We start from the raw sequence: 144,179 nt of genomic DNA, 5'->3' as shown, positions 1-144,179 counted from the left end.
ACAAGGCCCCCGGGAGTAGACAACATTCCATTGGAACTACTGACGGCCTTGGGAGAGCCAGTCCTGACGAAACTCTACCATCTGGTGAGCAAGATGTATGAAACAGGCGAAATACCCTCAGACTTCAAGAAGAATATAATAATTCCAATCCCAAAGAAAGCAGGTGTTGACGGATGTGAAAATTACCGAACTATCAGTTTAATAAGTCACAGCTGCAAAATACTAACACGAATTCTTTACAGACGAATGGAAAAACTAGTAGAAGCCAACCTTGGGGAAGATCAGTTTGGATTCCGTAGAAACACTGAAACACGTGTGGCAATACTGACCTAATGACTTATCTTAGAAGAAAGATTAAGGAAAGGCAAACCTACGTTTCTAGCATTTGTTAGACTTTGAGAAAGCTTTTGACAATGTCGACTGGAATACTCTCTTTCAAATTCTAAAGGTGGCAGGGGTAAAATACAGGGAGCGAAAGACTACACTCCTGGAAGTGGAAAAAAGAACACATTGACACCGGTGTGTCAGACCCACCATACTTGCTCCGGACACTGGGAGAGGGCTGTACAAGCAATGATCACACGCACGGCACAGCGGACACACCAGGAACCGCGGTGTTGGCCGTCGAATGGCGCTAGCTGCGCAGCATTTGTGCACCGCCGCCGTCAGTGTCAGCCAGTTTGCCGTGGCATACGGAGCTCCATCGCAGTCTTCTTTAACACTGGTAGCATGCCGCGACAGCGTGGACGTGAACCGTATGTGCAGTTGACGGACTTTGAGCGAGGGCGTATAGTGGGCATACGGGAGGCCGGGTGGACGTACCGCCGAATTGCTCAACACGTGGGGCGTGAGGTCTCCACAGTACATCGATGTTGTCGCCAGTGGTCGGCGGAAGGTGCACGTGCCCGTCGACCTGGGACCGGACCGCAGCGACGCACGGATGCACGCCAAGACCGTAGGATCCTACGCAGTGTCGTAGGGGACCGCACCGCCACTTCCCAGCAAATTAGGGACACTGTTGCTCCTGGGGTATCGGCGAGGACCATTCGCAACCGTCTCCATGAAGCTGGGCTACGGTCCCGCACACCGTTAGGCCGTCTTCCGCTCATGCCCCAACATCGTGCAGCCGCCTCCAGTGGTGTCGCGACAGGCGTGAATGGAGGGATGAATGGAGACGTGTCGTCTTCAGCGATGAGAGTCGCTTCTGCCTTGGTGCCAATGATGGTCGTATGCGTGTTTGGCGCCGTGCAGGTGAGCGCCACAATCAGGACTGCATACGACCGAGGCACACAGGGCCAACACCCGGCATCATGGTGTGGGGAGCGATCTCCTACACTGGCCGTACACCACTGGTGATCATCGAGGGGACACTGAATAGTGCACGGTACATCCAAACCGTCATCGAACCCATCGTTCTACCATTCCTAGACTGGCAGGGGAACTTGCTGTTCCAACAGGACAATGCACGTCCGCATGTATCCCGTGCCACCCAACGTGCTCTAGAAGGTGTAAGTCAACTACCCTGGCCAGCAAGATCTCCGGATCTGTCCCCCATTGAGCATGTTTGGGACTGGATGAAGCGTCGTCTCACGCGGTCTGCACGTCCAGCACGAACGCTGGTCCAACTGAGGCGCCAGGTGGAAATGGCATGGCAAGCCGTTCCACAGGACTACATCCAGCATCTCTACGATCGTCTCCATGGGAGAATAGCAGCCTGCATTGCTGCGAAAGGTGGATATACACTGTACTAGTGCCGACATTGTGCATGCTCTGTTGCCTGTGTCTATGTGCCTGTGGTTCTGTCAGTGTGATCATGTGATGTATCTGACCCCAGGAATGTGTCAATAAAGTTTCCCCTTCCTGGGACAATGAATTCACGGTGTTCTTATTTCAATTTCCAGGAGTGTATTTACAATTTGTACAGAAACCAGATGGCAGTTATAAGAGTCGAGGGACATGAAAGGGAAGCAGTGGTTGAGAAGGGAGTAAGACAGGGTTGTAGCCTCTCCCCGATGTTATTCAATCTGTATATTGAGCAAGCAGTAAAGGAAACAAGAGAAAAATTCGGGGTAGGTATTAAAATTCATGGAGAAGAAATAAAAACTTTGAGGTTCGCCGATGACATTGTAATTCTGTCAGAGACAGCAAAGGACTTGGAAGAGCAGTTGAATGGAATGGACAGTGTCTTGAAAGGAGGATATAAGATGAGCATCAACAAAAGCAAAACAAGGATAATGGAATGTAGTCTAATTAAGTCGGGTGATGCTGAGGGAATTAGATTAGGAAATGAGACACTTAAAGTAGTAAAGGAGTTTTGCTATTTGGGCAGCAAAATAACTGATGATGGTCGAAGTAGAGAGGATATAAAATGTAGACTGGCAATGGCAAGGAAAGCGTTTCTGAAGAAGAGAAATTTGTTAACATCGAGTATAGATTTAAGTGTCAGGAAGTCATTTCTGAAAGTATTTGTATGGAGTGTAGCCATGTATGGAAGTGAAACATGGACGATAAATAGTTTGGACAAGAAGAGAATAGAAGCTTTCGAAATGTGGTGCTACAAAAGAATGCTGAAGATTAGATGGGTAGATCACATAACTAATGAGGAAGTATTGAATAGGATTGGGGAGAAGAGAAGTTTGTGGCACAACTTGACCAGAAGAAGGGATCGGTTGGTAGGACATGTTCTGAGGCATCAAGGGATCACCAATTTAGTATTGGAGGGCAGCGTGGAGGGTAAAAATCGTAGAGAGAGACCAAGAGATGAATACACTAAGCAGATTCAGAAGGATGTGGGTTGCAGTGGGTACTGGGAGATGAAAAAGCTTGCACAGGATAGAGTAGCATGGAGAGCTGCATCAAACCAGTCTCAAGACTGAAGACCACAACAACAACAACAATGGAAAGTAAAGAAAACTCTAAAAAACCGTTAGATGGGAAGTATTGCTATTAATTTCTATACTTAATTGTGGCTGAGTTTCCCCCTCTTGTAACTATAATCTTCAAAAGATCCCTCAAACAAAAAATCATGCATAGTGGTTGGAAGAAAGCAAAGGCAACATCCCTTTACGAGAAGGGCAGAAAAAGTGATCCACAAATCTACCATCAAATATCTTTGACATCAGTTTCTTGTAAAATATTGTAAACATGCTATAAGGTCAAACATAATGAGGTACCTCAAACAGAATGATCTACTCCAGCCAGCCAGAATGGATTCCGAAAAAATCGATCATATGATAACCAACTCGCACTTTTCTCACATGACGTGCTGTGAGAGCTTTGAATCAAGGCAGCCAGGTGGTTGCAGTATTTCTTAGTTTTTGAAAAGTATCTGAACTCAATACCGCATTTAAGCTTATCATCAAAAGTATGATCATATTGGATATTAATTGAAATCTGTGACTGGACTGAGGTTATTAGGTATGGATGAAGCACTGAGTTCGCGTGAATGGAGAGTCGTCAACAGATGTAGAGGGAACTTCGGGTGTGCCCCAGGGAAGTGTGTTGGGACCCTTGCTGTTCATGTTGTATATTAATGACCTTGCAGACAACAACGGTAGTCACCTCAGATTTTTCACATATGAAGCAGTTATCCATATTGAGTAACTGTCTGACAGAAGCTGCACAAATATTCACTCAGATTTTGATAAGATTTGAATATGGTGCAAAGATTGAGAACTTGCATTAAATGTTCAGAAATGTAAAATTGTGCACTTTCGAAAAAGAAATCACACAGTATCCTATAACTAATATCAGTGAATCACAGACGGAATCTGTAAACTCATACAAATACCTGGACACAGCAATTCCATCATCATCACACAAGAGCCATAGTCCCAGTTGTAGATAAATTAGGTAACAGACTAAGAGTCATTGGTAGACTACTAGTAAAATGCAATGTCTACAATGGAGGCTACATACAAATCGCTCGTGTGATGCATCCTAGAATATTGCTCTCCTTAATGGGAGCCCACACCAAATAGGACTGACAGAGGACATTGAAAGGATACAAAGAACGGCAAGTTTGTTCATTCTGCTGGGAGAGATACATAAAAATGCTGGAAGAACTAAAATGGCAGATGAATGAAGATAGACGTGAACTATCCCCTTAAAACCTACTTATAAAGTTCGTAGAACCAGCAGTAAGTGCTGAATCTATGAATATATTTGAATATGTTACAACCCTCTGAGTATCACTTCCACAAACATCGTAAAGAGAAGCTTAGGCTAATTACAGCATGCGCTGAGGTGTTGTAAGCAATCATTTTTCCGCAATCCGTATGTGAATAGTACAGGAAAAAGCTCTAATAACTGTTACAATGGGACATACTCTCTGCCATGCACTTCTCAGTATGCAGAGCGTAGATGTAGACGTAGAAGTATCACATCACTGTGATAACAAGTGACCTAATGTATGCTTGTCCAAACATTTCGCAATCTGCATTTTGTGACCCACAAATACACCCTGACTCATGAGGTAGTCCTGTTGTTCAGGGAACAGGTTGCCAACATATGCACCAGGAGGTAGTACTACTGGACTCTGTTGTTTCCAGAAACTCTGTGCACATTGGAAGCTTCTAACCATTGAAACTTCACTGAGATCGTGATCCATGATTTATGGAACACTGTGATATCTTTGGGATAATCTTCAACCTATCTGCTCCCATTATAGCTGCTTCCATTCTGTGCCCCTATTCTTCCTGTCACACTACCCCTTTTGAACCCTTCAAATTCAAAGATTTATATGCCAGAACTCTGCTGTAGACTATTTTATACACAGATGGCACAGGAATCTAGTAGTGTCACAGAATAACCGCATCAGCATAGAACATTTGTTGCTGCATGGACACCCATCCCCCCCCCCCCCCCCCCCACACACACACACACACACACACAGAGTCAAAAACACTTGAAATTTGAACTTCTTCCATCCAACTGACACTCAGAACAGTCACCATCGTCCTGAAAGCACATGTGCACTATTACTGAAAACCTACCAAAGCCTCACATCTACAGTGCCTATGACAATGGGGCTATGACCAGAAAAGTACCACAATAGTTAACTTGTATGCAATGTATTCCCATATTACTTTAATGTAAAATTAGGCCTATCCAGGAAGTAACCTATGTTACACTACACATAAAATGCTGGGATAGTTGAATTAGTTTTATTAGATAAATCTTAGTTTGGACCTTAATATTTCTTTTCTGTGTAATGACCATTCAGGTTTAAGTGCTTTTAATACATTGTGATGTGTTGACAAATTCCTCTGTATAAAATTTTGGCACATTGACTGGCAGCCAACCTCTTGACAGCAACTTGTAAGTCCTTCATTGGACTCAAAAGTTGTGGGAGCACTGTAGATGAACAAGAAGGAATGTGGCTTTCTTGTTTCGTTGCTGTTAGCACGTTGATCTCAGATTTATTGCAGCATCTGACCCCCTCACAAAGCTTCATGCAAACGGAGGTTACTTACCAGACACAGTAAAACCCTGAATTAATGATCCAGGTTTTAAGGAAATCTGGCTTATAACAAATATTTCTCCTGGTCCTGGTGAAACCCCCACAAGAACAATATTACTCAGGTACACTTTTAATGAACCCTATTTTAAGATAAATCCCACTTTTAGGGAATAAACAAGAAACATTCTGGCAATTAAGATCCAGTTTTTATGCAGTTCCTATTATGTCCATGTAAGTTTCTGATTTCTTTGTTTCACATGGGTCATACTTTGTTTTTTGTATTGCAGTAAATGATTTTGACAGCACAAAATTGTTAATGTACACTGTGAACTTTATTGGTCCTGTGATGTTTTCTTTGAGTATGCTTAATTTTAATTTTTTTGCTGTTGAACATTAACCATCTACTATAACGTTGTGTTCTATTACTCAAAAGTTCTTTAAACCAGCCACATACCTTGTAAGATACTCCATAAGATTTTGGCTTGATTATATGTTTTACAAAATGTAGGAGCACTGAATTTTCCTACTCACTTTTATCCACTGTTTGCAAGATGTCTTTACGTGAATAAAGGAAGAAAATAGACCTTGATGACAGCAGTTGGCATTTTTTCTGTACATCCATTGGTTGAGCCTTTTTGTATACAAGTGTGACTCCCCTGTACTTTGTGTACACTTTCCTTTATGCACAGGTGAGGAACCTGTGTTTTTTTTTTTAATAAAGAATAGGACTTTTTTTGCAATGTGGGGCAGACATCTAAATTCATTCAAATGGCTCCAAGAAAGTGGTCCCATTGACACTCTAAACACCAGTCTTCTATCATCAGGTGGCTACAGTCTTTTGCTTTTCTATCATCTCTCCCTTTTTGTTCAATTTTTCCATCTCAGTTGGAGGGTTGCGTGTTTTCATTTGGGGAAACCATTGTTTACAGTTTTATTTGATGGTAATGGATTAATATGTAAATTAACTGTCTTTACTTTTCTGTATGCTTGGAAGAGAGATTGACGTTTAAATAAATACTCGTACACATATGCCATTTCATGTACAGGATTTAGTACAAGTTTCAGCAAAATAGGCTTATGATGAAATAACTTTGGAGACAAACCTCTTGACAGTAAAAATAATCGACAACAATTAAGTTCATCACTGCCAAGGCTCCCCCCGGGGGGTCCACAACTCTTTTGTGGATACGTGCGTAGCGAGCACGGGACCCCGAGCTAATGTGGCCTTCCTTCCTTTCCGGGCTGCATTCCTTCCCTTTCCCCATCCCCCATCTTCCCCCCCTTTCCCCCCCCCCTCCCCCCCCCCCCCCCACACACACACACACACACACACACACCTCCGCCTCTTTCCATCCCTTTCTCCCCCTCTGGGAGTATGTTTTGTGCCTACGTCCGGAGACGGACATTCGAAAATGTAACACATTCTTTGCTTTCTCTGCTTGCAAGTCTTCGTCCTTCCTTTGTCCTTCTCTTTTCCTTACCTCTTCTCTTTGCCCTTTTCTCCGCTGCGGGGTTTGAGACCCCTCTTCTTTCCTTTCCCTTTGCTTTTTCCTTTCTCTTTTTTCCTCCCTGTGCGTGTCTGAAGGCCGACCCACGCATTTCCATGCGTAGTCAGTGACGGGGTAACGCATAATTCCCCGCCCCGGATAGACAGGTAGGACACGTACGTACCCCCTGGTAACGGCCAGGCCCAGGGAGGGGTTATTACCCGAGCTGATGCCTTCCGAAAGTGCCGGTTCCTCCCTCCGTCCGTTTCTCGGGAGGTGTGACCTGAGGTGTGGACAATCACCTAAGGCAGGAGTGCCCTCAGAGAGGGCCCCCACAAGGAAGGAGCGCGCCATCGGAGACGCCAGTAATCATGGGGGATACTTTCGCAATGGTTTCCTCATCTTCTACTATGTCTGCTCACAAGCGTAAGTTCAATGAGTCTCAGCCACAGACAGTTCTTCCATCGTTGCCGCAGTTCCTTGTTGTTTCTCGGTCTGACGAAGGTCACGACTTCTCCACGGTCAACCCTTTCATTATTCAGAAAGGTGTTGACGCAATTGCAGGTCCTGTAAAGTCTTGTTCCAGATTACGAAATGGCACCTTGTTGTTAGAAACAGTCAGTGCTCTCCAGGCACAAAAATTGCTGCGTACTTCACTGCTACACACCTTCCCTGTTCGGGTGGAAGTGCACCGCACTTTAAATTCATCACATGGGGTCGTTTATACACGCTCCCTCGATGGATTGTCCGACGAGGAAATTCAACACTACCTGTCTGACCAGGGTGTAACGGCTTCTTGACATTTGACAAAGTTCAACTCCCATTGAAAATCAAAGCAGGCTATGAGATAATTTCCGTTCGCCCTTACATCCCAAACCCTACGCGTTGCTATCGGTGTCAGCGGTTCAATCACACCAGCCAGTCCTGTTCCAATCCGGCCAAATGTGTTACGTGTGGCAAGGATGCCCATGAGGGTGCTTGTCCACCTCCATCCCCTCGTTGCATATACTGTATGGGTGACCACGCTGCTTCCTCTCGAGATTGCCACATTTTTAAAGACGAAAAGCTCATTCAGGAAATCAGAGCGAAGGAATAGGTGTCGACCTTTGCTGTTCGAAAAATATTTGCCAGTCGAAAGCCCACTGTGCCTCAGACAGGAAAATACAGCACTGTCCTTGCCTCTCCTCGACCAACAAAGGAGGCGGCCACGCAGACTTGTGATCTCACCTTTAGTGCCATGGTCGTCAGATCGGCCAGCGCAAAGATCGCCCGTTCAACCTCCCCACTTTTGCCTGCTCACTCTATGGCTCACCCTTCATGGGTTCTGCTAAATCTCGAGCCCAAAAGTCAGACACTTCAAAAAAAGATCATACTCGTGAATATTTTTTACGTACCCCAACTTCACAACCATCGGTTCCTCCTTCATCTAAACATCATGTTTCCAAGAAGGCTAATAAGAAACCCAGTTCCTCTCCTTCTCCGCCAAGGCGTGTCTTCATCTACAGCGGTAACCGCCCTCAGCCGTCTTCTGTGTCGCCGAGGCACCCTGCTGGTGGCCGATCAACCAGCCGATCGCTGGTGGCAGGGGCTGCTCCTGAACAACCTATGGATCAGGATCTTCTGCCTTCTGCTGAATGCCGTTCCATGCTGTCAGTCGCAAGCTCTGAGCAGTCGTTGACGGCAACCTTGGTCACATTCCTCCATTTTCTGTTCACCCTATGTCCATTAACCACTGGAACATCCGTGGCATTCGAGCCAATCGGGATGAATTGTCGATCCTCTTACAATCCTACTCGACGGTCATCTTCTGTCTTCAGGAAACAAAGCTGCATCCCCACGACCGCTTTGTTCTCCCCCATTTTCAGTCAGTCCGATTTGATCTCCCCTCTGTTGAAGGCACTCCAGCACATGGAGGACTTATGATTCTTCTCCATGATACTCTCCATTGTCACCCAATCCCCTTAAACACTTCCTTCCAAGCTGTCGCTGTCCGTCTTTCCCTTTCTGGGTACACCTTCTCTCTTTGTACTGTATACATTCCATCGTCGACACCAATGGCACGAGCTGATATCCTTCATCTTCTTGGTCAGCTTCCAACCAGCAGGTTGGGGACTTCAGTGCCCACCACCCGCTTTGGGGACCTCCACATCCTTGTCCGCGTGGCTCACTATTGATCGACGTCTTCCACCAAGCAGGTCTTGTTTGCCTCAACACTGGGGACCCTACATTTTTGTCTGCCTCCACGACAAATCTCTCTCATTTGGACCTTTCGGCCGGTACTGTTCCGCTAGCTCGGCGCTTCGAATGGTTCGCCCTTGATGATATACACTCGAGTGACCACTTTCCATGTGTCCTTAGACTGCAACCTCAACTGCCATATGCGCGTGTGACGCTGGAAGTTTGCCCAAGCCGATTGGAAACTTTTTCGTTTCTAGCGACATTCGATGACCGTCACTTTCCTAGCGTTGACGATGAGGTCACACATATTACAGACATTATTCTTACACCTGCGGAACGTTCAATACCACGCACCTCCGAATTGCCCCGGCACCCCCCAGTTCCTTGGTGGAACGAGGCATGCCGTGACGCAATACGTGAGCGGCGACGTGCTCTTCCTGTTTTCCGCCACCATCCTACTTTGGCCAACTGTATCCTCTATAAGCAGTTCCATGTGCGATGCCGTCGTGTCATCTGCAATAGCAAGAAGGCAAGCTGGAAATTCTTTACTAGCTCATTTAACACCTCCACTCCCTCCTCGGAAGTTTGGAGTCGGCTTCGACAGTTGTCAGGCGCGCCTAGTTTCTCCCCGATCTCTGGGCTCACTGTCGCGCGTGATAAATTAGTGGACCCTGTCGCAATTTCTAACTCATTGGGTCAACACTTTGCTGAGATTTCGAGTTCTTCAAATTACCCGCCAGCGTTTCTCCCGAAGAAACGTGCAGTGGAAGTGCGACCTCTTGGTTTCTCCTCTCTTAATCGCGAAAGCTATAATACTGTTTTCTCCATGCGGGAACTCCAACATGCACTCTCTTCTTCTCGCACCTCCGCCCCAGGACTGGATGGTATCCACATCCAAATGTTGCTGCATTTATCAACCCATAGTCTGTGTTACCTCCTTCACCTTTATAATCGAATTTGGACCGACAGTACTTTTCCCAGACGATGGCGGGAAGCTATCGTCGTTCCTGTTCCGAAACCTGGAAAGGACAATCATCTCCCCTCTAGCTATCGCCCCATTTCTCTCACGAGTAGTGTCTGTAAGGTTTTGGAGCGTATGATGAATTGCTGTTTAGCTTGGTGGCTGGAGTCCCGCAGTCTTTTAACACCTGCCCAATGCGGTTTCCAAAAGCATCGTTCTGCAGTTGACCATCTTGTTGTTCTCTCCATTTATGTTATGAACAATTTTCTCCAGAAACGCCAAACAGTAGCAATATTTTTTGATCTGGAGAGAGCATACGATACCTGTTGGAGGACAGGCATCCTCCGCACACTGTTCTCTTGGGGCTTTCGAGGTCGGCTGCCCCTTTTTCTTCGCAAATTTATGGCAGAGCGCACATTTAGAGTGCGGGTGAACACTAGTCTCTCCCGTACTTTCTCCCAAGAAAACGGGTTACCCCAGGGCTCCGTGCTAAGTGTTGTACTGTTTGCCATTGCCATAAATCCAATTATGGACTGTCTCCTTCCCGATGTCTCAGGCTCCCTCTTTGTGGACAATTTTGCGATCTACTACAGCTCTCAACGGACAAGCCTTCTTGAACGATGTCTTCAAGGATGTCTCGATCGCCTCCACTCTTTGGAGCATCGAAACCGGCTTCCGCTTTTCTCCCGGTAAGACCGTGTGTGTTAATTTTTGGCGTCGTAAGGAGTTTCTTCCACCTTCCTTACATCTAGGACCTGTCTGCTTTCCGTTTTCGGACAACGCTAAATTTTGGGTCTTATGTTCGACAGAAAACTGTGCTGGTCCTCCCACATTTCCTATCTTTCGGCTCGCTGTCTGCGATCCCTCAACACCCTCCATGTCCTGAATGGTACCTCCTGGGGAGCGGACCAAGTGGTCCTTCTCCGCCTCTATCGCACCTTAGTGCGCTCGAAATTGGACTATGGAAGCATAGTTTACTCCTCTGCTCGGCCATCTATTCATCGGCGTCTCGACTCTATCCACCACCGTGGATTACGTGTAGTGTCCGGAGCTTTTTACACCTGCCCTGTGGAAAGCCTTTATGCTGAGACTGCTGAACCTCCACTGTCCAATCGGCGAGCTGTCATTCTGAGTCAACTAACCACCTGTCTTCCATGCCTGCTAATCCTGCCCATGACATTTTTTTCGACGCCTCCTTGGATGTAGGGTATGCAGGCCTCCCTGCTACCACTGGGAGTCTGCTTCCGTCAACTGTTCCATTCTCTTTCCTTCCGCTTTCCTAAAACCTTCTTGACAACTTGGGGTACAGCACCGCCTTGGCTCTGTCCCCGGACTTGCCTGGTCCATGACCTTTGTCAATTTCCCAAGGATGGTACCCCTTCACTTGTGTATCGTCGGGCATTTGCTGCTCTGTGTGCACAAATGAAGGAAGCCGCATTTATTTGCACTGATGGCTCGAAAACATCGTTACGTGTAGGGAGTGCCTATATTGTTGGCGACACCCCAAATCGATTTCGGCTTCCCGACCAGTGTTCAGTTTATACTGCGGAACTTTACGCTGTTCTCCAGGCTGTCCGATACATCCGTCGCCATCAGCGGATACAGTATGTTATCTGTTCAGATTCTCTCAGCTCTCTCCTCAGTCTCCAAGCTCTGTACCCTGTCCACCCTCTAGTCCACCGGATTCAGGACTGCCTCCACTTGCTCCACTTGGGGGGCGTCTCTGTGGCATTCCTCTGGATCCCAGGACACGTTGGTATCTGTGGAAATGAGGCGCCCGATATAGCGGCCAAGACTGCAGTCTCTCTTCTTCAGCCAGCTATTCGCACTATTCCCTTCGCCGATCTACGGGGTATTTTATGTCGTCGTGTTACTCTTTTATGGCATGCACATTGGTCGACACTTCCCAATAATAAATTGCGGGACGTGAAAGCTCTTCCCTGTGCTTGGACCTCTTCCTCCCGAACGTGTCGTTGGGAGGAGGTAATTTTAACTAGACTTCGGATAGGGCACTGTCTTTTTGGCCATCGACATCTTTTAACTGGTGATCTTCTCCCACTCTGTCCCCACTGCTCTCAGCTGTGGACGGTAAGACACCTTTTACTTGAGTGCCCCTATTTTACTCCGTTACGCGTCCGTCTACAGCTGTCGCCTGATATATCTTCCATTTTAGCAGATGACACGCGCTCAGTCGATCGCGTTTCAAGTTTATTAATGCCAGTGAGATGACGTCAGTCATTTGAAGCTCTTTTTGGGGACAACAACCCCCTTCTATAGTGGTTTTTTAAGCTTTCCTTTTATTTTTAGTTTCTCCAATTTTTTGAGTTTCATTCCCATTTCTGCCTTTTCCTAAGTCACAGACTGGGCGCTAATGACCGTAGCAGTTTTGCACCCTAAAACCATAACAAAAAAAAAAAAAAAAAAAAAATACCACTTCCAATGCTTATACAGTTTCTGCATGTCATGTTTGTGTTTTAAAATATTCTTTTATCTTCCATCCTCTATTGTAGACAGGACGTTCTCTACAGTGCACCAGATGGCTGTCTGTACAGCTAACCCAACAAGCACAAGATATGCATTATAGAATTTAATGTGCAAGTTTGCCACATTTTCTTCTGATCGCCTTTCCATTACGTACCAAGCTGCTGTAGCCAAAGTTTAGAATTTATTGCAGTGTAATGAGGTACGAAAATGGGGATCTACTTGTACAAGAAGGAAATCTACCTTTATGTACTATGGCAACACTGATGAACTAAAAGTAATTATTCTCCTGCTTTTGCAGTCCCCCATTTACTTGCTTATTTATGTTTCTTATCTCTTCAGTTAAGGAATTTTCCTACTTATCTTTAATGTCAGATGACCATACACCAAAGAATGAGTTAACTCCTTTACTGCAATCAAATGTGATGCGTTTATCATATTGTATATTATCCGCTCAAAGGATGCTTGTGCTCTAAAGATCTGATGTATGACTTATAACCATTTCAATCAGTACGGTATCATTGTGCAGCCTTATAATTGATTTCAGTGTACCTTCTACACCTACAAACGCTTTTAGATTCTTAAATAAGGAGAGCTTTTGAAAATGTCTTCTACTCTTTTTCTATGATGATAAAAGCACATTCTACAAAACTTGACATGTTGTCATGCTGTTATTTTATGCAGTTGATTTTTCAATGGGACAATAAATTCAGCCAATCATGGCTTGGTGGGTGATAGTGTCTCGTGATGGTTCAGTGATACTGCAGCACACTACCGAAAGTCAACCTGAAAAGCTGAAATAACCCCTTGTGGTCACTGATTACAAAAATTTGAATAAGGTCAGTTCCGGAAAAGAAGTGACGTGCATCAAGATTTTTTTTTTTTTTTTTTTTTTTTTTTTTTTAATGTTGTGGCAAAGGGAAAAATTACAGTCTATGGATTTATTGTTGCCTTGAAATCTACACATAAGCGTAATTTGCCTGAAGGTTTCTTTATTAAATCTAAAGGTGATGCCCACTGACTGGCTGTGACAGAGAAAATCACACCATTGTCCTGTCAAGATAGAGTTCTTACACCACCTGATCTCTGATAGCTTGAGGTATTGGCCTTGCGTGAGAAAACTATGGTTGTGCATTGTTTTTCATGGTAATCTGAGCCTCAAAATTAGTAGCTTTGCATGTGCCATCGTGAAAAATATCACTAGATTCATCACAAAGTTTAGCTACCCTGTCCACAGGCACAGAAGAGTTCACAGAGAGATCATCATCTTGAGTGTGCAATCCAAACGAATCAAAATATTCCATGGCAAAAATATTTTCACTGTCACTAAATAAAACTGTTTTTGTGATAGTACGAAAAGTGACAGTAGGCTGCAAATATCTAGCACAGGAATGTCATTATTAGAAAGAGTTGCCTCTTGACTAATGTAGCTTAGGCTTGCCTAACAATTCATAAGTATTTCTGTTGTTCAATAAAGTCACTGATGCACCAGTGTCTAACTGCATGCATACTTCACAATTGCCAATCTGTAAAACGACAAAAAAATTATTGGCCTGAAATTGAATGAAAGAAGGATCTGACTGCTGCCCTTGATTTGCGCTGTGTAACCTCTGAGGCAGTACATGGCGTTAAACTACATTGACATTCATCGACTGAGACTTTTGAGAATGCGCAGAGTGCTTATTGCACTTGCGGTTTTGCAAGCAGACAGCTTGAACGTGACCATTCTTGCAACAATGACAATACTGTCACAACAGGTGCATTCTTGGCACCTGTGTGCTGTGAAACATTAAGGGCAAGATTTAACTCTGCTACTAAGCTGCCGAGCACATTGGGTCTGTTTTATGTTTATGTGCTGTGGTAAGTGAATTACAGGCGCAACCTGTGTTCTGCTTCTGTGTGTTGCACAGATAGGAGTGGAATCATTTCATATGAGTCTTGATGCTCAAGTAGTTTCAAAGCCTGTTGCAAACGAGGGTCAGGATATTTGAGACACTATTCATGTATGTTAGGATCTGACACATTCTGAGTAGTGGCATCCCTAATCATGACATCACTATAGTAATGTCCGCACTCACATTTAAATTTGCAGTAGTGTGTAAGCCTATGTAAATCTGCTACCCATTGTTATTAGTGTGATTAGATTGCCTCCACAAATGAAAGATTTTGTAATGCACTGCTGCCTCATTATCTGTTCATCATAGTACTTCTCTAGGGCAGCAGTTAGTTCATCATATGGAACATTTTCAAGGTGAATGGTAGAGAAAAGTTCACAGGAGAGCTGGTAGACGGACATTCCTACTGTACAAGAAAATAAAATTGTCTTGAACCTATGTTCAGTGTAAAGCACCTGCAGGTGGGTGTTGAGCTGTGTGCAATAGCCGAACCATTCCTCTTGCGTGGAGTCAAAAGGACGGAATGGTGGTACCGAAACAGGTGCTGCTGGCTGTGCTGATGCTGCAGTTGGTGGAGGCAGTGGCACAGGGTTTGCTTGCACAGTGAGCAATCTTGTCATCATTTCCATAAGTTGGTTCATCTGCTGCACTTGAAACTGAACAATCTGTGTTACTGATAGTTCTTTGTCGCCAGGAGGTTATCTGGTGAGTAATAGAACCAAATCAGAACACTTGTCAGTGTAGACTTTTCACCAGTGTTGGATCTGCCAGGGTAGAGGTTTAGGAATAAGTGGGTGCTCAGACAGAAAGCAAAAATAATTAGAAGTACACGTAACTGGAGTGACACTGGATTTACTTTAATGCAGCAAGTCCAGTTATATTCTAGAAATCTGTTAATCAGAGCACAGTACTTGCAAACATCGCGTAGAGGGAAACCTACGAATAAGCCTGCTAATTCACTTGATCATGGAACTCTGCTATCAAACTGGGCGGGATCGATGCTGTCTATCTCTCTCTCTCTCTCTCTCTCTCTCTCTCTCTCTCTCTCTCTCATAACGCCATATCAGTGGTGCTTCTAGGGTGTACAATAGGAGGATTGGCGAGGCCATCTCAAGGTTAAGTGCCAATCTCAGGATGTGGTCTGCCTGGCGTATTGATAATGTACAACACCACTCAAACCACTGTGTCTTGTTTTATTTGATACCGTTCTCCATCCTGCAATATGTTAGGGAAATACTTGTTCACGCAGAGACCCATGTGCACCTGCCTCTACTTTTACATCCATACTGTGGAAACCACTGCGTCGTACATGTCAGAGACTCATTCTCTGTCTACGAGTTATTAGGTATTTGATTCACAGGTTCTTAAAACTTCGTAAGTAGGCTTTCTCGGGGAACTTCGCACTTATCCTCAGGTATCTGCCAGCTCAATTTCTTTAGCGTCTCTATGATAATCTCCTGCGGATCAAACCTGTGTGACCATTCATGCTGCCCTTCTATGTGTACTTTCAGTGTACCTTTTAAGTACTATTTGCTATGGGTCCCTCACAGTAGAGCAATGTTCTAGGACGGGTTGCATGGGTGGGTTTGTAAGCAATCTCCTTTGTAGAGTGTTGCATTTTCCTAGTATTGTACCAATATATTGAAGTCTACCACCTACTTTAACTTTGTTATCGTTCAATTTCTTATCACGACAAAGTGTTCCACTCGGGTATTTGTATGAGATTACCAATTATAACTGTTACTCATTGATGTTGTAACATAGGACATTATGTTTTGTTATATTATGACATGCACAATTTTATATTTCTGAATATTTAAAACAAATTGTCAATCTTTGCAACACTTCGAAATCTTACCAGAGCTGACTGAATATTTGTGCAGCTTTTTTCAGCAGTACTTCATTATAGATAACTGCATCATCTGCAAAGAGTGTGAGATTAGTATTAACCTTGTGTGCAAGGTCATTAATACACAACATGAACATCGTACGTTTCTGGGGCACACACAGTTATGTCTACATCTGTCAATATCCCTCCATGCCTGATAATATATTGCATCCTCTCTACAAAAAAATCCTAAATCCACTAACCAATTTTGCTGGACATCCCATACAATCATAGTTTTGATAATAAAAGTGGATATGGTACTGAGTCAAATATTTTGGGAAATTAAGAAATACTACAGTGATCTGCCTCCCTTGATGCACGGCTTTCAGTATGTCATGTGAGACAAGCACAAGTTGGGTTTCACTTTGTTGACATTTTCAAAATCTCTGCTTGTTGGCTTGGAAGAGGGCAATCTGTTAAAGATACCCCATCGTGTTTGAGCTCAGAGTACCTTCTAAGATTCTGCAACAAATGGATGTCAATGGTACTGGACAGTAGTCATAGGGATCAGTTTTGCTATGTTCTTTTAGACAGTTGTGACCTGTGCATCCTTCCAACCACTGGGCATGGTTTTTTGTTTGAGGGATTTGTGGTAGATTATAATTAAGAGGGGCTAACTTAGCTGGAAATTTGGTGTAAAATCATATAAGAAGTCCATTGTATGCTAGAGCTCTGTTCAGTTTAGTTTCTCTATATTGCTTGAATTTGCCATGGTGGGAGAATTAAATCAGGTCAATATCACTCTGTTTTGCTTTGTGAAGGAATCACTATTTCAATCAATAGGCTACCATTGTGCAACCATTTAACTGATTTCAGTATACCTGCTGAGCCTGAATACCCACAAGCCAGTCTGTTGCAGCAAGGTAACTGTACTCCAGTGTTTTTGTTAGTTAGCTCTGAAAAGGACATTGTCTGAAAACTTAGCAATGATTTCAGTCATGTTTATGCACCTGTCTACAGCTCAGTGCCTCAGCTGTACAGTGTGTGAACCTTTTGCCTCATCGGCACAGTGTGTGAACCTTTTCTCCTTACATTATATAAACTGTGGAACAATGTTTAAATGCAGATAGATTTTCAGAATGAAACTTGTAAGTAGATGACAAATACAGTTACTTATCAGGCAGCAACGGGTAAGAGAGATTTTCTGAGCAAAAGATTCCATTGTAGAGCAAAAAAATATGAATTGTTGGAAAAGTAGGATGTTTCAATTAATGTTTTTAACTTATTCAAGTGTTCTGCAAGGTATTGTAGGAGATAGCTACTGTAGAGATTTTCTGCGATAAAAGAAAAATTCAAGGTAGCATTTCTTGGGTGTGTCAACCTCCCATCAGTCTTCTGACTGGTAAGATATGGTCAATCATGATTTCCTTTTCTTTACTATCATCTTCATCTCAGAGTAGGAGTTGAACTCCCTCTTGCAACATGGAAGTAATCCTTTGATGTCTGGTCATCCTGTCCCTTCTTATAATCAGTAATATTCAGATATTCCTTTTCTTGCTGATACTTTGCAGCAGCTCTTTCCTTCCTTATCAGTCCACTTAATTTTCATGATCCATCTGCAATGACAAATCTCAAAAGGTTCAGTTCTATTCTTTTCCGGTTTTGCCACAGTCCATGACTCATGCCCACATAGTGCTATGCTCTAGGCATAAATTATTGGAAATTTCTTTGTAAAGTTACGAACCTTGTTTCATACTACTAGGTAGTTTTGGTGAGGGAAGCAGCTGAGTTCGGCATTTAATTTGTAAATGATATGTTTCTTCTGCAGTTCGTAAAATTTGTTTGTTGACTGTTACAGGTTAATTTCTGAAGAGCACTTTCTCAGTTCTGCCGTGTGGGATATTGTTCCACAATCATGTTGGCTGAGCCGAAATGCAATGTCTACAGATTATTGCCCCCTGATACGTAGCATGAGCCGCTTGCAAGATAGTCATTTAAGAATTGAGCAAATGGCTACAACAAGGTGCCGACAACGTTACTTTCATTATTTGAAAGATCTCGGTACCTCAGCAGATATTGCAACATGTAAAGCTCTTTGCTCAGTTTTAAATAATTAATAGTTCACTGTGTGAAGTAAATTCAGGATAAGTGCAATTACTTTGTGAAATAATTTTTATTGTATATCATATTTTTGTAAGTTTTTAATAGTTTGTTTTATGGGCTGAAGCAACAGGTAATTCATGAACTTCGACACCTGTAGTAAAATGTATGCACATCATCATGTTACTGTAAGAAATTGTGGATAAGTGCTTGTAAAATAATTTTGTATACTGCACATTCTTTTAGAGGGACCAAATAGCTTATTAAATATATGGCAAATCTTTTTTGTACAAATCTTTTATATCTGTGTCTCATCAGCAGTGATGTAAAATGATCATGAAAGCATGTACCTGAGGATGATTTTAAGGTGTAATCTGTTACTTACAGATATTAAAATTATGTTTGTTACATACTTTTAATTGACCTATTGCAATATCAATATCATTTCTTTTCTTATATTGTATACAGCCATGAACAGGTTTCTAAATAAGATTACCCAGCATGGAAAGCGTTTTAATGTAGTGAGGAGAAATACATTACTATACAATATACATCTGGCAATATAGTCAGATTAAAATCACTTGTTGGTTGACATTTCAAACCTTGGAACTGAACTCTTCCAATTCTCTCATTGTTACACGTGAACTATGTGCTCTTACCAGTGTGCAACAACGTGAAAGACAGTGTTTCGGTTAGTGCAGCGTACGTGCATAATCTGTTATTTTTATTACTTTCAAAAGAAAATTATAGAATAGTAAGGGAAGTGAACCAGCAGCATCATGTCTTCAGAAACGGAGCAAGGAAAAAAGTTCTGGGAAACAATCTATTTTCCTTCCGAAAGTATTCATTTTGTCATTATGTACATATTTATCACTGTTCTAGAGATTCACTATACTCTGAGTACTTGTAGGTCTCTGTTTCAAATTGTTGATGGGGCCATGTGGTGACACAGATTTCTGCATGAAGTGAAGGACTTCGTCTAGACTGAAAAGATGAGGCTACATGTCTGCCATTCTGTTATGACAGATTGGACTGACAACAAACGAAATTAAGCTGCACTTCCACTGGCAAAGTTGACGGAATTATTTTCTCAGATGATAATGCATGCCATGCCCTGATTACGGAATGAATTACAAAACATTTTTAAGGATAAGTTCCTGGTGTACTCGTGAGACAAAGAAATCGCTCAGTGCTATTGATAACAGCAAGTTATTTTTGATGGCATACTGAAACAAGTATAATTACACAAGCCCAAGTTCCTGAATTACATTATTTATGAGGTACATAAATATGACTGTCACATTACAAGACTGCCTTCGTATCCCTCTTACTATAACTCATAGATGCAGAGGAGAGGTATGTTACTCATAAAAATAAAAAAGATGTGTTTATTTTAATGGAGTTAATTCTTTTTTATGATTAACCATTATAATCAATGTCTTGTTTTGAAATTGGTAGACATCTTTCTGTTGATTATCACTCTAATTTTCAGAAGCAGCTGAACAGCTGAAATTAATGATTAGTTCCTTTACAGAATCATTGAGGATAATTCAATTATCCCATGCTTAGTGAGTTACCTGTTTTCAGACGCAATGAATCACTCCTCCAGTACATTTTAGTAACATTTTCCATGTCCTGAAATACTGATTCTTAGTTTTCTCTAGTAATAAACTTTTAAAAAAGGTATGAAACATAGGCAGAAAATGATATTTTTCTTGTATAAACATTTAATGTTACTGGACTTTGAAAAACAGATGCTTCACAGCAGGGAAAACATTACTGCAATAGGCTGGAGGAGTGCTGTGTTTGCACATAAACAAAACAGAAGTGGTACAGAATAATGAAAACCTGACCAATGACGCTGTAACGGGACTAAATACTACTTTCAACTGTTCACGTAGTATTGAAAATTAGCAGTCGTGAACAGAATGATGTCTGCATGCTTCAGTTACAGAATTACAATGTTTCATCAAGGACAGTCAGTTAAAAATACTTTTTCTTTTTGACAGTAATAAAACTTTCTTTTATATATGTATGATTACTTTAAAGTGACAGGGATAAGGAGACAATCTTACAACTTGATGTTTGTATTTGTAAGCTATTTCATCAATGATGTACTTCAGGAATTTGTGTTTGTGATATGACAATACAGCTTTGGTGAAAGTATAAACACACAACACTGACTTCTGTGTGTGTGTGTGTGTGTGTGTGTGTGTGTGTGTGTGTGTGTGTGCAGAAAGTATTACCATTGCTGTTATTATATACTACAAACATGTTTCTCATTTCTAAATCTCAGTACTATGTTGTGTGTTACTATTAGTATTAGTCACAAAATTGAAAGGACACAGCCAATTCCTATCACAGTCTGTCCACTTTGGGTCCATTTTAAAGATGACACATTGAGTTGCAGATAGGTGCAATGAAAAGCCTCTTACATATGAAACATTCTTCAGAAGAGGAATTGTCCACACATTTACGCAAGCAAGCACATATCACCCATGTGATTGCTACCTCTGGCCGCTCCAGCCAGACTGCAACTGAAACGCATTGAAATGGAGCAACAATCCAGAATGGGAAGGGGGAAGGATAGCAGAGAATGGATGGGGGAAAAGGAATCGACACTGCCTGGCGGAGCATGCTGGGTCTAGCTGTGGCAAGGCAGGGCTGACAGTGGCAGTGTCGGGAGGCCATGGGGAAGGGAGAGAAGGGAGGAAAACAAGGAGTGGAATTGAGAGGAGCAGAGAAGGGGAAAACACTGATGAAAGTGCAAGCAGAGAGCAGTGCACATAGAGGACGTGGGGACGTGAATTGTGAAGAGGCGACAGGAGAAAGGGAGCTGAGACAGTTGGGTGGGGACATTAGGCTACCAAAGGTTGAGGCTGTTGCAGTGTGGCCAGATGTAATGTTTGTGTGTCTGAGGTGTGCTTGCTTGTATGAATATGTGCATTTCTCTTTTTCTAAAAAAGTGTTTGGCTGAAAGCTTATATGCAACAGTCTTTTCATCGTGCCTGTCTGCAACACAAGGTGTCATATTTACAGAGAGTAGTAATCTATGCCTTTCATAAAATTGTTGATATTCCAACCTGGACTTTACATTGTTTGATTTTGGCTAATGGCTTTTCTTTCATCCCGCAACATTTTAATGGTTTCCTTTGTTACTTTTCTCTAAAACATTACTCAATGTCCACACTTTCTCTTCTTTCTTGTGTTTTTTCTTTGCCTTTCAAGCCACATATGCTTAGAGTCACATTATGGTCTCATCAGTGCACGTAACACGGTTGCATAACTGTATGGATTGTTGGTGTGTGTTAAGTGAACCTAAACGATCCCCTGCCACCTTCTTACCTTATCCGAACATGTACATTCTTCTGTATATCACTATTCTGTCCTTTTCCCCCCACATTTTCTGTATGTATTTGTGTACATTTTGTATTTACTTTAATGTATTTTTGTGAGTATTTTCCTGTTATCCAGCTCCCCTCTCAACCACCTAACACTTCCATTTACCCATTTGCTATGTCACTTCCTGTTTCCCCATTGCCATCCCTACCTCAATGGACCCCTGCTCCATCTTTCATGCACCACCCCTCCTCTATCTTTGTGCACCAGTTCAGAAAAGTATCATTTTCCCTGACTAAAACCAAATCCCCCATCATGTTCCTTAAACACTGCACTAACGATGGAATCCCCCACAGTGAGGGCCTAACCATAAAAATTCCTTTCACTGAGTCCCACCCACCCTTTCACAATGACATTCTCCTTTTCTCATTCCACCATTCTTTATCCCTCACAAACCTCCAAAAACACATCTTCATGGCACAGGCTTCCTTGAAGCACCGCCACTCTCTCTGCAAGATACTGCTGCCACGCAATCCCCACTACATACATCACGTCTCTGAAATTGAATTCTTTGCAATCCAACATCTAGAAGAGCGTTTCAGGCACTACCTCCGTAAGTTATCTGTCTTAGTGACATCCTACTGCCACCTTGAGGCATCACTATATAATCCCTATCCTACCCACAATGTTCCTCCTTGTCAACCACTCATAGAACCCATGCCCTTCTAGCTAATCTTTTTATCTGGCACATCCCCCTAAATGCCCTTCCAAAAATCCACTAAATCCAGTGCCAAGACAATCCCAGAACACTGTTGTTAACCTTTCCACCAAAACTCTCAGCCCCACAGAAATTTAAGTCCTCCCCAAAGGCCTCATCTTCACCCCTACATCCAAATTTAATCATGTTGGACTTGTCAAAGACCTACTCTCCTCTTCCCGATCCCCAAAATGGAAACACTTCTTTGCCACAAATTCCTCCAACCAAAGCCAACCTAATACCAACATCGAAGCCTGCATCTTCCAATTCATACCCCCACCCACTTAGCCACCCCTGGTCACATTTCAGGAATTTCTTACCCCCGACTTGGCCTCACCATCCTTCCCCAGGTCCCTTTCCAGGAACACCAGCCTTTCAGCAGAAGAAAGGACAGCCACACACAACCTCAAAACAAATCCTGACCTCATCACCCTAGCTGCAGATATAGATCCTACCACTTTTGTTACGAATCACAGTGACTACCTGGCAGAAGACCTCCATCAGTTGTCTGAAACTGCCACCTATAAACTCTCCCATAAATCCAACATAACCTCCAATCCCTGCTTAAAGCCTTAGGCCCTTCCCAGGTCCTCTCCCCGATTCCATTTCCCTCATCACTCCTATGACACCCTGCACATACACACACACACACACAACTTCTACATGCTCCCCCAAAATCCACAAACCCAACAATCCTTGACATCCACCTGTAGCTGTTAATTGTGCTCGCACTGAAGGAATTACGGCACTCATTGACTAATAGCTCCAACCTATTGCTCAAGATCTATCCTCCCACATCAAAGATACCAACCACTTCCTTAACTGACTCTCCACCATCCCCACCCCTTTATATTCTGGATCCCTAACTGTCAGTGTTGACACCACTTCCCTACACACCAACATCTCTCATTCCCATGGCCATGCCGCAATTGAACACTGCTTCTCCAATGTTATTCAGACTCAAAAACTACTCTGTCGCTCCTCTTACAGCTTGTTGACTGCATCTTAACCCACAACTATTTCTGCTTTGCAGGGGTGGTGTACAGACAATCTGAAGCACAACCTGGGCACCTGCATGGCACCCTCCTATGCCAACGTGTTTATGGGACATCTAGCAGAAGCCTTCCAAACCTCCTAAAACCCTAAATCCTGATGTGATTCAGATTCATTGATGACATCTTCTTGATTTGGGCATGGGGCTAGGAAGCCTTATTCCTTCACAACCTCAACACTTTCTCCCCCATCCACTTCACTTGCCCCTCCTCAGCTCAGTGTACCACTTTCCTGGATTTGACCACCTCCTCTCTCATGGCTCCATCCACACCTCTGTCCACATTAAACCACCAACAGTACCTGGATTCGACAGCTGTCATCCCTTCCATCCCCAACAATCCCTCCAATACAGCCTGGCACCCGGGGACAGCGTATCTGCAATGACTGGAGCTCTGTTGCACAGTATGCTGAAAGTCTCGAAAGGGCTTCACAGACAGACCTAGTCCACAGACAGATTCCCTGTGCCATATTCCCACCCCCCTCCCTCTCCAATCCTCCCACAACCTACACAACTAGTTACAAAGAAATGCACCCTTCATCACCCAGTACCACCCTGGACTGGAACAAGCGAACTACATCCTTTGTCAGGGCTTTGATTACTGTATTTTACGGACTGTAAGATGCATTTTTATAAAAAAAAGTCTCCAAAATTCAGGTGCATATTACATTCAAAATTAGTACAAAAATGTCCATTGTTTGATTTAAATTTGCTGCCAGTCTTAAAAAAGGCCATATATTTGATGCCACAGAAAACTAATCTCTATCTGGCAACGTTGGATTCAACTGACAGCAGCAGTGCACCAAAGCGGCGAATGTAAGTTGCAGGATTCACAAGCTTGCTAACACTGTCTCCCATCCACCCCACCAGCACAGACCCAGAACACTGTCTAGCCTATAATGCGTCGTTGAAGTCTACTGTGGCAGTGAACTTGATTTGAAAGTGGTTTGTGTTATTGGTAACAGTACAGTATTTTTGTTAGTAGCTAGTTTCGTAATAGCATATGCAGAACAACATAAAAATGGACCAGATGAGTGGCATTTCAGCCCTCCACCAACAGAAAAAACTCATTTGTAATGGTTGAGGAAGACTGAATGTGCGAATAGAGAACTGAATGCAAAATGACCAAAACTAGATGATGACATATTGTGCAGAACTGGGAGTTATCCTTAAAACACATTCTCCCCACCCAAAACACCCTGGCCTCAGCCTACAGTTCCTGCCCAGCTGTTATTGCCGCCCCCCCCCCCCCCCCCCCCTTCCTGCCACAACCTCAATTCGCCTCCCATCACCATTCTTGTGTGCTGCTCTCTGGTAATGCACCTACCAATGCCTTCTCCTTCTCTGCTCCTCTCCTTTCTGCTCTCCATTCCCCCCCCCCCCCCCCCCCCCCCGCTCGCTCTCTCTCTCTCTCTCTCTCTCTCTCTCTCTCTCTCTCTCTCTCTCTCTCCCCCTCTCCCTCCCTCCCCCCCTCCCTCCTCACTTTGCACGTGTCAGCCTGTCCTGCCACCTCTAGTCCCTGAATGCTCTGCCAGGTAGCACCCATTCCTGTTTCCCCACTGTACTCTGCTACCCCTCCCCCTCCGCTGCCCTGCTCCAGATTATTGCTCCTGTTCAGTGCGTTTCTGTTTCAGACTAGCCGGAGGTAGCGGTCATGAATGTGAGATGTGCTTGCTCACGTAAATGTGCTTGTGTTTCTCTTTTCTGAGAAAGGCATTGGCAGAAAGCTTATATGTAACACACTTTTCATTATGCCTGTCTGTAACTCAGCGCATCCTCTTTATGGCGAGTAGTAATCTATCTTTCTCGTAATGTTGTTGACATTCCAACCTGTACATTCCATTGTTAGAATATTAAGCAGTGATATTCCTACCTTTCTTTCCTTGAATCTTTGTGTGTTTGAGAATGTGTTCACTATTCTTGTTGATACAATTCTTGTCACTTTGAGGAAAGTTATGGGCTACATACTATTTTAATGACAGTTTCTGTAGGACAAGCTACTACATCTTTATGTTCTCAAAAGGCACTCCATTTTTGAATGAGAAATGCAGAAGTGTTTTGCACCACTCACTGAAATCTATGTATATGTTTATTGGAATATTGATCAGGATGGTGAATTTTGCCATAGTCTTCTTCTATATCAGTGTCAATATTCTCTTCCTTTGCTTGCTCAAAAACTGTATTTGTTTATGCGAGAGGTAATGCAGTGGCAATACACCAGGCTGCTATTCGGGAGGAAGATGGTTCAGATAGCTTTTAGCCATTCGGTTTCAGGTTATTTGCACCTACTCTTACTTGTTTAAGATGAATGCTGGGACCATTCATTTGAAGGGGCATGGGCAATTGTCTGCCCCAGTTTGAGCCTTTAGTCAAATCACCTCATAATACTATCAGATGCATGTGCTCTTGCTTTTCCTGCGTGAAATAACCAAAAGTCTAGCCTTAGCAGCCAGAGACAGTGATCATGTTTGTGCGAGTTGTGTTTGTGGGCATGCGCGTGCGATGCTGTGTGTGTGTGTGTGTGTGTGTGTGTGTGTGTGTGTGTGTGTGTGTGTGTTTAATTTGGATGAAGGTCATTTTTGACGAAAGTTTACTTGTTTGACATGCTTTTTTGTTGTGCCTATCTGCGACTAAGCATCTCCGCTATATGGTGAGTAGCAATCGATCCTTTATCATAATATTGTCAAAAGTAGTTCTGAAAAAGGTTTCAGCATATTGTTCACAATCCTTTTAGAAATGATGGTTTGGTTGGAAAGGAATTTGGTCCAATAATTTTTGTTGGCACTAATTTCACACCACACTGCTGTTTCCACATCATACAGTCTCTTGATTTATCTGATGAGAATTTTTAAAACTCCAACATTGATTGTTCTCAGAGTCCACATATCTTGATAAATGTAGCCTACTTCATCAGAATAAAGAGCATTTCAGGATCAACCTCTTCATTTTGCACAGATTGCAATAGTCAGTTGAATTACTGATGTCGTGCTGGCGTCCCTGAATTGGTTGGCCAATGCATTGCTTTGTGCCATATTGATTTGGGTTTGGGCCCTGGTCTGTGAGCAGTGCTACTGACTCACTAGTCTGAAGTGATAATGGTGCAGTGATTTCCTTGGTCTTCTTTCCAACACTGGTCCTACCAAATCAAGTTTAGCAAAAACTGCTAATGTCCAAGGAACAAGTCTGAGCATATACAACATGCACCAAAGCATGATTCATCCTATTAGGTAGGTCACCCAGCTAAAGAATCAGTATACATGCTTTCCGTGGGGAGGGGGTTTATCAGAGGAGACACATTTCTGCAACCTGTAATGCCCATAACTTTGGTGTACGTGACCACTAAGAGCATCAATATGCTTATCAAGAAAACACAACTTCCAGTTTTCCCCATCAGCCTTCCTTCTCCTAAATAACATGTTCTTTCAGGTGTACCTTAGAATATAGGAGCTGTTTAATCATTCAGTTATGTTCATCTGCATTCTTGTCTCCCTCAAATTCCCTGGAAGCTTAGACTTCCATTTTCAAACCTTTTATGTAAAACAAGTTTATTCCCTCCTGATGTTATTCCTTCGTTGCAGACTCCTAATCTTGAAAACATGTGTGATATTACATTGCTCTTTCCCTTCACATACATAATTTCTTTATTAAATTGTTGAAAATATAACATCCATCTAGCTAAACAAGGATACCTCAGGTGGCACCTCTTCAAGAAACTAAGGGCTGTACAGTCCTTTACAATGATTGTGCGATGAATCTTTAAGTATCCCTCAAATTTCTGAAAACTGCTGATGATGCCTTGTACTCAGAAATACAGTAATTATTTAATGCAGCAGAAAATATTTTGCTGGCAAAGGCCAGAAGTTGTGGAAGTTCCACCCTGCCCACTCTTTATAGCTGGAAAACATGCAGTCACTAACCAGCCCTGCTCACATTTGTCAATGTATAGAACAGTAAAGAGAACTCTGGGTGGCTCAGTATTCTGCTATTAACTAACTCAGCCTTCAGTTCCTGAAATGTCTGTTCACACACTTTGGCCAATTTAAAAAAAAAAAAAAAATTATTTAAATTTGACTCATGAGTCATTAAAGTCTGTGTTGAAATGAAATGACAATAGAAGCCAAATGTGGATTACAACTGCTACTTAGATGTTGGGCATGGGAATTCTTAAATTGTCCTTATATTCCCCATTTTGGAAACAATACAGTCTTCACTAATTGCATGCATCAGAAAGAAAATCTCCTCTCTTTTCTATACACACCATTTTCCAGTTTTAATTTCATGCTACCTGCCTGCACGGCCATTAGCACCCACTCTAGCAGTTGACAGTGTTAGTATCTGTGGGGATTGGTCAGCAGCACATTGTCAACATAAAACTGTTATATGGTTCATAATTCTGGACCCAACACTTGATCTGTAACATGAATAACTGCACGTATGGCAATGCCAAAACCAAATGGTACCACACCCTTATAGGAAGGCTGTGTATTTCAGAGATTCTGAAGCCAGTGCAATTTTCCACTAACAATGTTACATCAAGAGCAGCCAAAAATTTTGTTCCCTGCAATTTTTGCAATTATTCATCAATGTCATCCACATAGTCAATTTCTTCTTCTACAACTTCGTTCAGTTTTTGAGCATTTAAAACCAATCTCGTGCATCCATGATGCTTTGAAACAGCAACTAGCAGAATTATGTAATTCTTTTCAGTCATGCGTTATTTCATGTGATCAGTCTCTTTCCAACTGCTTCCTTCTTAAACTGAGGACTGTGAGACCATTTTGCCAAAATATTCGTGTGAAGGCTAATGGTTAATTTGCATTCATCCTTTCACAATACCTGGATGGTCAGAAAATACGTACTGTGGTGCAGGAATATGCTCAAAAATGTCCAGTTTCTGTTCAAATGATACATGCTTGAATGAATTAATCCTACTTTTTAATTCCTTCTCTATTGAATGCTGTTTACCTCTGCTACCATTGTGTGACGCCTCAACATTTCTTCGAGTGGCTTCAGTGCACAAGCCATGTAGATTTAAATTTTCATTGGCGATACATGGATCATGGCTGCCTTTGTATCTCTCAAATGTAGCTATAAAGTTATTTTCCCCAGTTGACATACACAAGCTATAACATTAAAAATCTACTTTACAGGAATGCTTGTATAAAAAAATCTGCACCAGATAAAATTTAAATACTTTGGCCTGAGATAATGAAAAACTGGTGTTCCACCATCTGTCCAGCTATCACCATCGTAAATTTCATACTTAATAGATTTTGAGGGCCACCATTGGCACCTAATATTTTCAAAACCGTTGCTGGCTTTTTAGTGGCATCATCTTTATCGGGAATTGATCATAAAAATTGTTGCCAATGTCCATAATAACTGTCTCCTCCTCCCCCCCCCCCCTTTCTAGATAAGCACTTACTTCAACTTCTATGTTCCCAGTCTTTATTGTAGGGCTCATTACAATCTCTCAGATTGCTTGTGCTTCTTCCTCCATGAATAATTAAGGGAGGCAGACTGAAATCTGATAAGGGAGTATATCATGTGGTATTTATAAACCACTCATACATCAGATATGCTGCCTTCATAGACATTTTACTAGATGTGGGTTTCCCTGCATCAACATTTACTTAATTTAACCCTTCGCTTGGTAACTCAACCTTTAATACATTGCCTCCCAACAGTATAAACACGCTAAATATGGCATACTGCAATTAGAACTTCATCATTATGTATTAATGTCACATCATTAGTAGTTACGAGACATTGTTTCAAAAATTCTTGTGGTGCCCTCTCTACTGCAGTGGTCGTCAAACTGCAGGCCGCAAGACATTTATTAAACCTTTGAGATTGTGTCTCATATTGCGTAATGCCTTTAAATGTACATACAATCACTGTTAATAATTCTTTGACTGCCAGTCCAGTCAATTGGTGGAATGAGCCCGACAAGTGATGTGGGTTAGTTTCTTCCACTTGTAACACGAAACCATGAACAGTAACATGAAACCATGAACATTGACAGGCTCGATCCATCTTCATCCTGTTGTGAAGGACATGTAGTTTCCAAAATAGCTCTTTGTTATAAGAAGTCAAGATGCTGGAGGGTGGCAGCAGTTCCTTCAGCACATAAAGAAACAAAAGACTTGGTTTCACATTGTCTTACAGACGGCGAAAGCTTATGTGAATTTGAGTAAGATTTTGTTGTCAGTGACTTTGTGCAGGAAGAAGTATGTCAATCTTCAAGTGAGTATTTTTTGGTATGATTTCGTAAAACATTTGTTGGAACATTGCATTGTTTTCTGATGTTTTCCCATTTTCTGAACCATTAAAACTTTTTTATTTGCTATAGGCAAACAGGAAAGGCTGCAAGAAAAGTCACTACATACCAGTGCAACGAGTGCAAAATAGCAATTTGCAAGAAGCTTTGTTTAAAAAAAGAATTATCCTATATGAATGAAATGTTTCACAATTATATCTGTAACCCAGAAGTAGTAGTTTCAGGCTTTCATAACAGATTGCTATCTTGCCTATTGTTTTTACTAAAAGATAGCGAAAAAACACAGAAATAGGCAGTCTTCTACTAAATGGGTTGGTTTACATGGCTTACAGTCACAGCATTGATCAGTTAATCATCTGTTCACTCGGATAACACAACACTTCATCATGCACTTAGGGTGTCACAACTTCGGTTGCTGAAAGTAGTAGCAATCAAAAGACAGTTGCACAAAGTGTTCCAAATGGTGCTGTCTTTTAACAGTCAGTACTAGGGAAACAGGTGGACAATTCATTGCACTCTTACTATTGCTTGTCTGTTGGGAGCTCATAACATCCTAATTTATGTAGGTCACCAATTAATATGAAGATCAGTAGATATGCAGCCTGAAGAGCTATACCCCATTATCAGAATTGGCTCTTCAGGAAAAATGTTTGACAACCACTGCTCTACTACATTGCGAACAATCCCTGTGCCCTTCCACGACAACATGATGTCAACATCCCCTGGTATATCAGCCATTACTTCATCTTCCGTTCCCATTCTTACATTGGATACTTGTAAATGTGGTGGGACCCGCAATGACCTCACATCTTCTCAATCCCTAACTAAGACTTCCTCTAGTTGTAGTGACTCTTTTCATTATTCGAATGATTATTTCAAGACTTCTGTTCACTTTCATCCTATGCTGGCCACACGAATATGCCTCTCAGGGACTTCCCTACTGAAACTATGACAAGAAATTGTAGCTGGTACCAAACCACACCTCACATGAAACAGAAGTTTTTGTTCAAAGCCCAGCTTAATATCTTGAATATCTAGTAACTTACCAAAAGTACTTTAGTCTGGACCACGAATATTACCAGAAACTTTTCATAGAGCCTTGTCACTGTTGGTACCTTTCTCCAGTCCAGAAATCTGTAAATTGTGTTGTATTTCTTGTGACTAGTACTCGTGCAAAAACTTTTCTTGAATCTTACAGACATTAGTGTACATTTCCACAACCACCTGTGCTCACCTGGCTGCATATCCTACCACGTGACCTATAATAAAAGCCATTTGTTCCCTTTGAATCCAGAGTTCAGGTAACACACAAACCTGTTAATAAATTCTTGAGTGAATCAATCCATGCGGTCCAAATCTATTAAATATCATACACTTAAATGAAATCAGTCACTGCTGAAATGACAGCAGCCTGCTGTGCAATCCTTTTTGAAATGTTTAGTGTGTGTACTCCGTGTAGTATCTTCAGTGAAAACAGTAATCTTTTTGTTCACAGCTTTGTTAAATTCAAGCTGTTTATTCTGAAGTGATTCAGTTTTGAAACTAGTTACTAATCCGTAAGAGTTTTTAGTACTTGCTATTAGTTCTGCACACACATCAGCCACCTTTTGGCAATGTTGTTAACTAACCCCAACTTCAGTTTGCATATTGCTTAACATTACAAACAACCCAGGAACCATGGACGTTGCCATTGGTGGGGAGGCTTGCGTGCCTCAGCGATACAGATAGCTGTACCGTAGGTGAAACCGCAACGGAGGGGAATCTACTGAGAGGCCAGACAAAAGTGTGGTTCCTGAAGAGGGCAGCAGCCTTTTCAGTAGATGCAGGGGCAACAGTCTGGATGATTGACTGATCTGGCCTTGTAACGCTAACCAAAACGACCTTGCTGTGTTGGTACTGCGAACGGCTGAAAGCAAGGGGAAACTACAGTCGTAATTTTTCCCGAGGGCATGAGCCTATCCCCAATGTTATTCAATCTGTTTATTGAGCAAGCAGTAAAGGAAAGGAGAATAATGGAATGTAGTCGAAAATTAGATTGGGAAATGAGACACTTAAAGTAATAAATGAGCTTCGCTATTTGGGGAGCAAAATAACTGATGGTGGTCGTCATAGAGAGGATACAAAATGTAGACTGGCAATGGCAAGGAAAGCGTTCCTGAAGAAGAGAAATTTGTTAACATCGAGTGTAGATTTAAGTGTCAGGAAGTCTTTTCTGAAAGTATTTGTATGGAGTGTAGCCATGTATAGAAGTGAAACGTGGATGATAAATAGTTTAGACAAAAAGAGAATGGAAGGTTTTGAAATGTGGTGTTACAGAAGAATGCTGAAGATTAGATGGGTAGATCACATAACTAATGAGGCGGTATTGAATAGAATTGGGGGAAGAGATATTCGTGGCACAACTTGACTAGAAGAAGGGATCAGTTGGTAGGACATATTCTGAGGCATCAAGGGATCACCAGTTTAGTATTGGAGGGTAAAAATCGAAGAGGGAGACCAAGAGATGAATACACTAAACAGATTGAGAAGGATGTAGGCTGCAGTGGGTACTGGGAGAATGAAGAAGCGTGCACAGGATAGAGTAGCATGGAGAGCTGCATCAAACCAGTCTCTGGACTGAAGACCGCCACAACAACAACAACAGCAACAACAAACAACTTAACTTGCCAGTCACTAGACTCTGCCTTTAGTGACATTTTTTGTTATACTTACTCAGTGAGGACATGAGCATCACCTAATTTTGCCTCAGAATATTCATCTACATTTCCACTATTGACACATTCTTTTTTAGTATGATCCTTCTACTCTGACATAGCTGGGAGTGATTCACCTTTCACCTCTTCATTTTCTGAAGGCAGTAACTTAAAATCTAATTATCTGCCATTGCAAAGTAGCTGGGACTGAACTGCTTTGCTAACAAATTGCAGCAGAAATGAAAAGCTAGTTTTCGATGTTTTATCCTGACATGCAGGGTGATGCAGCGCTAAGATGACTGGTGAAGCTGCTTTGCACAATATCTTAAAGCTTTAATGTGCCACAGTTGTTGCAAAGGTCCACAGACGCTTTGTGACACCACTCGAAAAAAACTGCTGTGGAGAGCAGACCTGGAATGCAAGAGTGAAGGCAACGCCCCCCCATCCTCTCCCCCAATGCCAGCCATGTTTTTTTTTTTTATGCACGTCGTCCGCTGGAGAAGAACTGACAGCTTCATGTGAAACAGCTAGCTGTCTTGTGTGCTCTATCGTACTGAAAGCCCCTTGTACCCACCTGTGCTGCACTTCCTAACAATAGCTAAAGTGCTCACTGCCTGTTTCTGATCACATCACAACCACTTCCTAGTTCAGTGGTTATATACAAGTAGATTTACTCACTTATGTCCACTCTACCCCGGAATATGGCAACCTAACAGAATGGAAACTTTTATTCACTGCAAGTATGAAATACAAAAACTAAACATTTCGTAGCTAATGCACCAAATTGCACTATAGTGTGCTTTACCCTCTGAGCTTGGCTGAATGAATGTGCCTGACCCTTTTTACTGGTGCCCAGATAGTGTGCTAACGGACCTCCTCGTAAATGCACTTACTTTGGTATTTCATATCACTCTGACTTACAGGCTGGTGTCCTGCAATACATTTGTGCTTGTTTACAAAAAGCATGAGCATGCAGTATTCTCTCTCTCTCTCTCTCTCCCCCTCCCTCCCCCCCCCCTCCCTCTCTCCCCCCCCCCCTCTCCCCCTCTCTCCCTCCATCACACAAGTGAAAGAGGGGGAAATGTGTAACTTCAACAGGGAAAGGTTTTTATCACTGGTGCAATCAGAACAGATTTGCCTTCTGAAAAGAAACCCCAGTTACTTAGAAAAGTGGTGGCTTCCTAATACAGTACAAAGAACAAAACATTCCCTAGTTACACATGCCTGTCACTAAATCAGAGAGAGCTCAGTCCTGGTCTTGTCAAACTGGTCTTACATATTATTTTTCAACTCGCAAAATCTCACCAGTTGTTAGACTATTTAAGAACAAAACATTATTTGTTGCGACCCATTGCCACTCAGTGATTTTAATACTACAATCAGGGCGATGCAAATTTGAAGCTTTGGTGCATCAAAATCTTACGTATGAGGTGAAGTAAGTCACAAAGCTGTGTAGCAATCTCTGACATTAGCTGCTGTAATTCTTTGCTGATGCTGAAGCTGCCCTTGGGATAATACAGCTTGATAGAATACAGACAAGTGTGGTAGCTTCCCTGGAGCTCTTGTTTTGATTAACTCCAACATATGTCTCAGCTACAGCAGTGTTTTCATTGAGTAGTCTCAAGACAAGAGACTTTGTCTCAAAAAAACCCAATGGCAGCCTTGGTTCATTGAGGAACAACTACTTATTTTGATTAGATATTATTCTTCAAATACATTACTGGTTTCTGTGAAATCAGATTTAACACACATCTGCTAGTATGATTTTTTTATATATCAGCTAGTACGATTGTTGAGTATGGTAAATCTCACAACTGTCTTGTAAACATTGAGCAACACCACACTTTTTACACTGCCATGCATTTCCATTTCCCCCCCGCCCCCCTCTCTCTGTGACTACTTCTCGTCAAATATGATTGGAGTAATAAAGTTAATTTATGCGCCGTGTTGTGCATCCTTCTGTCCAGCTCTTAAGAAGAGTGCTTATAAGATATACACGAGGGTTGGAGCTTAAATAGTGGCAACTATCTATTCACAACCAATACAAAAGAGTTATATGTTTGCACCTGTTACTGCCCTTCAAAGTAGTCACCAGCATTGTGCAGAACCCATTGCCAGCGATGTGGAAGGCGTAGTATACCATTAGCAGAGCCTGTCCTGTTGATGGTGCAGATGGAGCAGTCTAAAGTTATGGTGATTCTTGTGTTATCCTAACACATTACGTTCCTCCATGGCACACCGTCAATGCACAGTATTACTGTTCATTCTTGGTGCATCACCTGTGACCAGCTTTGCTAAAGAAGCGGCGACACGTTCTGCAGAACCCACCCATCATTTTGCATGACAATGTGCGGGCGCATACAGCGCAAGCTGTGGCTGCTCTGTTTGCTCGATGGGACTGGGAAGTACTGTACCATCCACCATACGCCCCAGACTTAAGTCCTTGTGACTTTGATTTGATTCCGAAGATGAAGGAACCACTTGGTGGCATTTGCTTCAGAACTGTTCCAGAGATTCGACAGGCAGTAGACAGCTCCATTCGCACCATCAACAGAACAGGTGCTAATGGTATACTACGTCTTCCACATCGCTGGCAACAGGTTCTACACAACACTGGTGACTACCTTGAAGGACAGTAACAGATGCAAACATGTAACTCTTGTATCGGTTGTGAATAAATAGTTGCCACTATTTAAGTTCCAACACTTGTATAAAAAAAGCTATGCACTATTTTTCATCTTTCCTTACATAGGTAAATGGATTGTCTCATTCTTGCAAGGAAGGGGTGTCTGCGCAGGAAACTTTACAGTATCCTAATTCCACAGATGTGTTACTGCGCCAATATTCTGGAAGCTTCGAGATGCGGAACAACTGCCAGATGCCTCACCATATACCCGTTTCCAACAAGATGTGCTGTAAAGTTGCCCATGTTAGCTCTCAGTGCTTTTGCACAAACACACACTACTGGTGCATAATTTGAGCTCATATTCTTTAATGAAATCAATTTTAAAAAAAGTCGAATTTTTTTTCCTTTTTTAAATAAATAAACTACTCAGTAATTTGCACTAAGTTGGAATGAGATAAGATGGAGAGTGACTCCATTTCTGTGCCACAGTGACACTACAGAAAATTGCAACCCCCCCCTGCCCAACTCACTCCATATCAGTTTCCATTTACTTCTGGGTACAATGCTTGTATTGTATCTGTAAGATAATGCATTTTAAGAGCCATTTGCAATGGAAACCTAATGCTAAAATTCATTCAGTGCAGCACTAATGCTGGCTGATTCAGGTTCTAGTTGTGAACAAGTCCTTAGCAGCTTAAATCAATTTCACTGACTCATACTACACTGTAGTTCAATGTGTAAATCATTTTTTGTTCCTAAATAAGTATTTGAACAAACAGTTGTCATTTGTTTGTCACTTCTTGTTATCCGTAGATAACTGTGTAGCTATTTGTGGTAAGAACAAACTCAGCAATATCTGTTGGTCCATCATGGCCAGGGGACATCGGCTGGTTAATGCCAATAAAATTCATCGACAGCCGTGTACTTAAAAGATTTTATTTTATTGTGAAGGCTACCAGTTTCAGCATTTCACTATGCCATCTTCAGGTCCCATACACATCTATCCAAATAAACGAACTTGTCATGTAGCGCCATAAATTGCTGGATATCGTGAATTCAGTCATTATACAATTGCTTCATTTGAAGACATGGTAGCAACTCTGAGTTTCCATCACATCTTTGAATCCTCCCAGTGGGCTCGCCACTCCTTGGCTAGTTCGAGCTTGGCTACCACTGGGCCCCGAGCCTTTGCACCTTTTCGCTTCTGTGTTGCATATCTAGCTTCTTGATATTCTTTTTCCCCTCCCTCGGGCAACATGTTTGGGGTGTTATTGGGAATGTTCCGCATTGTCCGTGATTTATATAAGAACAGTCTCACCACTGTTTTTCGTTCCCTTTTCCTATCATCTTTGTTTTCCTTCTTCTATCCTTCCTCTGATTCGGGATTTGAGATTTTCCCCTTTTTCTTCTTCATCCCTGTGCGCTCCTGAAGCTGGCCCACACGTCTGACGCCTAACAGGTAACTGGGTAATGCGTAATTACCAGCCCTGGGTCAACAGGTAGGGTTCGCACATTCTCCCTGGTACAGGCCAAGCCCAGGGAGGTGTGATTGCCTGAGCTGCTACCTTCTCAAATTGCCGATTGGCCCTCTGTCAGATGTTCGGGAGCTGTGACCCAAGATGTGAAAAATCACCGAAGCTGGGTGCGCCCCCTTGTGAAGTTGGAAGGAACACGCCATCGGAGACTCTGGCAATCATGTGGGATTTTTTGGCAGCAAGCCAGTCATCTCTACAATCAATGTCTACAAAACATACTCGAAATGAGGCTAACGATTCAAAGACCCTTTCAGCTGCACCACGGTTCCTCGTAGTTTCACGTACTGAAGATGGTCCATCCTTCGTAACAGTAAATCCATTTATTATTCAGAAAGGTGTTGATTCAATTGCGGGCCCTGTGAAATCTTGCTCTTGTTTACAGAATTCCACTTTTCCACTTTGCTTTTGGAGACTACTTCTGATTCTCAAGCACAACTACTGCTTGCCGCAATCACTCTTCCAAGGCTATCCTGTTTATATTGAGGCCCATAGAACTTTGAATTCTCACTGTGGTGTTATTTACTCTAGGCTGCTCAACAGTCTGACTTAGGCCGAAATCCAATGATACCTCTCTGCTCACGGTGTCATTGCCATCCATCAGGTGATGAAAAAGGTAGATTTCTCCTTATTGCCCACACGCACTCTTTTTCTCACCTTTGATAGAGTGGTGCTTCTGTCCAAGATCAAAGCAGGCTATAAAATTATCGCAGTTCGACCGTACCTTCCGAACCCAATGCGCTGCTGCCAGTGTCATCATTTCAACCACACTAGAATGTCTTGTCGACACTCAGCCAAATGTGTAACCTGTGGTCGAGGGTGATTGTCCGCCTCCTCCTCCCCATTGTATCAACTGCAATGCCAGCCATGCTGCTTCCTCTCGAGATTGTCCAGTTTTTCTTGATGAGTGGGCTGTGCAGGAGATCCGAGTAAAGGAAAAGGTGCCTTACTCGGTCGCGTGCAAGTTATTGACTAGTTGCAAACCCTGCATTCTACTGTCTGGCACTTACAGTTACGTTCTTGCTATATGTCACTCCATAAAGGACATGGCCGCAAAGAAATGCGACCTAAAATTCAGCTTTGAGATTGTGAAATTGCCCAGTGTCAAGGTAGCATCACTGTCCCCTCATCCACCTAAGCACCAAGCCATCAAACTCTCGCATCAAGGGGTGAAGCCACCAGCTACACAACCGGCAGGTCGGAAAGGACACTCCCGTGAATACTTCATACGTCCCTCCAGCCAACCAACACCCGAGTCTTCATCAGCTGGCCAGAAAGGCTCGAAGAAGCCTAACAAAGGCAAATGGTCTTCTCCTTTGCTGACTCAAAGATCCTCTTTGATGGTGTTGACGTGATACCTTCGCTCGGCCAGCCTCTGTGTCACTGGTGCACACCACCAACCATTTTTCTGCATTGGACTCCACAGACCGACAGCACAAGAAAGCTGATACTTCTGTGGACATTATGGAGTAGGATCCTTCCATCTCTGTGCCCTGTAGCAGTGAGTCTTCAAAGGCAGGCACTCAGCAGCGCCAAGGTGACACCCTTTCATTACTCTTCTCCAACGGAACATTCGCGACCTTCAATTCCACAAAGAGAATTTTCAGCTGGCTTTAGAATCACAGCATCTCCTTGTACTCTGCCTCCAGGAAACAAAATTGCTTCCTCCCAACCCCTTTCAGCTTTCACATTTCTTCCCGGTTGGTTTTGACCTTCCCCCTGAGGTTGACATTCCATCTCATGGGGGAGTCATGTTGTTCATATGGGATGAAATTCATAGTCAACCCATCTGCCTGAATATCTGTCTTCAAGCTGTTACAGTTCACCTTTTCCTTCCTCACTTGACTTTTCCCCTTTGTACCATTTACATCGCTCTGTCATTTGATGTCACCAGGGCAGACGTCCTCCAGCTCACTGGCCAGCTACCTCACCCCTTTCTGCTGTTCGATGACTACAATGCGCGTAATCCCCTTGCGGGGTTCTCCCAGAACCTGTGGAAGAGATACCCTCTTAGCTGACCTTCTTAATCAACTTAACTCCTTCTGCCTTAGCACATGAGCACACACATTCTTTTCTGACCCCTTGCACACCTATTCCCGTTTGGACCCATTCTTCTGCACTACCCAGCTTGCCCATCGCCTTGAGTGGTCCATTCTTTCTGACACTTACTAAAGTCACCATTTCCCATGTGCTATCCATTTGCTGACTCCTACCCCACCTGCCTGCACACCCAAATGGCAGCTTACTAAGGCTGATTGGCAGCTTTACCTCTCCCTGGCGACCTTCAAAGAACAACATTTCCTGTGTTGTGGTGACCAGGTGGAATATATTACAAACATTATTCTTACTGCTGCAGAACGTTCCATTCCTCGCACTTACTCTTTACCATGTCATGTCCCAGTCCCTTGGTGGACTGAGGCATGCTATGACGCAATTTGTACATGGAGGCGTGCTCTCCGCGTTTTTAACTGTCATCCTAAGATGGAAAACTGCATTCATTATAAACAGGTGCGTGCACAGTGTTGTTGCATTCTTCGGGATAGCAAAAAAGCTAGATGGATTTCATTCACTAGTTGTTTTAACAGTTCCACTCCTTCCTCTGTCGTGTGGGCCAACCTCCGACAGTTCTCTGGGACCAAGGTCTCTTCCCCTATTTCCAGCCTGACAGTAGCAGACGATATCATTGTGGACCCTATTGCTATCTCCAACACCTTGGGCTGCTATTCTGCAGAAATTTCGACCTTTTCCCACCACCACCCTCCCATCTCCATCAGAAACAAGTGGAGGAGACTGGGGTGTTTGGGGTGTATTTTTCCTTCTTTTCATGCTGTTGTTTATTTTGTAAGATTTGTGGTGGGTCTTATACCAGCACTAGTGGAATGTTGCATCCCTGGGCAATATAATAGGGCAATAATCTGCCTACCTCAATACACCGCCAGATGAAAGTAGTATTACCTTTATCCTCTCTTTCGAGAGTACTTTTTTTGGTGGTCCGGATCCATCTCTGTCACCTCCCTGTTGATTCAGCTGCGGTGAAGACACCTTGAATGCTTCTGCAAGTTCTCTCTTTTGTGCTACTAAATAAATAGCCACACTTCTTGCAAACAGGGGTGTATTTTGCCCAACATTATTACTTTTCACAACCCAATTAGCAGTTGCTACTGTAATACCACTCTCTTGACTACATTCAAACGTCCGTATGTGTATACTGCAGGACCTGAGAGAAGAAATTGAAATACAATTACCACTCCTCATTTGTTCATTACGCCCTTTTTCGTGCGTCGTTTACTCCATCGCTCTTGGATTCAGGCACTTGCTGCACCTTGGCACAAATGACTCCCAGTGACCAGTGGTTGTAATACCATTTTTACTGGTCCTCTTGTCGCCGGCTCCACCACCGCTCCACATTCACTTCATACAAGAAAGGAAAACACACGGTTAGGCTTTCCCACTACATTTATCCTTACTCAGTTTACTCACGAGCATCTCTTGTCGACAGCTTTCCAATGGTGTGTTGGGATGTTTACAAAAATCCCGAAACAATATGTATCTCGCCACTCAGACAAGAGCTCCCATGCTTAAGTCTCTAGTTACGTACACATCTTTATTAAAAATTCTATTATTATTATCCTACTCGTACATCTTTAAGCTGCCTTTACATAATGTTTCCAACATAAGTTTTTATAATCGTTAATGATCACTTGTGACTATGTTCACTTAATTACTCAACTACTTTGTGCCTGTTTGGCAGGATTCATTCATTTTCTTTATACTTGTAATATTATTTCTCATATCTTGTTACTTTCTTGAATAGTATGGGTATGTTTTCTCGATCAACTGAAGTATCTCAGGAACTTGCATAGTAATAAAAGCATATTACTTGTCATTAATGTTATTCTTAAGTTCCTTTTATTTGTGATCCTCTTGACCTCATAACCAATTACTCATTTTCGTTTTCGATTTAAGACAATTTACTATCTATCTACTGGATACTTTAGAGGCATTTATTCTGATATACATAGACATCATGATATTATTCCTTTTTAAATAGGTAACGCAAAATTAACCTTCTTTACATAGGTAGCTCATCTTTCGTTATTATACTGATTATAAACTTTCCGAGTTTCCATTACATTGACATCTAGTTCTTCTCTTTTTAGAGAACTTAACTTCCTTAATATCCCACCAACCAAGAGTACGGACTTGTATTCCAAAGCCTTTGTGCGCAATTAAGTTGAGGTGTAAATTGTCTCCACCACTGCACTGAGATCCTTTCACCTCTTTACTATAAACTGTTGGGAAAAACTTCTTGTTATTTATACCCAATTTTAAGAATAATCTATGGATTATCCTTTTAACAAAACTTGTCCTCACGTCCACCAAAGACAACTTCTGTGTCTCAGTACTGTAAAATATTTGTATTTCATTCAGTGTGGTAGTGGTCTCAGTACTGTAAAATATTTGTATTTCATTCAGTGTGGTAGTGCCCCATATTAATTCCAAATCTACTATGGTACAGGTCAATCCCTTTCTTGGCGCCCACAATATAGGTCAGCCTGCACAGTATAGGTCAGCCTTTCTTAGGTCCACCTATCTGCCTTTAATTCATCATTCCTAATTAGAGTGTAAACTCCACCCTTCACATAACTTTTCCTTCTACTTTCTCCCACTTTACTTTGAGGTTTCCTTTTGACTTCCATGTCTCTACTCTATTTCAGGTGTTAAGTCCTTTGTTTATTACCTTCTTCATATTTCAACCATCTATTGACAACACTACATGTCTAAGTATTCTTAATTGCACTCTATTATTTCTTTTGTCCTCCCTTTTCTTAAAACTCAAGCTCCAGCTAGATTACCGATTCAAAACATTACTGTTTCTGCTGCCCCCTTCTATTAATCCATTTTATGCACCTGTACCCTATCTTTCTATTTCTCATCCTATTATTATAGTCACATCAAATACTATTTAGTACTTGGTTGTTTGTCCTCTCTCCCCTCCTATTTTATGACATGAATGAGTAGATCTCTTGTCAATGGCTTTCCAATGAATTGTTGGGATGTTTAGAAATATCCCGAAACACTACACGTTACCCTTCTCTTCTCAGAATCATGAGTGCTAAAATGCTGCCTTTGCTATGAGACAGCTATATCATGCTTTCTGTTCATCCTAATCATCCGCCCCAGGGCCAGATGCTGTCCACATTCAGATGTTGCAGCAGCTTTCTCTTGTGGGCAAGCACTTTCTGCTTAATACGTACAACCGCATCTGGACAGAGGGCACGTTTCCCTGACACTGACGTGAAGGCACTGCCATACCGCTATCTAAGCCTGGTAAGGACAAACACCTTCCTTCTAGCTACCGCCCCATCTCTGTCACGAGCTGTGTTTGCAAGGTGATGGAACATATGATTCATGCCCGGCTGGTATGGTGTCTCTTTGAGTCTCGCAATTTACTAACCACTGCACAGTGTGGATTTCGAGTGCGCCGTTCTGCAGTTGACCATCATTTCACTATGTCCACCAATGTCATGAATGGTTTTCTGTGGAAATCTCAGATTGGGCCATGTTTTACAATTTGGAGAAGGCCTACGACACCTGCTGGAGAACTGGTACCCTCCGTACTGTCTACATGTGGGGCTTCCATGGCCGCCTACCCCGTTTCCTTGAGGAATTTTTAAAAGACAAAGTTTTCAAGGCGCATGTGGGTGCTGCATTGTCGGACATCTTTACCAGGAAAATTCTGTGCCTCAGGGTTTCGTCCTGAGTGTCATCCTCTTTGCTATCATCATTAACCCATAATGGCCCGTCTTCTGCCAAGGCATCTTCGGCCCCCTTTTTCTTGATGATTTTTCCATTTCTTGCAGTTCTCCACAGACCAGTCTGAGTGACGTCTTCAGCGATGTCTCGATCGTCTTTACTCATGGAGTATTGACAATGGCTTTCGTTTTTCCACTGACAAAACCTTTTGCGTGCAATTTTAATGGCGTAATTGTTTTCTCCCACCATCTTTACATCTTTGGCCTGTTGCTCTTCCATTTGTTGAAACTATGAAATTCCTGGGGCTTATGGTCATAGGAAACACTCTTGGTCCTCCCATGTGTCGTACCTGGCAGCTCACTGGACGCTGTCCCTCAATGTCCTGTGTGTCCTCAATGATATTTCCTGGGGTGCAGAACAAACCACCCTCCTCCATTTGTAGCGGTTCTAGTCTGTTCAAAACTAGACTATGGGTGTTTTGGATATGTGTCTGCATGTCCATCCCTCTTACGTCATCTGAACACTATCCACCATCATGGCATCTGTTTGGCAACTGGCGTCTTTTACACTAGCCCGGCTGAGAATCTGTGTGCCGAAACTGCTGAACTACCACTGTCCTACCGTCGTGATTTACTCCTCAGCAGGTATTCATGCCGTTGATAATATTCTTCTCCGGTGTGCAGCCGGATCATAACGTCTTCATGACACAATATTTCCACTGTCCAACTGGTCGCCATCTTCAGGAGAGAGTGCTGGTGCACGACTCGCCGGAACTGACTTCCCAGCGCAAGCGGCGGCCTCTGTATAGGCCGCAGAAGGCCCACAACGCGTGCGCGAGAAGGTGCCGTAACTGCTGTCTACCGCAAATAAACATATCGCTCCGCCAGTGGTGGAAACAGGCGAAATCGAGATATCGCTATCAAAAATTTGAAAATTTTATTCTGACGATCGAAACACAGACCGTTGTTTTTTAATGTCTGATAACACTGGGTCCCAAGTCTTACTTAAAAGATAACCCTTGTCTCTATTAATAAGATTATGAGATAAATGAATCTCTATGGATTCTTTTAAAACACACTCCCAATAGCGAGATGCTGGGGCAACCATTTGTGTCTCGTCATATAGCATTCTGTGTCCCTCGGTGAGACAGTTCTCCACCACTGCAAATTTCTCAGGTTGAAGCAACCGTGTGTGCCGCTGGTGCTCAACACATCGGTACTGAATGGTCCGGATTGTCTGACCAATATAAGCCTTCCCACAATGGCAAGGGATCTTGTACACACTGGGCTTCCTCAAATCCAAGTCATCCTTAACAGAGCCAAGAAGCACTCTAATCTTGGCTGGTGGACGAAAAATACTTTTTATATGATATCTTTTCAGAATTCTTCCTATCTTCGAGGAAATGCTCCCAGCAAAAGGCAGAAAGGCACTGATTTTCAGGTATCTTCTGGTGGTTCAGGCGAAGGTCCAAACTGGAAAGCACGATGGATCTCTTTATCTGTATAGCCATTCTGCTTGAACACAACCTTAAGATGGTCCAATTCTTGTGTCAAGCTTTCTCCATCTTCTCGCCAACATCCGCAGGACCCTCGTACGCTGGCACAATGGATGACAGCTAGAAGGAGGCAGGTACTGGTCCGTGTGCGTAGGCTTTCGATAAACACTGTGTCCCAGTGTCCCATCATCCTTTCTGTACACCAGAACATCTAGAAATGGAAGCTTTCCATCACTTTCCACCTCCATGGTAAACTTGATGCTAGGATGCAGGGAATTAAAATGATCTAGCAGGCGGAAGAGCTTCTCTCCCATGAGGCCACACCATAAATGTATCGTCAACATTCCTCCAGAAACAGGATGGTTTTAAGGATGCCGTCTTCAGCGCCATGTCCTCAAAATCTTCCATAAAAAGATTGGGGACAAGGCGTTAATTTCTTCACCATTTCATCTGGTAAGCCAGAATCCTTCAATAACTTCCCTGTCTTTCTGATAATGGCCTGTGTGGGATCACGACTAAGCTTGTGGTACGTGGCGCCCTCTAATAAATGTAGGATCTTCAGGTGGTAGTCTGCCTCGAGCCGCCAGACCTCACAGGCTTTATGGATTACCGAAGATACACAAGGAAAGTGTTCCTCTGAGGCCCATTGTTAGTGCAATCAGTTTGCCCACCTACAGAGTTGCTAAACATCTGGCAGGATTATTAGCACCAAAATTGGGACATTGCGAACACCATGTTGTCAACTCGTAGAAATTTGTTGAGACGCTCAAGAGAATGAAGATAGGATCAAACGACCTAATGGTTAGCCTGGACGTTGTGTCACTCTTTATGAGGGTGCCAATACAAGATATGTTGGCTCTTTTGGCCCAACATTTTCCATCTGGAATCATTAAGTTGTTCCGTCACGTCCTAATGACAACATACTTTTTGTACTGTGATGAATATTATGAGATGACAGACGGCACAGCCATGGGATCACCACTGTCTCCAGCAGTCGCAAATTTCTTCATGGAGCACTTTGAGGAGCAGGCTCTGCAAACGGCGACATTACGGCCGTCTTGCTTTCTACGATACGTTGATGACACCTTCCTGATATGGCCTCATGGTGAAGATACACTACAGCAGTTCGTCGATCATATGAATGGTGTCCATCCCAACATTAAATTTACTGTCGAGACTGAGAGGCATGTCAAGATACCACTCTTGGGTGTTTTGGTTGATCGGAAGGCAGGAGGCCAGGTTGGTCATTCAGTGTACCGGAAACCAACACACACTGATCGGTACTTGAACGCCAATAGTTTCCACCAACCTGTACACAAGAAAGCTGTCCTGAACACGTTGGTTCATAGAGCCAAGATTATCTCTGACGACGATCACCTACAGTCTGAATTGCAAAATTTAAAACGTGTTTTTGGGGAAAATGGATACGGCAAGAGAGACATCGCAAACGCTTTCAAGGGCCGCCGGCGAAACACACCTGGTGAATCAGTAGAAGAGGCCAAACGGCTGTATTCTTGCCATACTGTGGAGCAACTAGCAGTAAGTTAGCTGCTGCAGAAACTTGGGCTAAGACCAGTGTTCCGGGCCGCCCCCAAGATACGAGATATGTTGCGCCCTGTTAAAGACGACATTGCTCTTCTAGTGTATGGTGTAACCTGTAAATGTGGCAGCATGTGTATTGGACAAACAATTCGTACGGTTGCGGAGTGTTGTACTGAGCACAAGTGCCATATAAAACAATTTGGTCATAGCGGAGTGTCACATAGAAAACGGACATAAAATACAGTCCAAGAATACAAAAGTGTTGGCACATGCGTCTACATATTGGGACTTCGTTATAAAGGAAGCGGCCGAGATTCGTTTAAACAACTACAATTTCAACAGAGACCAGGGATACACACTCAGCAGGGCATGGGGACGAGCGTTGGACATCGAAAGAAAGCAAAGACAGATGCACGACGCGGGACCGGAAGTTTCAAACGTGGCGCCTGCCCATGGCGCCACCTGACTTCACCAGTGGTGCCATGGGCAATAGCTCGGATAGCTGCCCGGGTTGACTTACGCGCGCACGCCACATTGGATCGATCTGATGTCATCATGCCTATATAAGCGAGAAACTGTAGCAGCCCCGGCATTCAGTGAACTCCTGGCGACGATGGCCATCGAAAGCTAAAGGACTGTATTCGAATTGACGCGGCTGGAAAACCGACAACGTTTTGTTCAAGTTCCCATTCCCTGCAGGTGGTCAGTTTTGCCCACAGTGTGCACTGCTCTGCACCTTCTAACATAGCCACCTTCTGATTAATTTAAACTTCACAACATTGTAGAAACTGACTAACTCGCAGTCATTTTTACGTAAACTTTAGAGGGCTGATTATTTAGCTATTACAACGGAAATCTCCACCACGTTGCAGAAACTGTACATTAGGGTGATTAATCACTGCCAGATAGTCCAGAGAACTCCACGTGTGAGGATCTGATATTTTAGATGGTCAACTCCAGAAAATCTTCAGTTTGACAGTCGCATACTTTCTCAAAAACCATAACTACACAGACTTTCCATCACAGAACAACAACACAATCTCAATTTTTCTCTTTTTTCCTTTTGGTTTAACATGCTGCACTGCTTATATACTTTCCTGACAATTCATGCTCTTTTCGTCTCATTGTTTCCAAACTAGATTAATCGAATTACAATTAGAAAGTTTCATTACAAAATATTACGTCAGGACAGTTTTGAAGCAAACAATTGTCTGTTAATAATGAACATAGTTCCCAGTAACGGTTTTTGGGTTTTGAGACGAAAATAAAGTGATGAAATGCTGCTAACGATACTTGACACAAAATTATAGATGCTTCACATTTTATACGGAAACTTTGTTTTGTCAGAATCTCAAAACGGTCATTTTTGTTTATAGCGTACATGAAATTTCTAGTAGGTGTAATTACAAAAATAGTTACAGGCATTCTGGGTCTGGCATCTTTAATAACATGTCCCTGAGGTCCTACGTGAGTTTAATTATATCTGACGTAGCGAATAATTCCAATTAATAATTTGGATTTACATGAAGTAATCGAATTTTAGTGATTAATTTGCTAATTAGTTACAAGAATTGCTGGAAGTAGGATTACTTAGAGCCGATACAGAATGCACGCGCCGACTGCCAGTCAGTACAACACGTCGTAGCATTGCGTGTAAGTTTGTCTGTGACCTGAAGTGCATATGGTGAGGGGACCTGACCTTTCTCGGAAGAACTTAACAACTGCCCTATGGGAACGCCAAGACTTTCTTCCAGCAGCGCACGCGGCCCATGGTCATTTACGTAGGTTCCTTTTACTGTTATTACGTGTAGTGGAACATAAACACGCCTTCCTGTTTCCTAAAAAGTGGTTCAAATGGCTCTGAGCACCATGGGACTTAACATCTGTGGTCATCAGTCCCCTAGAACTTAGAACTACTTAAACCTAACTAACCTAAGGACATCACCACATCCATGCCCGAGGCAGGATTCGAACCTGCGACTGTAGCAGTCGCGCCTGTTTCCTAGCACTGTGTTGTTACTCATTTATGGGTGCCAGTATAACTTTCTGAAACAACCTGTACTTACTCTTTGTGACGTAGCCGGGTAAAGAAAGCGGGGACTCACACTACTTAACCTTGTGTTCTGCCTTACGGCAGGTCTTGTCATGGGGGAAGCCTCGTCAGAGAGGTCCACCGCATGAGTGTTTAGGGAACTGAGTCCATTGGTGGTTTTCCGTTGCCATCCACTGATGATGATGATGATGATGAAATTATGATGAGGACAACACAACACCCAGTCCCTGAGCAGAGAAAATCTCCGACCCAGCCGGGAATCGAACCCGGGCTCCTTTGTGTGACAGACGGCCACGCTGACTACTCAGCTATCGGGGCGGACGAACTCCCACTGTACACTGCAAAAGGGGCAAAGATGTTGCATTCCTAAAAGAAGTGGTTTACAAAACACTGTCTTTACGACAGCTCTTTCCGCGTACCATTCGCGAACAGAACACGTTGGGAAATGATAATTGTAAGCCACTGGAAGCAATCCCCGCTCCACTGCTGCCACGATATTGTGCGAGAGGTTGTGTGTGCGATTCTTTTTGTCGCTAACTGTATGACTTAATGTTAAATTGCATGACATCCCATTATTCTTATGCACAAAAAATATTTAGTTGTTATATACAGGGTGTCCATAATTGAAGTTCCAGTTTCAAAATGCTGTAGAAAGAGAACCACTGTTCAGAATGACGTCAGGTTTGAACAGCAGATTATTGATACAGAGGATTGACTAATAGATGGCGCTGTAAGCATCAGAATATGCACACCAACAGACGCACGGCACGCAGGTGTTCCTCTGTTTGCATCCGAGACGCACACAACATGATTGTCTCCGTGAAGGATTGCGTCCCGCTGTAAAAGCTCTTTTACAAGAGTGGTGACTGTGCGCCAACAGCCCTGTTGAAGTACCGGGCACTCGTGGGTGTGAAAGAAGGCGTTGGTTGAAAGCCTACTAAGGATCTGGAAAAAATGATTAAAAACTTCGAAAAAGACAGGCTGTTTTGGAGTGCAATGTGGCAGCGGGACGAAAGCAGTTGGCCCGACGTTTGTCGAAGATGTGGACACAACATTGTGGGAGGGGTGGATTGGTGTGCAAACATGTAGTGCACGGGGAATTGCCCGAACGTTGGACTTGCCTGCGAGCACCGTACGTAAAATACTGCGGAACGTCCTGCATTGCTGTCCATACAAAATCACCCACGTTCAGGAGGGAGTGGCTTCCTTTGGACCTGCGAGCACAACAAACGTTCGGTTCGTTTTCTGGAATTTGTTGCCCACGTGGAAGTGAACAATGAATTTCCATGACTATTCTGTGGACAGATAAGCCGAATTGCGGAATATGGGAAACGGAAAATGCATATCAAATGGAATCACTTTATTCTGTGAAGGAGATTGTGTGATACAGGTTGATGGCGTTGTTAATCGTAGGGCCATATTTTTTGGAGGAGATGAATCCGCCGGCCGAAGTGGCCGAGCGGTTCTAGGCGCTACAGTCCGGAACCGCGCGACCTCTACGGTTGCAGGTTCGAATCGTGCCTCGGGCATGGATGTGTGTGATGTCCATAGGTTAATTAGGTTTAATTAGTTCTAAGTTCTAGGGGACTGATGACCTCAGAAGTTAAGTTCCATAGTGCTCAGAGCCAAATGATTTTTGAGATGAATCCTGGGGGTCCTGTTATTTGCAGCGTCACTGGTAAACACAGTGACAGACTTCGGCGCACCAACATTATTTCAAATTTTGAACAGCGTGGATGTATGGGTAGGATAATTTTTATTCAAGACGGTACTCCTCCTCACACTGCACAGCCAGTGAAACGGCTGCTGCAGAGGCATTTCGGAAATGTTAAAATTATCAGCGTCGTTTCCCTACAGTCTGGCCGTCCAGATCATCTGATCTTATTCCGTGTGACTTCTGGCTGTGGGGTTATCTGAAAGATGACGTGTTCAAAGCTCCAAATACGACCGTAGCTGGACTGAAGGCACGCATTACGCAACACATTCTCAGCGGCACTCCCGAAACTGCCGATCTATTGTGGAACATGCTGTATCTCGATTTCAACTTGTGACCGGAAAAGGTGGACAGCGTAGTGAACTTGTCTTGCGTCAGTTTCACTACAATTAGAAATTGATGTCGCGTTGCTTTTTATGTAGTTTTTGACCCAAGGACAATTAAACCCGATCTGTCCCATTCGATATAAGCTACGACTCACCGTGGTGGATGGGCTTACCTAACAGTGCCAAGACTGTTGACTGCCGAAATTGTGCAGTAAGACACATTGAACAGTGCGAATGGTGTAATGTGCAACCCAAACCATAGTGACCGTATTGCGATTCATCTGGCAGCTATAGCCGAAGCCATTTACGTCAAGACGCTTACAACACCATAAATATTTTTTTGTTTGGTTTTTTGTTCCATGACATTTCCCCTGCATTAATAATATGCTGTTCACATTTGACGTCCTTATGAGCACTGGTTCTCCTTGATACAGCGTTTTGAAACTCAAGGGCCCACAAAGTCGTGGCAAAGAAGGGGTGGGGGGTCGTCTTCCCCAATCCCCCCTGGCTCTCAGAAAAATGAAAAAATATTGTGCAGTCAGATGTGTTTATCTCAAGAATATAATTTAAATGTCGGTATTACGCAGGTTTTTAACAGGGTCGGAACTAAAACACTTTTTTACTTCTTTATGGATACCTGTGTTAAAAACACTACATCACCTCCCAGTTTGCCCCCTCCCCACTTACAACCTACCTATCGTATGCGCACTTTTGTTGAAATTTGAACTTCAGTTTACCGACACACTATATTATACTTTTGTAATTATGGACGTCCTTATTACACTTGCGAAGATAAAATTTCATTTGTAATTGTAATTAGCGACATGCGGTTTATTTTAATACGGATTTTTTTTGCTTTTTAACGAATCGATAAAGTCATATAACGTACACATACATTCTAATGTCAACAAGAGATTGATGGCCAATTTGATCCCGTAAAATAAGAATAATCATTCCCTTAATCGCTGCGCTGCCTGTAGTGCAGACTCCATGAAGCTCTGTCAGTAGAAGTTGAAGGCTTCGAAAGGACAGCTAGTTCTTGTGTACGCTGAGATGAGCTCTGGGCAGAGCTCACTACCTCAGCTCCCAAATATAAATCTGTTAATGCGAAAGATAAGTCCAAAGTTTAATAATGCAAAAGCGATAGCACTTTTGGGTGTTGGTCAAAGAATTTTCTTCATATGTGTTTGTCAAGTAGGCTTATTTATGTGCAGCGATCTTAATTATTCTAGATGAAAAAGTTAAGAATTTTGCTCGATTTCTGTCTTAATTTATGTATCTACCGTAATTGTATAATGCATCTCTGAAAAACTTCAGCTTAGCTAGCTTGATTGCTCATCGAGAATTTGAGATGCATCGAGCTGTTCGATACACATTGTGAAACCGCGTTAGAAATTTAAAAGTGTTATTGTTTGGCTGTTCCTATCAAAAGGCTCACTCGAAAGATAATTGTGCGATAAGTATTATCTGTGCACGTACGGAAGACAAAGTCGTACTGAAACTGTTAATTATGCATATTGCCGTATGTCTGCTGATACTTTTTACAGTTGTAAAAGGAATACCAATCAGACGGAATGACAGACCGATAATAGGTAAACAATTATAACTTGCCGTTAACAATACCCACGGATGTGGGTATGTGTCTGTCCAAGGAAACACCATTTTTAATAATAATAATAATAATTATAATTATAATAGAAATAATAATATAAATTTTAGTGTCGTTGAACTTTTACAAGCAATTGATAAAAAAATATTAAAAAGTAAAAGACTGTATATATAAGTTTATACACTAAATTGTGCTGGATAGACTGTCTTAATATATCGACAGGTTCTCCTCATTCATGCTTCATACTGCAATTTCCCATAGAATTGCATTCAAAAAATTCAGTAACAGAATAAAAAGGTAAACCAGCTAATCTGTTATACAACTTACATTTAAATAAATTTAAAGGTAAATTAGTTATTTCTAAAGGTAACTAATTATGCTTTTTAAGCCTAAAACATTGTAACTATCTAATAATTTTGACAATGTATAGAATGGCACATCTATTTTATTGCTATTTCTGGTATTAGAACAATGGATGTCTTCCTTTATGAGCTGGCTAGATAATTTATTTTTATGTAAATTAGAACATGATATATATACAGATTAACAACTGTAAGACAACCTTATATTACAAATAGTGACTTTGCATGTTCCCCCTTGTTTGAACCTGTAATAATCCTGACCACCCATTTTGTAGCAGAGGAATATCATGGACATAGCTGCTGTTCTCCCAGAAAAGATTTCCATAAGGAATGATACTCTGAAAAAATGCAAAATATCCTGATCTAACTTAATTACCTGGGACACAGCTCTTTAATTTCCTCAGCAAAGAAATTACTCTAGAAAGCCTAGCACTTAATTATTGAATGTGTGGTTCCCATGAGTGTTTACTGTCTATGTTTAAACCTAAAAATTTAATACTATCTGGGTTGTCTGTACATGGTAAATTACAAAGACTAAAAAACATTTGTTGCATTTTACCTTCATTTAAACAAAAGCCATTAGCCCTAAACCAAATAGAGGCCTAAGATACTGTATATTCATTTCATTGAAATCAGAACTACTGTTAAAAAAAGTAGTGTCATCTACGTACAATATGAGTTTAGAGTTGATAAAAAATGGTAAATCGTTGATCAGTAATACAAATAGCAAAGGGCCTAAAATTGAGCCTTGTGGCACACTGTATCTAAGTGTGACTACACTAGACCTATCATTACCAATTCATACAGTTTGTTGCCGGTCATTAAGAAATGATTTAAACATTTTACTGCTAACACCTCTTATTCCATAATAAAACAGTTTCTCTATCAGTACCCAATTATCAACACAATAAGAAGCCTTGCTAAGGTCACAAAATGTAGCCTGAGCATATCCCCTTGCTTCAAATACCTCCAGCACAATGAGTATGTCCATGGCACCCACAGTTGACCTGCCTTTTCTAAAACCAAACTGCTCAGTACATACTAGGTTATATTGTTGAAGACAGGAACAAAGTTGGGAATACATAATAGGAATACATAATAGATTCAATAATTTTAGAAAAAAATGGAGTAATGGATACAGGTCTATAACTAGAGGGACATGTTGTATCACCTTTCTTAAAAATAGGAACTACTCTAGACAATTTATGAGGTAGGTCAATGGGTCAATAATACATTCAATTATTCTTTTTATAAAATTGCTGGACAAATCAAAAATATCAACACTCTCAAGATAGTTTAACAGCTTTAACAACTCTAAGAAGCTCTTCACACTAAGCAGATTCAGAAGGATGTAGGTTGCGGTAGGTACTGGGAGATGAAGAAGCTTGCACGGGATAGAGTAGCATGGAGAGCTGCATCAAACCAGTCTCAGGACTGAAGACCACAACAACAACAAGAACCTCTTTGGGATTTACTTCCCTAAAATTAAAATTTTAAAATGGAATTTTTTCCCCAAAAAGCTTCATCAATTCTGTAGGGGATTCATTGGGTTTTACTATGTTTCTACAAATTTTTTCCACTGATTGAGTAAAAAAATTGTCAAAACTATCTGGGGATAAGTTGACAACCTCTTTTTTGCCATTATTGGAAAGTGAATTGATTACTTTCGATGCTGTTTGACATTTATTTATAGATCTGTTAGTTATACCTAAATTGTACGATTTCTTTGCATTATTGACACTTGGTTTGTATTCTCTCTTAGCTTCACTGTACACCAATCTAGCATTTTCTGTCTTATACTATCTATACAAATCTAAATAAAACAGTACTTTATTTTTCATATGCAGTAATTGAGGGGTGTACCACTTGCATTGGTTTTTAGATTTGCTTTTTTTACGTGAAAGGGGATTGACCTTGCACACTTCTTTTGGAATAAACTCCTCAAAAAGTGAACAAAAAACTGAAAAAAAATTGTTAAACATAACGTCAGCTGATCAACATTGATAACTGTCAATTAAACATTTCCAGTTAAAAGTGCGTAATGCATTCTTAAAATTGCATAAATTTACTTCATTCAGAAGTCTAGGAACTACTGACTTAGTACTTTTACCAGCAACAGTACTCTTATTAGGTAACTTAATATTGCTTAATTCGCATATCACAGCATCAAAATCTGAAAACTGAAAAGTGACAACATCTGTGGTACAATATACCCCATCGACATTTGTAAAAATATTGTCAAGACATGGTGATCCTCTTGTCATTTTGGAATTTAAAAAATTAAAATTATATTGCCTTAATGGATTTTTAATGCATCCACACTTTGGTTATCGTCAGTTACATCAAATGCCGAATTGACATCTTCCCCTACAGCGATGTTAAATTTTTCCCATTTTGACCTACACAAAAAAATAAATCATCAAGTTTGCCTAAAAAAACAGAAGGCTCTCCAGTTGGTGATCTATGAAGTACAATTATTTGCAGTTTAGCATATTCCAAACAGAAACTTGAAACCTCAAAATCAAACTCATGACAAAGAAAATCGAGGTCCAATTTAAAACCATTACACCAAGAATGCTTTTTAATATGCACTGCAGTACCTCCATAATTATGCTGTTCCCTACAAAAACTGCTAAGTAATATATAATTGTTCAAATGGCAATTCTTCTTTCTTACACCAGTGTTCACTTAAACACAAAATATCTAACAAATTATCAACAGCAAAGTTATTTACTAGTGTAAGTATGCCTACATCAGATATTTCTCTTCGGTTTATTAATTATATCTTCAAAAAATGGCAGGCTTATTAATTAAATCTCCACAACTAGCGGGGTTAAAATCTAGATTTAATTTCATACCATCATCTATACCTACTTGTGTCAGAGTAGGGCCCGGCCATTCCCTAAAAAACTATCACTTGTAAACATCATTGGGATTGGTTCACAACCATTTAAGTGTCTAAGCCTGTCTTTTACGATGTTTATAATTGTGCTACACAAACTAGTCTTACTGGGGGTGTTGAGATGTTGCCCATGCCTAGTGAAAAGGCTGCGATTACAATTAGCAACATTGAAAATACTTAAATTTCTAAAATGTTTGCAGATACTCCCTAATTTTTCATTGTATGACATGGCAGCCCGTTTTCATAATCAACTCTATTCGAGTATCAATAAATAACATTCCCATTTTTTACAGGGATTTTATCTCAAGAACTATCGCCAACAGTTTCAGGAGTATTTGGAAATCATTCTAGCTATATCGCAGCGTCGTATGTCAAGTATGTGGAGGGGGCTGGAGGTAGAGTAGTACCTGTATGGTAAGTTGCTGTAAATTAGTTACTTAGCTGTTTTGTTGTCCACAGATCTACTTACACATAAAATTTTCAATAAATCTCTCTCTCTCTCTCTCTCTCTCTCTCTCTCTCTCTCTCTCTCTCTCTCTGAGGCGACATCAGGACCATGACAGTACACCTGCTGTACCAGTACATTATTTATGTTTCCAAAGAGCCACTTTTATAGCTATTACATCAGTTTTAATGAACCCTTTTAACTGACTCTCAGCAGTATATTGCACTGTTTGATTCTGTGGTATAAAATACTGTTATGAGTTTTTATTCGTATGTTTCTTACTGAACGTTACTCAGTTCTGGTCCTTGTTTTCAGTTCAAAGATTTCATTGTTAGTGTCATGATTGCTAATATTGATCTTGATGTTAATGCTTTGTCAGATATACTGTACTCAGAAGGTGTATTTAGAAACCCTGGCTCTTTAAACTGATTTTTCCCAGTAAGCCTAATGGGTAATTGGGTAATTAGCTACTATTCCTATGCCTCTTTCCTGAAGTTTGAAAATTGTGTGTGCATTGGATACATTAGACATCTAACAAATGATTTCCTAGCTAAGGACTGAGTATACATAGGAATAGTATTTAACTGCCCGCATCTCGTGGTCGTGCGGTAGCGTTCTCGCTTCCCACGCCCGGGTTCCCGGGTTCGATTCCCGGCGGGGTCAGGGATTTTCTCTGCCTCGTGATGGCTGGGTGTTGTGTGCTGTCCTTAGGTTAGTTAGGTTTAAGTAGTTCTAAGTTCTAGGGGACTGATGACCATAGCTGTTAAGTCCCATAGTGCTCAGAGCCATTTGAACCATTTTAGTATTTAACTACAAGTCAATTGCTGCTACATGCCATAGCTGGGACTCCGAGCACAAAACATGCTAATGAAATTCTCTTTGTTAGTACTTTTGCGTGCTCATTCTACTTCAACTGCAGTCACTATTAATTCCCAAAAGGCGTGTATTTGTTTTATTATGTGTGGAATTATTTGCAATTAATATATTATTATCTGTATTTAATCACCCATTCATGGTATTTGCTTTCTGTATGTTGCATATTGACCATTTGTGAGCTTGCTTTCTCAATAAGGAAGTGTGAAAAGTTTTTTTCTTGCATGGAGAACAATGATGGTCCTGAAATGTTACCTTGAGGAAACTTATAAACTTGTAAAGTCCGGGGATTTTTACTTGCTTTCTTCATGAGGAGGTCTGGAAAGGTTTTGATTTACCTTGAGAACAATTCATGGTCCCAAGATGCTACCTTGAGGACATTCTATGTTAATGTTTTTAGATCTGATAGATACTCCACAAAAATGTTTGATTCATTAGAAATCTGTGGTCTCTACCCTCTGTGTTTTATTTTACACATATGATTGGACCTGTAGTGAGTTGCATCTCTTATTCCTGATTATAGCTCATTTATTGGAATTTTGTTCATAATTGTCAGTGACCTTGTCCATGTATGAAATATCTCCATGACACAATTATTATTGTCTAGTGCATGAAGTACCTTTATTTTGTAACAACAGGACTTTTGCCTAGTTTTATACTCAGGAATGTTGGTGAGCTGAAAACTCGTTTACTGCATTATTCTTCATGTTCACATATTTTCAGCCCTCTGCTACTGGAGGACTCTGAATTGCAGCATGTAAGCATGCACGTACAATGTAACTATGCCAGAGCATGACAAATAGCACACTGTAATCAAGTTTCAAATTTGAATAGTTCATCCACACATGGAGAACCCTCCCCTTCAGCATGACAAACCATGCATAAGCACTCTTGACATCTGCAACAATCAACGCCTTGGTTTCACTGTCATTGATCATTGTCCACTCAGTCCCAGCTTGGCTCCATCTGATTTTCATCTGTTTCCAAAACTTAAAGAACATCTTCAAGGACTTCACTTTGATAGCAAAGAAGTGCTGCGAGCAGAGGTGAAGCTTTGGTTTCATCAACAAAGTGAAACATTATACAGTGATGGTACGGTATCTTTAAACAGGTCTCTCGATGGAAGAAATCTGTTCATTGTCAGGTGATAGGTACAGAAGTGAAGAATAAAGATGTAGAATGTTTAATAACATTTGATTTATTTGAAAAAGCTTTAGGAGCTTTTACATAAAAAATTCAGACACACTACTTTTTCACATGCCCTCGTATTTTTTATCTTTTCTACTGTTTGTTTGACTTCATTCTCTGTGGTGGGTATCATATACATATTTTCTGCATATTTCCTTATTACAGAAGCTATATCTGTTTTAAGGAAGTTTTGTTATAATTTGAAATCACTCATTCAAGTTATTTTCTAGTTCCTGTGATCTGTATATTGACTTATCCCTGCCCAGTAGCTGTAAGTCGTTATATTTTTCTGTGCATTTTCCATGTCTTCTGTTTGCAACCTTTTTGATTGCTTTGCTGTTATTTTCAGTCTTAGACGTACATGTTAATTTTGTCATTTGATGAATTATTACTGAGCAGTAGGCTACCATCCTATTATTATTTTTGTAAAAGTGGTAAAATTTTGACTAAAGTTATGTACTGGACCCCTTCATCCCCCTTCCCCCCTCCCCCCAACGTAGTCTTGGTTGTGGTAATAGACTGATTTGTAGCACAGCATGAAGTCGAGGTTAGCCTGGAAGATGATAGTTTGTTTGTGAGTGGCAAAGCCAGTGAATGTGAAAGCAGGAAATCTGGTTGTGTTAACAAAGTGACTCGAAATGAAGCCTAATGTTTACATCCCTGTCACATTGTAAAGAATTCAAGAGCATTCCAGTACATAACTTTTGCCAGAATTGTTATAATTTTGGCTGATTTTGTCTTTCTCTTATGGAATCAAGGTATTCGGAGAGTCAGAGAGACAGCAGTAATTTACTTGTTTTTATTAGACATTGATTGTAATGTGAGTAATTTTGGAAATATCTGTTAAAATTTAAGTTTATTTAGTGTAGAGAAGGAAGAGGATCTTGCATCTGTGTCATTTTCTGTATGGAATGGGAGAGATGTGCAAACAGTGCTGATTGTAATGTACTTTTGTTTAAAATTTTTGTGCAGGGTGAACCAGACCGAGTCCTATTACAGAGAAGTAATTAGTAGAATCAATGGGTAAGTGGGCATAAATAAATACAAAACTAAATTGTTCTGTTGTGTTTGACCCATACTTGGTACGACATTTGTAATTGTGAATTAAAGTGGTTTTAGCCTCTTTAATTGTAATGCATCTGCATTCTGCTGCAGTAGAGTGTCATACAGAGACTTTGGGAATGACGAAAACCTGCAAAAGTAGAAAATAACAAAGCAGCATTGTTAATGCTATTGGATCCACACACTGCAACTTATTCCACTGTCAATTTTCTGCCACTTTCTCCTCTTAAATTATCCCTCATTTGTAGCTCATAGCATCAGCACCATCACAAAGATATAATTTCTTTGTTGAAATAGTTTTCATAGCTTTATTGCCATTGTTTACTGATGATACTTATGGTGTTTTTGTTTTTCATTGTTTTCACAATTTTGCTGTTTCCTTGATAGTAGTTGATAGTGCATTACTCCTATAAATTTCCCCAGAAATATTTCATTTCTCTTTTCCAATAGCTCAAAAGTATCATCGTAGTGTCTAATCATTTTTTAAGATATTTGCAATACTTTGTGTATTTTCTCTTCCAATGCAGGGGCCCTACAACATATGGCTATTTACATTTTATTTTTTATCCTATAATTAATCCTTTTCTGTTTTGTTACAATTTCTTCTGTTAATATTCAGGGGACTTCAGCTAGAAGTACGCGGTTGGCGACCGCGGGGACCCGAAATGAGTCTGACATTGCTTCCACTTACTTGTGTCAGACTCCTTCTTTCTCCTTCCCTGCCAGCCCCCTTGGCCAACTCTTGCTTTTTCGACCCCATCGGTATTAGGTTTCGAGGCCCGAGGTCGTCTTTCCAATTTTCTTATTCCCACTTATAACCCAACTCCTGAGGGGAGCCCACCCCTTAAGAAAAGCCAGCAGTTCTGTAAGCTGTGAGGGTAACACCACAGGTTGGATGGGAGGCCAACGCCCTCTCTTCGTAAAAAGTTAAATATGCTCTCAAGACTACAAATAAGCCTCGGAACATTACTGACAAAAATAGACGACGTCAATGGTAAAGAAACGGTATACGATTTGGAACGTGGAATGTAAGGATTCTGTACAAGACAGGAGCTGCAATCAGTGTGGTCAAGGAAATTCAGAGGTACGAACTAGACCTAGTTGCACTGCAAGAAATCCGGTGGGACGATGCTGGGAGCATTGATGTTGAAAACTGTACAATTCTGTATGGAGCCTGTGAACAAGGTCATATGTTGGGCACTGGTTTCTGCATCAGTAAGACATTGGCCACAAATGTTTCAGAATTCATTCCAGTCAAACCAAGAATATCTGTTCTAACACTGGACGTAAAGCATATTAAGGCGACTTTTGTGAACTGTCATGCTCCCACGGAGGAGAGCGAATGTGAAGTGAAAGACGAGTTCAGTGCACAGCTAGAGGCAGTGATGGATGCTATACCAAATGGACACCTGAGGATCCTCCTTGGTGATATGAATGCCAAGATTGGGAAAGAACAAATATTCCAAGACACAACAGGAAGGCACAGTCTACACAACCTAAGCAATGACAATGGGGTTAGGTTCATCAGCTTCGCCACATCATTAGGGTTGTTCATCTCCAGCACAAACTTCCAGTGGAAAAACATACATAAAGGAACCTGGGTGTCACCAGATGGGAGAACTGTAAATCAAATAGACCATGTTGCCATTGATCTCAGAGCCAAGAGATGGGTGTTAGATGTTAAGACAGTGCGAGGTGCCGAAGGTGGAAGTGATCATTTCCTGGTCAGAGGCCGTTTAAACATACAGTGTAAAGGAAGAACAGGTCCTAAGTTAAAAAGAGTGGAAAGGTACCATGTTGAGAAACTGAAAGATGAGGCAACGAAGACCGGATACCAGTTGCAACTTAGTAACCGCTTTGAAGCACTCAGTGAAATGGACGTGAATCAGGACCTTGAACTAATGTGGGGAAACATCCAGAGCTCAGTTAGGAATACAGCAAAGGAAACACTCTTGGGAAACTCAGTGGGCAAGATGGTCTGGTCTGAAAAGGAATGTGCAGATGCCCTGGAAAGGAGAAAGGAAGCCAGGAACAAGTGGCTGAAGGGGAAAAATCTGGCACAGGCCAAAGCACAATTTGAGGAGGTCCGAAAGACTGCACAAGCAGTTCTGAGAAGAAAAAAGAGGAAATACATAAGGAATATCATCATTGAAGCAGAAACAGACTTCAAAGGGCAAAAGACTAGGGAAATGTTTCTGAAGGTGAAGTACCTCTGCAAAGGTCACCAGGCCAAGCAGAAATTTGTCAAAGATTTCTGTGATGAGATCCTGATGAATGATAGGGACATAGCTGAGAGATGGAAAGAGTACTTTCGACAGCTGGTAAATTGTGATGAACCCGAACTGCAGTTTGGTTTCCAGTACCCAATTACAGCCGATGCAGACTGTCCCCCACCTACCCTGGATGAGATAAAAACCAGAATCAGACACCTTAAACAGAATAAGAGTCCAGGTGAAGATGGAGTACAGGCTGAAGTGATCCTGGCAGGAGGAGAGAAACTTGCAGAAAAAATACACCGACTGATACAGGCAATATGGACCAAAGCAGAACTACCAGGAGAATGGAAAACAGCTCTGATTTGTCCAATACATAAGAAGGGCGACAAACTGAAATGTGACAACTATCGAGGAATCACCCTGCTTAACGTCTGCTATAAGATCCTGTCCAATTGCCTTATACATAGAATTCAGCCAGTGGCAGAATCGGTGATTGGGGAGTACCAGGGAGGTTTCCGGCCAGGACGGTCAACAGTAGATCACATCTTCAGTCTCCGGCAGTTCACTGAGAAACTGGGTGAATATGGTCAAGATTTGCATATTTTATTCATTGATTTTAAGAAGGCCTATGATTGCATACATCGTAAGAGCCTGCTCAACTGTTTAAGAGAGTTTGGCATAGCAGAGAAACTCATCAATCTGATAAAGATCTGTCTGAAAGAAACACATGCAAAGTTGAAGATGGGAAATCGCGTAACTGATGAGTTTGAAATTGTGACAGGACTCAGGCAAGGAGATGGGTTGTCCCCTATCCTGTTCAACTTTGCCCTCAAGAAGATCGTACGCGAGACCTTCCAAGAGAACGAAGGGATTGAAATTGAAGGAAAGAGACTGGCATACTTAGCCTATGCAGACGACATCTGTTTACTCTCTAGGTCGGAAGAGGAGTTGGAGCAAATGACCAAAGCACTAAAGGAGGCTGCCAGCAAATTTGGGCTAAACATAAAACGAAGCCAAGGCAGAGTACCTCGTTATGACGCGTGGTCATTGTCAGACTGCTGATCATCTACAATCACTGCAGGTTGGGGACCATTCCTACAAGAGAGTGCAAGAATTCAAATACTTAGGGGCACTTTTCACTGAGAACTCGTCATGTGAAGCAGATAGCAATGCCAGAATACAAGCAGGAAACCGATCTTACCACAGCCTAGCAGAACTGCTTCAGTCCAAATATCTCTCAAGACAGTTCAAGATTCGACTGTACAAAACCCTGATCCAGCCTGTTGTTCTATATGGCTGTGAGACATGGAGTATCCGGAAACAGGACTTCCATAAGCTCCTTGTTTTTGAGAGAAAAGTGCTTTGGAAGATCTTTGGTCTGGTTCTGGATGCAGATACAGGGTAATGGAGGATCAGATACAACCAAGAGCTTGAGGAACTGTACCAGCAGCCCAACATAGCAGGAACTGTCAAAGCCAAACGAATGCAGTGGGCCGGCCATGTGGCCCGGATGGAGGATCACAGATGGCCTCGGAAGCTCCTGGATTTCACACCTACAGGAAAGAGACTGCCAGGGAGACCCAAGAAGTGTTGGAGGGATGGACTCCATGAATATTTAAACCAAGTGTCAATAGATGTGAATGGATGGCGGATAGCAGCAATGGACAGAATACAGTGGAGGAGGAAACTTGTAGATGCGTGCGGTCCACTGGGCCTGATCACGTAGTAGTAGTAGTAGTAGTAGTAGTAGTATTTCTGTGATGGGTACTTTGTTGTTTTCCAGAGTGAGAGCCATTGATAACACTTTGTGCATCTTCATTAATTTCTGTGTCTTTTACTTTTGACAATTTCTGTTTAAATTTCCTTCTGTAATCTGTAAGGTACGATTAATTTGCATACAGCAGTTTTATTTCTGCATAGGATCTATTATTTGTAATACCATATTTACATAAAAATGCAATAGTGTTATTGGCTTAGTTATAATCATAGAAATTTAAACGAAGTGCAGGGTGATTATAATCAAACTTTTGCTACTTAAGCCATCATAGATAGAAAGCTATTTATCGTATGGGTACCCAAATGTGTAGGAATGATGCTCACACTGTGCACTGGAGGGTATGTGTTGCTAGAAGTTGCTAGTACTGGTATGACAATGTGGGGTTGAAACACAAGTGTTGGTGTGCATTACAGTGGCAGACAATCTACATGTGTCTAAGATCATCAGATTTGAACCTGTGTGATTTCAGACTGTGGTGTTACCTGAAGGACAGGGTTTATCAGTGGGACACTTACACATGTTGGAGAATGAAGATGAGTGTAGTGAGGGAGGTAGCAAACATTCAACCTGAGACAGCAGTAGAGCAGTCTCTTAGTCCAGTCCCCTGTCACGGATCCAGGTGGTCATCACATTGAGGAACATTTGTAAACAGGAACGTAAACATGGTATGCATTTAACAAATTTTAGTATCCCCACCAGTGGACATCCTGATGGAGGCAGATGAGCCGGCATGGGTAGCATCCCGATGGAGGCAGATGAGCTCCCATGGGTGGAACAGTGGAGATGGAGGACGCAGAAGTCTGTCCTATGGGCAGGAAATGTTTGTTCATGAGTGGCAGTAAGCAGAGCAGACCAGTGCTCCTGAGCTAAACTGATGTGGACCTAGCCTTTCACCTCTTCTGAGAGTTGTGTGCTCAATCAGTAGCTTCCTGCATCAGCCATGTGCCGAATATTTTATCATGTGCATATCTATGTGGGTTTGGACACTCCGCCTTTTGTAGGTCAATTTGCATGCTGAGTTCATTCTATTCATGGGTTTCTGTTCACCAGTTGTTACTGAGTCACTGTTGGCTTCTCAAGAACTGATGTTGACTATGCTTAGTAGTGAAGATACTAAACATATCTTAAGCTCTCATGTGGAAAGAAAAATGTGCTTGTTTCAATGATTTATTCATTATTTCTCTCTTTTGCATGTCCATGCAAATGTTTCCACAAAGTTTCGTTGTTCTGTGATAACTTGTTTTTCATGGGGCCATTCTAAAGTAGCTAAAGTTTAATTATAACAACCGTGATTGTGATAGATGTTATAAGGGAGCTATTTTGGAACAGAACAAAGGTATAGCTACAGGTAGCTTGAGCTTACTTGTTATAAGGCAGCCACTGTTTCTTATCAGTTACCAAATGGTGTGTGAAACTGCAGCAAGTGCTGTGAATGACAACTTTGAAAACAGTTTTTTCATTACCACCAGTTCCATGTGTGTTAAATTCTCAGGAAAAGGGTGATCACAAAATTAAGCCAACCTTGTTTCACGTGCTTAAAAGGACAGCAAGAAGAAAAAGAAAAAAAGGCTAAAATGAAATAATGATGATGTTTTATGTGATCTGTATTGTGACCTATATAGCAACAATTATTGTTAATATAACACTTCAGTAAATATGTAGCAATGTGATATTGATTTTAATTTAACTCCTCTTTTCTTGCATAACTTGGATGAGAATGTTCACTTGTTCCTCAAAACATTACTACAGTTTGCATGTTTCTTTGCTTCTCATAAACACAAAGTCATACCTTGTGAAAAGTTTCCCCAAGGGGTAGCACCCAGAGAGGTGCATTTATTTAAAATGTGCGTGTTGAAATTGATGATGTGTTGCTTAAAGTGTATGAGGATATTGGATGGGGAAAATTATTACTTAAGTAATTAAAATTTACCTCAGAACAGCAGCCCAGGTAAAATTTTTCTGCAAATGAGAAATATTAGATGTGACAGTTTATAAATAGGTTCATTTATGGTAATTGTTTGTGCAGTTATTGTCACTTTAATAATAAATAGAAAAAAATACTAGAATTGTCTCTGATGTACCAGTCAAATTTAAAATGATGTGAATTTTATTGTAGGTGCAGCAAATGTAAGTAATGTATCCCAGCTACAGGTGGTTAAGGTTTAACAAACAAAATGTATTGTTCTTAAATATCATGAAATTTCATAGATTGGTGGTAAACTCTGCTATGTAATCATTTGAATTGAAAATAGCTTGACCCCTTCCCCCCCCCCCCCCCCCCATTATATTATAACCAAATATGTCAGAAAACATGGGTAGTGTTCATAGCTAAGTTGTTCAGACCTAAATTTGCTCTGACACAAATAAATCCAAGTCTGATTGACACATGATGTAAATCATACACACAGACACTTATACTGTGCAAGCCACATAGTACAGTGTTACAGAAGATACTTCCTGTACCATTGTCACCTTCCCACTTTCCTGTTACAGTTCCTAATAGTTCGTGGGAAGAATGGTCGTTTGTAAGCCTTCATGTGAGCTTGAAACTCTCAAATTTTATTTTCATGATCTTTTTGCAAGATGTAGGTAGAAGGAAGCAATGTATTTGTTAACCCTTCTAGGAACGTATGCTCTTGGAACTTTAACAACAAACCACACCATGATGCAGTATGCCTCTCTTGCAGTGTCTGCCACTGGAATTGGTTGATAATCTCTGGGACACTTTCATGCTTACTAAAGGAACCTGTATCAAAATAATCTTCAATTCCTACCAGAACTGTGTGAATGAAGAAGATGACCACTGCCCTTTTTATCCCCTCTGTGGCCCCCTACTCTATAAAACTCATGCGTCTGCATCATGTAATGACCACAAGCTGTCACCAGCGTCACTTACAACTTTTTATAAAAATCCAATTAGAAATCTCTCGGCAGGATAATTAATATGATGTACAACTTTGTCAAACAGTGGAACAATATTGTGATAATAATACCTCAACAAAATAACAGTACACATTGCAGTCGTACTCTACTACTGTAGAATTTATCCAGCCTCCGCAACCAACATAGAGGGAAAGTGTGTGAAACCTGAGTTTCTCGCAGTGTGTAAAGTTTTCAAATAACTTATGAGCATGCAGCTGGATGATGTCTTCAACAACCACCAATATTTCAGTGGGTGCACATCCTGTCATACACCCTGCAAACCAAAGTTTTAAATTCCCTTGCACAGCACTTTTTTGCTGCATTTGTGCCTTGAAAATTTCCTGCTGCCAATTGCATCAGGCAACGCCCTGATTTCGCTCTTTTTTTTTGTGGAAGGATCCATTATGCTAACAGTTGGATTTTGTTTCCAATGAATTATTTGGGCTTCGTTTAATGATGGCTTCAAAAATTTCATGATTTTCTTGGGATTGGCTGGATGGTGCTTCATAGTTGCAGTCTGGGAATTTCATTCTGTAACTGCTTGGCATTCAGCAAAGTTTTAACATTTCAGTAACTCTGAGTCTAGTGCTACACTGACAGAAGAAAAATTGCAACACTAAGAAGGTATTTTGTGACATAAAAGGAACTTGGTTCACATATTTCTACATTTGAAAGATGATGTCTAACAAAATTTCTCCCCAATTCCATAACAAAGTAGTACTAGTAGTGCCATTATGTGGATGCAAATCAGATTTGCTTTAATGGTCATGAGTGTTAATTGTCTTTGAGATTAGACTTGGTGATAGTCAAAAGTGCCTTTAAGGTGACAAAGATGCCATTATCAACACCTCACTGAGTTTGAATAAAGTTGTGTAATAGGGCTACAAGAAGCTGGATGTTCCTTCTGTGATACTGCAGAAAGACTTGGCAGCAGTGTTCATGAGAGTGTACAGTCACAAGAAGACTGGGCTGCGGACGGCCACATGGCACTATTGAGAGGGAAGACAGTCATGTTCGGCGTATGGCTGGGGTGTGTCATACTGCATCTGCAGTAGCAATTTGGGCAGCAGTCGGTGCCCCAGTGACACAACGAACTGTTACAAATTGGTTACTTGAAGAAGAGCTCGGCTGTCGGCTGACCCCAAACCACCGCCATTTGTGACTTCAGTGGTGTTGAGCGAGAGCTCACTGGAGGGCAGGGTGGAGATGTGTTGTGTTTTCTGATGAAAGCTGGTTCTGCCTCAGTGCCAGTGATGCCCATGTGTTGGTTAGAAGGAGACCGGGTGAGGGTGTCCAACAAACGCGTGTACTTTGCTAGACACACTGGACTTATACCAGGAGTCATGGTTTGGGATCTGATTTCATGTGACAGCAGGAGCTTGCAGTTATCTCATGCCCCCTGACTGCAAATTTGTATGTCAGTCTGGTGACTTGAGCTGTTGTGCAGCCATTCATGAGTAGCATTGTAGGCAGTGTTTTCCAACAGGATGCCTCTCACCCACATACTGCTGTGTAACCCAACATGCTCTACAGAGTACTGACATGTTGCCTTGGGCCACTCGAGCACCAGACCTGTCTCCAATTGAACACATACGAGACATCTGTTATGTCAGATGGCCACTTGTTACGCCTTCTGCAGTACTCGTTAGCAGCAGACACAGTGGCTGCACCAAAGACTGAGATGGCGTGTAGTTTTACATTTATTTATTGAGCTTTCTTTACAATTTCTCCCTTGTCGTCGCTGCCCAGCCCTGCGGATCCTTCCGCCTGGCTGCTGCTGTGTAGATTCTCCGACAATGTGTGCAATGCGCACCACCAGTGCTCCGCTGAAGTCAGGATGCCCTGTGGTTGAGATGAACTCGTCGCCACTTAGCAGCCCAGTATGGCACCCCCACGGAGCCGTGTCGCCGTGAGGTCAGCTGCCGCCGCCTGCTCACCGGCGGCCGGGAAGCCGTCAGTCGTGACGTCCGTGAGCTCCCGTCATGGACGGACCACACGCCGTGGGGAGTCCGGGCGCCAGTCCCCAGCAGCGCCTGTGCCCAAGACCACACTGCGGCTGGTCCTGCTGGAAGTTCTCGCTGTAGTCAGTCAGCCATGGTGCCGACCGGACTCGGGCCGACCCCCAGAGCTGAAGTAGACATCTGGTGGCGAAGGGATGACTCCTGCGAGCTGGAACAGACTTCCGGAATCGTAACCTACGAAGATTGAACATTTGGACACAGACCACGTTTGTCCTCAGATCCGAACTGCTTCCTAATGGCTTCTGTTCATTGCTGCCTGCGCTTCACTATTTATATCCGGCAGGAGGGCGTTTTTTACCCTCGGTGGCAGCTTCTTGTTATTACTCCCACAGTATATTGCAGCGTAACTTAGCATGCTGGCCTCACTTCCCTTACTCAGCACTCTCCAGGCTTCGCTCGGCGTTCGGTCTGCGTGCGTCCTTGCGTCAGCTGGTTGATAGACTGCAACTGTGAGCAAGGCTATCTGTGCCATGCCTACTTCGCAATGCCACGATCGCTGGCTGCCTCTGCCATTCTCCACTGCGTGAAGCAACGCTTGCTACATGTGGCCACAACACATAATTGTGTGACAACTCCAGTGTCATCCGCAACCAGTATTATCCATCCCTGTATTCACTAATTAAATGCAACAGTCCTGGAACTTCATACCACAAACTGACATCTGGCACCTGTACAACACAATGTATGCACATTTGCATGCTTGCAGTCAACAGTCAGGCAGTTACGCCAGTTATTAATGTACTGGCATGTCACCTTTGCAATGGCTTATCTCATGCTTATGTTAACTTATGATGTTAATCACTTACACATGCCCTGCACAAACCGAAAATTTCATTACTCTACATTAATTATTTTTTGGTCTTGCGATATTTTTTCCATCTGTGTATATCTTGACATTCTGTGATCAGTCTTATGGAGAAAGCCTTTGATGACACCTCTTTATCCATGCTAGGGGAAGTTTCAAATTTTGCACCATCACCCAAGCATGCGCCCGTCATTGATGTTATAAATTCTGTTGAAAAGGCTGTTAAATTACTTCTTGCCGCTGCAGAGAGGGTTAGGAGGGAAGCGTGTAGTTTGTTGACTGGGGCACATTCACCTAAGAGTAATGTAGCAACAGCTGAGAGAGCTGCTCTTCATTCATTCAGAGTGGATCCAAATATTGTTATTTTACCTTGAATAAGGGCACAATGCTACAACGATTTTGGACAAACAGTATTACATTCAAAAGATGCAGTGTTTATCATCTGATTCAGCATTTCGTGGGATTGGTACTGACCCTACAAAAAGTGTTTAGGGAAACACTACTAATCTCCTGAAGGAAAGTTCCTTGTCACAGGAGATTATTGGGTCTTAATTCTTATTGTGCCTCCATCCCTCCCCTCTCTCAGATTATGCAGCTTTCTGAAGATCCACAAGGAACGTGTTCATCTTAGGCCTGTTGTAAGTAACATTGGTGCTCTGACAGATTGTGGAGCAAAACCGCTTGCTGTTCTGTTGAGTGCACTACTAGGTTGGTGTGAGCATCACAGTAAGGACTCTGTGGATTTCTTATGTTGATTAGAAAGACTGTGTTTGAATTACTCTGTTATTGTAGTAAGTTATGATGTGGTCTTTCTCTTCACTCATGTTCCTGTATCTAATTAGTTATGATTCATTGAGTTTAAGTTTCGTGTTGAATTAACAAACCTATTTTCAATTTATTTATGGCAAACTTCTAGGAGTGTGCCTTACAGTTACTGGCATTGAAACTTCCTGCTTTATTTTTTTTCAGGTACTAGGAGATATTTTTGTTTGCTGTTTGGCCTCGTAGTTGTAAGAATTTAAACAGTTTTATAGAATATCTGAATTAAATCCACTGGAGTATTCATTTCAAGATGGAGATGGAAAAGGGTGGCTGCTTCACTTTTTTGATGTGTTGGTCACGAGGAAGGCTGATGGTACATCATGACATGCCATTTATTGGAAGCCATCTTGCACCAACTTCTATCTGTAGGATGATACCTTGTTTTCGTCATCTGGCTTAGCATGAAGGGGTACTTTGTATCTTGGTTGACAGAGCCGATGTCATCTCAGATCCTGCAAGTTTGTCAGCTGATTTAATCCATTTTCTGTCAGAATGTGTATAGTGAAAGACAGGTCAGACAAGCTGTGTGCTGTCAACCAACCATGCACCAGGTGGTTACCTACGTCTACAGCCTTTTTGCCTTACACAAGAAGCATTTCCAAGAGAATTGGCCATATTTTGTGGAAATTTGATCTGAAATGTGTTTTCTGACCACCATCTAAGATAAGGGCCCTAGAAGGATCTGTAAAGGGTGACCCTGGTTTCCATAAGACAGCTGTCTGTCATATTCCTGCAGTTTTTGAGTGTCATATATTGGTCAGAATCTCAGGACAAGGAGAACAAGTGTACTGAGCATAAGCATTACACACACTTATGCTCAATCTGCCTTTGCAAACATTGCCTTGGCACCAGACATCCTATGGAATATAATGACATGGAGATTCTAACATGCAGTTCCAGCCATTGGGACAATGTTATTAAGGGAGCAAACCAAAGTGTTAAATTCCCTTGCATGGCACTTCCTTCCTGCATTTGTACCTTGAAAATAACAGTTTTGTGTACCTGTCAAAATATCAGTGGTTGTCGTAAGACATTTACTGACTACATTCCCGTAAATTATCAAAACTGTAATAGTTATTAATTATTTGCTATTTTTCCAATAAATTAATCTTCTCAGTACCGTAACTTATCACATTCATCACCTCCACAGCGTATCTATGTATCCACAGAACTGTTTTTTCTTCCTCTTTAACATGGTGTATTGAACTTTGCAGTAGCTATAATAGTTTGCGCTGCATGTTTGCAAACATGCACAATACATATATTCCTTTGTGCTTGCTACTGGCTTTATCTGACATCACATCAGCAGAGCGTTCAGTACTGTTCTTTCCAGTGCTGCCATGCCTACCACCCACTGTCAGAGGCACGCCTGCCTGGGCCCCATGCCACAGCACATCCAGATCAAACGCCATATCCAATAACAATCAAACACTGATGCTCAGATATATTGTGTGTCATGCCACATACTCTATCATTTTTAAACCTCATGTAGAATTAGAATATTCACTTTGTTGCACTGTATTGTCACGTAGAATAAGGTGTAATTAGACGTATGATGAACACTAACTTCACTTAACGAAGGTTTATTCAGCACTTGCACATACAAGAGCGCAGAGCCAACTGCCTCCGGCCAGAGCTCATACGGTATATATACAGTTACAGAACATTCCAGTACAATGATTGTAGATATTTATGGATACTACTTGAATGCTCTCGAACTGAATATGGAAATTAAAATTTTACGATTCAGGTGAGTTTTGAACTCACGACCCTCCATGCAACAGTCCAGTATCATCACCGCTACACCACAGTGATGGTGCTACTCAACTTCTTCTGCAACATTGCTCCCTCTATAAGAGAACAGTGTCTCGGTGTTAACGTTGTCCTAGTCCGGGAACGAGTCATTGGTCCTGCATACTTCGACTCCCGATGACTGATGTTTGCCCTGGTGGTGATCTTCTTAGAACTTCCCTTGTCGCTATGTTCTTCGTCACCTTTCCACTTGTTGCCTGGCACTGGAGCTTCGAATTTACCCTGGGTTGCAGGATCCTTATAGGGCTTCATTCGAAGGACTTGGACGGTATCTCTGATCTTTCGTCATCTTGTGTCGGGCTCAAAATCTTCAACCTCATAAGTAACATCAGACAACCGTCTTACAACCTTATAAGGTCCAAAGTAGTGCCTGAGGAAATTCTCAGAGAGACCCACCTTCTGAATAGGAATGAAGATCCAGATGAGGTCACCAGGCTGGTAGACAAGAGGGCGGTGACTCGCGTCATACCTTTGGCGATCATTTTCTTGAGCCTGCAGTGTGCAGGGTTGAGCTGACTGCTGGGTTTCTTCAGCTTTGGTTAACATGTGGCCAATGTAGTTGTCGTCCACGTCATCAGGATGTAATGGAAACGCAGTGTCCATTGTCGTTGTCGCTTCACCCTCATGCAACAGGAAAAATGGTGTAAATCCTATGGTGTCTGGTTTGGCGGTGTTGTAGGTAAACATCATGAAAGGTTGCTCTGCTCAACATTGACAAACATTGATAGCATGTGGGCCAAGGTCTTATTAAGGTTTTCAGTAAGCCCGTTATTTTACAGATGGTAGGCAGTCGTCATGTGGTGAGTAATGGACCAACGGTTTATCTCTGTCACAAGATTCGATTGAAAAACTTTCCCTCGATCTGTAATTAATGACCTTGGGGCACCGTGTTTTAATACAATGTCTTCCACGATGAATTTGGCTACCTCGAATGCTTTGGCTGTTTTCACGACTTTTGTAATGGCATAGCGTGTCAGATAATCAGTGCAAACAATAATCCATCTATTGGCACTAGCAGACATTGGAAATTGTCTAAGGAGGTCAATCCAATTTGACACAAAGTGTCCAAGTATTTTGATTTCTTTTGCTGCAAAGAGACACTTTCTTGGATTAAGTTTCAGTCCGCCTTGTTGGAGACACTTAAGAACGGCCCTCAGTCTATTTATGTGTTCATCACATGTCTCTGAGAACACTATAATGTCATCTAAATAACAAAGACACATTGTCCACTTCAGGTGACTTAGAAGATTATCCATCATTCATTCAAAAGTTGCTGGTGCATTACACAAACCAAACGGCGTTACCTTAAACTCATGCAGGCCCTCAGGGGTGATGAAAGCAGTTTTCTCACAATCAGCCCCATCTACTTTGATTCGCCAGTATCCCGAGTGCAAGTCCATGGTTGAGAAAAACTTAGCCCCCTTGACAATCTAGTGTATCGTCAATTTGTGGAAGAGGGTAAACATCCTTTTTAGTTATCTTATTAAGCTTCCTGTAATCAACACAAAATCATCAACTGCCATCCTCCTTCCTGTTGAGAACCCTTGGTGACGATCATGGTCTCTGCGAAGGCTGAACGATGTCATTCTTCATCATTTTCTCTACCTCGTTGCGAATTATTCGACGTTCCTTTGCTGACACATAGTATGCACTCTGGCTTATTGATTGATGGTCTCCAGTGCTAATCTGGTGCTTCACAGTCAATTTGTCAAATTTGCTCTTCACCTGTGGATTGAAGCAGCCAGAGAACTCCTGAAGAATGGGAAGTAGCTTCTTCTGTTGTTCCTTAGTGAGATCTGGTGATGGTCGAGCTAGAAGATCTTGTCTCATAGTGGTAGTGCTAATTTCGACCACACACTCGACATGGGAGGTTTCTATGAAGTTCAGCTGTTCTGCACTTAACGGCTCAGCGTTTGCTATGCACATGCATCTTGGAAGGATCTGCGGTTCATGGCAACAGTTAACTACCCACAATTCACCGAATCCATCCTTAAACGAGATGACAGAGGCTGGGATGACCAAGTTATTCTTCAGTGGTATGCTTCTCTTACATTCCACTACAAGATCCATGGATTGATGCGTGGCATGACACATGACAGTTACCTTTCTAGCGCTGACTTCAGGAATGATCACTTCATCCAGCACACGTGGTCTCCACACACTCAAATGCGCATCTTCCTGTCCACAGTATCTCATCTCATCTAGCATAATCTTCGAGCAGCCACAATCTATAATTGCCTGAGAAGCTTTCAAAAAGTCCCATCTGAGAATGATGTCATGACTACGCTCTTGTAAGACGATGAATTCTAAGGGCTGTGTATGTCCACGTATACCCACACGAATGACACATCTTCTTGTAGGTTTTACATATATCCCATTAGCCACCTTCAGCAGAGATGTTTTGTTGTCGATGAATACGGTTTTCTGCAACTGGCGACAGTACTTCTCCGAAATGAATGAATATGATGCTCCAGAGTCCACAAGAGCTTGGGCTGGTCGGCCATCCATGAGGATATCGATTTAGTTTACCATCATTTTTGTAGTGATTGATGGTGGAGGATTTTTTTCTTCGGTGGCCTCACTTCCAAGGAAGGTCACACCCTTTAGTTTACCAGGTTGTGACAGCTAGGTGATCAGCTGGAGCTTCTAAACGGCAATGGAGACCCTGATCGGCATGTTGGGGAGTGTCCTCTCCATCGGCTAGCTTGCTGCGGTGGTGACCTATGTTGTCCTGCACCCACATCTTCTTGTTCATCTACATCTACATGACTACTCTGCAATTCACATTTAAGTGCTTGGCAGAGGGTTCATCGAACCACAATCATACTATCTCTCTACCATTCCACTCCCGAACAGCGCGCGGGAAAAACGAACACCTAAACCTTTCTGTTTGAGCTCTGATTTCTCTTATTTTATTTTGATGATCATTCCTACCTATGTAGGTTGGGCTCAACAAAATATTTTCGCATTCAGAAGAGAAAGTTGGTGACTGAAATTTCGTAAATAGATCTCGCCGTGACGGAAAACGTCTTTGCTTTAATGACTTCCATCCCAACTCGTGTATCATATCTGCCACACTCTCTCCCCTATTACGTGATTATACAAAATGATCTGCCCTTTTTTGCACCCTTTCGATGTCTTCCGTCAATCCCACCTGGTAAGGATCCCACACCGCGCAGTAATATTCTAACAGAGGACGAACGAGTGTAGTGTAAGCTGTCTCTTTATTGGACTTGTTGCATCTTCTAAGTGTCCTGCCAATGAAACGCAACCTTTGGCTCGCCTTCCCCACAATATTATCTGTGTGGTGTTTCCAACTGAAGTTGTTCGTAATTTTAACACCCAGGTACTTAGTTGAATTGACAGCCTTGAGAATTGTACTATTTATCGAGTAATCGAATTCCAATGGATTTCTTTTGGAACTCATGTGGATCACCTCACACTTTTCGTTATTTAGCGTCAACTGCCACCTGCCACACCATACAGCAATCTTTTCTAAATCGCTTTGCAACTGATACTGGTCTTCGGATGACCTTACTAGACGGTAAATTACAGCATCATCTGCAAACAACCTAAGAGAACTGCTCAGATTGTCACCCAGGTCATTTATATAGATCAGGAACAGCAGAGGTCCCAGGATGCTTCCCTCGGGAACACCTGATATCGCTTCAGTTTTACTCGATGATTTACCGTCTATTACTACGAACTGTGACCTTCCTGACAGGAAATCACGAATCCAGTCGCACAACTGAGACAATACCCCATAGGCCCGCAGCTTGATTAGAAGTTGCTTGTGAGAAACGGTGTGAAAAGCTTTCCGGAAATCCAGAAATACGGAATCAACCTGAGATCCCCTGTCGATAGCGGCCATTACTTCGTGCGAATAAAGAGCTAGCTGCGTTGCACAAGAACGATGTTGAAACCATGCTGACTACGTATCAATGGATCATTCCCTTTGAGGTGATTCACAATGTGTGAATACAGTATATGCTCCAAAACCCTACTGCAAACCGACGTCAATGATATAGGTCTGTAGTTCGATGGATTACTCCTACTACCCTTCTTAAACACTGATGCGACTTGCACAATTTTCCAATCTGTAGGTACAGATCTATCGGTGAGCGAGCGGTTGTATATGATTGCCAAGTAGGGAGCTATTGTATCAGCGTAATCTGAAAGGAACCTAATCGGTATACAAGCTGGACCTGAAGACTTGCCCGTACCAAGCGATCTGAGTTGCTTCGCAACCCCTAAGGTATCTACTTCTAAGAAACTCATGCTAGCAGCTGTTCATGTTTCAAATTCTGGACTATTCCATTCGTCTTCCCTGGTGAAGGAATTTCGGAAAACTGCATTCAGTAACTCCGCTTTAGCGGCACAGTCGTCGGTAACAGTACCATCGGCACTGCACAGAGAAGATATTGACTGCGTCTTGCCGCTTGTGTACTTCAGATTTTCTACCAAATTTCGAGACAATGTTTCGTTGTGGAACCTATTAAAGGCATCTCGCATTGAAGTCCATGCTAAATTTCGCGTGTCTGTAAATTTTAGCCAATCTTCGGGATTTTGTGTTCTTCTGAACTTTGCATGCTTTTTCTGTTGCCTCTGCAACAGCGTTCGGACCTGTTTTGTGTACCATGGGGGATCAGTTCCTTCTCTTACCAATTTATGAGGTAGGAATCTCTCAATTGCTGTTGCTACTATATCTTTGGATTTGAGCCGTATCTCGTCTACATTTGCATAGTTAGTTTGGAAGGAATGGAGTTTGTCTCTTAAGAAGGCTTCTAGTGACACTTTATCCACTTTTTTAAATAAAATTATTTTGCGTTTGTTTCTGGTGGATTTGGAAGAAACGGTATTGAGCCTAGCTACAACGACCTTGTGATCACTAATCCCTGTATCAGTCATGATGCTCTCTATTAGCTCTGGATTGTTTGTGGCTAAGAGGTCAAGTGTGTTTTTGCAACCATTTACAATTCGCGTGGGTTCGTGGACTAACTGCTCGAAATAATTTTCGGAGAAAGCATTTAGGACAATCTCTGAAGATGTTTTCTGCCTACCACCAGTTTTGAACAAATATTTTTGCCAACATATCGAGGGAAGGTTGAAGTCCCCACCAACTATAACCGTATGAGTGGGGTATTTATTTGTCACGTGACTCTAATTTTCTCTGAACTGTTCAGAAACTATATCATCAGAGTCTGGGGGTCGGTAGAAGGAGCCAATTATTAACTTAGTTCAGCTGTTAAGTATAACCTTCACCCATACCAGTTCGCACTGAGTATCTACTTCGACTTCACTACAAGATAAACCACTACTGACAGACACAAACACTCCACCACCAATTCTGCCTAATCTGTCTTTCCTGAACACCGTCTGAGACTTTGTAAAAATTTCTGCAGAATTTATTTCAGGCTTTAGCCAGCTTTCTGTACCTATAACGATTTCAGCTTCTGTGCTTTCTATTAGCACTTGTAGCTCAGGGACTTTCCCAGCACAACTACAACAGTTTTCAACTACAATTCCGACCGTTCCTTGATCCAAGCACGTCCTGTATTTGCCATGTACCCTTTGAGATTGCAGCCCACCCCGTACTTTCCCGAGGCCTTCTAACCTAAAAAACCGCCCAGTCCACGCCACACAGCCTCCGCTACCCGTGTAGCCGCCAGCTGAGTGTAATGAACTCCTGACCTATTCAGCGGAACCCGAAACCCCACCACCCTATGGTGCAAGTCATCTTCGTCGTCCCGGAGTTGGTGTCGGCTAGGGTCGGTCCACTGTTTTCTGGTGCAGGCATCATCAAATATCCGCCGCCTTTCTCGACAATAGCACACCACATGTCCCGGTCGTCTGCAGTGGTTAGTTATCCTGAGTCCTCCAGACATCAGTCTTCCTTGGTGCCCAAACAGCTTCCTCATGCGGGATTGTAGGAACGTAACTTCGCCTGGGTCTCGACTTTTTCATCATTTTGAAGGGAAATAAAGAATGAGAGATTGGGTTCAATGTCTGTTCCACTTCCTCACTAATGACCTCTTGAAGCGTCTCAGTTTTTTGCTTGCCGTGCAATCCAAGTGCCTTCTGAACTTCCTCTCTCACTATCTGACAAAGAACACTTGTAAAATCAGTTTCTTCCTCCATCACAGAAATCAATATGATGTTTGGAAGCTGTTCAAACTTCTTGCGTGTAATTCTTTTTTGATGCATTGTCTCAATATACTGGCACCATTTTATGAAGAGGTCTGCTGTTGAAACCTCCTTCAGGAGCAGGGCTTGATACATGTCCTCGGCAACACCCTTCATGAGATGTGCAACCTTATCTTCCTCCTCCATTCTAGGATCCACTATTTTACACAGCTCCAAGACATCTTGAATGTAGGATGGTGTAGTTTCTCCTGGACGATGTGCCCTGCACTTTAATTTATCTTGAACCTTGCACTTCTGTCGTCGTGTGTCGCCAAAATACTTACGCAGTTCCACCTGGAATACTCCCCAGCTTGTGAACTTGTCCTCGTTGTTCTCATACCATTGCTTGGCAGTGCCCTCCAAGTAGAAAAATACATTAGCCAAACACACAGTGTCAGCCCATTTGTTAAATTTGGCTATACGCTCATATACCTTAAGCCACTTGTTTGGAACTTGGCCATTGTCACCAGAGAACCCGGAAGGATGTCTCGTGGTGGCACACAGTTGCTGTCATTGTAATGTCTTCTTCTGTCTCCGATAGATTGCGATTTGTTGAATATGGTTTGAACTCAGTTTTCTTGCCACGTAAACGGCGCCTCTGTCGTGGCCTTATGGGAGCCACTGTGTCGTTGATAATGTGCGCTGTCACAAGTTCCAATACACAGTGAGTCTACCAGAATAATGTCACATAGAAGAAGGTGTAATTAGATGAATGACGAATACTAACTTCACTTAACAAAGGTTTATTCAGCATTTGCACATACAAGAGCGTGAAGCGAACTGCCTCCAGCCAGAACACATACGATATGTATACAGTTGCAGAACATTCCAGTACAATGATTCTTGATATTTGTGGATATTTTAAAATTTTACGCTTCAGGTGAGTTTTGAACTCATGACCCTCCATGCGACAGTCCAGTATCATCACTTCTACACCACAGTGACGGTGCTACTCAGCTTCTTCTGCGACAGTATCACGCTGCATGAAATTTTAACTTCTTAAAGTTCATAAATGAGACACCTTACTCTCATACAGCAGTGATTAGCAGGGAACAGCAGCTGGGTACTAGAATGATGTAGCATATGAAGAGGCCATATGTAGGGCAATGCCTACGAAGTGGCAATATCTCATTGATTCAGAACAATATAAATACTAGGAAGGGCAGAATTTAAACTAAGATTAGTTGTACTGTGCACATGACTCATCCAGGAAACTAATATGCAATCTCTGAAATTATATCACCACATTATTCAGTTATTAGTCAATAAAACTGATGAACTTGAAATTCTCTTAAAAATACAAACACAGTGAGATATCAAAAATTTGTACCTCAGAACATTGTCTCAAAACTGCAATAATTCAACTTCTTTCATTGAGATGCATTAAATTTGGTAATCATTATTATATAAATAGCTTAAAGCATGGTGGAGTGGGTATCTTTATTTAACGTAACATTGAATTCATTACTTCACCAAAGTTCAGAGAACTTTGTGTAGAAAAAGAAAACCACCACAGTTAATTTGATAGTTTCCACTATCAAATATTCCTGAGTGGGCAACTTCATATTGTTCTGGAACAGACTTTTATTTATTTATGTATTTATTCACCCAGTAATAATCTTACAGTGATATAGGTTTGATAGGATAGGACTTGGCCTGTTGTTGAACAAAATATGTAAATGTGATATACCTTATATAACACAGTGATACTCCCATTAGAATAACATATGATTCAAGAACATCCTTGGACAAAATAACTGTAAATGAGGATGAATACAGCACCATGTTGTAGCTGTTCGATGTATTACCTATTCTGTGAGCACCTTGCACAGGAATTAAATGTCAGTATAAATTGTAATGTACCATGCTGAACTACAATCACTTGTAGAATCGTAAGTGAGAAAAATATTAGGTCTTTTGATAGTTTACTGGATGGAGAAAAGTGGACACAAGTGCATGAAGTAAATTTCTTAAATGAAAAATTTAGCTTTTTCGTAGAAACCTTACCAAACCATTTCTAGACTGCATTTCCCTTGAAAACTGCAGTTAGGAAAAACAATACTCGTACATTAATAGGTGATGGTGGGCTAAAGAACCTCCTACTGGAAGAAAGGACTACTCAACAAAATGTGTAAGTAACCCAATTCATCATCTGAACTACATGCTTACTAAAAAACATATATTAATATACAAAATAAGTTAATAAAACTAGTTAAAAGAATGAACAGCAGTGGTTACGTAAATACCTCAACGAATGAAATAAAAGCCATGCATAGTGGGATCTTATAAAATGGTGACTGGGGAAAATAATAATACAAATATTACATTAACACATAAAAGTAATAAGGTGAGCAGTCCTCTAAATCACAAACTGATCAAATATCTTCTTTAACAGAATAGGGAAAAAATGGCACAACAGAATTTTAAAACGAGACTTGCATTTATCAAATAAAACTAGAATGATGTTCCAGGTGAATGTTTCTAGTTCTGTCACCAAAGCTGAGGCTACAGAACAATAACGGAAGTAAAAAGCTGATATTCAACAAACACTGATGGTAGATCTGTGATAATTTTAAAGAAATGTCGTAATAATAATAATAATATTAATAATAATAATAGTAATAATGCCATCGACACACTTGTGCAACTCTACAAACTGGCATTTCTCCTGAGTGAAAGCAGGTAGACTCATTCCAGCATTCAAAAAGACTGTGAAAGGTGTAAATAACTATATAAGCATTGGTATTTCCTCAAGTGTATTTATAGTTATAAAGAAAATTACACATGAAAACCTAATAACTTTTGCAGATACGAGTGATATACTGTCTGGGTCCCAGTTTGGACTCAGAAGGGCAAAATCAACACAAATGGCAATATACAACATATAACTACCTCATTATCACACTGAATCTGGCGGGCAATAAACAATTAGTAACATGTATATTTTTAGACTTGTCAAAAATTTCCTGATATTGTTGAACACACAAACTTTCTTGCTAAGATTGAACATTGTGGCATGTAGGGCCACACCAACAAGCTGGTCAGTTCTTTCATTTTTAACTGGAAGTAACAGACATCAGTAAGGTACACTGATTAGAAGTCCAAAGCAGCCACTGAAGCACTGTCAAGTGAGCGCAAACTAAAATATGTGGTACTCTATGGCTCAGTGATGGGACCCATTCTCTTTGTCTTATATATTAATGATATGAATCTAAATGTGGGTCATCTTATTTTCTAATGATACAATTCCACTTAATGGCAGGACTGATTATGGATTACAACAATCTGTAAACTATGCCACAAAGAAAAGCAGTTGGGAAAATGAACCAGTTAATCATAAATAGCAAGAAGACTGTTGTATTGAATTTTCATGTCCATCAACATAGGATCCAATTAAGAATGAATGAACGACTGCTAACTATCTAGAAGCAAAACCCCTAAGTACATTCAGGGAGTGGGGAGTGGGGATAATGATTCACCAAGAAGGAATTATCAGAGTGGGACAGAAAACAGTAGGTATGATGTGCATGTACAGACAAACAAATGATTACAATTTTAGAAAAATCAGATGATGTATTCAAGAGAAAGAACTTCCAAACTGAGCAAGTTGGTAACACGTTGTTCCACCTCTGGCCCTTCTGCAAGTAGTTATTCGGCTTGGCATTGATTGATATAGTCGGTGGATGTCCTGAGGGATATAGTGCCAAATTGTGTCCAATTGGCACGGTAGATTGTCAGAATCCTGAGTTGGCTGGAGGACCCTGCCTGTAAAGCTTCAAACGTTCTGAGTTGTGTAGAGATCCACTAACCCTTTTGATCGAGGTAGTGTTTAGCAAGCAGAAGACAAGCAGTAGAAACTCACTATCTTGGTGAAATGTAAGCCCTGTATTGCTTGCCATGAAGGGCAACAAAATGAGATGTGGAATACCATTGGCATACTGCTATGCTGTAAGGGTGCTGCGGATGGCGACCACACGGGTCCTACTGTGAAAAGAAATGACACCACAGACCTTCACTCCTGATTTTCAGGCTGTGTGGCGGGTGACAGTCAGGCTGGTATCCCACGATTGTCCATGACACATTTTCACTGCTCATCGGGGCTCAGTTTGAAGTGGGACTCATCACAGAAGACAGTACTACTAGAGTCAATGATATTCCAGGGTGGAGACATGTCTGTAGACCCACTGAACAGCATTGGGGTATCTGCCTAATTGTTGCCTGCCACGTGGCCCGACAGTCAGGAGCGATGGTCTAGGGTGCCATTTCTTTTCATTGCATGACCCCTTTGGTTGTCATCTGCGGCAACCTTACAGCACAGCAGTACAGTGCTGATATTCTACACATCATTTTGTTGCCCTTGATAGCAAGCCATCCTGTGCTTATATTCCAGCAAGATGATGCCCACCCCCACACGGGAAGAGTTTCCACTGTATGACTTTGTGCTTGCTAAAGCAGGGCCAGCAAGGTCACCAGATCTTTCCCCAGCTGAGAACATTTGGAGCATTATGAGGAGGGTCCACTAACCTGCTCAAGATTTTGACAATTGAACATCCCAATAGGACAAAATTTGGCCTGATATCTTTCAGGAGGACATCTAACAACTCTGTCAATCAATGCCAAGCCGAATAACTGCTTGCCTAAGGACCAGAGGTGGACCAATGCATTATTGATCTGCTCAATTTGTAAAGATCCTTCTCTTGAACAAATCATCCAAATTCTCTGAAATTTGTAATCATTTGTTTGTCTCTACATGTACATCACATTTGCTGTTTTGCGTCCCATTTGGACAATTCCTTCATGGTGCATTTGCTTTTTTTCTTGTCGTAGAGTGTGTGTGGCTGGAAGATTACCTGAAATGGGTTAAGCATATTTAGTACATCATATTGTAAAGTAACTGTCACTGTACTGTGTTGTTGAAGGTCCATATAACGCCTCTGCTGGGTATGACATTATGTCTCAATTAAAAAAAAAAAAAAAAAAAAAAAAAAAAAAAAAAAAAAAAAAAAAAAATAGCAAATGAGGTGTAGATTCTTGTTATCCTTGTGCAGGACACTGAGCATGCAGCAACAGTTTCCCATTGATAATGTTTGCATCCTTAGCTGTTAGTGGGACCTCTTGGTTTCTGATGGCTAGTAGACAGATCCATAGTTATTTTCTCTATTTATATTGTGGCTGGCTCTGGATCATTGGGATCCCGGGTTCGATTCCTGGGCAGGTCATGGATTTTCTGTGCCTGGGGATTGGGTGTTTGCGTTGTCCCCATCGTTTTGGCATAATTTGGAGAAGAGGCAAGATTTGGTTGTGAAAAGATTGGAAATTTGTGCAGGAGCTGATAACCACACAGTTGAGCACCTCACATACCAAATATCATCGTCATCATCATCACTATTTATATCTTTAGGGCATCTTGATATTTCAGTGGCCACCCTGTTCTTGCACTCCACGATTTCTGGCTGCTTGGCAAGTATGTAAATCTCACCAAATTTTGTTTTTTTGTCACAAAATTTCTGGCATTCTGCCACCACTGACTAATTGTGCTGCCCAAGCTGAAAGTAATGTTCCTGGTTCCAGAGGCATGTTGTTACTGTCCCACCAGCTTCACCTGCGTAGACTTCTCCACACTCACAGTCTACCATGTATGTGGCTGCATTGTGTACTGTGTGTCAGAGGAGCCTGAATACCCCTCTGACTCTGTAAAATTGGGAAAATAAGTAGTTGTTTTATTGGTAACCTTACTTTGTGGATCACACAGCATTATTGTCAGTATTGTTTTTTAATTGATTGCTTCAGTTGTGGAGCCTGGCTGATGAAACTGTACACAGTTACATGGTCAAGGATCAATTAGCGGCCTGTGTGACAGTGTATGAAACTTCCAAGTCAGGGAAAATAATTCCAGAGAAAATGAGTGTGTTTGGAAATTGCTTTGAGAAGGCGTTACTTTGTAAAGCAACTCTGCTTGGTTACTGGAAGTGTGATTTTGTTTCAGACAATGTTAGATACAGATCAAATAGTGGATACAAAGAAATGGAAAAGGAAATATTAGCCTCTGTCACACACAGAGCACTCTGCAATGGACTCCAGTCACAGAAGTGGGGTACCAGGTCATCTGTGCATGAATACATTACAAAAGATTTGAAAATTAAAGGATTTAGACATGTGTTTGTAAAAGAATTACCTCAGAATGATATGGAGCAGCATTTCACAGCCGACTGTGCTTTGTTGGCACATTTTTCAAATGTCTTGTCTCATTCAGGAGTGTTATTTGCTGGTATATTCAATGGACATTATGTGAACATAGCACCAAACCTAATTAAAAGTCTGTGCAATTCAAACAACAAAAACATAAAAGTACCAGCTTGTGAAAAGACAATGTTTCTGTACCCAGTAACAGAATGTGAAGTTAGAAATGCTATTAATAAACTAAAAAATAAAATGTCTGATGGTATTGATGGAATTCCATACAAGGTAATCAAACATAGTTCTACCAGTATAGATACTCACCTAACTGACATTATTAATACTTCTTTCAGAATAGGGGTGTTCCCATCAAAACTAAAACTCTCCATAATAAAGCCACTTCACAAAAGGGATAGTACAGCTGACATAAATAATTATAGGCCAGTGTCATTATTGTCAGGTTTTTCTAAACTAATTTAAAGAGTAATGTATGAAAGGCTATCTGACTTCCTGAATAAAAATAAAATACTAATGCTCAGAATGGGTTTAGAAAGAACATATCCACAGAAACGGCAGTCTTTCAATGCATGAAAATGGTCCTAAATGCCTTGGACAAGAGTTAATTAAGCTGCAAGATATTCTTAGATTTATCTAAAGCATTTGTTCTAATCAGCCATGACTTATTGCTTGTCATTGTGGTCTTCAGTCCTGAGACTGGTTTGATGCACCTCTCCATGCTACCCTATCCTGTGCAAGCTTCTTCGTCTCCCAGTACTTACTGCAACTGACATCCTTCTGAATCTGCTTAGTGTATTCATCTCTTGGTCTCCCTCTATGATTTTTACCCTCCACGCTCCCCTCCAATGCTAAATTTGTGATCCCTTGATGCCTCAGAACATGTCCTACTAACCGGTCCCTTCTTTTTGTCAAGTTGTGCCACAAACTCCTCTTCTCCCCAATTCTATTCAATACTTCATCATTAGTTATGTGATCTACCCATCTAATCTTCAGCATTCTTCTGTAGCATCACATTTCGAAAGCTTCTATTCTCTTCTTGTCCAAACTATTTATTGTCCATGTTTCACTTCCATACATGGCTACACTCCATACAAATACTTTCAGAAACGGCTTCCTGACACTTAAATCTATACTCGATGTTAACAAATTTCTTTTCTTAAGAAACGCTTTCCTTGACATTGCCAGTCTACATTTTATATCTTCTCTACTTCGACCATCATCAGTTATTTTGCTCCCCAAATTGCTTATGAAACTAGAATTTTATGGGTTCCAGGGACTTCAAATGGTTCAAGTCTTATCTCTCTGATAGACAACAGAAACTACAAATATGTCATGAAGGCAAAGAGTGTATTTAAGAATTTTAAAAAAAAAAAAGACTAGCTATGGGGTGCCCCAGGACCCTGTGTTGTTCTTGGTGTATGTAAACAATTTGCCAAACCTTTGGAGTGCCCCTGGGTTCTGTGTTAGGCCCTGTGTTGTTCTTGGTGTGTGTACACGATTTGCCAAATCATCGACAATTGCAGAAGTGGTGATGTTCACTGATGACACTACCATTTTCATAAACGGATACATCGAGGATAATCTGCAGCAAAGTGTCTCTACGACAATAAATGAGACAGGAAGATGGTTTAGTGATAATGTTTTGATCATAAATAAGGTATTGATGAATTTCAGTAATATTAAAAGTAAAGCTAGAAGAAGAGTAAAAGCTGAGTTAGGGAACTATTTTATAGCACAAGCTCCATACACAAAATTCCTAGGTATGTGGGTGGATGAGCACTTGAGATGCAAAAAGAATCTAGAACTTTTGTGTAAAAAACTAAGTAAATGCTGCTATGTGCTAAGAATGCTCCGGGACTGTTGCAATGCTGAATCATTGCTGTGTGCCTATTATGCTTATATGAACAGTTTGCTTAGATATGATGTGATCTTCTGGGGAAATACAGGTATGGCAAAACAGGCTTTCAAACTTCAAAAAAGGGCTATTAGAATAGTTAAAGGGGTTCCCTGTAGAGTGTCATGCAGGGAAATATTTAAAGAATTTAAAATAATGACTCTTCTTAGCTTATACATCAATGAATGTGTCTGCTTCCTGAAAACTCACCAGCAATTTTCAACATGAAATAATCAGGTTCATAACCATGAAACAAGGAACAGAGATGATTTTCACAAAGACACCCACAAATGAGTGTTCTACCAAAAAAGTGTTAACTACCAGCCCAAAATACTTTTTATTGCATTGCCTGCTACAGTAAGGAAAATTGAAGAATTTCATAAATTCAAGGTAGACATTAAACAATTTTTACTAATACATAGTTTTTATAACATTGAAGAATCTCTGAATATGGAAAAGTAATATTATTTATATTTACTGACATAAAAATTTTTTGTTTATTATCCGAGTTTTTGAAACAAATTAAATAAAAGAAATTATATAGTAATTGACTGCATCTATACAATGTATATTGTTAATGGATGAATAAAGAGATTGATAATTGATATATCACAGTTAAATCAGGAGATATTTATTCTTCTGGTAAAATAATAATAATAATAATAATAATAATAATAATAATAATAATAATAATAATCCCTGTTACGTGCAAAAGCTGGAAAAGAACCCACCTTATGTTACATATAGGACTGTTCAAAACAAACTTTTTTGAAGGAAAAGAGAATGGAAATTCTTATTTGACCAGGTGAAAAATAAGTTTAATAACTCATCTCAAAGATGAGGGAATCATGTATCTTGTGTAGCTACAGCAGGATGGATCTCCAGCACACTATGCTATGTGGTATGTGAGTTCCTTTATGAATATTTTTGATGCCACAGGATGTGGTGTGGTTCAGCGACATCTCCAGCTCCATTGAAGTAGCCACCATGAAACCTGGACCAAATCACAGCAGACAAATCATAATGTGGAGTAATCAAGTGACTCAGTACTGGTGTAAGATTAATGAGGAATTATGCAAAATTTGATGAGGAAGCCTTTTGAAGCATTACTCCTGAGATACTCCGCGACATATCAAAGAGGACTTAGTGACACACAACTCTCTGTGCAAGGTGCAGTTGTGTTCATACAGATTTGCTGTATACATGGTTTTTATATGGAAGTAGTCCAGTATGCAGTATAGAAGTAAGGGTACGTATCAAAAACACTTTAGAGCATCTGTCTTGTCCCTTCTGAAGCCTAACATATCCTGGATCTTACAGAGAAATAGAAGATGGGTTGGAGATCAAACTGGCAAACATGTTTTCCTATTCGGTCACTGACATCTTTCACACAAAACAAATGTGCATAAATAAAATAAAATTTGGTGAGACTTGTGACTTACCAAGCAGCCATAGATGGTGCAGATTCCAATCCTTCCATGACAGGAAGCCAGACTAATAAACTTTCCCACTCCATCCACTACAGTAAACCAATGAAATCAGTAGTTTTTTTAAGGTAACATAATGATGTGCAAAGTAGAAGGGTCATGACAAAACTGTAAATAAATCCTCAACAACACCCTTTGCCAGTAGACCTAGAGGAAGGTGACTACAAATGATGCAACTGTAATGTGAGTTAATGTTATGTTAATGAGAGATGGTTATTTTTTAAGGGCTCTAAAATATTACACCAATATGGAAACAATTATGAGTGCCTATTGTTCCTACATTCAGTCACACACAAATTGTGATACGATATTCTGGGGAACTTTCCACCCCACTCAGTACTCTAAGAATGCACAAGGGGTCAGTGGAATAATGAGTGTAAATAAAATATGGGAATTATGCAAACATGATTTCACATTGTTTGTGCGTCCTCTGACATGTTTTCACATCAGAGCAATATGTCTAAAGTACATTTCATTGATGAAGACAAATCATTGCAAAGAAACTGTGACATACCAGACTGAACAAAAGTCTCCCTGTAACTCACACCAGTAGTACACAGTGCCAGAAGAGCACATTTAACCTGGGTTTGCAACTTTTTAACAAACTCCCCAAATACTTCAAACCATCAGGTATATAAAAGGCTTTAAAAAAATCTTTGTTGTCATATTTACAGTGCCACTGCTTCCACTCAGGCAGTGAATTTAAGGGCTTGTACAGTATTGCTGCATGTTCCATTTCCTATCCACAGTTCACTTAAATATTTCAAGCTGAGTACCGATAGAATTATAATAAATATTTAATTCTTATATCAGTTACTGATAGAATTATAATAAATATTTACTTCATGCATCAGTTTAAGGAATTAATTATGCAAAAGATTGTGTACAGTTTCAGTTTATTTGGCATTTCTAATATTTGAAACATTCATTGTTATTCTAGATAAAAAGGACTAATGAACAAAGTAATTAAAATCCAATTTACTTGTGATTTTTCAAAAATTTTGTGAGTATCTGAAATTATTCAGGTAGGGGAGGAAGACGAAAATTTAATAGTCATGGGTGACAGGAATTCAAGAGTAGGAAAAGGGAGAGAAGGAAACATAGTAGGTGAATATGGATTGGGGGTAATAAATGAAAGAGGAAGCCGTCTGGTAGAATTTTGCACAGAGCATAACTTAATCATAGCTAACACTAGGTTCAAGAATCATAAAGAAGATTGTATACATGGAAGAATCCTGGAGATACTAGAAGGTATCAGATAGATTATATAATGTTAAGACAGAGATTTAGGAACCAGGTTTTAAATTGTAAGACATTTCCAGGATCAGATTTGGACTCTGGCCACAATCTATTGATTATGAACTGTAGATTAAAACTGAAGAAACTGCAAAAAGGTGGGAATTTAAGGAGATGGGACCTAGATAAACTGACTAAACCAGAGGTTGTACAGAGTTTCAGGGAGAGCATAAGGGAACAATTGACAGAAATGGGGGAAATAAATACATTAGAAGAAGAATGGGTTGCTCTGAGGGATGAAGTAGTGAAGGCAGCAGAGGATCAAGTAGGTAAAAAGATGAGGGCTAGTAGAAATCCTTGGGTAACAGAAGAAATATTGAATTTAATTGATGAAAGGAGAAAATATAAAAATGCAGTAAATGAAGCAGGGAAAAAGGAATACAAATGTCTCAAAAATGAGATCTACAGGAAGTGCAAAATGGCTAAGCAGGGATGGATAGAGGACAAATGTAAGGATGTAGAGGCTTATCTCACTAGGGGTAACATAGATACTGCATGCAGGAAAATTAAAGAGACCTTTGGAGAAAAGAGAACCAATTGTATGAATATCAAGAGCTCAGATGAAAACCCAGTTCTAAGCAAAGAAGGGAAATCAGTAAGGTGGAAGGAGTATATAGAGGGTCTATGCAAGGGCGATGTACTTGAGGACAATATTATGGAAATGGAAGAACGTGTAGATGAAGATGAAATGGGAGATACGACACTGTGTGAAGAGTTTGACAGAGCACTGAAAGACCTGAGCCGAAACAAGGCTCCGGGAGTAGACAACATTCCATTAGAACTACTGATGGCCTTGGGAGAGCCAGTCCTGACAAAACTCTACCATCTGGTGAGCAAGATGTATGAGACAGGCGAAATACCCTCAGACTTCTAGAAGAATATAATAATTCCAATCCCAAAGAAATCAGGTGTTGACAGATGTGAAAATTACCAAACTATCAGTTTAATAAGTCACAGCTGCAAAATACTAATGCGAATTCTTTACAGATGAATGGAGAAACTGGTAGAAGCCAACCCCGGGGAAGATCAGTTTGGAACACATGAGGCAATACTGACCCTACGACTTATCTTAGAAGAAAGATTAAGGAAAGGCAAACCTACGTTTCTAGCATTTGTAGACTTAGAGAAAGCTTTTGACAATATTGACTGGAATACTCTAATTTAAATTCTGAAGATGGCAGGCGTCAAGTACAGGGAGCGAAAGGCTATTTACAATTTGTACAGAAACCAGATGGGAGTTATAAGAGTTGAGGGGCATGAAAGGGAAGCAGTGGTTGGGAAGGGAGTGAGACAGGGTTGTAGCCTCTCCCCAATGTTATTTAATCTGTATATTGAATAAGCAGTAAAGGAAACAAAAGAAAAATTTGGATTACGTATTAAAATCCGTGGAGAAGAAATAAAAACTTTGAGGTTCACCGATGACTTTGTAATTCTGTCAGAGACAGCAAAGGACTTGGAAGAGCAGTTGAACGGAATGGACAGTATCTTGAAAGGAGGATAGAAGATGAACATCAACAAAAGCAAAACAAGGATAATGGAATGTAGTCGAATTCCATTCTCAGTTTTCTGGGAAACTCCCAAGGGGGCATCCAAGGATGTGATGGAAGGATCAAGTATTAACAGTTCTTAAAGCAGTGGAGGTGAGAGCAGTGGAAGCTGAGGCTGAAGACTGGCAATGATGGACTACCATCTGCAGTAGATATCTCCTCTTTTGAGATTGACTGACCTCCATTGTCATTGTGCATTTGTAGTGTTCTTTTGTATTTTTTTATAGATTGCTGTTTTTTTCTCCTTTTGTAGTGTAGTTATTTCTTTTTTCTACTGTAGGCCTTAAATGCCTGTTAATGCGCTAAATGGTGATGGTGATAATGGTGGTGGTGGTGGTGGTGGTGGTGGTGGTGGTGATCTGAAGATATGTATTGTGTGCTTGCAGACTTCTGTTTCCTGGTGGTGCTTCATATTTTACGAATACTGATGGCTATGCAGCAGCAGGAGAAATTTTGTACAATTTAACTGTTGGTTTAAATGAAAATGGTGATTATTTTCCACTTTGGAGCACATGTTTGGGATTTGAGCTGATGCTATATTTAGCAGCTGGACAAAGAGAACATCGTTGTTCCTGTTCTGCAAATGATGTTGCTCTTCCTCTAGAGTTTACACATGGTAAGTAATCTGTTAATGACCTGTTCTTGAAACTTGATGTGATCTATTTGTTGAAATGTTGGAATTGTAAATTGTAAATGCATAGCATATTTCATTGTGACTGCTGATTGACACATTGTGCACAGTTGAGCATGATAGTTGCATTGCTGACTACAGAGCATATTCTGTGGAAATGCAAAACCATCTTTTTGAGTGAACTATCCATTACATTACATAATTTGTGGTAAAAATGTGGACTTTCATTAATTATGTATCTTAAGAATAAATAACACACAAATTTATTGTAGCAACAGATGTGTGACATATTGTGACAGAGTGTTCGTATGGCATGGAGTGGGCACGAGATTCTCTTTGAAGCTGGATGTCTGTGTAACAGAAGAAAGCAGTCCATGGATATAAATGACCTTTATTGTATATTATTTACTATCATTCAGTCTTCTTGACCATGGGTGTTTATCTCTGGGACCTCGGCAGGTGAGAAAAAACACTGCTGCAGCATCTCCTGCCACAGCTGTTTTTGTATTGCTGTCCTAGTCAGCAGCAGCACATACTGAGTGCCCACTGATGCTGCGTCAGTTCCTGTGGATGTGTTGTGTAACTGAGTCCATAACAGACATGACTCTGGTGTCTGCTGTTGTCCCAGGGAAGTCATCCAAGTGACAATAGGGTGACACAGTGCCCCAAACTCCACATTGAAGGATGGACAGCTACGACTGGCTATGTCATGTCCCAGAGGCACAGGATGGGGGAATTTTAGTTCACATGGAAAGTGACTGGATTCTGTTGAGAAGTTCCACAGTGGTGGCTGAGCACAGGGCTGCCAAGAGCCTGAGTTATCAGGTAACAGTTGAGGGTTTGAGGCCTGGTGATGATGTTGGCAGCTGTACCAAAGGTACTGGTGTTGCCTACACAGCAGTGTCTGACACAGGGTGGGTGTCATAATGTACCCCAGGTGTCCGATGATGACTGGCTGCCCAACTGGGTATAAGTACTGCTGTCAGGGGGCTGATTATGCAGAAGAGGTAGTACTGCCACATTTTTTCATTATGTGGAAGCACCTCAAAGAATGGTCATTGTCCTAGGACTTGGTCATTGTCTTGCAGAAATAGAACAGAGAATGTAAGTGGCTGATTGCTGAGGGTGCTGTATCAGCATAGATCATTGACCACAGCAGTCAGTATCTGGAACATGACACTCAGCTACAGGCACTTTTTGATTCATTACAATATGTTCTTCATTATGTAGGGTGCAAGTGGATGAACTGTTCAGAGGCAGCTAGCTTGTGATATTGGAAATGAAAAGTTTACTTTGAATAGAATCCACATCTGTAACTCTCTTTCTTGTTTAAAATTATGATATTCATTTGTTAATACAGTGTTCAGAATTAGCTTCTTTGCTACTGTCTCCTCTAATCATAAATAAGAATATATGGTTTAACATCCTGTTGCTGGTGAGACCATTGAAGAAAAGGGTGTTCAGTTCACTCCACTTTGCTGAACATTCTCCTTCATGATGGGATTTGTGGAACAGAATGAGCCAATGACAAATTGAATTTTGTTGTGGCCATACCCTTTGTGTACGCTGCCTTCAAAAATTTGAAGGTGATGTTTATTTTTGTCGACCCATCGTAAACATTCATGTCATACAGTCTACAAACAACAGTAAATCAAGCATTTAATTACATGGTCACATCTTCCTGAGTTTCAACAACAATAAATTTGCCGATAGCAGATGTAAATGTTGTCTCATTGCAATTCAACTATGTTGGATTGCGTCATCCACCTTCACTCATTTTCGCAGTATCCGTTGACATCCGACTCTCAAGTGTGGAATTGTCTCTTATATACAAATGAGGCTGGGACATGTGAGCTTCATTGGCTTACATTTGGTGGTGACAACTGCACAACGAATGTGTTAATTGCATTTTTTTCCGTGAGGTATTGATGTTTGTGTGATTTATTTGCTAGTTAGGGAGACTGTTTACCATGAATACACTGATAATTATCAAAACAAGTAATAATGGAACCCTTTGTACAATAAATGTCATTATGTTTTTTTTCCTCAGCTCTAGTTTATCAGATACTTATTAAGATTTTTAATGACATTTCTGTTTAATTTTCATTTTAATGTGCTGGGACCCTATATTTCTTGTCTTATCTCTTCAGTCAGCTAGTTAACGATCTTTGCACCATAATACAGAATACTAGAAGACACAATTTACAGGAGGATTATTTTTCTGTGTTAAATTGTGAATGTCCCTTATAGATACAGTGCTATTCAAGATATTATAATTCTGTTTCAACTCATATGAATTTTAAGAAGTTCGTCACTGATGGACATATAGTGTTTTGTCAAAGCTGTGTTGATTATAACAGTGAAATAGTATAGGTTAGTGAAAATAATCAATGTTTGAAAATATAAATGAGTAGACAAAAAAATCTTCTCTCTAAGTGGTGGCAGGAGAACACAAATATTAAAGATGTGGACGTGTACAATCTTTCAGCAGCTGACACGAGTTTTTCATAACTCTGCAGATGGAAGCTGGTGGCATTACATGTGCTTGGTTCTCAACACCCATCATCATCTTTAAAGGTTTCCAGCCCTAGGCTGGGCCTGTTTTGAAAATGAGCCTTGCCACCTAGTCCTGTTTCCCCACCATCTTTCTGTGTTCACTCTGGTCCAGTTCTCGCCTCTTTTTCAACACACTCCTGCAACCTTTCAGCCTTGTATACCTTGGTCTTCCTCTTCATCATTTTTTTTTTTGCACCTGCATTTCACATATCTTCTTGGGAATCGTCTTGTTTTTCATTTTCTTTAAGTGCTCATACCAGCTTAGTCTTGATGTTTCTGTACTGCTCTGTGAGGGTTGCTCTTCCACTATTTCCCTTACACTTTCATTCTTCATCCTGTCTCTTCTTTTTATTTCTGTCATACTTCTGAGGAATTTCATTTCATATGCTTGTAACCTGCTTTCATCTTTCGTCATTACCCATGTTTCAAATGCATAGGTCAGTATGGGAATGTAGTAACTTCTGTGTACTACTACTTTGCTTTTTTGTGAAATGTCTTTGTTCCACACCAGGCTTCTAACACTTCAGACGAATGCTTCCACCTGTCTGCCATGTTCACTGGTACCTCTTTCATTTTTTCCATTTTCCTCTAACACACTTCCCATCTACATGATACTTTGCCCCTTCTTCCATTGTTCACCTCCAATCCTTATTCTGCCAGTTGTCTACCTGTATCTTTCTTTCCTGTTGTAATCAGGATCTCACATTTGTTTACATTAAACTTCATTATACACTGTCTCACAGTTTCTTCCCAAGCATGCAGCCGTTTCTGAATCTCCAACTCCCTGATTCCCCAGATCACCAAGTCATCTACAGACACCATTGCTTTCATCTTGTCTTCTCCAGTTTTTTCTCCCACCAAGAGCAGAGGTGACATTACACTGCCCTGTTTCACAGCATTTCTTTGCTGGAGTCAATCTGTCCTTTCATTTCCCTTTTTCACACAACTCGAACTTCCATAGTACATTTATGACACTCTTGTTTGTTGTCTTTTCCCACTCCATTCTTTTCTAGTACTTCCCTGACAGATCTTATACAGATGCTATTAGATATCTTTTTTGTATCAAGGTCTTCCCCAAATTTGTAGTGGCACTCCTGGTGCCATGTCACTGCAAATATGTCAACAGTTGGCCTCCCAGGTTCCTCTCTTTGTTTGTTCTTGACACTTGTTTGGATTCTTGCCATGCACTTGGCCTAAATTTACATTAATTTCTGTGGTTTTAGCATTTATTTTCAGTAACTATTTCTTTTATTTTATTTTTTTGACCTGTCTCTTCCACCCCCTCCCTCCTCACCTGCCTACTATGTGTAATTCACTTATCTTTCTGCTCTTATTCACACTTACATGATGTTTTTCAGTAATCTCAGTGTTGCTTATTACCCTGTCTTCTATCTTTAAGTTCTCAAGTTTTCAAACCTCTTCCAATGCAGGCAACAACAATCAGTCTTTCTGTCTCATCCTGTCCAATAAACTCCCATTACCCAGGGTTGTGGGTGACTTTTCTGTATCTCTCCCATTTCCTAAAGCTCAAAAGTCCTTTTACTTCATCCCTCTACCTTTTCCTTCAATCTTTCTGCCAGAAGAAGGAACCATTGGCTCCAAAAGATTGCAAATTTCCGTATCTTTTATATGTTTTCTCCTGCCACCGCTTGGTGAGTAGATTTTTTAAATCTATCCAGTTATATTAAACAGGATAGGTTGCTATTCATCATGGAGACGAGCTTTGGAGTGGCAGAAAGGCACATTTAAAGTGCATTTAAAAGTGAACAAAGCTCTTATTCCTGTCCTTTTACCACCCAGTGCCCTGCTCGTCACTGTTGTCACCTTCCTCTACATTAACATCCCCAGTATCCATGACCTTGTTGGCATTGGACACTACCTTTCCCAGTGCCCGACTGACTCGAGACGTACAGCCTCCTTCCTTGTCAACATAACCACTATATTGTCACTCAAGAGTTACTTCTGGTTTGGAAGCATCACTTATGACCAATTCTGTGGTGCTGCCGTGGATGCCCACATGGCACCATCTTATGCCTCCCTATTAACATGCCATATAGAGGAATTTAACCACCCAGAATCCCAAACCCCTCACCTGGTTCAAATTCATTGATGATATCTTTATGATTTGACTGAGGGTGGGGATATCCTATCCACATTTCTCCTGAATCTCAACACCTTCCTTATTCACTTAATTTGGTCCTCCTCAGCCCAACAAGCTACCCTCCTTGATGTTGACCTTCACTTCATGGAGAACAACACCTCTGCCCACATCAAACTTTCCAATTACCACAATACCTCCCTTTCGACAGCTGCCACCCATTTCTCACCAGGAAGTCCCTTCCATGTGACCTAGATACCCATAGTCATTGCATCTGCAGCAATGAGCATTCTCTGTCCAAATATGCCAATTGTCTCACTGAGCTTTGCAGATCCAAATAACATTCTCTAGCTTGCCCAGAAACAGTTTGTCATCTACCATCAGCCACATGACTACTGACCAGCCACAAAGGTTCACCCTCTTCATGACTAAGTACCACGCAGGACTGGAACAGCTGAATAATGTTCTTTGCCATCATTTCAGCTGCCTCTCATCATGGTATCCACCCTACTATTGTCCCCACCTCTCCGACAGTGGTATACGACCACACACCCAACCTATGCAATATTCTTGTCCATCCCTATTCCTCCCATGCTTCCAATCCCTTGACCCATGGCTCATATCCGTGTAATATCTCTAGAAGCAAGACCTGTCCCATTGTCCCAGGCATTTCCTAAAATATATCTGACATACATGTGTGACATCATCAAATAACCATTTATTGGGTGTTTAACTGCAAGACTGTGTCTACACTAATCAAGAACAAGACTGTGTACATCAGAAAAATGACATAAACTATACAAGGTGTTATCGTTATTATCATCTTTTACACAAATCACATTAAACCACTATTTGTTACACTGTACCCCATCAGTCCATAAAGTTTGGAGACTGAAGTAATAAAAAAAATAGTAAAATGTTAAGATGTTGGTTTTAATCTTTCACGTGTTGTACATAGATTGCCCCCACTTGAGTACAATACACATTACATTTGTTCAAACATGTGAAACTGTCTGAAAAATCCTTTGGGATGTTGTCCAACTCGTGTTTAAAATTGGCTAGAATATCACTTATGTTGTCAAATTATTGACTCCTCATGTGAATTCTGCACTGTCTCATTTTGTGGTAGTTTGTATTTATAACATCAAGTCTTGTCATCTGTGATGATTTTATCCAGAAAAGAATTGTCTGCGTTCTGCTTTACAATCAATTTGTGGCAGGTGAACACGAACAGCAATTGTTCAGGAGTCACGGTTTATGGGACAAACCTTGCACACACTTTTCCTTTATTCAAAACATTCAAGAGAATGTCTTGAATACTTGATTTAGAGATGTTGCTCCAGGCTGCATGTCCACTTAACACTGCGTGCTCACAACTGACTGGTTGAATGCGCATTTGTTATTTGCAGCCGTTGGTTCAAGATGCTGCGTATGGTGTCTAAATGACAGATGAGTCTGTTGATTGGGGGGAAAAAACAGATTCATAGGTTGATAGGTTGTATTTTTGTGTCATAGTGTCAGAGATCATAAGCTACATAATAAGCATTTGCTATCTGAGTGAGTGACTCAGAATCAGTTTTAAGTTAATCAAAAAAAAAATTGGTGTTCTGAATTATAACACAGCCATATGATTTAAGGAAGGGGATGGAAAATTTATAGACATACCAGCATGCATAAGTAAGAACATGTGTTAAAGCCTGTGTGTTTCTGTTGTGTAGTGTGAATAGTGATTATACCGTTGCCACTGTGCTGTGTTGTCCCCATCTTCTGTATTAAGATTTGATATTTGTAGTGCATTCATGTTAAGAATAAGTAATGTATATTAGCAAATCATTATGAGTAATGCATTTTGAACTAGTTTTACCAGTGCAACCAAATAGCCCTTTCATGCCATTCATTTGGAGGATTTTGGGGTTACCTGAATATGTTAGCACAAATATCTTACAGTTTTATAATGTAGTTTGCAATGTTGTACTTTCTGTAATGTACCAGTGCATGCATACATCTTAATTAATGTATTAATACAATCAGTGTATGAGCAGTGTTTTGAAGGATGGTTTATACAGTTTTGAAGTTCATATTCAGTATGTTTGGTACAATGTACAGTGGAATCTCGCATAGCAAGCGTAATTCATTCCAGAATCTTATTCATAGTGTGAAACACTCATTAAGTGAAACAAATTATTGCATATAAATTAATGCAAAATATGATAATGCGTTCCATTGTAATATTGTGTCCCGCCCGCGACGTAATAATGTACTATTTTCCTTTCCTATCAAAATATCAGAAGTTAAAGATATAATTTAATCTTCGTGCCAGTTAACTGCACTGCAAGTCAGTGAATATGTACACCCAGGATAATGAGAATGGCGTAGCATTATCAGCTGTATTTTGTCCTATATAAGAATGCACGCTCATCTTTTCTTTCTCTCTCTTTATTTGTGCGCCTTTCCGACAGCATCTTACACTATCAGACTCCTATATTCTTGCATTTTGTTTCAAATGAACTGAAATCATATTCGTGTTAGGAATTTGTTTAGTTGTGTCATTATTATCGGCAATTGCGATTACCGAAATGACTTTACTACGAATATTTTTCTTTTGCTCCAGAATTGAGCTGAGATTACTATAATTTCTACGTGTTTTGCTGAAATACGGCACAATTCTTTATTTTGTTCAAAACTGTGAGATTAGTGTTTGAGATGTCAGATGTCTGTATAAGAAACTTACTTTGTGAAATAATAATTGCTTAATTTGGCATTTCCACTTTTCATTTCATAGTAACAGTTATCAATCCCCAATTTATAAAATGTTACACATTTTGCTTTACTACATTTTTTTCTTACGTTGTCAACACGATACCCACGAAATTAATTTAGAACTGATCTGAATTTTCTCACGAGGAGAGAAGACATTTTTCCATTCCCCTGAGATTTTAAAATCACAGACTAAACATTTTTCCACCACATTAAGAGTCTACTGATCTTCACTTCAAACAACAAAAAAGGTAAAAAAGATTATGAAAGTGATTTGTGTATGAGAATGAGATATTTAAATTCATTTTAATTTTCATTTATTAGCTTTCCTCCTGGCTAATCAATTATTGATTACACATTCAAAAAAAATTAACTAACTTATTAATTGTATATTATTTATTATTATTATTATTATTATTATTATTATTATTATTATACCACACAGTAAAAGTACTAAAGTTTTATCTTATTCATACCATATACTCAAAGAAAATTATGCATACAGTATTATGTACTTGATTACTCATGATACATAACTAATTATTTTTACTAGGAAGCTGTCTGTAGTGATTTGTTTCTGCCACCACTTCAACACTTGGCGAAAATGGGACACAGCATATAATCAAATAAATTTGTAGGACGCGTAGCTGCTCCTTTATTGGGGGTGACGATTTTCAGTGTATGATGCAACCGACTCCCCTGCTTTCAGCATTTCTCTTATTGTGCCAGAAGATAACTGCTTTGCTTATACCGCCTCCTCCTCCTCCTCCTCCTCCTCCTCCGAACTCCTCTCCACAACTTCCTGCTGTGAAACACTTAAAAAAGCAACTGCGTAAGTTCTTCAATGGCCATTTCTTGGCTGTGATCTCCCACATGATATCATTGTTATCCACTTCTAGTCCAGTGCTCTTGGCCAAAGACACAATCTCATTTCATAGGTACTAACTCAGAAGCCTCAGAATCACATTCGACAATGTCAAAGCTTCTTCCAAGCAGAAGTGAGTTCTCTTGGAAACAACTTCCCACGCCTTTTCAATCATCTTGATGCAGGCAACTATGTTGAAGTGATATTTTCAAAACTCTGAGAGTGAGATTGGTAGGTTCAGTCAACTCAAAGCAATGCTTGAAAAGTGCTTTAGTGTAGAGCTTCTTAAAGTTAGAGATAATCTCTTGGTCCATAGACTAGAGTAATGGTGTGGTGTTGGGAGGCAGAAATTGGATCTCGATGAAATGAAATTCTTCAAGAAGGTGGTCTTGTAGGCCTGGAGAATGGACAGGAGCATTATCCATAATAAGCAAGACATGGACTGGCAGATTTGTCTCAAGCAAATATTTTTTTATTGAAGGACCAAATGACTTCATTGATCCAATCACAAAAAAGATCATGTGTCAGCCAAGCCTTATTGTTGGACCTTGGTATCACATTTAACATGATATTCTGGACTTTACACTTGTTGTAGCCTCATGGAGTTTCTGAATGGTAAACAAGTAGTGATTTAATTTTCAAGTCACCACTTTCATTGGCACAGAGTAGCAGTGTCAGACATCTTTCATTGGCTTATGACCATACAGTGTATTCTCCTCTGCTGTTATAAAGTTATGCATTGGCGTATTTTTCCAGAATTGACCCGTCTCATCACAATTAAAAACCTGTTGTGGCAGATAACCCTCAGAAGCTACGAGCATCTTGAAGTTCCGGATGAACTTCTCTGTTACCTTCGTATCAGAGCTGGCTGCTTCGTCGTACCTCACAATGATGTGGATGCTGTTTCTTCTCTTAAACTTCTTGAAACACCTACAGTTTCCCTTAAACACTTTTTTGGCCGCTGATGATCCTGGCATCTTCTTAACGAGGTCGGTGAAAATCATTCTCACCTTCTCACAAATGGTGTTCTCGTTAATAGTGTTGCCTTGAAATTGCTTTCCATTTATCCATATAAGGAGCAACGTTTCAACATCATCCTGAATACGAAACCATTGTTTAGATACTCTTGTCACTCCCTTTAAAGCATCTATCTCTTTAATCTTGGTCCACAGCTCGTGGTCGTGCGGTAGCGTTCTCGCTTCCCACGCCCGGGTTCCCGGGTTCGATTCCCGGCGGGGTCAGGGATTTTCTCTGCCTCGTGATGACTGGGTGTTGTGTGATGTCCTTAGGTTAGTTAGGTTTAAGTAGTTCTAAGTTCTAGGGGACTGATGACCATAGATGTCAAGTTCCATAGTGCTCAGAGCCATTCGAACCATTTTGAATCTTTAATCTTGTCCTTGTTCTGGAGGATAGTGCAAATATTTGATGTTGACTGATTGTATGTGTGTGCTAAATCAGCAGTGCTCACAGAATGTTCACATTTTTGAATGATTCTGCATTTCATTTCTAAGATAATTTTCTTTATATATATGAATATGGTGACCATGCAGCTCATTAGAATGAAATTACAACAAAATGAATACCCCTGGCTGCATACAGGTGTTGATATAAGTGAACGGGGACAGTTGAAAGTTTGTGTCCCGACCAGGACTCGAACCCAGGATCTACTCTAAAGTGTTTTAGGCTGATGATTTACATTCTGTTATGACACAGTGTAGTAAATAAAGTTCCCATTGCCTTCCTTAAATCATGTGCTTGTATTATAATACAGAATGCTAAATTTTTGTCAGCTAACTTGGAATTGATATTATATCACTCAGATAGCAAATATTTACTCTGTAGCATATGATCCACGACAACCATAACTAAAAAATATGACCTGTTGAAATGTCTGTTTTGACCGTCTTCATATGTGTTTGAAACTCACATTTGATCTGTCACCCGAAGCATTGCGTGTTAATTTATGTGTAGTGTAACTCAGTCACCGTTAACTATCTTCTTTATGTGGAGGTCCTTCAAAGCAATATCTCTGTAGAACCATTTGTAGCCCTGGAAAACTTTAACTCTTTGCCTTTGCAGCTGTTATTGATGGTCGGGAAAATGATATCTACTATAGTTACAAAATGACTTTTCATAATTGACTGTTTCAATGGTTGAACAGATTATGATTACTTTGTAACTTGGAGCAGATACAATATAAATGAATTACAACATCTGCCTTGAAGACTCAATAAGAAGTAATTCATTTCATTTTTAGAGCTTCCGTTGTTCATTGCTGTTTTCATTCTTGGAGAGTGTATCTGCTCCTTGACAGTCAAGACACCACCAAGCCATCATGTCAAAATGTAGTCAAAATGTAAAAGGCTTACCCACAGAAGGTGAAGACATTTACTCGCCATCATGCCTTACCAATTACTTGAACCACACACCTCTTCATTCGACTCTGCACAAACACGAAACAAAATGACCGTGCACAGTATGTGTTTTGCTACCTATTCCCCTACCAGATATTACTTTACTATTTTGTCCTTGTCATCTTTCCTTGTCATAAATAGGGAGTGGGAAACGTTATTTGCCTAAACAGCAGTAACACTACAGATTTCCTCTTTTAAAGGAAAGATTTGGGGACAACCCTTCACTATACTAATTATAAATGAATTTTCATAACATAGAACTATAAAACATATGATTACTTAATGCTAATTGACCTTTTGCTTCGAGAAAATACTCCGTCTTTAATAACAAGGCACAAGCCCTTGCATTGAGGGAACAGGGTGCACCAGCTGCAGACTGTAGTGCACTGGAACAAATGATGCCTGTCGTCTGGGCTCTGAGGTCATACTTGGATCATTCCAGTGACTGGCAGAGAAGGTTGAGAAGACTATGTGTTCACATGTAGTTTCAATGAATTCCACACTATGCGGCATTGTCCCCAGAACTGATTGTGGCCCTTTGGTTCTGAGTCAGTTGGAAGGATTGAACCAAATACTTCGAAGGTTCTGTGATGAGCTAGGTTGTGACTTCCTGGACTTCCGCCATAAGGCTGAGAACTGTAGGGTCTCCCTAAATGAGTCAGGTTTGCAATACACACTCTGGTACCTGACTGTGTGTGGGGTGCACACAAGGTTTTTTTTAGATTAGGTGACTTTCCATCAATTCCAGATAACAATAGCCTTAGGAAACCCAGAAGTATCAGTGTAAGATAAAAGAAAATGCCTCCCACAGGTGAGTGTATGAAAATCCTAATGGTAAACTGCTGAAGCACTTGCATCAAAGGTCTGAAGTTAGAGGCGATCTTGAAAAGCAGTGAAGCTCAGATAATACTAGGTGCAGAAAGTTGGCTGAAACCTGAAATTGATAGCAGTGGGATTTTTGGGAAAAGTCTAAATGTATATTGAAAGGATAGGTAAATGGGAAATGGGAATTGAAGATGGTGTATTTTTCGCAGCAGACAAGAAACTCAGATCCACTGAGTTAGAAACTGAAGCCGTGTGTGAGATTGTTTGGGCAAGACTCAGTGTCAGGGATGGGCATAAAATGATAATTGGGTCCTTCTATTGCCAGTTGTCTCATCTCCTGATGTAACCAAAAACCTTAGAGAAAACCTCGGTTCACTTGTACATAAGTTCACCAGTCATTGGGTAATCATCACTGGAGACTTTAATTATCCAACATTTAATTGGGAAAAATCAAACAATGGAAAACCCAAGATAGAATGTAACAATATTATGAAAAGGAAAGCTGCTACTCAACATGTAGCGGAGATGCTATGTCGCAGATAGGCACAACAAAAAGAGACTTGTCACAAATAAATAAAGCTTTTGGTCATTAAGGCCTTCATCAACAATAGACGTAGACACACACACACACACACACCCACACACACACACACACACACACACACACGCGCAAACTTAACTCACACACGTGACCACAGTATCGGGCAACTGGAAGCACACTGTGAACAGCAGCATCAGTGCATGATGGAAGTGGTGACTGGGTGGGGTAAGGAGGAGGCTGGGGCAGGAGGGGGAGGGATAGTATGGTGGGGGTGGTGGACAGTGAAGTGCTATAGGTGAGATGGTGGGCAAGGGAGAGGTGGGGAAAGGGGGGAGGGGGAAGCAGCGGAAAAGGAGAGAAGTAAAAAGACTGAGTGTGATGGTGGAATGATGGCTGTGTAGCGCTGGAATGGGAACAGGGAAGGGACTGGATGGGTGAGGACAGTGACGAACGGAGGTTGAGGCCAGGAGGGTTATGAGAACACAGGATTATTACAGGGAGAGTTCCCACCTGTTAAATTCAGAAAAGCTGGTGTTTGTGGAAAGGGTCCATATGGCACAGGTTGCAAAGCAGTCATTGAAATGAAGGATGTCATGTTTGGCAGTGTGTTCAGCGACAGAGTGGTCCACTTGTTCCTTGGCGACAGTTTGTCGGTGCCCATTCATGCGGACAGACAACTTGTTGGTTGTCATGCCCACTGTGTTGCATTCAATATTGTTAGCAATTTTTCTTCACTACAGGGTTCCTTGCTTGCCAGCATCAGTATAAGTATGTAACATTAATAATAATACCTCATGCTGTTTATTCATGGCTGGGATTGAACTTTTTTTAAATTTAGTTTTTTCTGACAGAAAAGCTTTTTTGCTCTTGCCCAAATTATTCTATTTTATTATTTGCTTGTCAGTTCAGTGTCAGCCAGTCTTAGTTCTCAAAAGCCAGTAGTTGTATTGTGCTTGAGAAAGGCAATGGAAAATTACTCATTGGGAATTTATAGTAATTATTATGTGTGCATCATATTTAAGCACTCCAACAGGTAGGGTATACAATGAATGTTTGCAACCAACAAGGAAAAAAGTATAATTTTTATAAGTGATGTATGTGCCTAGTGATGGGTGTTGTGGAGATAAGGACTGATGAAAATAGTAACATTTTTGTTTTGGAACACATCAAGTAATGATATTTTTGCAGATTGTCAATGTGCATTTCAATCCCTCAAGCAGTGTTTGAGCTCTGCTCCTTGTTTGACTTCTTTTACACTGAGTAAACCTTTACCCTGGCCTGTTATGCTTCCCAGTATGGCTTGTTGCAGTTCAGTCCCATCAGAATCCGAATGGCGCCAAAAAGTCTATCACTTGTGCCTCATAGACTCTTTCTGCAGCACAGGTGGAAAAGGATGAGACAGCTGTTGTTTTTGGGATTAAAAAGTTTCTCATTTTCTTGTATGGGGGGAGGTTACGCTTCATCACTGACCATAAGATGCTGGTTTTCTTACATGGCCCTTGTTCCAAGATACCAGATATTACTGCCCATTGATTTCTGAGGTGGTCCCTTTTTGTCAGTAATTGTTACATTACATTACTCATCCAATGCCAAGTATAGCATGCAAATGCCAATGTGCTTTCATGACTACCGGTGTAGCTTGACCCAGAGTTCAATCGTAAGGTGGCTCTTGTGTTTGCACTGGATGATACCTTGCAGCAAACTGATTTTCCATGGACAGTGTGAAAGGTCATGACTGACACAGCTGCTGACCCAGTTTATAAGAAAATTGTTTCAGCTGTCCTGGTGGATTGGCTTGAGTGTGTCTGTTTGCGTGCAGATCCAGCACAGTGTACATTTTTCTCTCTTATGTGATGAACTCAGAGTCATCGATAGGGCCCTCATGCTTGTGACAGAGGAGCAGTGCTGTCGAATGGTTGCCCTCCCCCATGCTGCATCCTCAATTACTCCAGTTGCTGTATACGTCGCACTGGAGTATGACTCATATGGAGGCATTGGTGTAACATCAAGTCTACTGCTGGCGATCGATTGCAGCTTCAATCTTCAGGCTTGCAGTCTGTGCGCAGAACCAGGCTGCGCCACCATGCCAGTTTTCCCCTTGACCGCCGTGTGCAGAACCAGTTTTCGCCACTGTGCCTATTTTCCCCTTAACTGTTCAGAATGCCATTGGGACGGGGTGGGTGTCTATTTTGCAGGTACATTTTTGGGCAGCATGTGGTTGTTGGTGGTTGATGCTTCATCAAATTTCCTGTATGTAACCAAGCTGTCTTCCATGTTGTCAACTGTCACTGTTGATGCATTGTCAGTTATTTTTGCCATCGAGGGATCCCCCAGGAACCTAGTGTATGATAACAATCAGCAGTTTGTGTTGTGGGAGTTACAAGACTTTTGTATCTATAACAGTATCCAGCATCTGACTACTGCCCTGTTTCACTCAACTTCTAACTTGGTAGATGGAATCTGTATGTTCAAAATCCTAATGAAGAAGTCGTGTCTGCCTCTTCCTGCGATGATGTGTTGTCAAGGTTTCTGGCTACCATACACAGTGACGTGATTACCAGTTGCAGTTCGGCAGGATGTTTGCATGGAAGCCAGACTGGGGCTCCTGGATTTGTTGCATTCTGAGTCACATGTCCCGGACAACTGTGGCCTGCCACATTTTGCCCCTAGGACTGCCATTTGTGCCTGTTCTTTAGGCCAGCACCAGGGATGGATGCCAGGTGTTGTGGTGCATCACAAAGATTGGCAGTTGTTTGTGCAGGGCATTGGTTGGGTGCAGGTGACCTCTCATGCAAATCAGTTGTACCTGTGCCCTGTTGGGACATCACTGTGGCAGTATTCCAGTCAGCCCAGTGACAGTGTTGGTCACGGCATTGTTCCAAGTGTTGGCTCCCATTTGCAGCATTGTGCTTTCCTGTTGCCATCTCCTCCATGCCCTGTGGTGCCCTCCCTTTGCCTGTGGTCTCAGGCCCAGTGAGGCTTGCTCCTATGTCTCCCGATGTGGAGCCCATGGACTCTGACCCAACCTCCACCTCGTCTTCCTCCTCCTCCTTCTCCTTCTCCTGCTCCTGCTCCTGCTCCTAGTCTGTGGATGTGGCTCGTCTCTACCAGTGTACTGACTGTTACCTCTGCCTATGCACCCTTCTGCCCCTCTGGCAGAGCCAGTGGCATTGGCATTGTCTTCTTCAGTAGCCAATCTGCTGCCTGGGTCTCTGGCACTCTCTCCGGTTTTGCACCAGTGGTCGGGGCCTAAGCTGGCTATTTTTGGCCTTGCGCGGCCTTTTCAGAAGGGAGTGATTTAGTGTCCCTGCCAGTGGATATTACGATGGAGGCGGATCAGCTGGTGTAGTTATTGTAGCAGCATTGGGGCCACATGTGATGCTTGGACAGACCTACTGATGGAAGTAGTGACAGTCAGCTGAGTGGGGCAGTTGTAATGCTGTGTTCAACCACCATGTATCGTGCCTTGCCTTGCACCTTGTGCTGTGTGCTGTTTCTATGTGCTCTCGTCAACTTTCCATGCCTGTTGTGTGTTGTGTTTACCCCCACACACATCTGTATGTGGTTTCAGGTTTCTGCTTTCCTATAGATTGACTCACATGGCGAGTTTTCATTTCCTTTTGCAGAGCTCCACTCCCCAGCTTGTTGTCAAACCACCATCGGCCCATATGGTACCTTGTGCTGACAGTGTTGTTTTTGTTTAGTGACATTGTCACACCGGTGCAGATTCTAAATAAATCTTTTGGCTAGTGATATTGCCCACCCCGACATCCGCACTCCCCCCCCCCCCCCCCCTCTCTCCCACCCACCCACCCAGAAATCTTGGTTTTGGTAGCAGGCTGATCTGTAGTGTAGGCTGCAGTCTAGATTAATTCCCATCGAGAAATGTCTCAGTGCCCTCCAGTATGAAAACTACGAACCTTGTGTGTAATAGACTGTCATTGTGATTTTTTGTGAGTGGTCTACATCTGTGTGTCTATTCTAAATTGCAGTTGCCAATTGTAACTTTGTCACTGTTTCAGTGTTGGCCCTTCTGAAATTGCTTGTGGTTTGTGTTTCTACTAATTGCAATTAGACTGTGATGTGAAGTCTCAAGTCTGCTCATAACTTAAATGCACATACGCAATAATATGAAAAAACTTCTTAATCCTTAATACTCAGCCTCCTCTTCTTGATGCATACCCCTCCTTTACACCACCAGAAGATTATTATACCAAATAACGTAACATTCATTTTGTCATATAAACATTTGTTTTTCGTGGCAGATTTCAATGAAAGCAGCATTTTTGGTGCAGCTCCAGAGAATGTTATAACTGCTCTTGGGTCACAGAATATTACTGCCAATTACCACAACTTCTGCGTAACTCGAAAGGTAATTCTGGTACTAAAAACAGCATATTTCAGTCTCTTGTTAATATAAATAATAGTGATGTTTACATATTCTGGTATTATGTTTATAGAACTTAACGGAATTTGGCTTGAGTGGGCAGTGGCATGTCCTCTCTGTGAACCATGATATAAATGGTGTGGAATTTATATCATCTATCCAGTCAAGACTGTATCCTTTTTATGGTGTCATTTTTCATCCAGAAAAAAATGCATATGAATGGAAATCAAATAAAAACATACCCCATAGTTCAGATGCAGTGGTTGCGATGCAGTACTTTGCAAACTTTTTTGTGAATGAAGGTAAGTAATTCTTATTATTTATTTGCATTTGTTTTCACCTCATGCACTAACTTAAGGACAGGATACAAACTGCGACGTAAGCAAAAAATCTCTGGAACTTAAATGAAGATATATGATACGAAGAATATTGTGTATTTAGATTTTATAAGTAAGTTTGGTGTAGCCATTGTCAATGAAAGTAATGATGACAATGTAACCACCTTTTTATCACAGCATGATAATGATGTAGTCTGAGAGGGGTGGGAGGTGGTAGGGAAATAAGGGTGAGGAGAACTAGGGCAAAATGAATACAGAAACCTGTCATAGATGATAGTGGAGGTAGAATGGTTTTGTACGCAAAGTAAAAAAGAGTTCAGAAAAAATGCAAGGAAGAAATTGGACTTGAGGTTGATAAAATAAAACAATAAATCAAGACCAAAGAGAATTTGAGATTATTAATGATGAAGCTTACAAGAAAGAGAGAAAGAAAAGTAGCAGAAAAATGAGAGAAAGAGTGAGAACTGGGCAATAATGTTGAAAGACATAGTTTGATTTATATTTTAGAAGGCTATTAGTAAAGTTCATACCTTCACATGGAAGAAAAGAGAAGTCTCCAGTTTGACTCTGGAAAAGTAACGCAAAGAAAACAGGAGGGTTGAAATCACTGGGTGCTAGATCTACCAAGCAAGGCAGTTGTGGTAAGATCTCATAGACTAAGTGTGAACAGAGTCATAGTTTCTTGAGTGAAGGTGATCAGGTGCATAGTCATGCAGTAGTTGCACACCTTTCTCACTCATTTCTTGACTCTTCTGCTTGATCCCAGGCTACAGATTAATCAGAATATTTTGTAATTATCTGTTGTAATTTCCTGCTCCTTTTTTGTATAGTCAGTGACAATCTCAAGAGTCGGGCAGCATAATGTTTCCAGGAGAGAATTCTGTCCTTGTCTTCTTTGATGCACACTGGACTCGCATTCGGGAGGACGATGGTTGAATCCCGCTTCCGGCCATCTTGATTTAGGTTTTCCGTGATTTCCCTAAATCACTCCAGGCAAATGCCGGGATGGTTCCTTTGAAAGGACATGGCTGACTTCCTTTCCCGTCCTTCCCTAAACCGATGAGACCGATGACCTCGCTGTCTGGTCTCCTCCGAAATACAACCAATCTTCTTTGACAGGGGGAATATTTTGCACCTTTTATTTGTTTAAGGGTTATAATTGTGAAACCAACATTTGTCCTTTAGTATCACATGGCTGAAAACCTCGTTTTCCTTGTGCTTCCGTGTTCTCAATGTTTCTACAGCATTCCTACCTTTGAATGAGCATTAACAAACAAGGAACCCATCATGCTGACATTCTGATTGTGTACAGTAGATCGTTCAGGTTCTTATGCACTGACCTTATACTAACACCACTCTTTCTGACAGTTGTTTGGCTGGTAGTGGATCTTTATTTATTGAATTGTTTTTGCATCTAGTCATCAATATTAAGGGTTTTGGAAATGTCAAATTCAAGAGGTCTTAGTGTTAAGGTAGTGATTACACACAATCAATAATGCTTGACAGAATACTTAACAATCTTTAAATATATTAGTACAACAGAAACCATTAATTTACCACTTATTCTGAACTCTATATTTTATCAAAATGTTCTTGCTGATTTATAAAACCACTTGAAACATTTTATGTCTAACTTGCATATGAAGTTACAGCACATCAGTGGGCTCTCAATATTTTGTGCTTTAAAATTTTTTAAGTGAATACAGACACATTTCAATTAAGACTTTTTTTTAGTTTTGATTTGAATTATTTTTATTACTATTTTTCAGACACTGTGGTGGCTTCTTATATTTTATCACCCCATTAGTGCATAGGCTCCAGTCTGTCATTTTTACTTTTATTCTTTGTCTTTGAACCTTATGTTGTGCTCATGTATATCACTATATTTAATTACTTCAGTTTCCTTAGAGACAAAAAAGAGTAATTAATTTATAGAGGTACAAAGAATAGATGGTGAAGAATTTGTGTTGTATGAAAACTTCATGACAAAAACTTTTATAGCCCAGTCCTTGTGTGACCCGTAACTCTTTTTTTGTAGCAGCAGTATTCTTCTAAGGTGTATGTCTACAACACAACCCCATGCAATAGGTAAGATAGAGACAGATTGTCCATAACATACAGTTTTCAGACTGTGGGTGGGCACCATTTTGGACAGTTCAGACAGAAAATAATTACACAGCAATATCCAGATAGACACTAGGAATTTACAGCTGTTCACTTCCTCTGCCATTATCCCTCATAACTAATTTATGCATGAGTGGTGTGAGCTAGGACTTATAATGTCTCTTGCAGCGGTCTCTCCGCGATATTTTCAGAAATTTTATAAATTATATAACTCAGTACATATCTCGAAATATCTGTTCTTATCTTACCGATTCCTAAACTTTAGTATACGATGATTATCAATGAAAAGTAGTTTCAAGCCCTATTATTCCTTGGAGCATGCATTTACTCCATGGAATAGCTTCTCTGCTATCTTTGTTCTCTCTTATGAAAAGAACGATGGAGATCTTGCCGATTAGCCGTGAAAGAACGAAGACGTATATGTATGTATTGTTGAGCGAGTCACCATCTTGATGAGATTCTGTATGATAAGTAATTTAATACATGAGCTAAACTAAAGTAAGTGTGTTCGCGTATTATTTAACTGATTATTATTGACAGTGTCTGCTTACTACGCTGTGTTGCACGGGATCAGTGGGGAACGTCTGATTTACACTGGACGAACCTGCTGTTTTGTATGCTCAAGATATCCAGTTTATTACTTCCAATAAATAGGCTAAAACAGTCTTACCAGCAGATCTTCAGTCTTCCCCATGTGATCACCGAAGGTTAATAATTATTACAAATGTTTTCAGGAGATCGACTGACAATTTTCGTCGCACCGAGACTTCGAAATTGCTTCACTGCCTTATGGAATTTAAGTTAAGCTCAATTTAATCAGGATAGAACAGTATTGAACTGTGTGAATGTCATAAGCCTGCTTTGTGAATGAAAATTCCCTTAATATACACATGTTTTTTTACTATCCTGATCAGTGAAGCTAAATCAGGCCGGTGTGAGAGAGGTTTTTAAATTTTAGATCCCACAAAAAATATTAAAGACTGTTGATATTTTAAAAAATATTGGGAATCCAATATATCAATGTTTATAAAAATATCATTATCGGCTCTCAGTATATCGAAAAAAAGTATCGATATCGATGGAAGAAATAACAACGTATCTGTCTATAAAAATATTGGCCGTTAAGTGTAAATATACCTCCAGTTTTAGAGATGTATATTTAAATACTGATTTATTATTACATGTTCTGAACATCAACAAGCTACAGCCTGCCTATCCCCTTTACTGCAAGAAGAGAAAGGAAAACAATGCACGTTCACACTTGGTGATAACCACTTTACTAAAAGTGGTAATTCCATGTAAGGGGCACAATAAAAGGTGTCTCATGGGTCTGTTGTTTGATTTTGTCACTTATAGGATTTGTAAAAAATGTGACACCTACAGCCGTAGTTATGATGTTATTTATTATATGGCTACTCATTTCGGTAGCCATCTTCAGGCCTTAACTGTAGCTGATAGGGTTAACTGCAATTGTATATATGAGTCATCATTGGCTAACATCTATGAACTGGTTTTTGCAGGCTACCTGTAACAACAATGTTATTTTTCCAACCATCAACTAGTTGTTACAGGTAGTCTGCAAAACCCAGTTCATAGATTTTGGCCACCAGCATCAATCAAGGCCTGAAGATGCTGTACTAAAGCACTGAAACTGGTAGTCATAAAATAAATAATATCGTAAGGACAACTGTAGGTGTTCCATTCTATTACATAAGTGAGCAGCAAAGTCCCTCAAATCTCCAATCAGAAGGATGGACATACATGTGGGTTTGTCTGGGACACTTCATGTCGACTTCCCTGCTTTTTCATTTCTGCCAACGCCAGTGAACTAGCAGTTGTAGCATCAAAAATGTGTGGTGAAGCCAAAAATTGCAGTTTCTCTTGGTAGCCCCGAGTGTTGATCATCAGCATTTCCCCTCACATGTCTGCGCTACCGCAAAGGCCTATCTTTTCATTTAGATTTTTGTTCCTAATTTTCAGCAACTGTTTTTAAAGAATGCTGATATGAAGAAATAACACACTAGTTGCATTAATAATTGTTTTTTAACGCAACTGGCGTGCTATTTTTTCACATTGGAAATCTTGTTATGCCATTGACACCACCACCACCCAGTGCAATTGGTCTTCTTCTTTTGTGCCACATATACTTCCTTCACACAGTCAAAGAGAAAGTTTGGATGTGATGAAGCTCAAAAAGCAGTAAGACTCCTTCACACAGTGGAAGTACAATTATGTTCTACTGCAATTTAAAAAGAATAACTTCAAATATTTATCAAAAATTATTAAAAAATGTAATATAAAATAAAAGTATTGGTACTTGATATTGCCAGTTTGATACTGATACATTGATATATTGGGGAAAGAAATATTGGCGATATACATCGACATTTTTTGGAAAAATTATTGATATGTCCATATTTTGTCAACAGCCCTAGTGTGAGCTGCCAGTTACAAATATTAGCATCTGGTATTTACTTACATTGGCCTTCAGTCCTTGTGCAAGGAAATATGTATTTAATTCTAATACCCTATTAGTTGTTGAAAATTCCACTTTCTCACAATCTTTGCCATTGAATGAAACTGAGGTGTCGTCAGTATAATTTACAGTGTGAGATTTAAAGGGGTGTACAATATGATTACCATATGCTACAAAAAGGAAAGGGCCAAGAACTGAGCATTGAGGGACTCCCTTCGTCACTGTTTCACTTGTGGATTTGAATGTTAAAACCTTATTATAAATTTGATATGTAAGGTTGGTACACTGTTCCAATTTATCGGCTACGTGGCTAGTAGGTTCATTGATGAATCATTGATATTATATGCTTGCATGTTTTTTTTTTTAGTTTTTTTTGTTTTTTTATTTTTTTAAATAATAGAACCCTACGGTTTACTGAGTCAGAAGCTTTGCTGAGGTCTAGCAGCATTCTGGTTGCATGGATACCCAATTCTATTTTACTGTATACTTCATGGAAGAAACTGGTAAGAGAAGTGGCTGAAATTAGTTTTTTCCTAAATCCATGCTGTGACTGTGTAAGCATTTCATGTCTTGAGGAAAAGGCTGAGAGTTGTAATAAGGTAACTGCTTCAGATATTTTATTGAAGGTGGGAATTAAATCCATGCTGTGACTGGATAAGCATTGTATGTCTTGAGGAAAAGGCTGTGAGTTGTAACAGGATAACTGCTTCAAATATTTTATTGAAGGTGGGAATTAGTGATTTGGTCTATAATTTGAAACTACTTCTTTACTTCCCTTTGTATGGATCGGCTGAATTACACTCATTTTTTAAGGCACTTGAATACATGTCTTCATTAACACAGCAATCGGTAAGATAGGTAAGGGGTTTAGCTATTTCATTGACACACTTCTTTAATGCCACACTTGATATCAGTAGTTGTTCTTAAGCTTTTGTATAACACCAAAGCTTCAGCTGTTGTGATGATCCTTGGTTGCTTCCGTAGAAATGGTCTGATACTGTATTATGTGTCTTACGGATCTGTGCATTACACACATTCATTATCTCCATTTCATCTTGAACTAACTTTGTCAGTTTCTTTTGTAAATGCTAATGACTGCACATGTGACCAAATTATTCAGCACAGCAATGTACTTGCTCCTTTTGCTACAGTAGTCTGCCAAGGAACACAATGCAGAAAGAATTGCATGAACAACAGAAAAAAACCTGTGCTTCCATTGCATATGTGTACCTTCAAATATTGACATTAGTTTAGTCAGAGGTAGAAATTTTATGACCTCCCTTCATAGAAATTAAGAAATAAATTTTTTTTTGATGAAATGAAATCTTGAACAAGATCTTCCAACTATTTTCAGACAATTTAACAAGAGTATGAAATATATTTCCACTTATATAAAATGTGTACCAAATTACAGTTATGTTTGTTGATGTGCGAAAATTCACAAAAGAGATCTTGCTGCTAGAGAAAGTATTTTGGTGAATATAATGCTTTTCATTTGATGATTCCTTTTCTGACAGCTATTATAGCCCTTTGTGACCAGTTACTTCATAACATGTCAGATGTAAGCTCAGTAGCACTGCTTTTGTTCTCATCTTTAGGAAGTTAATTTTTATGCAAATGGTGTCCCTTGTCAGTCCATCCTACTGGAACTACAAAATGCCACAACTCTGGAAGAAACAGTCTTTGCAACATGTGCACAAATTGTTCTGCTGTTCTGTTGGTGCACAACATTTTTAAAAGAAGTATGATGACAACATGTTTGGGTGATATGACACACATGCTAATTAATTTCGGAGAGCAAAGACATTTTGTGCACTTCAAATGAGTTAAATGTTTCTAAACCCTGCAGCTAACCATTCAGGTGAAAATTCGTGTCATTGCTCACAAACAGGTCCACAGTAAATATCATTATCACCAATGAAAATAGCATTACAAATTGAAGACTCTGTACTACATGTTCTTTTTTCAAGTTATGTTACATGAAACCAACTGAAGTTCTCTTTGACATTATGTACACTGGTAAATGGCACACAGGTTTGTGCAGACACCCTTTATTTCCTGTACTATTTGCTACATTGTATTCTGCTGTCCTCATAGTTGGCATTCCATTATGTGTTCCTCCATGTTCTCTTGTACTGGCTGCTTCCCATTTCTGCTTATTGACAGCAACAAATAGTCAATTCTGCAAGGTTATTCGATTTCAGGCTCACAGCCACTGCTCAGCATGATAAGATTAGTTGCATCAAGTTATGCATAGAAGTACTCATAGCAATGGGCAGTTAGCAACAACCAGGAATAATAATCATTCATTACTTAGGCAAAAAAATTCATTAAAGTTTTTAATATATGCAACATTATTTGCAAGTAAGTCTCATACCCACTGCTATTAATCACAGTGTGCAATAAGCACTATACTTTACCTGGCATAAACTTTTGTGCTATGGAAGAAGCCACCAGTACAATACACCAACGTAACTAAAGAAATTTATAGGGAACATATGCTGACCTTTGACTGAAAATATTACTTTATGCTTTCAAATGGGTCATTAATCCATTAGTTTACCATATAGGTTCGTTCAGAGATTGTTTTATGAATTTATTTCATAGCAAGACTAACCAGATTGGAATGTTACATATTCTCATGAAAGAAACTATTTCAGTTAATGCTCTGTAATGTAAATGGATAGATAAAAAAAATCTACTCACCAAGGGCGACAGGAGGACACACACACACACAAAGGTTTAACTTTTACAAGCCTTTGGAACCTGTGGCTCCTTCTTCTGGCAGAAGAGTTGAAGGGGACAGAAGAGGGGTGAAGGAATAGGACTGGAGAGATTTAGGAAAAGGGGTACAGTTCAGAAAAGTTATCTGGAACCCTGGGTCAGAGGAGAGTTAAACTTGTGTGTGTGTGTGTGTGTGTGTGTGTGTGTGTGTGTGTGTGTGTGTGTGTTTCTCCTGCTCCCTTTTTGTGAGTAGATTTTTTATCTATCCATTTAAATTATATTGTCAATAATTGATTATTTCAGTTAATACTCTGTTTGAAAAAAAAAAAAAAGAAAAGAAAAAGGTATTGCTTTCTCTCTTAAACAATATGAATAGTGCTTCTTTATTTATTGGGTGAAGCCCGTAATATTTGAAATGAAGTTGTTCTGGCATGATAGCAGCTGATGGCCCATAACCAACAATTGCAGAGCTTTGCAAAGGGAGAAAAATTCTTATTATTTAATTCCATATCACAAGCGGAATGTGAAGGTAAAGGAAACCATGACAACTTGAAATTAACAGTTGATATATTATTTAAACACACTTACATGATACACACAGCTTCAGCAAGTCAATATTTCCATCATTTAAACAGATACGCTAGTATAGCGATGTTCTCTCTGTCGAGCGCAGCAGCCAATAATCTCTGACATTACTTTCCACATTCTGTGATTCTACTGTCACTTTCACATGCCCTTTTTGAGAGCACAACACTTTACACTAATTCATTCAATATTTGTCGAATTTCCAGGGGATGGCACATTCTGCAACTGTTCATTAATTAATGAAAAGGCTGTTCTATGAGGTTCATTCAAATGAAACCTGGTCAGTGCATCTGTCTTTGCCTTACATGTAAGGTGGCACCATGTAACTGCGGGCATGGTGGCACCATCTATTGGTAGAGAGACTGAAATGTGCGTACCGTTTGATGTTGCAAAGTGTCAGTGTGGTTTCACCCTGAAAAGAAGGTGGTCACACAAGTTATCATCCACTACTAAACACTCAGGCGAGTAAGCAGGAACAATGAGGAGTGATTCAATTTTTGATGACTGAGGGAGTTGGAGGGCATGAAATGTATCGACGTATGAAGGCTGTGTATGGTGAGTACAGTCTGTAAGTGTTGTGGAATGGTGCAAACGATTCCTTGAGGGGCCTGAGTCCTTGGAAGGTGATGCTCGTACTGGACAGCCTCATCACATCATCACACCGGAAATGGTTGCGGAAGTGAATGCTTTAGTCTTGGACAGTCGCAGAATCACCGTGGATAAGATCCATAGGTTACTGGGTATTAGCGTGGGCACTGCCCACACCATAATGTATCAACACGTGAACTTTTGAAAAATCTGTGCACAGTGGGTTCCCTACCAACAGACTGCCGAACAGCGCAATACTTGAATGGTGCTGTCTTTGAGTCATCTGCAACATTATCATGAGGAGGAATACAGCTTTCTGTCATGTATTGTCACAGGTGACAAAACATGGTGTCACCATTTTGAACCAGAAAGCAAATGTCAAGAGCAAGCAGTGGAAACATGCGACTTCACCATCTCCAAAGAAAGCAAAGGCCATACACACCACTTCTGGTAAGGTCATGATGTCTTCCTTTTTTGACCACAAGGGCCACTGTTTGTCATGTTCCTGGAACGGGGAACCACCGTCAATGCCCAGCGTCATCAAGCCACTTTACAGAACCTTAGATGAGCCATCAAGTCGAAATGCTGAAGCATGTTGCCCAATGGCATTATCCTCCTGCATGATAATGCCTGCCCACAAACGGCCAATGCGGTGAAGACGACATTGCAACAGTTTTGGTGGGAAATGCTAGAACATCCACCGTACAGCTCCGACCCTTTACCATGTGACTTTCATGGGACTGGACCTCTAAAAGAAGCTATTCGCGGACATAGATTTGTAACAGACGATGTAGTGTGTGACTGGGTCCAGGCCTGGATCCAACAGCAGCCTACTAGCTTCTTCAAGGATGGAATCGACTGGCTAGTGTCGCAATGGGATAAATATACCGACAGTTTTGGTGACTATTTTTGGGTATGTGTACTGTATATGTGTACTCTCCGAAAACAGTAATGATTCCATCACTGAAAAAACAAGGAACCAAGAAATGCAGCGAGCACAGGACAATCAGCTTCATTTCACATGCAGCCAAAGTGATGTTAAGAATAATTAATAAAAGACTTGAAAAAGTAATGGAGGAGAATCTTGGCGAGGAGCAGTTTGGCTTGAGACGGAATACGGGCACCAGAGATGCAATAGGGCTCCTACGAATCTTGGGAGAAAGGTTTATTGAAAAAGGAAGAGACCTATATATGTGCTTCATCGATTTAGAAAAGGCATTTGACAAAGTGGTTTGGGACAAGCTGGCGACTATAATGAGGGAAAAGAGAGTGGACTGGAAAACCAGCAGACTTATAAACTCATTATATCTTAATCAAAAAGTTTCAGTTAAAGTGAGAGGAGAAAGTACAAACTGGATCAGACTAGGAAAAGGAGTAAGACAAGGATGCTGTTTATCACCTACTCTTTTCAACCTCTACTTGGAAAATATGATTGACAAATGCTCATTAGATGACAAAGGAGTAGAAATTGGAGGAAGAAGAGTAGGGTGTTTGAGATTTGCTGATGACATGGTCCTTCTAGCCACAGGGGAAAAAGAATTACAGGATTTGGTGGACACCATTGCAACTAACAGAAGAAAATATGGAATGAAAATTAACACAAATAAAACAAAAGTATTGGCACTAGGAGGAAATAAGGAAATAAAAATTATGCTGAATGGAGAAACACTAGAACAGGTGCAAAATTTTGAGTATCTTGGAAGCAGGATAGACACTGACTGGAAGTGCACCACAGAAATTAAAACGAGGATAACAATGGCAAAAGAGGCATTTTATGAGAAAAGGAGAATATTCTGCAGCGGTCTGGACAGAGAACTCAGAAAGAGACTCATAAAAGTCTTGTATGGAGTGTTCTTCTATATGGCGCTGAAACATGGACTATGAGGAAAAAAGACAGAGAAAGGCTGGAGGCTTTTGAGATCTGGACATGGCGGAAGATGGAAAGAATAAATTCGATGGACAGAGTAAAAAATGAAGAGGTACTGAGAAGAGTGGGAGGGAAAAGACTGTTACTGGATGTAATAAAGAGAAGAAAAAGAAATTGGATTGGGCATATATTAAGAAAGAATGACCGACTGATAAAAACAGTTTTAGAAGGTTATGTGGAAGGGAAAAGGAATTGAGGAAGGAAGAGATTCCAGATACTGGATGACATGATGGACGGTACAACATACAGCAGCCTTAAGAAGGAAGCAATGGATCGCAGAAAATGGAGAGGCAAAGGAGCTGCTAATATAGCAGATAACTGGTGATGATGATGTACTGTATATAACTACATTTTTGAGTTGATAAAATTGTGACCGTTACTTTACACTAGTGACCGGGTTTCATTTAAATCCCCTTATAGTTGCTCTGTAGAACTTTGTATGTAGTTCACTACCAGTTTCAGCTTTTTTGTTAAGCCTTTCTCAAATAGATCTGAAAAGCGGGGAAGTAATGTCCAAAGATGTAAGTGCAAGTTTGGCAGATTTAAAATCTTGATGACACAGGAAAATGGTTGTTTCAAGACTGTCTTGAACTAGCCTTGAGACAACCATGTTTTCAAGACATCATTAGACAAGAAAGCTATCAAACTTGCTTCAAATCTATCAAACTTGTCCTTGTACTGTTGGACTTTATTTCTCCACTTTTCAGATCCACTTGTGAATGGCTTAACAAAAAAGCCGAAACTGGTAATGCACTTAATAAAGTTCTACAGAGCAGCAGAAGTGACCTTTTCATTAATTCTATTATGTTATACAGGGGTTCAACAAAAAATTGAACACTGGCTTACTGGTAATTGTCTTATGTCATGGATAAAATCAAGTATTATGTCTTCAATAAAATGGTTTTCTTATATGTTTTGCGTGTAATGTAACATCTCTGAAAGTATTCTCAGCAGACAGGATATCTATATGAGTTGTATGGTGTTGTATTGATCTGTAGTCATGTTGAACCACACACACTTCCACTGAGGACAAATTGTAGACAGTGTGCCCTGTATGAGTTTGCATTTGATGAACTACATGTGCTTGTCAGTCATGATAAATGGTGAGCATCTCTGGAAACTAAACCAGGCTGGGCTGGATATGGGTTTGGCATACACGAGGTTGCTGACCTAAGATCTGGTCATCACTGGTCTTCTGCTCCAGTAAAATCTGGAAATGCATTGAGCACAGTAGTTAACATTGTGTTTCACAAAGAGTGAGGCTCTTGGCTGAACTCCATCATATAGCACAACATTGTTTTAAAAGCCCTTCTGTTTCATGGTGAGCTGCATGTTGATGGCCTGTGTGCTTGTTGAGATGAAACAGTCATTAGTGGAAACCTACTGGGCAGGACTCTTCCTGAGTTCACTCCTTTTCTCTAGCTTCAATTGGGAACATAAGAAGTGAACAAACTGAAAACTTTCCCACTGGGATGGGCCTGATAGCTAAAAATCTGACCAAATTCCCTAGAGGATACTCCTTAATGAAAGATAGCTCTAAAAAAGCTATGAACTATAGCACAACATCGAGTATGTTACAGAGGTCATAAACTTCTGGCAAAAACATCTACTTCTCTGCAAGTCCAACTGTTACAAATTGCAAAAAATATTTCACAGGACATAATTTCAGCAAGAATGTTGTTGTTTCATTTAGACAGATCTACTGTGGATAGATGTTTAAAAATTAAAAGTCAGTTGAGAAGAAGGAGGCGTAACAGGAGTGAGAAATTGCATGAATATAAGTGGCTAGCTTAAAAACATATTTATAGTTACTTTCAGTTCACCTGTCTTATCCAGACATTTCAGGCTTGTTTCCCTTGACTTTAAGATGTGACACTGTGTCCCCAGATTATTGAGCTGTTTCAAATGCCAGAAGTGTGGGTGCATTGTTGTACTGTGCAATGACCAGATGATCTGTGGGAGAGTTGTGTATGAAACAGTTGCATCCTGTTCTTCACTGGTATGCCTACAGAATTTAGGAATCATGCAGTATGAAGTCCTGACTGTTCAGTTTTCATTGAAATAAAGTATAATTAAGTGAAAATGAGATAAATGGAAAAAAGTGAAGTTACCACTGTAAGTGTTTGTACATTTATCCCACTGTGAGTCAAGATGGTCAACACCTTCACAGAAAAAATGTTTGTGGTTGCTTATGGAACAATGATTATACCCAGGGTGCACCTCTTAGTCTGAAACAAATTGACAGCTATGGAAGTCTTCCTTCAGGACTCCAAAAATATGGAAGTTACATGGGGAAGGATCGGGACTGTACAGAGGGTATGTAAGAACTTCCCAGTGGAACTGCTGTAGTGTAGTTGAAACAACCTTGGGAATATGGGAGTGGGACTTTTGTTGGCAGGTTGTTTTGACAGTGCTGCAGAAGATTCGATGGGAAGCCCTTACACATAGTCTACACAGTCTCAATCTCTCCCCATGTGACTTCCATGTTTTTAGAGCCCTGAAGTAAGACATTCATAACTGTTAATTTCCATTGGATGAAGAGATGCACACTGGGGTATAATCCTGATTCCATAGGCAGTCTCATTTTCATTTGACTGCCCGTTATACAAGTAAGAGGATACTCTATGCTCAAGGTACAAAATTTAGCTAGACATTTAAGTTTCCAGTATTAGCATCAACATTGATACCTGTCATTAAAAAAGTTAAATACTGAAAACTTCTCAACTGAGTCTGTGGAAGCTGAAATAGTCGCCTGTAACTGTGACTGGTCCTGCAAAGACCATGTACTGAGATCTCAGCCAGTCATTATTTCTTGCCTGCAAACGCAGGAGATAATACAGTAAAATACTGTCTTAATAAACCTGCTTTTAAGGAATTCCGACTTTTCAGAAATGTTTATGTTGGTCCTAGTGAAATTGCCATGAGGACAATGTAGCTGAAACTTGTTTTTAATAAACACTGTTTTTCAGAAAAAGTTAACTTCTAAAACATAGATTTGAAGCTACAAATTACATAAATTAAAACCTATATTTGAAGAAATGCTTAACATATTCGGGAATCTGCATCTATTCCTATAATATTTGACATGTATGTATTTATTGTGTTGGCTACTGTGGGTGTCAGCCCCAACACAAACAAGGATGGAGAGATTCGTGCCACTGAATCCAAAATTATGTGGACACATCACTTTCAAATTAATAGATCATTTTATTTCTGAAAGGGAAAGAAACATAACTTAACTTCTCGTTATGAAGGGGTTTGTTGTGCTTCTTGAGCCTCCTACAAGAAGTTACTTTGATACACTATTACTACTTGCAGACTGTACGCTAAGTATCATCTTCCTATTACTCAGTACTGATGCTCTTGAAGTCTGCAACTAAACTGAGCCCGACCAGTGATGGGCAGCTAGTTAAATCATTTTGACAGGGGGTAATAAACTCTGTGTTCCGCATTGGCATGCGGGTCAGTGCCTTCTTGCTGCCGCTTTGCAGTTCTGCACTGATCGGTATGCAGTTGAAGCTTTGGGACTGCACATTCCTCCACCCCAAACTGCCACACTGTTGTCGTGTAGGGAGCCATTTTATGACAACAGGGGGAGGGAGGAAGCTGGGTGGCATGAAGAGCTGGGAGGTGCAACTGGGACTGATACCACGTCCCTGGCTGCGCCCCAACATCCGCCCTGCACTCTGAGGGGAATGTCGCTCTTCCTGAGCTGGCCTGATGAGAAACAGAGAAGGAGTTCAGCCAAGAGCCTCACTCTTTGTGAAACACAATGTTAACTACTGTGCTCAATGCATTTCCAGATTTTACTGGAGCAGAAGACCAGTGATGACCAGATCTTAGGTCAGCAACCTCGTGTATGCCAAACCCATATCCAGCACAGCCTGGTTTAGTTTCCAGAGATGCTCACCATTTATCATGACTGACAAGCACGTGTAGTTCATCAAATGCAAACTCATACAGGGCACACTGTCTACAATTTGTCCTCAGCGGAAGTGTGTGTGGTTCAACATGAGTACAGATCAATACAACAGATCGATGACAATGGTGGTGGTGATGCTGATGGCAGTGGTGACGGACTCGGCTCCATGGCGGCTGCTGTGATGAACACTGGAAAGTTGAGCTGCTGCAGTGGCAAATGCTACATTGGTTCCACAGGCATTGCTGAAGAGAAGGCTCCCAGCAGTGTCTGCACTGGCCGCAATATCCTTGTAGGATGCAAATCTGGGAACAGAAAATCTGCGAAATAGTCTAGCAATCGACAAGCATGTCTCACAATCGAGAAGCATGGATCTTGTTCTGATGATAGTGCAGTAACCCAGTGGGTCATTGAATTACATACATGCAAGTGCCCAAACTTCTCTCCCAGTATCCGGTGCAACTAACAACTCTGAACAGAATAGAATCATTAGGCACAAAGTGATATTCGCAGAGCGTGGGGGGCTCAGTGCACTGCAGTGGGTGCAACAACTAGAGCAGTGTATGGTAACACTGGCCATGTAGAAGCTCCGCGAGTGATGGGCCGTCTCAGGACTGTGAGTGGTACATTGCGAGGAAGAGCAGCAGTGCTTGTTGCCATGTGTGGGAGGCATGTAGTTTGTTCATCTGTTGCTTGAACGTAATGTACAAACTGCTCAGCTTCTCCATTTGACTGAGGATGAAACGGAGCACTGGTAAGGTGAGTGATACCATTGGCTGTACAATACTGTTCAAAGTCCTAAGGCATAAACTGTGGTCCATTGTCTGTAACCAACACTTCAGGGAAAAAAAATCCAAGCAAAGATAGATGACAAAGCCTGAATGATACTACATGATGTAGTCAAGTTCATGGGCACTGCAAACAGATATTTGCTAAAAGAGTCCGCAACAATAAGACAACTAGTGTTCCAAAAGTATCAGCAAAGTCAACACGCACTTGTTGCCATAGTGATGGAGACTTTGGCCAACCTGAAAACATTTGTGGTGGGGCCGATAGATTTGCAGCACAAGCACAACACCATGCCTGGCCATGTACAGTGCAGACGTGCTAACTGTTTTGTGTGTACAATTCACCAATGCCCTTGGTGGAGCGATCGCAACACATCTTTTTGCAACCCTTTATGAATAAGCACATGCAATTGTCCAGAGTAAATCTGCAATGAAATCACACTGTGCTGGATGGAGAGGCTATGCCGAAGAGCAAAATATCGGCACAAAAAAGAAATCTGAATGTATTTTCACTGAACAAGGCCAAACAGTATGGATGTAGTACAACAAAAAGTTCAAGTCAGGGTCTGTTTCCATGGCGTGTGCAATTTTCCTACAGTGCAGTGGAAAAGTCTGTAGAAGTTCAGTGTCCTGCACTTCGATCTAACAATGAGCTACAGCAGTAGCATAGGATTCGGAATCAGGACCAACAAGAAGGCGAAAAAGGTTGTCAGCATTTACATGCTTCAAGGTGGGCTGATACTATGACAATAACAAAGCCAAACATTGCAGCTTCTTAGCCATGTGTGGCACAACAGATTTGGGCAGATTGAAGAAAGATTGAAGTGGCTTATGGTCTGTCACTAGGTAAAACATGTGACCAAACAGATAATGCTGAAACTTTGTCATGCCATAAATAGTAGCGAGCACTTCCTTCTCGATTTGGGTGTAGTTACATTAAGTCTTGGTCAATAGCTTGGAAGCAAAAGCAATCGGCCTGTCCTATTAACCAAATCTGTGCAAAAGCATAGCTCCAATTTCGTATGAAGAAGCGTCCATTGCCAAAACTACAGACTTAGTGGGATCAAAATGAACAATGTGTCCCTCACTCAATAAGGCATTTTAAGTTTCTGGAATGCTTCCTGACACACTCGTTGGGCTGCATTGGGCATAAACTGGATATAATATGTCATCTTCCTGAAAAATAACTGCAATTCCGTCACATTCCTTGGGGTAGGGAAGTCCTGGCTGGCCAGCAAATGTAGCTGAATGGGATGAATGCCTTGGCGATTAATAGCATGTCATAAGTACTGAATTTCGGTCTGAAAAAAGGTACATTTGCCCAGGTGACATTTCAAACCTGCAGCTGAAAGTCGTCTAAGTAATTTGAATAGAATGAAACTTTTGCAGTAAGCTGTTGGAAGTAGCGTAAGAATTTGGCAGGTGCGGAAGCTAACTTCCCCGAAGCGTATTTGAAATTCTGTTAGATGAGGAGTCTCAGAAAGTGTTTGTGGTCAACACACATTTAGGATTGCTCAGATTTCTGCACTTACCCTTTGACAGTTCAAAGAGTGAGTGCAGAAATCTGAGCAATCCTAAATGTGTGTTGACCACAAACACTTTCTGAGACTCCTCATCTAACAGAATTTACAAATACGCTTCGGGGAAGTTAGCTTTTGATAAGTAGTGGCCTGCAGTGAGCCTCTCCTAAATTTCTCAGGGCAAGACAATGTATAAGTATTAGTTATTGTTTATGGATGCACAGTGGATTTAAAGTCAACAGAAAAACTGTCGTGTCGTAGAATTGTAAAGAGTTGGAGATGTGGAATATTGTCAAAGTTTCGTTGCCTATGCCGAGAGCCAGAGGCAGTAGGTTAGCCAAGAGGTAGGAGTATTGCACATATATTGGAATGTGTCATCACGCAGGGGCAATGGCCTGGTTACACACAATAGGCGAGAGAGAATTGGTTAACACGCGGGTTTGTGTTAGACGGAGACTTTCGTAGAGTGCAAGACAGAGGTATAGCGTCAGCTGTACTGCATTACAGAACTTCACGTAAGTCTGCCGTAACAACACGTAACTCTGTTGCAAGAACACCTAAGGGGTGAGTACGACAGATGAATCAGCAGTATAAGTGGAACGAATGCATTCATTACAAATGAGCATGACATCAGGATGTCGCTCGTGCTTCCTTTAAATACGCCACCTTTGACAGCAACAAGGCACTCGCAGTTAGACTTGCAGTAAGATGTGTACTGGGTCACTGCGTAGCGCTCAGCTCGGTGATCGACATGTTAATCTTTATTAAGGAGATGTTGCAGTAAGGGCGGCCCATCCAGCAGCAGACGTGAGGGGACAGTACCAGCTCTGGTCCTCTCTGCTGCTGCTGTCAATCATCAACTCAGGATTAGCACACATTGCGGCAGACTCACTCGCTGCCAATGCTGACCGCATCAGTGCGCCGTCGTCAAGATTGTGCGGGACCTAGGCCCTGTGGATCCGCCGTCACAACTGGGTGAGCCGACGACGCTGGGGGACTGCAGCCTGTTCCGCCTGTCCACTGTGGGCGAACCACCAGGAGGAGCAGGGAAGAAGACGGCGTGGGATAGAGTACACTCCGCACTACGAGAACGCCTCTAGTGCCGACAGCGCCGGGACTCCAACCCGGAGCCTCATACGCGCAGTAGCTTGCTGCCCGCAGCCAAGCCGGCTGGCCGGCCAGTCGGGCGCCACCAGCCACGCGCGGCCGGAATACGAAGTAAGGACATTCCTTCGCTACGTCACAGCACGCAGCGCTGCGCTAGCAAGACTGTGCGGCCTGGAGCTGGTGTCATTGCTACGAGTCAGTGAGGACTCGGGGAAGGTCGTTGATATCACCAAGCTCAGCCAGCCTGTGTTATGCGGGCCACATTGTACTCGGCAGGAATAAAGGTGTTATGAATTAATAATGTTTCTTTGGCGTTTCTGACACTTCCACAGTCATTTCCTAGCATCCTGACAACTGGAGAGGTCACCGCTGGGCCATCCAATCCACCTTAGGCGACCGGGACCACCGGGGCGCCTACAAAACAAAGTCTTCTAGAAGGCTTTGGTAAGATTACTAAGAAAGAAGCCCATTGAATAGGGTGGGTAGGAGCAATAACATCATAGTCCTGCCATTCTTTAAGTTCACTTGCAACTTTGTCTCCAAGTGCATGAGGGAAGGGACGCGCCAGAAAAAACATAGGTTGCGCATTGTCCTTCACTATTGTGTGCCACAAAATTATTTGCTGTGCCAGGTCTGCCAGAAAATAAATTGGGAAACCCCTTAGTCTATTGAGTAGCACTGTCATTTTGGTTGAAAGTTGTTGTAGAATCATGGAACATATTTTGTGTTCAGACATAATGACCTTTCTAGACTCTGAGAAGCTCATCTGCAGAAACCAGCACAGTTTTAGGGAACAGTGTCATGCGAGACACAACTGGCCCTCTTTGTGCATGATATATAACAGGCTCTAGATACCGGCTCCCAGACTGATGCCATATTTCTCGACTTTTGAAAGGCGTTCGACTCAGTTCCGCACTGTCACTTGTTCCAAAAAGTGTGCGCTTACGGTCTATCCGATGACATATGCAGTTGGATAGAAAGTTTCTAACTGACAGAGAGCAGTATGTCGTCCTGAATGGGGTGACTTCAACAGAAACAAGCGTAGTTTTAGGTGTGCCCCAGGGCAGCGTTATAGGTCCGCTGCTTTTAACGATTTACATAAGTGATCTGGTTGATGGTATTGACAGTGGCATTAGACTGTTTGCTGATGATACTGTAGTCTACAGGAAAGTAGCATCACACAAAAGTTCTGAACAAATCAATGAGGATTTGCAGAAAATAAATGCGTGGTGTAATGACTGTCAGTTATCTCTCAATATTAGTAAGTGGAACCTACTGCGTATAACAAGGCGAAAATCCCCATTAATGTACAAGTACAAAATAAATGCCCAATCTTTGGAAGCAGTAACATCCGTCAAGTATGTGGGTGTGACTATTCAAAATGATCTCAAATGGAATGATCAGATTACACAAGTAACAGGCAAGGCGAACTCTAGATTGCGGTTTATTGGTAGAATCCAGAAGTGACACAGTCCTTCAGCAAAGGAAATTGCTTACAATACATTAAAGTCTTAGAGTATTATTCGTCTGTATGGGACCCTTACCAGTTGGGTCTGATTCAAGAGATTAAGAATGTCCAAAGAAGAGCAGCAAGATTAGTGACTGGTACAGTTAGCCATCGTGAGAGCTTTACAAATCTCATAGAAAGTTTGAAGTGGGACACACTTGCAGATAGCTGACGCCCTAAATGGAAGGGGCTGCTCTCTAAATTCTAAAATCTGATCTTCGCCGAGGATGTAGAGCATATATTATTGGCACCAACTTTCAAATCATGCAATGATCACCATTCAAAGATAAGGGAAATTAGAGCTTGTACTGAGGTATTCAGACAGTCATTTTTCCCTTGTGTGATCCACGAATGGAATGGAGGGGGGGGAATGACTTTGGCACGAATTGTGCCCTCTGCCATGCACCGCTTGGTGGCTAACAGAGTATATATGTGGATGTAGATGTAGAAATAAGGTACATTGTCCTGAATACGGAAACGAAACAAATCAAATGAATCTAACTCAAAAACATTTTCAAAGTCTCACAAATGCAAAATGTCACTGTTCTGGTGTGAGAGTGGAATGTGGCAGGCAAACTGCATGTACCAAGCAAGCAATGTCGTGACTGTTACACACAGTAAGATGCGTGCAAATTTTTGTCAACTGTGGTGAGCCCAACTGTTCTTAAGAGGCATGATTAAGCAATGCCGATGTCTAACTGAAATTACAAATGTGTGTGTGTGAATTGCTAAGGGACCCCAAACTACTGAGGTCCTCAGTCCCTAGACTTACGCACTAATTAATCTAACTTCAACTAACTTATGCTATGAACAACACACACACACACACACACACACACACACACACACACACATACACTCACACACACATTCCCAAGGGAGGACTTGAACCTCTGGTGCGAGGGGCCGCGCAATCCGTGACATGGTGTCTCAAACCACGCGGCCTGAAACTGCACACAACATCGGGCAGTGTCTAAGTTCAGAAACAGTTTGTTTGACTGCCATCACACAGCACTTGGGTAGGGTGAATGTACATCCTGAATTTGGCCATTACTAGTACCGGTAGCTGGTTTAGAATGAAAATGCACTCACTGAGTGAGAAGTGCTCTGCACGTACAGGTAGAGTTCTTTTCTTGTTACAAGCACGCAGACTGTACAAAGCAAGTCGCGTTCCGCGAAGGGCAGTCTTTTTTTTTTATGCACAGAAAAGCAATGGGAACATGATTCAACTGCAGACACATGCATTGACATTTGTTTACTCTGTCACAGCGCAGTGGTCTTTTTGTGTGTGGTGGTTGGTCGCAAGGCTGCACGTGCTTGTCTCTGGGCATTTCACTGAAGACAGGAGCTACCTCAGTGTTTCCCATGGCACTATCACATGAGTCCCTGATGTTAAATAATTTGTAACACCTATTTCAAAGTAGGATTAGAATTTTGAGAATTTCTTCATGGTTTCTACTGTATGGCACATTGTACATAATTGCATCATGAATCATTGTGTCAGTATAGTACTATCTACAGCTACATTGAAAATGACACTGTCTAGCCAAACCCTGAAGTTCAGTGACCCACTGATGGTATGGCTGTTCTAGCTTTTTCCACAACTGAAAGAACTTGTAACGAGCTGCAGCAACCTGTACCTGATTCTCGTATTGTGTAGTGAGGGTCAAAACTGAAACTCCAGAAACTAGCAACTCTGACCTACTAGTTCTGAATAACTTTCAAGCAAGGCGGTATACTTGTGTGTTGGCCATTGCCGAGAAGTAAGGAAGTTTGACAGTATCTTGCATTTGATGTGTAGCACAGTGAGCATTGAACTGAATGTACAACTCATTCCATTCCTCTTGTTGTTCAATGAAAGCACATAACAGTGGAATGCACGGAGGCAGTGCCATGGATGTGACTGGCTGTTGTGGCGGAGTTGATGCAGCAGCAGCAGCAGCTTGTGCATTAATGAGCTTCTGGACTGTAATTATCAACTGTGACTTTTCTGGTTTGGAAACTGAAAAATCTACATTAGATCAAAGCCAGCAGCAGCTGGAGGTATAGACACAGATGTTACAGGAGGTGAGTTAGAGGCCATTTTAATGAGAGGAGCGCCGTGACAAAGTAATTAGAAGCAAGGCAAGCACACGAATAGCAGTAGTATTGCAGCTAGTCTGCAAGAAAAAACACAATAAATAGCAAAGCTCCACTGACAGAAAAGAGAGAAATATAAGTGACACTCTGTGACAGAGTGGCGAAGAGTGAAAACAGTGTTGATTCTGCAATCCGTGGTGCCAGGTGTAGTGTCAGCTTCTGTGGGAGGCAGCACCGACACAAACAAGGAAGGAGAGAAGTTGCATTGGCCGTTTGCAGGAATCCAGAATGATCTGGACATAGCACTTTCAAATTAATAGATCACTATATTTCCAAAAATGTGAGAAACATATCTTTACTTCTCATTATAAAGTGCCTTGACTTGCTTGATGCCCTTCCTGTGCCTACTACATGCAATTACTTTCATGCACTATTACTACTCACAAAGTGCATGCTAAGTATCGTCTTTGTATTACTCAGCATTGTGGCCTGTGACCAAACTGGACCTGACCAGCGATGGGCAGCTGGTTAAGTCAGTGTTGACAGGGGGTGCTGAACTCTGTCTTCCTGGAGATGTGTTGCTGCCTGTTATTTCTGTTGGCGCACAGGTCGGTGTACAGTTGATGCTGTAGGAGTGCAAAATATTAAACTGCTATTAGAATAAAGGACAATCACTGCAATTGATCCTGTTGGTCACTAGATAATTCTTAGCGTTTAGGTTGATAATTTCATAGTCAGTTCCAGTAAGTTCACAGATAAATTAATGTACTTGAGTAAACCTGTGTAATGATCATGATATGAAGTCTTTACATGTAGCATACTGATGCATTTAAGCTTGGGTTTAAAACAGTGTCATCCTTGAAATTAGGTGGTATGTTGAGAAAACCTACAAAGGGTCTGAACTTACATCTTTTTTATGAAAGACCTCTATATGCAGGAAGAAACGGGTGAATTGAAGTGGTAAGCTAATAAGAATGCAGAGATTGAGGTGACAGTTTTTGCACAAATTTGCATGCCTGATTTCTGACATAGGTCATAAAGTCTGATATCTCAAAGTTTACTTATGATGAAACTGAAACAAGAGGACTCATCCCAGTGTGTATGATAGTTATTATGGTTAGTAAATGATGAAAACTTACTGTTCAGCAGAAGTTTATTATTATTTGCAATGTCAAAGACAATCGGTCTAACATGGTAAAGAAATATATTTGGTGCCATCTTCCAACGAGATGTTGAAAAATATGCGGGCCTTTCTGAATGCAAAAGCTAATTTTTTTTCTGTGTTGGCAGAGGAAGAGTAATTGTGCAAGAAATAGAATAGTTACAAGGAAAGAAAGGAGGGAACTTAATTATAGATGAAATGTTATGTGAAATAAGGCCTTTGAAACCACCTTGAAGTTCAAGGCTGGTGATTTGGCCCATTGAATGGCAGGTTGGTTCAGATAAAAAAGCATCATAACCTCTCTTGTAAAAATTTTTCTCTTGTAAAAATATTTCAAAAATATTGTGTTAAGGAGAACAAAGTTCTGGAGGCGGAAAGAGCAACAAAAGAATGACAGCAGCACTGGGTGTTAATACTACTGGGATGAGACATTGCTGTGATGAATAATTTTAAAGTTTAAAGTTATCTGTGTTTCAAGAATATGGAAGGCATTTCCTTGCAGCTACAATTTAAGTTGGAAGGTCTCAAAACAGTTGTACAATATTTTGTAAGGATATAGATGAAGGAAGATGGTTCTTACCATTGACACCTAGCATTCACATTAAAAGTTAACCTAATTATTCAAATTATAATGTTGTGCAGATTGCACAAATACTTGCAACTATGAATGTGACCATAATTAATTGTGAAAGCAATAGAGATTTACTCTCTTACCTGTTGCAGCTCACGATATGAATAAAATTATACAAACTAAAAGTTATGCACTTGTTGGACAGTATCTAATGTTGCTTCCATTTTAGCAATATGCATTTTACTTCCAAGAAATTGCCACATCATAAAGGTATATAGATAAATCACTATCTAACAGTATTCTGTTTCTTTTATTTTCAGCTCGTAAGAACTTTCACAGCTTTCCATCGGTGGAATCTGAAGAGTCTGCACTTATTTATAAATATACTCCTACATATACAGGTGATCATCTTATCTATGAACAGTGTTATTTTTTTGATTACTAACAGTTATAGGTGTACTCGCCCGACATTTCTGAAAGAATAATATGTCAATAAATGAGATGAGATGGAGCAAGTCACTATTTTGTCTAATACTCCTTTATTGCTAATTGCTGGTAAGATTATCTTCTTAAGGGTTGATTGTACCTTTGTAGGGTGAAAAATATAAAAAAATTTTTTGCTCATAAATATTCCTTGGAGTGTATTTTACTAGAGAAATATGTTTTCTGAGGGCATTTTATCCATTAAAGGCTTTAAATATTCATTTACTTGAAGGGTGGCACATGTTGCCACATCCCCCTTTTGCCTTCTGTCAACTTCTTGAGTTTCAAAAACCTAATTTGCTGATTTGTGAAAATATTTCATGCTCACAGTTGGCTACCCTGTTCGTGCACTACATTCACTTGTTCCTTGTCCTTCCAGAACCCAAATGTATGATTTAACAGCCGGCCGCGGTGGCCTCGCGGTTCTAGGCGCTCAGTCTGGAGCCGTGCGACTGCTACGGCCGCAGGTTTGAACCCTGCCTCGGGCATGGATGTGTGTGATGTCCTTAGGTTAGTTAGGTTTAAGTAGTTCTAAGTTCTAGGGGACTGATGACCACAGATGTTAAGTCCCATAGTGCTCAGAGCCATTTTTTTGTATGATTTAACAGTGTCATATGATCTAGAATTCCTGAAACAGTATGTGTAGGTAAAGATACATTGAATTTGTGAGTTCCTGATGAAGTTCTTTCATTTAATGATGGCAATGTGGTGAGAGTTAGGCTGCTTCAAAAGTTAGGCATACAACCTGGGGAAAGTGTGGTGATGATATTTTCCGAATTGGATGCTGTCCATCGGAAGAAAGTAGATTATGAAGTGACTATGATACCTATGAAGGCAAGAATGCACTCAAGGAATGCTAAGAGAACCAGGGAGGATGAAGAAAATGCAGATGACCCAGGATCTGGTGCAGGGTTGTCTAAGGTCAGTAACAAACTATGTTCATCTTTAAAGCTGGATTCCTGAGATTTTAAAGAATAGGTGCATTTTTCTCAGGAATATACCATCATAGAACAGTGAAACTTACACAACTTGAGTAACTGGGCTGAACGTCAATGATGCATTTTTAAAAAAAGTTCAGTTTAATGTTGTAGAAATTATGAATTAATAAAGCTTAAATATGTGGAAAAAATTTTACAACTTGCAAAAAATTCTCTAAAAAATAAATTTTGCAAGCGACTTATCTACAAAAATAGGTCAATGGAGAGAGACTCTTCCTCCACCAGCCATTTAAATTTTATAATATTATCATGAACCATTCATGAGATAAATGTACCTAAAATTGTCAAATTTAACACTTTAGGTTATAAGGCACAATCTCCCCTTAAGAACAGTAGTAGTAGTAGTAGTAGTAGTAGTAGTAGTACTGTGAACAATGGACCTTGCTACAGTGAGGCGGCTTGTGTGCCTCGACATTACATATAGCCTTACTGTAAGTGCAACCACACTGGAGAGGTTTGTGTTGAGAAACCAGATGGATCCTGAAAAGTGGCAGCAACCTTTTATTAGTTTCAGGGACAACAGCCTGCATTATTGACTTAGTGGGCCTTGTAACATTAGCCAATATGGCCTTGCCACGTTGTTACTGTGTCAGATGAAAGCAAAGGCTAAACTGCAACAATTACATTTCCTGAAGATATATAGATGTACTACATGATGATAGCATGCTCGTGGTAAAGATATCCTGGCAGTCAAACAGTCACTCACTCGGATCTCGTGGTGGGAACTATTTAGGAGGATGTTATCATCAGCACAAATCTATGGAATGCAGAGTAGAATGTCTGGCCTATTAATTGAGAAACTTAAAAAAAAGAAATGAATAGGTTGAAAACGGATGTAGTGAAGCGTTGGTGGCAGGAAGAACAGAATTCCTGGTCAGATGGATACATGGTTATCAATACAGAATCAAATAAGGGTATGCAAGAGCAGGTCTAATAATGAATAAGAGAATAAGAGTTCTGTTCAACTGATGTGAACAGCATAGTGAACGGATCAGCACAGCCAAGATAGACACAGTATCAAGACCCACCATAATAGCACATGTATGTGTCTACTAGCCCCACAGATGATGTAGAAGTTGAAAGAATGTAGGAAGAAATGCAAGAAATTATTTAGCTCATCAAACTCTGTGTTACTTTTGTTTAGCAGAGGCACAACTTTTATTTGTTTTGAATATTTGGGGATAATTCCCTGATGTGGATGTTTGTTAATGTAGCTTGTATCCTCTGTGTACCTAGTTCAGCACCTATACTGGTACTCCATTTTATACTACTGTCTGCACCCACATGAAGCATGGACCTTGCCATTGGTGGGCAAGCTTATGTGCCTCAGCGATACAGATAGCCGTACCATAGGTGCAACCACAATGGAGGGGTATCTGTTGAGAGGCCAGACAAACAAGTGGTTCCTGAAGAGGGGCAGCAGCCTTTTCGATAGTTGCAGGGGCAACAGCCTGGATGATTGACCAATCAGGCCATATAACATTAACCAAAATGGCCTTTCTGTGCTGGTACTGTGAACGTCTGAAAGCAAGAGGAAACTACAGCTTAATTTTTCCCCGAGGGTGTGCAGCTGTACTGTATGGTTAAATGATGATGGCATCCTCTTGGGTAAAATATTCTGGAGCTAAAATAGTTCCACATTTGGATCTCCTGGAGGGGACTACTCAGGAGGACGTTATTATCAGGAGAAAGAAAACTGGTGTTTTATGGATTGGAGCGTGGAATGTCAGATCCCTTAATCGGGCAGGTAGGTTAGAAAATTTAAAAAGGGAAGTAGATAGGTTAAAGTTAAATATAGTGTGAATTAGTGAAGTTCGGTGGCGGGAGGAACAAGACTTCTGGTCAGGTGAGTACAGGATTGTAAATCAGAATCAAATATTGCAGGAGTAGGTTTAACAAGGATTAAAAAAAAAATGGGATGGCGGGTCAGCTACTACGAACAGCATAGTGAATGCATTATTGTAGCCAAGATAGGCATGGGTCCCACACCTACCGCAATAGTACTAGTTTACATGCCAACTAGCTCCGCAGATGATGAAGAGATTGAAGAAATATGTGATGAGATAAAAGAAACTATTCAGATAGTGAAGGGAGACAAGAATTTAATATTCATGGGAGGCTGGAATTCGATAGTAGGAAAAGGAAGAGAAGGAAAAGTAATAGGTGAATATGGAATGGGGGTAAAGAATGAAACAGGAAGTTGTTGGTAGAATTTTGCACAGAGCATAACTTAATTATAGCTAACACTTGGTTTAGGAATCATGAAAGAAGGTTGATACATGGAGGAGGCCTCGAGATATTGGAAGGTTTCAGATAGATTATATAATGGTAAGATAGAGATTTAGGAACCAGGTTTTAAATTGTAAGACATTTCCAGGGGCAGATGTGAACTCATGACCACAATCTACAGGTTATGGACTGTAGATTAAAATTGAAGAAACTGCAAAAGTGTAAGGAGATGGGACCTGGATAAACTGAAAGAACCAGAGGTTATAGAGAGTTTCAAAGAGAGCATTAGGGAACCATTGACAGGAACAGGGAAAAGAAATATGGTAAAAGAAGAATGGGTAGCTTTGAGAGATGAAATAGTGAAGGCAGCAGAGGATCAAGGACAAGAGCTAGTAGAAATACTTGGGTAACAGAAGAGATACTGAATTTAATTGATGAAAGGAGAAAATATAAAAATGCAGTAAATGAAGTAGGCAAAAAGGAATACAGATGTCTCAGAAATGAGATCGACAGGAAGAGCAAAATGGCTAAGCAGGGGTGGCTAGAGTACAAATGTAAGGATGTAGAGGCATATATCACTCAGGGTAAGATAGATGCAAGATAGAGATCTTTGGAGAAAAGAGAACCACTTGTGTGAATATCAAGAGCTCAGATGGAAAACCAGTTCTAAGCAAAGAAGGGAATGCAGAAAGGAGGAAGGGTGATGTACTTGAGGGCAACATTATTGAAATGGAAGAGGATGTAGGTGAAGATGAAATGGGAGATATGATACTGTGAGAAGAATTTGAAAGAGCATTGAAAGACCTAAGTCGAAACAAGGCCCCGGGAGTAGTCGACATTCTATTAGAACTACTGATAGTCTTGGGAGAGCCAGCCCTGACGCAACTCTACCATCTGGTGAGCAAGATGTGTGAGATAGGCGAAATACCTTCAGACTTCAAGAAGAATGTAATAATTTCAATCCCAAAGAAAGCAGGCGTTGACAGGTGTGAAAATTACTGAAATATCAGATTAATAAGTCATGACTGCAAAATACTAACACGAATTCTTTACAGCCGAATGGAAAAACTGGTAGAAGTCAGCCTTTGGGAAGATCAGTTCAGATTCCGTAGAAATGTTGGAACACATGAAGCAATGCTGGCCCTCAGACTTATCTTAGGAGATAGATTAAGGAAAGTCAAACGTACGTTTCTAGCTTTTGTGAACTTAGAGAAAGCTTTTGACATTGTTAACTGGAATACTCTCGTTTAAATTCTGAAGATGGCAGGGGTCAAGTACAGGGAGCAAAATGCTATTTACAATTTGTACAGAAACCAGATAGGAGTTATAAGAGTTGAGGGGCATGAAAGGGAAGTAGTGGTTGGGAAGGGAGTGAGACAGGGTTGTAGCCTCTCCCCGAAGTTATTCAATCTGTGTATTGAGCAAGCAGTAAAGGAAACAAAAGAAAAATTTGGAGTAGGTATTAAAATCCATGGAGAAGAAATAAAAACTTTAAGGTTCGCCGATGGCATTGTAATTCCGTCAGAGACAGCAAAGGACCTGGAAGAGCAGTTAAACAGTGTCTCTGATGATGGTCGAAGTGGAGACGATATAAAACGTAGACTGGTGATGGCAACGAAAGCGTTTCTGAAGAAGAGAAATTTGTTTACATCGAGTATAGATTTAAGTGTCAGGAAGTCTTTTCTAAAAGTATTTATATGGAGTGTAGCCATATATGAATGTGAAACATGGACGATGAATAGTTTAGACACGAAGAGAATAGAAGCTTTCAAAATGTGGTGCTACAGAACACTGAAGATTAGATGGGTAGATCACGTAACCAATGAGGAGGTACTGAATAGATTTGGGGAGGAGGACTTTGTGGCACAACTTGGCTAGAAGAAGGAATCGGTTGGTGGACATGTTCTGAGGCATCAAGGGATCACCAATTTAGTATTGGAGGGCAGCACGGAGGGTGAAAATTATAGAGGGAGACCAAGAGATGAATACACTAAGCAGATTCAGAAGGATGTAGGGTGCAGTAGTTATTTGGAGATGAAGAAGCTTGCACAGGATAGAGTAGCAGGGAGAGCTACATCAAACCAGTCTCTGTACTGAAGACAACAACAACAGTTTCTGTTACAGTTTTACTGGCTTCATCCTTTGTGGTTGGTAGTAACATCATTGTACTAGCACATAATTATTTGCTGATATTAATCCCCCCCCCTCTCTTTTTTTAATTAAATGTTATTTCTTTGTAGTACTTGAGAAATACTCATTCACGAAGTTTGCTAGCAGGTATGAATAATTTATTACTTACTTATCTCCATCCCTTATCTGCAAGTTGTTATGCTTTTGCTTCTCTCTCTCTCTCTCTCCATTATCTGTTTATTTTTGATGTGGAAACTATTGTAAATGTCTTTTCAAAATTCAGTTTAAATAGTGTTGAATTTTGTGTTTACATTCATTTTCCTACACACTATGCCATACAGAATTTCACATCTACATTGGTTTCTTTATACACATTTTCCCAACTTTGATTTTGCAAGGTCTCATCAAAATTTTTGCATTTTGATTTTTGATAAAAGTCTTTTGCAGGCTTGCTGTTTAGACCTTTTTCGATAACTGATTTTACTGTTATTGTTGGAAATGACACAGTCTTTTACAAATACATCACTCTACTTACAGATTGTATTTGTGATCACATAATTGAATACTGATGCTGTCATTGAGTTTCATGTGTGATTTTGTGCTTTATGTTTATGTCTCCATATAAAATTATGTTGACTTTGTGGCTGAAACTGTGTTTAGAACTTCTGCTGTTTTATTAAAAATGGTGTTATTGACACACCCACAAAGTGATTAATTTTTTATCCATGTCAAGCCTAGTTATTCAGCAGTTGATACTTGAAAGTGTTTGTCTTTGCTAATCGCACTATGATCATGTCTTGGTGTAAATGATGTTCCTTTTCTAACATAAATGCATGATCCACCATCCTTTGAAGAAGTCCTGCAGCAAGAGTCTGCCCTTTCATATTAATGGTAATACTGTTGTTGGAATTCTGTTTCTCTATAACAGTGTTCTGTGACACGTACTACTGTGCTATTCAAAGACTCGATCTGAACTTCAAACACTTTTATTGATTGTGTATTCTGATGAATGATTATTAAGTCCGTGAAATCTCTAATCTACATTTACATCTACATCATGCACTAACCTGTTCTATTTGCAAATAGAGTGAAGGAAGGATTGCTGTCTATATGCCTCCATATAAACCCTAATGTCTCTTATGTTTTCTTCCTGGTACATTGCATTGCATTGTTGGCTGTAGAAGCTGTTCTATATCAGTTGCAAATGCCAGTCCTTGAAATTTTCTCAATAGTATTTTGTGGAAAGATCATCATCTCTTCCAGAGATTCCCATTTAAGATCATGCATCATTTCAGTAAAACTCACATGTTGACTGAACCTGCCAGTAAAAAATCTAGCAGCACACATTTGAATTTCTTTGATGTCTTCCTTTAATATGACTTGATGGGAATCCCAAATACTCGAGCAGTACTCAAGAATGGGTCGCACAAGTGGTCTGTATGTGGACACCTCTATAGATGAGCTACACTTTGTTAGAATTCTCCCAATAAACCAGATTCGACCATTCATCTTCCATACTACTGATATTATGTGCTTGTTCCATTCACGTAGCTTTGCAATGCGTAGATATTCCACCAACGTGACCTTGCAAAGGAGCACATCAATAATACTGTGTTCAAACATTACAGGATGCTGTTTCCTCTTCATCTGCATTAGATTACATTATTCAACATATAGAGAAAGCTGCCATTCATCACACCAAACATAAATTCTGTGTTTGTGTCCTGCTAAAGTCAGTCAATGACAAAACTATCCTGTCAGTGACAGCATCATCAGCAAACAGTCACAGGTTGGTGCGCAGCATATCCATCACATCATTTATGTGTACAGACAACAAGACTGGTCGTATCCTACTTCTCTGTGGCACTCATCATGATCCCCTTGTCTCTGATGAACTACCACCATCCAAGACAATGTACTGTGTTCTATAACTTACAAAGTCTTTGAGCCACTCACATGTATGAGAACCTATTCTATTTGCTCACCCCTATGCTAACAGTCTTCAGTGGGGAATTATGTCAAAACACTATCTATAAATCTAGAAATATGGAATTTGCATGCTGCCCTTCGTCCATGGTTTGTAGGACATCAGGTGAGAAACGGGCAAACTGAGTTTCACACAAGCAATGCTTTGGTAATCTGTGCCAATTTGTGGAAAGAAGCTTTTCTATCTCTAGGAAATTTATTATATATGTACTTAGAATATGCCCAAGAATTCTACAGTAAACAGACGTTAAGAATACTTATTTGTAATTTTGCAGGCCCATCCTTTAACTATCTTACATATGGCCATCGCTAGCACTTTTTTCGAGTCACTTGGAACTCTGCACTGGTTGAGAGATTTGTCGTAAATGCAAACTAAGTAAGGGGTCAGTGCTGAATTGGTATTCCCTCAAGACCTGGTGATTTATTTGTTTTCAACTCTTTCAGTCGATTTTCAGTGCCAGATATTTTTATTTCTATGTCCTCCATACGGTAGTCTTAGCAACAGTCAAACAATGATTTACGTGTAGGATCCTCCTGCATGTATGATTTTTTAGACACACAATTTAAAGTTTCATATTTCTTTTTGCTGTCTTCTATTGCCACACCAAATTGGTTGGTGAGTGAATTAATAGAAGCCTTTGACTTGCTTAGTGATTCTATGTAGAATCATAATTTTCTCACGTTAATGGCAAGATCTTTAGCTAAAATATGATTGTGGACGTTATTACAAACTTCATGCATCAATCTTTTTATAGCCCTCACAAATTTCTACTAACTTTTGCTTGTCAAAATTTCTGCATTCTTTTTGAACTGATGATACAACAATCTTATTCTCCTCACCATTTACCAAATTTAATAATTAAACCACGTTTGGTATTTTCCATCCTTAATTCAATTACAAGGCATATACTTCCCCAAAGCACAATTTACAGTCAGTTCAAACTTTCCCCATATTTCCTGTATACCCTATATATTTGAACTATGATTGACTGATTGATTGATTTTAACAGGAGAGCTAAAACAGCTTAGGTCTGACCCGCCACTGCCCGCACCGAAACTAGGTTTATTGTGTGGTATCGCTCCCTGTATATCTAGTAAAGCCAACCAGTGCCCTTAAATAGTGCAAGGAGTCCCTCTACCAGTTTTTGTTAGACACAATTTCTTTAGGTCTAATTGTCCCGAAGATTCTGTATCTTTTACTTTCCAATGCCATGCATTCGAAGATTAGGTGTGATGCAGTTTCTTCACTCTCATCACAGATCCTACATTTAGGGTCCTCTTCCATTATACCCATTGTGTGTAGGTGTTTTTTGAAGTTTCCATGGTCAGTCATCAGTCCAGTCATGAGTTTGTTTCTTTCCTGTTCAATCCCAGGATTACAGGGCTTCTTTTAAAACATGGCTTGGGCATCATTACCTTACCATGTTTTTGTTTATGGACCTTGGTCCAATATCCTACGTGCTGTTTCCTAAGCCAGTTCCATAGTTCTAATTTGATCATAGCCTTGGTGATTGTCAAGACAGGTTCCGATCCAATAAATGGAGTTGTTGCCCCCATCCTAGCCAATCTATCGGCTTGTTCATTGCAACAGATCTCTGAGTGGCCAGGAACCCACAATAGGTACACCCTATTGCTTCCCCTTAGCTCCACAAGAGCCCTCTGGCAATCTGCAACAATCTTAGATATTGTTGCAGGAGCTGCCAATGATTTCAGGGCTGCCTGACTGTCTGAATAGATGCAGATGCTACAGTCATTGTAGCACCTACTCATATTCTCCTCCACACATGCCCTGATTGCAGTAATTTTGGCTTGAAATACAGAGGCCAGTTTCCCTAGAGAGACGCTGCTCTCCAGTCTTGGCTGAACCCTGTACAACCCTGCCCCAATGCCTTGATCTGTTTTCGACCCATCGGTGAACCAAATGATGTCCCCCGTATGGTGTCGAACTGTTTTCTCCCACTGCTCCCTACTTCCAATTATTATGTTATAAGGCTTGTCGAAGCAGTTGGGAGTTATTATATAGTCAGCGGGCTTTTCCCCAGCCATACCTATATTAACCTCACTCACTATGTTAGTGTGTGATTCTGGATATCTGAATGAAACCAAGTTTTGGCCAGTTTTAAGTCTTTATGCCCCAGCTGCTGTCTCCATCTTAAGCCAAAAGTGAAGTGTAGGCATATCCAGCATGTCTTCCATTCCAGCAGTTGGTGTACTGCTAATTCTGCCCGTTATGGCTAAACAGGCCAATCTCTGCGCCTTAGCAAGCTCTTAAGCTCTTTAGCAGCAACTTACTGTTCTACCTTCTTTCACCACACTACGGCTCCTTAGGAAATCCTAGGTCTAGTCACTGTGGTGTATATCCAGTGCACGCCCTTGGGGCTCAGTACCCAGTTTTTGTCACAAGCCCTCCTAGTACTCACTAAAGTGCTTTTTGCCTTGGAGCAGATACTCTTAATATGAGGGTTCCAAGTTAGCTTCTCATCCAAGGGTACCCCTAGATATTTCACTGTCCCCTTCACAGGTAGAGTTTCATCGAAGAGCTTTGGCTTCCAACTTGCATCCTGACTAAGTCTTTTTGTAAATGGCACCACAACAGTCTTCTTAGGATTTACTCTCAGATCCTGTTTAATGCACCATTTTTGCACAATGTCCAACCCTCCTTGTGCCATATTTCTGACTGTGTCAGTGAATTCACCAAGTATTACTATGACAAGGTCATCTGTGTATCCTTGGCAGAAGCATTGTCTGGAATTTAGTTCCTCAATGAGTTCCTTCACCACTAGATTCCACAATAGAGGAGACAAAACTCCTCCTTGTGGGCAGCCTCTAGTGGTCTTAATTACCATCTTTCCATTCATCATGGTAGCCTCTACCTTCCTTCCACTAAGCATGGCTCTGGTCTATCTACATAAAATTGTTCCACAGGTCATGAACTTCTGCTGCCCTTCTTGGAATCAACATAGATTCCGGAAACAGTGATCGTGTGAGACCCAACTCGCTTTATTTGTTCATGAGACCCAGAAAATATTAGATACAGGCTCCCAGGTAGATGCTATTTTCCTTGACTTCCGGAAGGCATTCGATACAGTTCTGCACTGTCGCCTGATAAACAAAGTAAGAGCCTACGGAATATCAGACCAGCTGTGTGGCTGGATTGAAGACTTTTTAGCAAACAGAACACAGCATGTTGTTATCAATGGGGAGACGTCTACAGACGTTAAAATAACCTCTGGCATGCCACAGGGGAGTGTTATGGGACCATTGCTTTTCACAATATATATAAATGACCTAGTAGATAGTGTCGGAAGTTCCATGCGGCTTTTCGCGGATGATGCTGTAGTTTACAGAGAAGTTGCAGCATTAGAAAATTGTAGCGAAATGCAGGAAGATCTGCAGCGGATAGGCACTTGGTGCAGGGAGTGGCAACTGACCTTTAACATAGACAAATGTTATGTATTGCAAATACATAGAAAGAAGGATCCTTTATTGTATGATTATATGATAGCGGAACAAACACTGGTAGCAGTTACTTCTGTAAATATCTGGGAGTATGCATGTGGAACGATTTGAAGTGGAATGATCATATAAAATTAATTGTTGGTAAGGCGGGTACCAGGTTGAGATTCATTGGGAGAGTCCTTAGAAAATGTAGTCCATCAACAAAGGAGGTGGCTTACAAAATACTCGTTCGACCTATACTTGAGTATTACTCATCAGTGTGGGATCCGTACCAGATCGGGTTGATGGAGGAGATAGAGAAGATCCAAAGAAAAGCGGCGCATTTTGTCACAGGGTTATTTGGTAACCGTGATAGCGTTACGGAGATGTGTAGCAAACTCAAGTGGCAGACTCTGCAAGAGAGGCGCTCTGCATCGCGGTGTAGCTTGCTCGCCAGGTTTCGAGAGGGTGCATTTCTGGATGAGGTATTGAATATATTGCTTCCCCCTACTTATACCTCTCGAGGAGATCACGAATGTAAAATTAGAGAGATTCGAGTGCGCATGGAGGCTTTCAGACAGTCGTTCTTCCTGCGAACCATACGCGACTGGAACAGAAAAGGGAGGTAATGACAGTGGCACATAAAGTGCCCTCCACCGCACACCATTGGGTGGCTTGCGGAGTATAAATGTAAATGTAGATGTAGATGTAGATTTACCATGGAATCGAAGGTCGTGTTGCTAAAGGCCTCCTCGATATCGAGGAAGAAGTAGGGGCTATTTCTTGGAAGTGAAGTGCTTTTTCCACCTTCCCGATGAGTTGGTGGAGAGCTGACTCACATGATTTACCTGGTTGGTATGCGTGTTGGTTCAGATGTAGAGGGACCCTATGTAGCCTCCTCTTCCCAACGTATACATTAACCAGTTTTTCCAATGTTTTGAGAATGAAGGAGGACAGACTGATTGGTCTCATATCCTTGGCCTTGGTATGATCAATTCTCCCTGGCTTTGGAATGAAGACAACCTTCACTGCCCTCCAAACATTGGGCCAGGTGACTTGAACAGTTGGAATGTTCCCACCGCCACTGGATTTTGCTGAAGTTCACATACTCCTTGGCCGATTCCCAGTCCTCTCTTCGAGTGCCTGAGAACCATTGTCTCTCTGGAGTCACATACTGGTCTGTGTTATCCGGCAGAGCATATTGAGGAAAGTGAATTTTGAGGAGCAGTTCCAGCGTCTCATGTGCTGTCTTTGTATATTCTCCATTCTCCTTCCTCAACGTACCTCCTGGATTAGTTGGTACTCTAGTGAGAATCTTGTGAAGTCTGGTTTGTGCAGCCGTGCCTTCCACTTCCTCACAGAATGCCTTCCAGGATGCCTCCTTTGCTTGTCTTATTGCAAGATTGTAACTGACAAGGGCCTCACAATATTTAGCCCATTGTCATTTATGTCTTGCAATATTAAACAGTCTCCGTACCTGTTTTCTTTGCGTTTCCAATTTGTTATTCCACCAAGGAACACTCTTATTTGTGCACTTCCTGGTGATTGTGCAGTTGTCCTGATATGAGGTCACTATAGCAGAGGTAACAGGCTCTGCTACTTGCTCAAATTCTACTGCCTTCCTTATTGTGGTTTTAATTTCCGATAAGCCTAAGTCAAGGTCCCTCCTATACGTCTCCCAGTCTGTTCTCCTGGGATTTCTGTAAGTCATGGTCTGTCTGATTCCACGCCGGCCGCGGTGGCCGAAAGGTTCTAGGCGCTTCAGTGTGGAACCACGCGACTGCTATGGTCACAGGTTCGAATCCTGCCTCGGGCATGGATGTGTGTGATGTCCTTAGGTTCATTAGGTTTAAGTAGTCCTAAGTTCTAGGGGATTGATGACCTCAGATGTTAAGTCCCATAGTGCTCAGAGCCATTTGAACCATTTGTCTGATTCCCATTTCAATCTTGAATTTAATGTACATGTGGTCCGATGAGGATGGCTCCAACACCACATGCCATTGTTTGACATAACTACCTATCATCATGGAACTAAATGTTATGTCAATTAATTCTTCCCTTCTGCTATTCCTGAATGTAGGTTCATTGTCCCTATTCAGGACCTCTAAGTTGTTAGCTAAGAGGAATTCAAGAAGGTACTCACCTCTACTGTTGGTGTCCTTGCTGCCCCACACTAGGTTGTGGGCATTGGCATCGCACCCCACCAGCAGTTGGTCATCTTGCCAATGGCAAGTCTCTACCAGTCTCCTCACCACCAAGGGAGGGGGAGAACTGTTTTCGTAAGGAAGGTATGCTGAGGCCAAAATAATTTCCCTCGTGATACCTTCCTCAAATTGCTGCATTTTGATGGCCACTAAGTCCCTAGAGCAGAAATCCATCATTGGCATGAAAGAAATGCCATTTCTAACATAGATGCATGTTCTGGAGTTTCTTAGATTTCTAGCATAGATCAGCTTACCTCCAGTGCCTCCGAGGCCCGATAAATGCCCTTTGTATAAATAGGGTTCTTGTACCAGGGCCATGTCCACTTCCTGTTTCCCCAGGCAGCGGCTCAGGGCAGCAGAGGCCCCTTTACTGTGCTGCAGATTAATCTGCAGCACCTCCAGGCTCTGTCTTACTGCCATCTTTGAGGTCTTTGAGAACCCTAATGGTGACCTGTGAGAAACCTAAAAACAGTTTCAGGTCCTGCTCCTGCATCGCCTTCAGGGACTTCTCACCAACGTCCACCACCAGGGTACGTCCTTCCGGATCAACCTTCAGGCTAATCACTCTCCAGTCTTCTGTCAGGACTTTTGGGTTCTGGGCCTCTATTTTCCCGAACAGAGTCTTGGGAGAGACTTCCTTGAGGACCTTGGGTACCCATAATGATATCTTTGCGGTCTTAAGAAGCTCCGCTGCTGTCTTGACCAGCAGCTTCACATCTTCCCATGGGGATATCATGGGCACCTTGTCCCTGAGCCGTTCTACTGTGTGCACCCCCTCACAGACAAATATGAGTGCACCACTATCTAGATAGACCCTCCTGAAGTTGGGACCTGGGCCAGCATCCCCCCCAATATTTTCAAAGAGCGCCATCTGTACAGTTCCTCCTGCTGCGAGGTAATGGTCACCAGTGGATAACCTTTCTGGATAACTGCCATCCTAAAAACCAAGACTGCTGTACTATAGGTCTGTTTCCCTATTTCTTGCCTCGGTTTTTCTGGACTCGCTTATCCAGGGAGAAGGGAGTCTTTGATTCCTCACTTATCCGCTTACTACCTGTCTTTGATGTTGTGGGAGTCTGCATGTCCCCTTAAATCTGAGACAGTTTTTTCCTGGGGGTCTTGGGTTCTAGTCCCTTTACTTCCCTCCACTTGTGTTTAGGAAGCCATTCTTTTCCTTCCTTTTCCCTCTGTTCCCTGAGTAGCTTCTTCCTTTGGACCTCAGACAAACTTTTGATCTTAATCTGGTCT

The 144,179-nt window shown here is 41.1% G+C and overlaps 2 protein-coding genes across 3 annotated transcripts in view; both read left to right on the top strand.

Moving 5' to 3' along the window:
* Positions 1 to 18,803, top strand: part of LOC124787921 (ATPase family AAA domain-containing protein 5) — a 146,812-nt gene extending 128,009 nt beyond the window's left edge. The window contains exon 12 of one of the 2 annotated variants that reach the window (XM_047254908.1): positions 18,150 to 18,803. In XM_047254908.1, coding sequence (XP_047110864.1) covers positions 18,150 to 18,408 — 259 coding nt within the window. In that variant the 3' untranslated portion in view covers positions 18,409 to 18,803. The remainder of the gene's footprint in view (positions 1 to 18,149) is intronic. The other variant, XM_047254909.1, reaches the window with a different exon arrangement.
* Positions 18,804 to 50,595: 31,792 nt separating this feature from the next.
* Positions 50,596 to 129,982, top strand: LOC124789572 (gamma-glutamyl hydrolase-like). The gene is made up of 7 exons (XM_047256977.1): positions 50,596 to 51,148; positions 54,723 to 54,843; positions 57,908 to 57,958; positions 89,361 to 89,590; positions 105,927 to 106,033; positions 106,122 to 106,350; positions 129,784 to 129,982. Exons 1-7 carry the CDS (start codon positions 51,067 to 51,069, stop codon positions 129,906 to 129,908), a joined length of 945 nt encoding a protein of 314 aa, XP_047112933.1. The 5' UTR covers positions 50,596 to 51,066; the 3' UTR covers positions 129,909 to 129,982.
* Positions 129,983 to 144,179: the final 14,197 nt, after the last annotated feature.

Source organism: Schistocerca piceifrons, chromosome 3 (assembly GCF_021461385.2).
Source record: "Schistocerca piceifrons isolate TAMUIC-IGC-003096 chromosome 3, iqSchPice1.1, whole genome shotgun sequence".
Classification (NCBI taxonomy): domain Eukaryota; kingdom Metazoa; phylum Arthropoda; class Insecta; order Orthoptera; family Acrididae; genus Schistocerca; species Schistocerca piceifrons.
This window is presented reverse-complemented; position numbering and strand designations above follow the sequence as displayed.

Excerpts from the sequence above, each read along its gene's own strand:
- LOC124789572 (XM_047256977.1), top strand. The coding sequence starts at position 51,067 with ATGCATATTGCCGTATGTCTGCTGATACTTTTTACAGTTGTAAAAGGA. Across the intron at positions 57,959-89,360 it reads GTAATTAGTAGAATCAATGG|ACTTCTGTTTCCTGGTGGTG; the intron begins GTAAGTGGGCAT and ends GTGTGCTTGCAG. Across the intron at positions 89,591-105,926 it reads TCCTCTAGAGTTTACACATG|ATTTCAATGAAAGCAGCATT; the intron begins GTAAGTAATCTG and ends TTTTCGTGGCAG.